The 144,179-nt window shown below is 39.8% G+C and overlaps 4 protein-coding genes across 6 annotated transcripts in view; 2 read left to right on the forward strand and 2 right to left on the reverse strand.

The window, feature by feature from the left end:
* LOC143295397 (organic solute transporter subunit alpha-like) overlaps positions 1-665 on the forward strand; it is a 21,300-nt gene extending 20,635 nt beyond the window's left edge. The window contains exon 7 of the mRNA XM_076607069.1: positions 1-665. This exon is cut by the window's left edge and continues 636 nt beyond it. The gene's annotated coding sequence lies outside the window, so the exon portion shown is untranslated.
* A 4,630-nt stretch (positions 666-5,295) lies between these two features.
* Positions 5,296-63,502, reverse strand: LOC143295398 (YTH domain-containing protein 1-like). 3 transcript variants are annotated; one of them, XM_076607071.1, is made up of 17 exons: positions 63,316-63,502; positions 63,019-63,114; positions 56,051-56,278; positions 48,297-48,416; positions 46,662-46,826; positions 44,918-45,043; positions 44,290-44,447; positions 43,521-43,575; positions 43,083-43,200; positions 42,484-42,568; positions 40,400-40,587; positions 25,943-26,028; positions 25,346-25,373; positions 22,876-22,924; positions 20,039-20,116; positions 13,381-13,509; positions 5,296-12,763 (listed from the first exon to the last, which is right to left on the reverse strand). In XM_076607071.1, exons 1-17 carry the CDS (start codon positions 63,335-63,337, stop codon positions 12,614-12,616), a joined length of 1,881 nt encoding a protein of 626 aa, XP_076463186.1. In that variant the 5' UTR covers positions 63,338-63,502; the 3' UTR covers positions 5,296-12,613. The 3 variants fall into 3 exon arrangements, with proteins under 3 accessions (XP_076463186.1, XP_076463185.1, XP_076463187.1); XM_076607070.1 differs by having other exon boundaries at positions 46,662-46,829; XM_076607072.1 differs by lacking the exon at positions 63,019-63,114 and having other exon boundaries at positions 46,662-46,829.
* Positions 63,503-80,662: 17,160 nt separating this feature from the next.
* LOC143295399 (protein zyg-11 homolog B-like) lies at positions 80,663-109,340 on the reverse strand. Its single transcript, XM_076607073.1, has 14 exons — positions 109,209-109,340; positions 107,328-108,196; positions 103,644-103,755; positions 102,804-102,944; positions 101,031-101,207; positions 92,021-92,074; positions 90,278-90,388; positions 87,982-88,123; positions 86,791-86,924; positions 85,818-85,885; positions 84,740-84,872; positions 82,814-82,866; positions 82,236-82,333; positions 80,663-81,471 (listed from the first exon to the last, which is right to left on the reverse strand). Exons 2-14 carry the CDS (start codon positions 108,176-108,178, stop codon positions 81,311-81,313), a joined length of 2,235 nt encoding a protein of 744 aa, XP_076463188.1. The 5' UTR covers positions 108,179-108,196; positions 109,209-109,340; the 3' UTR covers positions 80,663-81,310.
* An 8,031-nt stretch (positions 109,341-117,371) lies between these two features.
* LOC143294582 (uncharacterized) lies at positions 117,372-120,864 on the forward strand. The gene is made up of 3 exons (XM_076605956.1): positions 117,372-117,432; positions 117,962-118,066; positions 119,683-120,864. The coding sequence occupies exon 3, from the start codon at positions 119,716-119,718 to the stop codon at positions 120,862-120,864; it is 1,149 nt and encodes a 382-aa protein (XP_076462071.1). The 5' UTR covers positions 117,372-117,432; positions 117,962-118,066; positions 119,683-119,715.
* The last annotated feature ends 23,315 nt before the right edge of the window (positions 120,865-144,179 follow it).

Consider the following 144,179-nt stretch of genomic DNA (forward strand, 5'->3'; position numbering starts at 1 on the left):
AACTATATCAAAAGAAAAAACCCTAGACTTGGGGACCTAATGCAAAAGGAAAGTGGTAAGTGCTTCTCTGGGACCAAAACCAGAAACAGATGTGAAAGTGAAATCAGATTGATGCTATGATGCAATCACTTTGTAAAAATCTCAGAAAAAAGTGATTCTTTAGTTTATATAACAAGAAACTACACACATGCTTCAGTGGAGTCAGTTATATCCAATGGTCACAGTGTTGTGTTTTCAGTTGCTCACAATTCAGCCCTTGTCCGTTTCTCACATGTAACTTGCAATATGCAGACTTGGTCTCAAACAAAAGTATTTAATCAGACTACTTATCTGTCCAGCACGTTCTGTTTCAGAGCAAAACTGTATGCATTATTTTCAGACAGAGAGACATTAATGATACTAGGCTCTTATTTCATGAATTATCTTGCTCTGAAAATTTAATTACAATTGTGCCTGTGTAACTACTACGTTGAATCATCGGTTAAGTCAACACATTTCTTTGGCCACAGTCATCGTTCGTTTATTTATTTATAGTCTGTTCATCTAAGATGATGATATTAGACTGAAAATAAATGATATTATTATTATTGTTTGGATTATTATAATTTGTATCACAATGATGATTGTTAGATTGTTATTATTAATTAGAAATCGACATTTCTGTATATTCGAATGAAAAGGGGGGCAGTTGAGGTTGGAGGGGGGAAGGGGGAGGGGACAAAGAAAGGAAGAGAGAGAGAGAGAGAAAGAGAGAGGGAGAGAGAGAGAGAGAGAGAGAGAGAGAGAGAGAGAGAGAGAACAGAATGTGGAAAAGATAAAGTACAAAATCTAAAATGGAGAGGTGAGTGTCAGTGATTGGAGAAAGAAAAAAAACATAATACTGGAAGGGTGTGTGTGAGAGGCGGGACGGGGAAAGCGGGATTTTGACAAAAAAATATCAATAATCAAATATTGCATGCACTACTTCTGTAGATTATTATTATTTGAAAAGAGGTTCATGTGGGGACCTACAATAAACAACCAACTGGACTGTTTAACACATAACTAGCTAACTTTAATAAAGAACAGTTTGAAATATATAACTTTTTCCAAAAAATGTTAACATGTGAAACGGGTAACATGTGTTCCGTAATTTCTGGAGGCAAAAAAGGTTTCATTACTAAACGGTGGGTTAAAACGTGCTCTACCGTTAAACGTTCCTTGCAAATGCATTCAATATTTTCACAATATTTTGTGTATGGGGCATTTAGTAATAACCTAAATGCCATGCTCTTAACAGCCCTACCAGTTCTTTTAGCATTTGATAAGGCAGAAGTGTTAACTTCTAAAGACAGAAAGGAATTTTGCATATTTCTTTCAACAATATTACACATTTCAGATGATGATAAACGATGAGGAAGTTCAATTGTATTTAAAGCGTTTTTAGCTCCAAGCTTTGCAAGATGATCTGCACGTTCATTAGAGAAAAGCCCACAGTGTGAGGGAATCCAGCACATTTCAGTATTAGTTCCTCTCATTTGAATACAATGAATCAAAAATCTTATTTCAAAAATGATGTTATAATTAATGTTCGTACAACCTGATTTGATAGACCGCAGAACTGATTTTGAATCGACACAAAATAAAACATTAATCAAGTTTAGGGGCAGATCAATTAGATATGTTCATAAGGACGGCAATTAATTCAGCTGTAAAAATTGAGAAGCCCTTTCCAATATGATATGACTTTTCAATTTTCAAAGCAGGAATTGCATATCCAGAAACAGCAAACTGATTTTCTAGAACAGAACCGTCTGTATATATTTTTAAGTGGTGGGGGTATGTTTCAGACAAGTGTGATTTGACTCGAGAAGCTAGTATATTGGGATTTTCATCTTTCTTAATGTCACAATATTAAATGTCAAAAGCTGCTCTCGTTAATTCCCATAATGGAACTGGTGAAGTGCTCATAATCGGAGCAACATTTTGTGGATCAACATTTGATTGATTAATAGTATCTGACACGTATGTAGAAATAGTTTCTAGATTTCCGTTCTGTTTCGCTCGTTTCGAAAAAAAAAAGTTTGACAGACCGTATATTAATCACAGTTTTGACAGAATTTTCTGTAGCATTTGCTCTAATTACATATTTTGCCGATGCTAGCTTTCTTAATTCACAGGGTTTATAAAACTCAAGTTGTTATCCTTCAGAAAAATGGTGTTTGAAAGGTACAGAACACTCGTTTTGTTTGTTGTGTATTGCGTTGGAGCCGTGAGCTACGTCACTCTAAGGGCTAAACTGTGCATACTGGCAAAAAAAATGTTGCCGGTGAAGGAAAAAAACCCAATCCTGATGTCATTTTGATACTGAATGCATTAAACAAGTCAACTTTTGACGTTCAAAATACCAATACACACCAGTACACGCACACACACAACTAGTTGTGTGACAGGCTTTTCTTCATGGGGTGATTAATTTATTTCTACCTGCGTTTCCTACCAAGGATCCTTGCCTGCAGTGTTTTTACCTGACGACACCAGATGTATTTTAGAAGAAACCGATGCAGTGCGTGCTTTTGCCCGCTTGTGAGCCGACACACTTTTACAATTTCTCCCATTTTGGATTTGTAAAAGTTTGCAGAGAAAGTGAGTGGAAACAGTCATGGACAAACGAAAACCTGAAAAGGAAAATTGACTTGATAAATACTGCTGAAATGAACCCATAAAAAAGAAGAGGAAAGAACTTGCTGAATAGTGTTGCACCAAACACAGAGACCGGAATTCTGAAAGACAAAGGGAAGTACAGGCAGCATCATTACAGGGGGCTGACCATGTTCAGAAGTGCAAGTGGTTTACTCAAACCAAATCATCCAACATTCCAGTCAAATGGCAAATCATGAAGACTTCTTCTTCGTTTGTGGGCTGCAACTCCCGCGTTAACTCTTATGTATGACCGTTTTTACCCCACCATGTATGCAGCCATACTCCGTTCTCGGGGGTGTGCATGCTGGGTATGGTCTTGTTTCCATAACCCACCGAACGTGGACATGGATAACAGGATCTATAAGACAAAAGCAGAAGAGATTTAACATCAACTTGGAATTTATGACGAACTGCAGCGAGGGCTGGTTCAAGAAATTGCGCAATATCACGTTATAAGTAATTAGTGGGGAGAGAAGGGCAGTTGAAGAAGAGTCAACAGATAATGGGTGGAGATGTTTTGAAACCAACAAAAGACGTGTTCAGTACTGATGAAACAGCGCGGATTTGGAGATTACTACCAGACAAAACACTGGCATTCAAGTGTCTGGGTGGAAAAAAGGCCAAACATAGGAATACTGTCGTAGTATGGGCAAATGTGGAAAGCACAGAGAAATATCCACTTTTTACTGTTCGTAGGTTTTGAAGTCCACGCTGTTTTAAAGGAATGCCAGTGCAATATACTTCCAATGCATGGATGACACTGACCTGTTTAGAGGTTTTGATTGTTCTTTGACAAGCCAACACTGCAATGTTTTGCTGTTCCTTGACAACTGCCCTGCTCATCCACACATTCAGGATCTGAGAGCAACTCAGCTTCTGTTCTTGCCACCAAATGCAACATGCAAACTCCGCCCATGTGATCGAGGAATTATCCAAAGCATGAAGGTACAGTACAGAAAAAATGAATCTCATGATTCGCCACACTGACAGGTGCAACATATTAAACCTTCAGGTTTTCCAGGTCTTGCAATTTGAGCTTGTAGCAGTCAAAGACACTGGCAGGATTGTTGAAACGGCATCAAATTACCCAGTCACACTACATGCCCATCCTGTAACATCCTGCTGACTTGAACAAAACTGGATTAGCCGCTGTTGGAGATGCTGCTTTCTGGTTCCCTGATGATGCACAATTGCTGTCTCCCATAAAAATTGTCAGTGATGGAAACTGCCTGCCAAGATAGAGGTCAGTGATGGCACACCAGCACAAGAAGTGTCACGAGATGAGAATAAGGATTGTGCTTAACTTGTCACAAATCTTGACCTGTACCTGAATCACGACATCCTTCAGTGTTGTCTTCATTCACCACCTGACGATGTTCTTCCTAAGTTGTATGCAATGTATTCAGATTATTACACAGGCCAAAAACTGCCATCAGGCGAAATGCAGTCTGTGTTTTGCATAGATATTGAGTGCATCGTCCAGCCAGGAGCCTAAATAGGTATTTTGCAAATAAACACTCTGGCAAGCATCTTCAACTGCAAGATTCTTTCCATCTATTCCAAGTTTGGAGGTGCAGCTGTCAGGAAACATATTCACTGATGGGTTTTCCCCATGTCCAAAGCTGCATGAACTGGACAAGACAACCAAACCTACCCCCCCCCCCACCCCCCAATTGCCATCATGTGGAGCTCAACACACAGAAAGATGCAAAAAGCAAGCCAGTGGCGAATGAATCACCTTGTCCTGTGTTTGCCTTAGTTGGCTGATCTGAGTGTCTGTAGACACAGATCTGACAATTTTTGTCTTGAAAAAAAAATCACAAATTTAATTCAAACATTTTCTTTTTCTGTTCTCCTTTTAGTAATACCTGTATTCCAGAGAAGAATAACTATTTTATGCTACGTTAGCCTTATTTTGCTTATCTGAGCAGTTACAGACACATGATTTTTTTTAAAGAAATAATTGTGTGTGTGGTTTTTGATTGTTTTTGGTTCTATGCTCCTTTCAGTGGTATTCCTGTGGCAAAGTAATCACTTTGTACTGTGCTTGCCTTCGTTGGCTGATCTGAGTGCCTGTACACACACACTGCTGACAGTGAATTTTGTCCTGAGAAATCAATATTCCATTAATCAGTTCAAACAATTCCTTGAATGAGTCTTAATTGTCATTGTGTTATCTTTTCAGCAATATTTTCCAGAGCAGTATAAATAAAGAAACACCTAAAAACTACTGAAAAAGTCTGTCCCTTATTTCAAATCTCTCTCTCTCTCTCTCTCTGTATCACTGAGAGTGTCTTGTTAAACTCATGCCTCATTGGAAGTCCAAACTCAAACTTAAGAATTTTCCAACATCTACTCGGGTGCGATGATGAAACTACCACTACAGCTCTAGTACCTTTCAAATTCCATGTGTTGAGAATTAGAGAGAAAGAGAAAACATTGGATAAGCCGACCATCTGATAAGTCAACTTTTTTTCCCCAGTCCCCACATTGTCAAGTTATCTAGGGACAACTGTATCCGTTCAGCAGATATAACGATAACTCAACCTGTAACACTCGCACAAATCAGATGATCATGGACAACACAGTTACTTCTAGGTGCACAGCAGTATGTAACCAGTTCTTCAGTTATTTTATTCTTTCTTCACAAAATGCAACATTTTCCCATCCATCATCCATGTATACACCAGTTCGGAAGAAAGCACCACAGCAGAACATCCAATTCCATTATTCCATGCATCTGGCTAACATCAATCAAAGTCCTCTTGCTCACAGTATTTCTGTAAATTGTATGTTACCTACATATGAACAATTCAAGATGATTTACCACATGGACAATTCAATAGACACTTTTACAACACAGACCAATCAGAAATACTGCAACATGTACGTGTAAGTGTAAAATGTACATGGTCACCTAATTAAAAGTTTCAAATTTCATGTTGTTCATCATTTGTAAAAATATTACAGAAGTGCATCCTATCTTTACCTGCACAAGACATACATTTTCCTGTGCGTTTTTCTACATTTTCCTGTGCGTTTCTGTCATCTTCTGTTGATTAAAAAAACAAAAGAAAGAAAAAAACAGAAGAGTAAAATCTTTCACTGCTCCCACATACATAAAAAGGCTGGGATGAAGAGGGAATGTCTAAGACTTTCACATGCTCTTTTCACATCAAATGTATTATCAAACACCACTGGCCACCACAATTAAAAGTCATGCACTAGCAGCTCCTTGTAACCCTCAAACAGTAAATAACAATGCAATAATTCTTTGATGGCACTGGCTAATATAAAATAATCATCATGAACATCAACTCCTAGTGAATAACAATAAGAAACAAGAACAAGAATAATGGAACAGACAAAAAACACACTGAAAGCAGATCTTTGTAACAGGACACTTGTGAGTCCTTCCATGAGGCAGGGGAAGAGGTCCCCTGAAGACAGAGTGTAGCACATGGTGTGGGAACTCATACCACCAGGCTCTTCAACCTCCATAAGGGATGCTCACACAGCAGTAAGGCAGGCAGGATTGGTGACCTGCCTGCTTCTCTCGATGAATGATATGGATACTTATATAGCACCTATCCTCGGTCAGAGACCAAGCTTTAAGCATTTTACAAAACACAGTCTCATTTGCACCACAGGCTGCTTACCTAGGTAGAACCGACTGACAGCTGCCATTGGGCATTCATCATTCGTTTCCTGTGTCATTAAATCAGATTACCAGCACAGACACACTCAGACATGTAACATTTTATGTGTATGACCATTTCGTTTATTTACCCTAAACTGTTTTGTTTATTTACCCCAACATGTAGGCAGCTATACTGTGTTTTTTGGGGTGTGCATGCTGGGTATGTTCTTGTTTCCATAACCCACCAAACGCTGACATGGATTACAGGATTCTTAATGTGCATGTTTGATCTCCTGCGTGTGCATACACACGAAGGGGGTTCAGACACAAGCAGGTCTGCACATATGTTGACCTGGGAGATCAACAAAAAAACTCGACCCTTTACCTACCAAGTGCCATTACCGAGATTCAAACCTGGGACCCTCAGATTTAACGTCACATGCTTTAATCACTTGGCTATTGCACTCGTTTCTCAACACATCAAACAGCATCCTGATGGGTGGGGTTGGGGGGTTCTGTGGGTTCTTTCATGCCTGCTAACAATCGCTGAGTTGCAATTGTGTTACCTGTACCACCTCCCTGACCAACCATGCTCTTCTAGTTTCCTTATGTAAGAGAAGCTGAACAGACTGGGCACAACTGATTCAATGTCAGCAAGAAAATACAAGCACCACCAGGTGTTCATGTGGCACATCATGCAGTGATCATCCAATGCAATATTCATGTTTGTAAAGTTTGTAGGCTTTTCTGTTTTGCAAAACAATTACCTTGATCTCTCAGCATGTTTATTACATCAATGTCAGGAAAGGTCCGACTCAAAGTACCAGTCTACCAATACCACATGGAGCTGCAGGGAAAATGTCAACTCTGACAAACATGGATACAAAAGCACATGCACACACACCAACTGGGTAATTAAATAGTCTAACTTTGTTTAAGCACATAAGTCCATAATTAATGTCCAATTTATCACATTTTAGAAAACAAATGCACATCTATCATGAATTTTCTCTTTGCCTTCTACTTTCTGGCATGTAAGTATTGGACATAAACTGTTCAACAGCTATGTTTGAAGCAATGCCCTCTTTGATCAATCGCAATATCACCATTTACAACCAATCTAGCACATACGTTCTTTTGAAGGTGATGTTACAACTATTGAGGTAGAACTTAATATGCTAAACATTTCATTCCTCACACACAACACAAAACCAGAGATGAGATTCTAAAATTTCTCAATTTACTCTAACTAAGGGGTAAGGTGGGTAGAGGGTTAAATTGAAGATCATTTAAAAGAACAGTTTTGAAAGGTATGCCTAAATGGTAGGGTACAGTGGCAGGGTCCCACTGAGTTGGGGTGGTTAAAGGGGGCAACGCCCCCTAAAACCAAATTTAAAATATGGTTTAAAAGGCACTTGGAAGGCTCTCCTGCAATCAAAAATTCTACCTAAAAAAGTACTTAAAAGGTACATGGTGAATGACTGAATTTATTTTTTCTATAAACATAGATACAAATAAACTTGTCAGACCACAAGCATAATCTTAAAAAAAAAAAAATCTGGAATGGTGTAATTACTGTAAAATAACATCTTAACTAAGAGAGAGTAAGTGTGTGTCTTGTTTTGAATGCAATGCTTGTGTGTGTGTGTGCATGTGCATGCAAGTGGGTGTTTCTTCAATTTAGCTCTGTATGAGTGTGTGTGCGCATACTCATATGTGCATGTATGTGTGTGTGTGAGAAAGAAAGTGCATGTGTACTCTTTTCAATACAACTCTCTGTGTGTGTGTGTGTGTGTGTGTGTGTGTGTGTGTGTAGGTGTGATGGTGTGTGTATTATGGGTGTGTATGTGTGATGTGTGTGTGTTTCCAGTTTTACTAAATGTGGGAGTGCGCACTCACATGTGTACGTGAGAGTGAGCAAAAGAACAAGAGAGAGTGTGCATGTGTGTTTGTATATGTGTGTGTGTTTTCAACTCTGAGAGTGAGCACTTGCATGTGTGAGAGAGAGAAAGGGTGGAAAGCTGCAGGAGTGACGTTGTAAAATATAAGAAATAAGACAGCGGCAATTGTCAGTGAAATGTACTGACATCCAAAAAGAGAGAGAAAGACAGCACACACGCTTAACAAAACAGAATACTGTATACATACGTAACACAGATAAATCTTTGGTACTCCAGCTTTTGATGCCAGCTCTAAACGATTTTTATCATCTGCAGTCATGATGTGTACTGCCACATCATCAAGTGATGAAATTTCAGCACAAAAAAGCACTGTTGTCAAATATTTTTGTTGCCCCACATGTGCAGAGGTTCTTGACTTTTGCTGAATGAACAGTGTCAGCCCACACACCCACTGCCCTTGGAACTAACATATGTATGTGTATGTCTGTGAGTATGTAAGCCTTTTGCTTTTTATAGTGGCTTCAACACATGCCACAGAGGGATTACCTTCTGTCATGATCAGCATATTGACAATTGCAGGCTTGACTTCAATTAGGAAACTTGTGACTCCAAATTACGAGGTCTGACAAGTGACTTTTTTCAAGGCCTCTTCACTATGTAGTCAACAAACAGAGGATACGGACAAAGCTTTCAAAAAAGCACGTTTGTCTATGACCCATGCATACAGTGAGAATAAAGCATGGCGGTGAGTGTTGTTTTCAAACAGGTTCTCTCAAGCATACAGTTTGCTGCATTTTGAACCAAGTAAGAATCCAAACCACTTGGGAATACTGATTGACACACAAGTCCGATCAACTCAAAAAGAACCTTAATACATACATATACCTCTTGATTTTCTCAATATATTTACACAAATCTCAGGATTGACCAATTGGGCTCTCAGATTAACAGGTTTCCAGTAAATTCACAAAAAAAAACCCTCATCTGTGAAAACACAGATGTAAAAAGAAAAAAAAATTTGGTCACAGGTGTTAATCAAACCACACTATCACATTCTTTTCTTCTTTATCAAGACTTCTGTTTTTGATTAGATACTAGAGTTTTTCATTATTATGGCGTCTGGTTTTTTATTTCTGGAGCTTTTCCTTGTTATGAATTCTGTTTTTGATTTCTAGGGTTTTGTTTGTTAACACTGATATGTTATAAATAAAGACAGTATCATTATGTTTGGGCAATACAGTAAGTTCATCAGTCTCTGACTGAACAAGCAAACTGTCACTGGCTTCCAGCTATTTTCCCCACAACGTCTCAACCCTAAGAATGTTGGCAATCACAGGGAAATCATTGTGCCACTAACCAGTACCATACATCTCTGCACTGTCTATGTATGACAAAGGGAAAATAAAAGTATTCTTTATGCATCCTCCGTCTCACTGGTTCCAGAATCTTATCTTTCATTGCAATAAGCCCAGCTGATCACACAAGGCCATATCAGGGCTGATATACTGTAAAGATCAGACACAAAAACATGAATGGAAAAAAAACAACAAGGAAAACAAGAGAGGCAAGGCCTTCAAGACTCACTTGTGATACACTTAAAAAAAAAAAAAAATCTAATCGTTAAAATGTGTTCTGTATTTGTTATCATAAAGCTTCGCGTTTAAAAAAAACAGAAAAAAAAAAGAAGAAAAAAAAGAAGTCCTAACCATATTCGAACCCCGCATGTTTGGGTGAGAAGAAACTGCCTTATCCATTACACTATCGTGGCTCCTTAACTGATGTTCTAAAATTTAACATTTGAACATACTTTTCTAAAGGGCGATAAATCAATTGCGGTATTCGCAGTGAGAACGCTGTGTAAATCATATTATTCTGGTGTATCTTGGGCATTCAAAAAATCTTTAAGGGCAATAAAAAATTCTTTTTAATGGCTATCGCTGCAATCACACTGCAACATTTAGCCGTTTTCACTAGATCTAGATAGATGTACAAGTTTAGTTACACCCGCCAGGAATGTAGTACGACACAGTCGATTCAATTTCTCTTTTATGTTCATTCTAGTTTTATAGTTTTAAGGTTGATATGAAAATTTAGTATTTTGTTAAACAAATAACATGTAGAGCCAAGTACAAGTACTTCTAAACGAAGAAGTGAAAATGACTTCATTTTGAGAAAAGTCAAGACTGGAAATTTTTTCGTTTCATCGTGATCAGTTCAAGGGTATTAACTCGCATGGTTTACAATTTCTAACTGTGAATTCCGACTGATTCTGTGAATATTTTTATGGCAGTTTGGGGCATAATCCAGTAAGTGATGAGGCATTCACAAACCTTTCTCTGAATAAGTATTTAACGGTCTCCTTCTCCAACTTTCCATGAAGTTATCGTGTATTGTCCATTGAATATAGGATTGAACGGGCAGGTCAACAACTTGAAACAAAATGGCGTCGTTTGCGTTCGCGAAGAATATGAGCATGCGCTTTGAATGTGTATAAATATGTGTACACAGTTGATCTTTGCCCATGACCTTCAGGGCTCAGCCAACAGATCTGTAAAGTCCACTCGTCATATTGATTTTAGTATTTTCCGAAAAAGACCACTTGGGTGAATGAACATAGTGAAAGCCCTGTACACTGAGAGTAAAACACACAAGTTTTTTATGTATTGAGTATAATTTCAAAATGTAAAGTTTAAGATGAGAAAGATCAATTTAAAGCAAACTAAGTCCCCTAGCATTAATTACAGAGTAGTTTCCCTTTTTTACTATCTGCACCAAAACATTTGCAAAATAAATAAAACTTCCATGCTTAGCAAAAGAAGTTCCTGTTTGAACAAAAAAATTATAATAATGACTGTTCTTGTTGTTGTGTCAGAATATCAGATCAAAGCGCCAAGTTTAGAGAATAAAAAAAAAAATATATAAACAGTAAATGCAGTTTGCATATAATTAGGCTTCATTTTTTATATTTTTTGGTGCCCATCCCAGAGGTGCAATATTGTTTTAAACAAGATGACTGGAAAGAACTGAATTTTTCCTATTTTTATGCCTAATTTGGTGTCAACTGACAAAGTATTTGCAGAGAAAATGTCAATGTTAAAGTTTACCACGGACACACAGACACACACACACAGACAACCGAACACCGGGTTAAAACATAGGCTCACTCTGCTTACACAAGTGAGTCAAAAAACAAGGAAAACTAGGCAAAGTTCAGTCACATTCAAACGCATGAACCTTGGACGTGTCTCTGACATTGACTATTCTGTCTTTTTTTTTCACCAGAGGATTAAAAAACAACAACAAAAAACGCAACTAAAGTGAACATAAACATAATTACACATAATACAAAAATTATATATAACAGGCATACAAGACCAAACATTGCCAACGAGCTACTCACAAGTCTTAGGCACAAAAAAGAATACAACACAGAGTGCCCAGTTATCAAGTTCAGAGGACAAACACTGTTCAAGGTTTTCTGTATTAAAAAAAAAAAATATATATATATATATATATATCTATTAGTGAATGGACCAGCAAGGCAGAAAGTAAGAAAGTAAAGGAAAAATCCAGAAACAATGGTGATAGAAAAGAGGAAAATTCCAAGAGGTGGGGATAGTATTTATAGTGAAAGAGCCCCTGGCTTCCCCATGGGGGGAGGTTATAGGACCAGACACACAGGTGAGCAAAGAGAGGGGACATGGAAAGTACTGTAAGGAAGTGTCCATTGTTCCATAACAAATGATATTTTCCCTCCCAAACAATCAGTATCTACAGACACATATATTACTATAATCTGCTTGATTCAACAGATCTGTAGTGAATTCACATTGCAGCCTTTTGTAACTTTTGTACAATATGCAGTCAAATCTGTTGAAATCCATGTTTTAAAACAGTGTGTACTGTTGCTTCTTTAGCTCCTTGTTAATTGTAGGCAATTGTCATTTTCACTTTAACAAATATTATCTTTTTCTTTGGTTAGTCCTAACTAAGATCTCAAAACGATTCCTGAAATAAAAGAAAAAAAAGAATTTTTTTTTTTTTTAAAGTTTATATATGTTTTTAAGGATTTATAACTCTTTCCACCCAATACCCTCATTCCCTACCTAGGCCATTGATCTACATCTGATAAAAAATATATTAAAAATCCTTCCATAAACACACTTTTGCTGAAGCCTTCACACATACAGAACCTCAAACTGTAGTCAACAGTAGCAGACACAGTAGTGCACAAAAACTAAACAACAATTTGAGAACGAACTGGTTGATGCTTCAAAGTAAACACGTGGGGATGGAAACCATCATGAACACACAGATCTGACATGATGAAAACATCACAAATGGACCAAGTGGAGAAGACCAAAACAAAATAATGGCTAACAAGATGTTGTCAACGCCTGTCTCGGTGTCTGTGACGGTCTCTGTCGTGATCCCTGTCCCTGTCTCTGTCACCCCGGTCTCGGTCTCGGTGTTCTCGCTCTCTGTACTTGCTGACGCCATAGGTTGTACGTCGAAGGAAATCATCTACATCGCGTTCATACTGCAACAGTTTCAGTGTTATGAGGGGACACAATAGTATGTGATTTAAAAAAAAAAAAAAAAATTCAATCCTTAATGTATAACAAAAAAAAAAAACAAAAAAACAATCCTTAATGTATAACAAACACTGAACATGAATCTTTTACAAATGTGCGACTTCTATTTTTGCACAATCACACTGCTTCATTACAAATGCATTAAAATGTTAACACTTAGACCAAGTAGACAAAATATAAGGGCAAAAGACGCAACTCTTACGGAATTGCAATACACTGAATCTCACCACTAACCATGCAAAAATCCTATATCCATCTTCAAAGCCACTTTTTCTCACACAATCAGAACAGCTATAAAAGCTTTCTGGCAAAACAATGCTGCACAATTTTTTTAAGCAAACAAAGCAACAAGAAGAAATACCTCATGAAAGAAAATTGCCCTTCAAAAGCATGTAACACAGGTAACTTTCGCAACTCCCAAATTTTAGATTTAGTGGAAAAAGAATCCTTAACATCCCCATTCCAACTGTACTTTTAAAATCTCCTATATCACAAAGGTTCCCCAAATCCCTCTCAAATTAATGACTATGAAGTTTGTATGAAATGGAAAAACAGAGCTCACAGATCGCTTGCTGTCACTGCGAGGCCTAGAGCTGGAAGCCAAGGACCCAAAGTCCTGGGCTGGGTAGTCACGTGATCGGTCACTGTAGCTGGAGTAGGCATTCAGAGGTGGCTCATAGTAGCCTGGAGGCTGTTCAGATAACATGTCATGATCAAGTCTTCATGGAAAATAGGTAGAACTATGTTCTGATAAAGATGATGCGTAATTCAAGCTAAACAAAACAAAAATCCTTTTTTCAAAGCAACAACAACAACAACAACCCCCACCCCACCCCCCAAAACACACACACACACACACAACAGGCAATTCATGGCTATGTGTGATTCCTGCTGAACAACAAAAAATCTGAAAATGTGGGAGGGGTTACAGTATTTAATAAAATCAATCCAAAAATATTTTTGCTCATTATCAGAAATGCGTGTTGAACCAAAAGTTGTGTGGAGGACACAGAACATTTCCAACTAAAGCAGCCCACCTCAATCAGCATTTCACTGTTTTACCATTGTCATGTAATACAGATCTATCAAAGTTTCAAGCTTTCCCTGTCTGTTTCACCACTTTCTGACTTCCTTGCACTGTTAAAAAATCTCCAAACACATTTTCAGACATAACATATACAATAATTGCAACAGCCTATCTATGCCTTAAATATCATTTTAAAATTGGTTTTGGTTGAGTGAGATCCATTTAAAAAAATTATCATCCATTGTATATTCTGACTGATGTCTCATTTATACTTCAGTCCACCTGGGAAAAGAATACCAAAGCATCAACTTTTTCTGGTCCTCCCACGGGCAAAAAAAACAACATCAACTTTTTCTGGTCCTCCCACGGGCAAAAAAAACAAAACAGGCAAAAAAACAGACTGGCTCATATGAGGTCACCATAACAAAGGAAAAAAACCCATCAGTTTCTGGAATAACATAGAACTTTTTTTGGGGGGATACAAAGGAGGGGTGCTGGGGAGGGGTGGAGAGAGAAGGGGTGGAGGATCAACTTTGTCAGTTGTTTTTTTGTTTGTTTGTTTGTATGAAATCCTGCAAAAAACAATACATGTAATTCAGAAGGTTATACTGGTTTGCAAAACCCATGTACTAATACATGATCTCTGGCCATTCTAAAAGCAATAAAACACTGAAAGATGTCCCATAACAGCATGTATACAGCTAACATTATATTGTATTCACTTTTGCACCTCCACCATGAAGCATCTAAGCACAAAACAGGCCACTCTTACATATCAAATACTGCACCTTGAATTACTTTCAATTAACTTTTAATTCTATTTTTACACTACAGTTAATGGAGAGGCCATAACAGGGCTGAACAAAAGAGACTGATAAAATTGTCAACTTCATATCTGATGTACAAAACATACAGTGAGAAACACAAAGACTTTCTGAGCAAAAACATTACTCAAGAAAAAGAAAAAAAATCTTGCTAGTCAGTGCCATGTAGAACCAAAAAAAAGAAACATAAATTATGCACTATGACAAAATACGGATGAGAGAATGCTGTTTTTTTCTTTAGCATATGCATTCAAACTGACAATGATATTTAGGAAAATCAACACACACACATAAACCAGACAAAACAAAATGCAGTTAGGTTCCAAAAGCAACCCGTAAAAGAAGCTGTAGACTACACAAACATCATGCCAAGGTAACACTGAAATAGGTACTTTAATTGTTCCTTATTATTTTTCTTTCTTTTTCCCCCATTGGGTGCACATCACAAAGAGGAAAGATAGGATACACAATACACTATCAACCTCCATGTTTCACCAAGAGTAGTTAAGTTATCCAATGTATAGAAGCATGGGAGAATTTTTCAGTTGACACTCTTCATCCAACCCATTAAGATTTATAAATAATAAACAAAAACACTTTATCAATATCTCACCAAGCTCTTAAAGCATGACAATCACAAATCATTATTAAAAAAACAAAACAAGACTCACTTGTGAAAAGTGGACAAACATAATTGTATTTCACAGTTAATATACAAGGATATGCTAGGTTTCTCAAGTTATGGACTGGGAGAGTGGAGGGGGAGAAGATATTTTTTTTTAAATATAAAGAAAACAAGGAAGAAAGAGACTGAAAGAAAAAAAAATTTAAATTGAAAGTAGTAAAAGAGAGTGGAAAAGCGTGATATAAACAAAATATGAACAATGACAGGGAATAGTATCATTAAAAATGTGTTTTGTAATAAATATTATGAACTCTTAAAAAAAATTAAAAAAAGAAAGAAAGAAAAAAAGGCGGCTTACATGGATAGAATCCTGTGCTCTCAACTGCACAGGGCCAAAACACATCTGTTCACTCACACCGAAAATAATTATTCAAGCTTATGTTTTCAGTGGAATAAATTGTTAACTGTAATCAAAGAGATATAACAATTTAAATGATTTTATGTTTATGTACCTCAATTATCTAATTAACTTCTTCAGTGTCCCATGATGTATATATATATACCCATGAAAAATGCATAATTATTTGACCCATGACAAATGTATATATTTGTACCAGCCGCCATGGCGAAGTGGTTAGTGTCGCGGACTGACAGCTGGGAGGACGTTGGTTTGAATCCCAAAGGAGGTGGGCCTTGGCCAGCTCCTACCCAGAGCTGAGTGTGCTACAGGCTTAAATGGGGAGACTGGGACCACACAGTTGAGTGTCATCCACTTCACGGATGTGTCTTTGGGTGTGCTGCTCTAATTACCTGACCAACACTCAAGTGTCTGTATCTCTTGGGCCTGGTCAACGCCAGGATATCATTATTACAGGAAGCGTAGAGTGCAGCCTTGTCACACAGTCCCAAACCAAAATGGACCTCCACAGCAAAATCATTGTCATTGTCATCCTCCTCCATCATCATTAATATAAACAAAACAGTCTCAAAGTGGCCTTTCATGCCCTGCTTTCATGGTGACCTCAGTTTCGATACCCCTCCACTTCTGTGTTGGGGTGAGTCCTGTCAATGTCTTCAGTGTCACCAGATTCATAGGGGGCTGTTGTTCGGGGGACGTGGTGGCAGTCTCCACTCTGGGAGGGATGCTCACTCAGTCTGGCATTGCGACTAAGCCATTATTGTCATTAGAAAGGGGCTTAGTAGGTGGTGTCCTAAGTACGTTAAATCAGAATAGGCACCACTGAACACCACCAAAGTAACTCAGCAGCAGTGCAGGGTCTCCTCTGGTGTGTGGCCTCCTGGCGACCTAACATCAATCGTTCCCTATGGACTGCCGCTGCTGGAACTGTGACGGATGAACCCGGCTGTGGCCGTGTATGGGGGAATCTAAATGAGTGGCGTGGGAGTAATGCCACTGAAACAGTGCAGATGATGGGGCAGCAAACACAATACACACACACACACACACGCACAATTTGTGTCATTTCAGGATTTTTCAGTTACATTTCTTAGCTGATGTGTCTAACAAACCACCAGTCAGAAAGCTTGATATTAACCATCAGCCATGAGGAGCAACAGCCGCTCACACTCTGTACAGTAATTACTGGATGTTATTGTCAGTACCCCTCTCAGAATCTTTCAAGATGGCGAACAATAAAACACAAACTGGCTCAAGTGGCATCACCCAGGATGTTGCACAAGGTTTTACAAGTCACTGAAGACAATGCAATTTGTACCTGTGGTTATAAAATCTCATCAGATGGTTCACTTGCAAGAATGAGAGGGACGATTTGCAAAAAAGTGTGGAGGGTGGAGTTTATTGTAGAGCTAAATGTTGCAATAAAAGGAAATGGAGAGCGGACAGGAGGCCAAGAGTAGCTCTGCAGCTGACCTAGAGTAGATCTCAAAGACAACACATTCGCTCATTCAGGGCAAGGAGGGAGGGAAGTGTTTGATGACAGGGGTGGAACAAGGTCGTGCATATCATGTCACTGGAGAAGCTTGGTTTTTAAAAATCACGCTGGCATTTCAAGGAAGAGGATCAGCTATCGCTTGCAGGCGAATTCTGAACTGTACTCAACCCCTTCCCCAGCACTGCGTGCCAACTGGGTCACTGTTAACCTCTTTGATGTTGTCTGAAATTGAGCACAAGGTGTGTGTGTGTATGTGATTTCTATTTCTCTTGAAAAAATGAAACTAAAGGAAACAATTTGCTGACTACATTTCTACAGCAGTTGCCAAGAAAATGAGTGAATGATAGGCTGAAAATGTATGGATACCAGCACTTTAGATTATAACTCATGACTGTGTGTACATAAGGCATGGTGACATTTAATTTTCAGTTTTAAATTTCATACATTTTCAAGGTACATTTCTATTTATTTTCTGATGCTTTTACTAACAATCTTTAACATGTATTCAGAAAGAATGTGAAATTTGTTTGTCTCAAATTTGTGCCTCACTCATTGCTAACCAGTGTGTTAAGTAAGCTTTTGAAAAAAAAAAAAAATTACATATAAGACGAAAATGTTTCCCTATGTTTTCATTTTAAGCCCTGAACAAATGCATTCGCACATGCGTACACACACACACACACACAATGTGAATGCAAGAGACACAGTGCCCATGAACAACATATAGCGGACATTGGTACACACCCATCAAGCATTGAATGAATTGAAAATTTTCCATCTGAAGAAAAACACAAGATAATTTTGACTGATGTACGCCTGATACGTAGTCCTTTGTGTGTGTGTGTGTGTGTGTGTGTGTGTGTGTGTGTCATGTTCTACTTTTTGAACTGAAAAAAAAATAAGAGAAAGGGAGAAAGAAAAGAAAAAAGAAAAAAAGTAAGACTGATTCTAAGTTTTGTACACATAATAGGAAGAGTTTGTATTATACTCCATGTTTGGTGATACATATACTTAACATGTCAAACTGATAAAAACTAGGCCTATCAGGTGATACATATACTTAACATGTCAAACTGATAAAAACTAGGCCTATCGGTTTGCTCTGCTTGGCCAAATTTCGCGCAGCTAACAGAGCCCAGTCTGCTCTTGTATGATTTGTACGGCATCCTTCCGTATTACTGTCTTTTTTAACAAGCCCAAAAATCAGTAAATGAAAAGTGGTATTTATTTTATAAATGCTATTGATTACTATGACATAGTTATGGAATGCTGGGTATTGGTTTGATTATTTCCATGTTATTTAGTTGATTGTATAATTTATATACAAAATAAAACAGTGGTCGACCCAAGAAAGTCTGGGGTGAAAAAAAAGAAAAAAACAAACAGAAGTAAGCTTCCGACTATCAAAAATTGATAATCTGTTCATTTTCCTTTCAGAAAAGTATGGGTTATGTATATTTTATTGCAGTGGTTTGTGTGCTAGAATTAAAAAAATATATACATTACCCATCGCAACCAAAACCCACCTGGTAAATAGGAAGCATAAGTCAAAAGAATGCACGGCACTGAAGTGGTTAAGACATTTTGTACTTCATGGTAAAGAAAAACAAAACAAAAAAACCCAAAAAAACAGCAAAAAAAACATGTTGCCATCACCTCAGGCACACCAAAAGTTGTTTGCTGGAAACAGAGGAATTCTAATGATCAGCATTTAATTTTATAGACCTGTCAAAGTTTAGAACTTGCCATGTCTACATCAAGACTTTTGACTTTGACAAATCATAAACAGAGATGCCAAACCCCTTTCACGTGTTTGTGGGAACAATTAGGAAAATTCTTTTGAATTTGGTTGGGACAACTTGTTCACATACGCGAGTCAAAAAATTATATAACAAATGCTATTAATCAGTGTATCAGTATGTTACATACAAGTGCTAAATTTTGTGAATAAGAAAGAAAAATGTAACTAACTTTTTTTGTGAAAATATTTGATTTTTTCTTGTGCCTTCCCATAAGTTCAATGTCATTTTAGTTAGAATGTGTGGAGAGAACTGACTTTTGCTATTTCAAGCCAAATATGGTGTCAATCGACAAAGTATCTTTAGCTAAATTTTGTGTAAATTGACAAAGTATTTCCAGAGAAAATGATTATGTTTAAGTTTACCAAAGACACAGACAAACACACACAGATACACAACCAAAACACCAGATTATTACATAGGCTCACTTTGTTTACACAAGTGAGTCAAAAAGTATATGGCAATTAATATATAAACTATATTATCTATATATCCTAGATACATGCACATCTGCTGATGTCTTAACCTAACCCCCTGGTATCTATGCATATATTTTGTATCAATACAAATGTACAACAACAAACAAACAAAAAATTAGTAAATACATATGTTAAAGACCCCTTGCCTTGATATCTGTGCATCTGTAAAAGATTCCTTAGTATGTATGCATATGTAAGACTGGTATCTATAAATAAAAATAAACATCTCCTGATATACACCAACCCTCCAAAGGAAAGAATAATGCTGCCTAAATGGTAGGGTTAACACAGTCATGCAAATGAAAACCAATACAGAAATACGAACATTAGAACACATCAGATGTCAGAAAAAGGTAACAAAAGAAACAAGATGACCAATCCATAACGAAAATACACGGTCTATCAAGCACACAGGTACCACTGCAAATCAAACTTTTCCATGATAACTATGTATCAATCAACATGCCTGAGTCAGGTGTTAGGTATGCATGCAGTCTTTCATTACAATGTTTGGGAGTACTGCTTGGGCAGAAGAAAGCATGCATCCACTTACAAGACCGAAGGGAGGCATAGGATGTGGAGGAGGCTGTCTCAAGTGAGCATTATAGTCTCTCATGTAGTCTCCATAGGACTGCAAGAAACACATAACACAGCACAACATTGATACAGAGCTGAATGCCAAAGCATGAGTCCTGAACAGGATCAGAATCAGCCTATTTCCACCCAGTCCAAAGCTCTCACAACTTTTCAAAATCTTCAACAGTCAGCTAACTCTGTTTCTACAACCAGTTTATACCTAAGACAAGCACTCAAACAACAGCAAAGAAATACTGACAATACAATTTTTTTGAAAAGCATGAAAAAGAGCATAAACAAGCAGAAACACAATAAAACAGTCAGCAAGTATAATTTCATAAGAATACATCTAATAAAAACACCCCCATTCAACCCTTACCTCGAGTACAGCTGCTTGTACAGTGGTATAGATATACAGTCCACTCATGAAAATTAGCACACATCACATGTGAATTTCAGCCCATGTATACAGAAGAACTTACAAATATTTTTGCGCGGTCAATGATGTTGATACCTCTTTAATTTTCAGTATTTGTACTCTTTCTCCCTCTATGCCTTGCACTTTACATCTATCAAGCAGTCACTTGTGATTAATCAAGTCTTTTTCTACTTGCATACCACTTTCACACACATATACAAACACAAAAGAACGAAAGAAATGTACTATTGCTCCACTACCTGTTCAGTATCAGAATTTTTTTTTCAAAAAGTGCTCTCTCCTTGTGGAATCAGAGGTGTATAAAAAACAAACAGAAAAAAACAGAAGACCCCCTCCCCCCCTACACACACACACACACACACACACACACACTATGGAAGATACTGAAGGACAGTCAATGAATTCTGTGAAGGGACTCTGAATGTGCACCCCCCACACCACCCGCTACTCCACCATAACTTTTGTGCACCAAAAAAGTCTATTTTCACTGAAACAGAGTGACATCAAAAACGAAGACAAACAAAATATAGCTGGGAATGGCATACTTTTTGTCTGTTTATACCCATATTTGAAAATAAAACAGGTATGGGGAGTTTGGTTTTATACTCCCAGTTTGGTTAATATACTTACCATGTCAAACTAAGCCCATAAATTTGCTCTGTTTTTTCTAAATTTCACTAGAAAACTAAAACTAGTAAATGTGTTCTGTAACATCTCATATACAGCGAGTGATTGAAAGGCGTGAGGGAGGAAGTGGGTCCCTCACTCTCTGCAATATCAACGTAAACAGTAAAACAAACAAAAGCGCTTCGAAGATGGTGAAATAGAAATATCAACATTTCAAAACCTAAACAGGGAATATCCTCAAAGGCCCTTAGTGCTGTTAATCTCAACAAGGACAGTTACTGTAAAAGCTTACAACAAAAAGGACAAAATTATGCCAGTATGCCCTGAAGAACTCACAGAGAAATGTACACAGGAAACACCACCGAAGTCAAGAAAACACGCACGAAAGTGATACTGATACTGATGTGATCCTTCCTTGATGACACTGACAAAAACCACACACTTTTAAAGTTCATACTGACAACAAAGTTCAGACAGACACCATATCAAAATACACTAGGAAATTCAGCAGTGAACAGGAACAGCTTTCTGATGCTGGATATTTGTGAGTAAATCAGAAGCATAATCACTTCTGCAACAGGAGGTTATGACAGATAGTTACCCGTAGGCCACCTCTTGCAATTCGTGTCATGTAGTTGCCATAGTTCCCTCTTCTCATGATGTTAAAGCTCATGGGGTTCATTTTCCTCTGTGAAATATTCACAGCAAGTCAAAATCTAACTTGCTTTTGGACAAAAAACATGGCAGTCTGACACCAATATTTCAGATTAACATTTTCTTGCTTTTCTTTCTCCAAACTCTTAACTGTCTTTTCAGTGCTTATACTTCTAGATTCATTCCTATATTAAAACTGGACATTTATAGACAGCCATAAGTTAATTCTCAGTCATACTAAGAAAAAAGTGAATTCTTTGCATAATCAGAATCTATGGCACTATTGTTTAGCCTCAGATCCCATCTCAAAGCGCTTTCAGCAGATATCGGAGGTATACCCTGACTGATACCCTGACTGAAAATTAACACCAGACAGACGTTACAGTCAAGTTGTTAACCAAATTCTGTCGCAAAGATCTGATGGTCCATAGTTCAGGCGCCAGCAGAATCTGCTTCCTAAACTTTCAGGTCCAAACATATATGGATCCACTGATGCCTTAAACTCCATGCATGTAAATATCTGTGAAGAAGGTCCAATAACACCTTCTGAATTATCATGCACAAGCCATGACCAGCTGAACACCATCATCAAAATGGTCACAAATGAAAAACAACAACTACTTGCTGGAACTAGTACACGAGTAGCTGCAACCCACAAACACAACAGATGGTGACTGGCATCTTTGAGGCAAAAATCTTAAATTCAATGGCATAACAAAAAAGGGCTAATGAGAAAAGCACAACAGGTTCCTTTTTAGAAGTTTTCTTTTCTTCTAATTGTAATTTTCTGAGCCAGGAAGCAATTCCAATGTTTACAATCTATGTCAACATAAAGGCATAGTCCTTGAAATAAAACTAGATCCCAAAGGGTTTTCTGATCTGACAGTCACTTTCTTGTCTTTCAGTAACCTTAGCTGCATCCTCAAGTTTCCTATGTTTATTCAGAAGTTGTCTTCTCTCTCCTTGACAGTGTGTTCACAATGACCTTTTTGCCCGGAAATGCATTTTGTAAAACTTTGAAAATGGCATAAAATAAGACCATAAACTAACCAACAACAAGAAACAACAGCATGGTAATGTTCATTCATACACACCCCTTGCATGTATCCATCATGTCTTGGACCACCACCAAACCTCCCTCCTCTGCAAGAGTGAAACAATGATTGCAACATGCTCATAATTTTTCTTACAATCTAGATAACAAAAATTATCTCACCAGCTAAATTCATTTTTCACTGTGCATACTTTGTCTCCTCACAACAAATGAACACAAAACCTAAATTCATCTGTTCTTCATCTTTCACTGAACAAAGCAAGCACAAGGTAATTCTTACTGGGTGTCATTTTTAACAGAGCCATGGTGATGACCTTGTGTGACTATAAAACAGCCTTAACCTCAATACTTATGCTCAATATGGATACCCATCTCAGCTGATTTGGCTAATGGACACAATCATCCTAGGAAAGTGGACGAAGGGGACCTATCCAGTGCTACACTGACTCCACCAGAATGGCATGTTACAGGCAGACAGAATGTCAATCTTTTAAGCCGTATGTCAAAGATAAAATCTGCCTACTCATCTTTTTCTGCTCATATTGTTCCCAGCTGACAACAAAGTCCATTTCAGGGCTATCAACAAAATGTTTACAGCACCCAAAACTGTCACACTGACATGAATAAACCAACATTACACTCAGCTCATGAACCCTTTACAATAGTCTTATCTTGAACAGAAATTTGAACAGAAATTTAAGATTTTTTTATGTTAAAGCCGATACTCATAATAACGAATACTTATTGAGCACCCCTCCCTTGAAAGGAGCTCAAAGCACTTTACAATTAACCTTAAACACACACACACACACACACACACACACACACACACAATAACTTACAAAAGGAAGAGAAAAAATAATGATTTGACACTCAAAGCATAAAACAGATTCAAAGACTCAAAACTATGCCTATTACATTTTTGTAATTACACACACACACACACACACACACACACACACGCATGCATGTGCAGAGTCTGCATGGGTTATAACTGAATGTCATTGGAAAAGGATGAAGGTTTATGTTTTGGTATTTTCAAAAAGATGTGTTTTCAGACCAGTTTAAAAGACTGAAATGAGGGACAGTGACAAAGATCGTGAGGTAAACTGTTCCAGACAGATGGAGCTGAATGAGAAAAGGAAGAATCACTGAAGGATTGGGTTTTAACACGGGGAGCGAGTAGATGATCTGAGTTATTGTGGGTGTGGGTAGGTTTGAATGACTTCTCTCAAATACTGAGTGCCAGCACACGAAATGGAGTTGAACTGAAGGTAAGAGCTGCAACTTCATACTGAATGTGTGCAGAAATTGGTAACCAATGAAGAGAATGCAGAAGATGAGTGACACTGTCAGTCTTTTTGGTTCTAAAGATTAACCTTACTGCTGTGCTATTAACTTTTTGGAGTTTATGTATTAAGTATTGAGGACAACCAATGAGGAGTTAATTACAAAAATCATGTCTAGTCATGGCAAGAGAGCACACCAAAGTTTCTGTTGCTTGAGTAGTAAGGAGATGTCAAATGGAACTGATCTTTTGAATCTGAAACTATGCAGCTTTGCAGAGATTGTTTATGAGTTTCTTCATTGAGAGGTCTGAATTAAACATCACTCCCAGATTTTTCACTGAAGATACAAAGTCTACATCTGAATCTCCAGGTTTAAAAGAGGAAGGTAAGAAGTGTTTATAGACAGTCTGCTTGAAGAAATAATGATAGCTTCAGTTTTACTATTATCTAGTTGCAGACAGAGATGCCACTGGCATTCACCATTCCACTAAATATAAATAAAGCAAAATAAAAACAAAACAACAATTACCATTAAACTTAAAAAGCAAAAACATATATATCTTCTGGGTTAAAAAACAACAACAAAAAAGCCAACAAAAACACAAATACAACTGAACAAAAATGGTGACAAGGACAGATAAAGATGAAAATATTACTTGAAAACACACTAGCACAATATATATATATATATATATATATATATATATATATATATATATATATATATGAAACAAGAAGGTTGGATGGACCATGTGACAGAATGGACAATCGGCAAAAAGTAAACAGAATAATAGGTAAGAGGACATTTCTAATGTACTGAATTTAAAGGCTGAGAAAGTACGTAATACTGTAAATGTCTCAAGTACCCTTGGGGGCTGTCTTCTTGTTGTGATGTTAAGCCATGTTACACTTGAACAATGTGGGCCACAAATATCAAGTGCAAAGCCTGTCTGTTAGCACAGGTTATTAGGCTATGTCTGAAAACTGTTAGACTTAGAGGTCACCTCAATCACTTACACTATGCGTACTGTGGTGACCAGTTTGAATCATTTTTTAGCTTCTTAAAATAGCTAAATATAATTCAATTATGTAAATGGAGGAATATTCTGGTGGAGAAGGGATTCATGTTATTCTTGATGTATGCTTAAGCATAGTGTTCAAAGTATATTAATATTTTATGTTATATTTTGATGGAATAATCTGACATGCCCATTGACTCACCTTGGAGAGCCATCCATTCTTCGATATGCTGAAAAATGAATGAAAAAATTCAAAGATTAAAAAATAAACGTTATATAAATATTCAAAATAAGATCATGGGAGACATGCACCTTTAGACGTACAATTCAACACACCACCCTACACACCACCCTATAATAATCACTCATTATTATCTTACAGATATTTTTACAACAGCTTCTTTATTTATGCTGGCATTGTTGTTAATCATTTATTTTCATTTCACCTCCTGTACAATATAATCTTCACTGAACATTTTTCTAAATCTATGCATTGTTACTTTCACATCTTGCATTTTTCATTTCAAAGAATGGGAACAATCACTATCACCACTGCTGTAAATGTTGTTATCATTAAGTTCTCCTATTATTCATGCACATAACTCATAATTAAAACTACAAAATTGACATCCTTGTTTATCAACGGATAAGACCTCACATTCTTTCTCTTAATTACCATAATTTATGAGGGTAACCTTTGTGAAAAAAACATTTATACGTGCATGTTCATGAATACACACAAACATTTTTTGATTTTAGATTTCCAGGCAACATAGAAATATTTTTCCTTGACACTTACACTCACGTTCCATGTCTCCTCCTCTCATACGTTTGTTCCTGGGTGGACCACCAAAAAAATCCTGTCGATCATCACTTCTGCGCCTCCTTATTGTAAACACGGAGTACAAAAAATGATGAGAATCAGATGATAAAGTATAAACATCTACAGTGCAACTTAGTTTGCATGTTCAATTATCTTTTTCATTCCTGAAGCACAAAACACTGAAGTGTTCATCTTGTCTGATATGCTTGTTTTCTTTTGCAAACTTCACCACATCTCAGAACATGGCATTTTAAAATTAAACACAAGTAATTAGTATGATCATTTAAGAATTTGTCTCCCAAAATAGAAGGAACAAATTCAACCACATATAAAAATACTTCTAAAACAAACAGGAAACCAGAAAGCCTTTCATAAGAAATTTAACATTCCATATTCAGAATAAACATATGAACAAAACAATCTCTCATCCATGAAAGCTGTTAACTTTTAAAATAATGGAAAAAAAATATATATATATATATGTGAAGCACAGTCAGGAGTAATGCTGGTAGTTAACATGTAGGGAATGAGAACATTCCCAAAGACTTGTGAAAATGTGGAGGAAGGTATACAGTTGATGACTAAGTCAGGCAGAGCATGCATTTTGTGTCCAAAGATGTTACACACCCTTTGCTCTAAAAACTGGCACCACTTGATATGCTTTGTATCTTTCTATTGTTCTCCACCACATTTTGTGTGTGCATGCATGTGTGCATATGCAAGTCTACATGCAAATACTGTTGTTATTTCTGTGAATGAGAATATTCCATTATCTGAATTCTGATATACACCCATGTGAGATACATTTGTGTTTACAACCATGAACCAATCACTGTATCATGTTTGATGTTTTCAACAAAAGAGGATGAAAAATTCAGCCTCTATCATTACTTCTAAATTTTTCCCCAATATGTCATGCTTTTAACTGTCATCCTTGACCTTTTTATTCTAAACATGACCATCACTGTAGATGCTTGATGAAAACTCGATGGCAGACCTAATCTCTCTGGTGTTCCTTTCAATTAACCATGTTATGACCTTGACCTCTGATCACAGGCTTCAAATTTCAATTGCAATCACTCTCAACATGGCTAGTCACTACAAAGTTTCATGAAAATTGGATGTAAGACCTGAGCTCTATGATGCTTTTGCCATTTAGCCAGAGGAAGAACTTGACTACCATCCATTCACACTCAAGCTCCTATTTCCAGCTCATTTTTCACTCACATATATTAAATGAAATTGAGCCTATCCATCGACCCGGTTTTCATTTGTCTGCGTGTCTTTAACTCATGACAGTAACATAAAATTATATGTCATTATCAACATCGTCCATGCCTGCATGTATGCATGTGTCAGTGCAGACAGAATTTATGTTAGTTTATTTTCAATGAACCTGACATACCTATCATCATACATGTTGAATGAAATTACAACAGTTAGTCAAGCATTTAATTCAATGCCGTTTGACGAGTTGGTTTGATCCACACTTTGAGAGAAGAACCTGAAACTCATATATCAAAGTTGATGCTTGTGTGCAAGTAGAACAGCTGCATGTTTGTGCACCTTGATTTACAATCATTAAATTTCTCATCAGGCCTGGTGGAAACCAGATTTTTTTTATTACTTTAATTAAGTTAAAATAACACAGTCATACATTCTTTTCCATTCTTTAGTGACCTGCAAGTTCAAGATAAAGTACAATGTAATACACATGTACAAAATCACTTTTTTTTTGTTTTGGGGAGAAAGCGAGAGAGGAGTGGGGGGTGGGGGGTGGAAGACCTTTACTGGGCTGGATGGACAGAGAGGCGGGTAAGTAACAAAACTGAAGCATGCGTATGCCATGAACAGGTTGTTTTTATGTGCACAGGCACGTGAAAACAGATCTCAGGTAAGAAAGAGACCCTATCCTATCTCAAACCCCAGAACAAATACACTGGAAAAGGAGAAAAAGAAAGAATAGAGATTATTTTTTTTCACTGAACGGTGAGGACTTTATCAGTATATGATTGCAAAATAAACATGTATCCAATCTATCAAGGGCTTTAGGCATCTTGATTTTTTTTCGTCATCTATATTCCAGGCAAGACAAAGAAAAGGTGTGTTGAAGGGGAATAATGCAGCCCACGTCCAGTGGCTAAAACAAGCAAATGCTCATGTGTGTATGTGTATGCGTGCGTGTGAGTGGGTGTGGGTGTGGGTGTGTGTGGATGCGTGCATGCATGCATGTGTGTGGGCATGCATGCATGCACGAGTGCTTGCTTATAAAACGAGACAGATGCAACAACTTGGCACAAGCGGGCACATTGAGCAGGGTGAAGGAAAAAAAAAGGTACAACCACCAGAATTTTCATGGAGTGGTGAGAGCCACGTGGGATAAAATTAGTTCCATTAAGTCGATAAACCCATTCAGGACCAAAGAATTTTGTATTAAAAACAAAAAAGTGCTCTTCCCTTGGCAGGATATTTTGAGGATTCTGGAGTAACAATTTTAAAAAAATTCTAGGAGGTACAGAAAGAAAGCTAAGTTTTTGTGACGAAAAATCAATGTGGATTCTAAATCAACACTTTTTTCCCCCTAATTATATTTAATCTAGATAACTAATAGACATTTCAAAGTGAAGATAATAATTTTCATGCATTAGAAAAGTTTCCAACTCCACAAAATGACACCTTGAAAGAAAACAAAACAAAATACAGCTGGAAATAGCATGCTTATTGTCTGTTATATATGCAGGTCTGTAAAAGAAAATACAATGGCTTAAGTTTATGATAACAAACACTAGTTGTCATGTTACTGTCCCAGCAACGGCATACGTTGGCTTGGTCAAGATAAGAAGTCAATGATGTTCTCAGAGAATGAGCTGCAAAGCTTTTCTTACACCTAGGAGTGTCCCCCTTTCGAGGAGAGAGATGATATTCCCTTCCTCCTGGTTGTAACTGATCTGACAAACAGTCAGTCAACTGATCAGTGACAAAAAGCATGAACAAGTGAAAAACAAGTGAATCCCGTCTATCATCTGTTAAAACCCTAGATTTCTAGAAAATCATGGATGATTGGCTCTTGACATTCCCAGTAGTTGATCACTGTGAGAAGACAGTTCCTTGACAGCCCCCCCCCCCCCCCAGCCGCCCCCCCCCCCCCCTGCCCACACACACACCCCCCCTTACCCCACCCTCTGGCCATCGACCCACTGTCTTTCACCATTCCTCTATCTCTCCTCCCCCTCTTCTCAAATTACATGAAAGTACCACGCCTTCACTGTCAGTCATGGTCATTCACTCAGAAATGATGTCTGATTGGACAGATGGACTGAAGAAAGAGTCAAGATGTTGTTGTCAGTTTTGTCACTGTCATCACCTATGAGTTTAAACGAATCGTAAGACAAGACAGATCCATCTCTCATCGTTATACAAGTGCCCTTCAATAAATGATGCAATAGGAAAGAACTACTGAAGTCACAATAATTATTATCATGTTATGCAGCAATGTCATAACAGGCAAATAGTCCAATTTCATTCTGCAATGTAAAACCCTGCGTGTGTTGAAAGGCAAAATGTCAGGTATGGCTGACGGTCCCCCTGGGGCTGAAACTGAGCTGAGTCAGCAAGATTTTGGAGCTATGATGTTGTATGACTTTTGCCAGGGAAAGAGTTATCACCAATTCTTTTTAAGTTTGTTGGATTGTTTTGGGAAGCAAACACTATCACAGACCACAGTCTTTAGGTGGTACATGCAGTTTCGATGTGGAAGACCTACCCTGACAGATGATGACCATTGTGGCAGACCTGTGACAGTGGTTACTGGCCAAAAGATGGCCAAGGTGAGGTCTACGATCGAAGATGACCCTTAATGAAATCAAGGAGAAGACGAAGATTTCAATGGGAGCATTAGCACCATCCTTCATAAACACCTCTATGTAACTTGTAAGGAAGCGTTATGCCCATCGGGTGCCTCACCACTTGACAAAAAAGCAGAAACAGGGCAGGGTTGAATGATATACCTACATGTTGCGAAAATTTGATGGCGGATAATCAGATTGTGTTTGGGAATGAAACATGGGTGTACCAATATCGCCCCAAAACAAACAACAATCAGCCATTTGGGTCTTTCCAGATGAAAGAACACCTACAAAATTCTGTCGTTCCATGAGTCATTCCAAACAAATGGTTGCATGTTTCTTTGCAAAATCATGTCATGTTGTGACTGTACCCCTCCAGACAGGACACAGTAAACTCTGAGTGGTACTTCACTGTCTCAGTGTCTGCCTCCCAAAGGTGTTTGAAGCATGGTGAGTATGCTGTCCAAGAAGTGGAACAAGAGGGCAACTGCTGCATCACAATGCCCAAGCTCACACAGCTGCTGCAACTCTAGACTTCCTGAAAGAGAATGGTGTACATCTGGTCACTCATCCCCTGTATTCTCCTGACTCAGCCCCTTGTGATTAGTTTTTGTTCCCTGAGTGAAGGGGGAAAAGTTTCAGTGTGCCGAAGATGTTTGAGCCTTCTTTGATGGTCTCATTGTGGTCATACCCCAGGTCACGAGGGTTGGCGTAATGACATCTTGGTTTGAGTGAATGATGAAGCGCATACAAGCTGAGGGAGAGTTCCTTGAAAAAGTGGAGTAAGCAGAACTGAGAAGATATGTAACTTTCCCAGAATTGCTGTAATGCTAGATTTATTGAAGGGCCCTTGTACATAATCATATGCACAGCTTGCAAAGTTGTGTATATCTGCTAACTGGGACCACTATCTTCATGAAGTGCCTTACGCCTTTTTGGCATGTGAGGCAAACCCTCTTTACATATATGCACTCCAACTGAGAAAAAAAGGGGTGTTTATAATCCAGACACATTAAACTGATCATTCAGAGTCTGTTTATGTTCATTGTGCCAAACTCCAATGAAGGAAAAACCAAAATACATGCAGGATGTCAGTGGACGTCTTATATTGTTATAAGCACTGGTTAAGATCAGTGGGAAATGTGCTGGGGCAGGAGGGTCATGGATTTTACTACAGACCAAATACAACGGGGTCTGAGGTTATAAATCTTGAGTCAGGACAATGAAAATGCTTTTCATTCTGCACATTCGGACGATGTAGCGGTGTCATATAAACTGATAAAGCATGTTGACATTTTTGTGTTCTAAAGCTTTCAACATTGGCAGGGCTTTGGACCAAACAGACATGCTTGTTATAAAATAATACAGTGCTCAAAACATATGTTCATATTCTAACTCAATACACTGTGTAGCAGTAAGGGTTGGTGGGTTGTTTTTTTTGTTTTTCTTTTGGCGGACCCATCATCTGCACTGTTTCAGTGGTATTACTCCCATGCCACCAATTTCAAGTCCCCCATACACAGCCACACCCCAATTCATTTGTCACACACCCAGTACCGTCAGTCCATAGGGAACTATCAATGTTAGGTCATCAGGGTGACACACCAGAGGAGACCCTACACTGCTACTGAGTCACTGGTGGTATTCTGTAGTGCCTGTTCTAATAAATGTACTAAGGACACAACCTATTAAGCTGCCTACTGACAACAATAATCACTTAGTTGTGGAGCCAGACTGAGTGAGTGTCTCCCCCACAGTGGAGACTGCCACCATGTCCCTCCAGCAACAGTCCCCCATGAATCTGCTGACACCGGAAGACTTGACAGGACTCACCCCAACATTGAAGGGGGATCAAAACTGAGGTCACCATGAGAGCAAGGCATGAAAGGCCATAGAACTTTGGGCAAGTTTTTGATACTGATGATGGAAGGATGAGGAGGAGGAGAATACTGCAACAGAGGTTCACTTAGGTTTGTGACTTTGTGACAAGGCTATACTCTACCCAGAGTTAACTAGGCATGAGAGATACAGGCACTTGCAGTGTTGGTCAGGAATTTCAGCAACACACCCAAAGATGCATCCATGAAATACATGATACCGACTGTGTGGTCCCTGGGAGCCACTGCAAAGCAAGAAGGTGGGGAGAAATGTGATCAGTACATGGGACTCGGAGTCAGACTGGCAGCATTGTTTTGAAGTTTTTGAATTTGCTGAAGAAGATTATGTGGACAAACTGAGAAAAGAATTACAAGTAGTCGATTCCAAACAGTGTGAAAGCAGAAATTTAGTGTTTTTTGTAGTTTCAACAGAAAGGTACTGACTAATAGAGTTAGGAGGATGGATGAACCACAAATCATAACTTTTAAATATATCAACAGGGGAAGGAGGAAAAGGAAGATGACAGATCAAATGAAGAGGGGGTGGGTGGCAGATGAGGGTGGGGAGAAGGATGAGAGAAGGAAGCAGAGGAGTGAGATCAAAGGGCAAGGAGGACAGACAGATCAAACGGTAAAGGAGAAGAGGAAGACAAATTACAGACCATACAAATGTGGAAGAGGGCCAGATTAAGGGGTAAAGATTGGGAAGAGATGACAGATCAAAGGGTAAGGAAAGAGGGAAACAGATTAAAGGGTAATGAATGAGAAAAGGAAGACAGATCAAAGGATACGGAATGGGAAGAGGAAGACGGATCAAAATCAAAGGGTAAAGAAGGGAAGAGAAAGAAAGATCACAGAAGTAAAGTGGATAAACTAGAGGAGGATAATAAAGCAAAAGCTGAAGAAAAACAAAACAGCTCAATGCATGAAGAAAAGGATGACTGATCATGGGGAAGGAAACAACTGACAAATCAAAGTATGATCAAGAGGATTCATGACAAATCAAAGTATGATTAACATCATTAAGAGAATGACAGATCAAAGGATGAGGATAAAGATCAGTAATCAAATAAAAAGTGAGGAAAAGAATGACAGATCAAAGAATATGGATGACAGATCAAAGGATGAGGAAGACAGATCAAAATGGTAAGGAAGAAGATGAATAGTCAAATATGCAAGGAAAAGGATGACAGATCAAAGGATGAAGATGACTCATCGAAAGGGGGAGGAAGAGGATAAGTAATGAAAAGGTGAGGAAATGAATGACACAGCAAAGAATGGGGTGAAAGACCTAAATGGTGAGAAAACAGATAAAAGGGTGAGAAGGATGGCAGATCAAAAGATGAGGATGACAGATCAAAGGATGAGAAGAGAAAAAAAAACTACTGAAAAAGGCAAGGAAGAGAATGATAAATTAATGGAAGAGAATACAGATCAGAAAAGAAGGAAAAGAAAAAGGGTGACAGATCAAAGAATGAGAATGACAGATCAGATAAAAGAGGGTGACAGATCAAAGAATGAGGATGACAGATCAGATAAAAGAGGGTGACAGATCAGAGAATGAGGATAACAGATCAGAGAATGAGGATGACAGATCAGATAAAAGAGGGTGACAGATCAAAGGATGAGAATGACACTGACAGAACAGATAAAAGGATGAGGTGCCAGATCAAAGGATGAGGATGACAGATCAGATCAAAGGAAGGAGACAGGTCAAAGGATGAGGATGACAGATCAGATAAAAGGAAGGAGACAGGTCAAAGGATGAGAATGACAGATTAGAGAAAAGGATGAGGAAGAGAAAAACAAATCAAAGGATGAGGATCAAGATCAAAGAAAATGATAGGGAAGAGGATGACAGATGGAATGGGGATGGAGGGGCTACGAAATGGAGATGACAGATAAAATGAAAGGGGAAAAAGTGGAAGAGAATGACAGATCAAAAAGGTGGAGGAAGAGGAGGATTATAGATCAGTCACAGAGGAAAATGGTGGGACTGAAGACAACAGATCAAACTCACTAAAGTTTAGGATGGAGTACAGCTCAAAAAGAATTCAGAAAGAAGGAAGGAGAGACAAAACGAAAAGATGGACAGTAGAAAAAATCATGGTAGAGACCAACAACTCTGAAAAGATTGTGATCTTTTCTGTCAATTGATTATGATCTTTTCAGTCATACGATGTACAGATACTAAAGGTAATTACTTCTTTTCTGCATTTAAAAATCAAATTACATTTGCAAAATCAAAATGTTTTCACACACACTGAAATTGAAACTTCCACAGAGAGAGAGAGAGAGAGAGAGAGAGAGAGAGAGAGAGAATTAACATTCAACGAATTTTGAATTTAGATGGAAAATAGAGAAATTTTTAGAGAATACAAGAATTGAAGAAAGGGCTTCTATCTATAGAAGCTGAATAAGATCAAAGTAAACAAGAAAGGCAAGGCCTTCAAGACTCACATGTGATACACACTTAAAGAAATAATAACAAAAACAACAACAACAATAATAATAATAATAACAATAATATAATATCCTAAAACAAAAAACAGTTTGTTGAAATGTGTTCTCTATTGGTTATCATAATTATATCCACTGGGCAGCTTCACATTAAAAAAGAAAAAAGAAAAAAAAAGGCTTCAAAGCAGATTCAAACTATGGATGTTCCCATGGAGAACAAGTTGTTTTATCCACTGTGGTTCATTTGTGATGTTAAAATTTTTTGACAATATTTTTAAACATATTATTTTGCTAAAACAGACAATGGTGATCTAAGTGATAACACTCTTTAAATAATATTATTTTTGGTATATCTTGGGCATTTAAGAATTTCAAGTCCAACGTAAAGGAGGTAAAGGAGACGTTCCCATAAATACACTGCAATATATGTCCATTTTTATAGATCTGCAGAGATCTATGTTCCACAAGTTTGTTTTTTCACTCACTGATAAACTACGACACCATCCGTTCAATGATCCTTTTCTGTTCGTTTCAGTTAACTGAATTTCAATATCCAATTTAAAATATTCTTATGCAGTAAACACTTCAATGATTATTTAAGAAATTCTTTTAATTCGGTAGTAAAGGAGACGCTGCCATCAGTCAGGCATTGCAACGAATTTTGTCAAGATCTGCAAAGAGCAGTCCAGACAAGGCTAGCGGTAACTCAGTGAAATTGTCAATTCAAACTTTCTTTTATGTTCATTCTAGTTAATTCAGTGTCCACAAAAGAATATTCATATGCAGCAAACACGTCAATAATGCAGTTTGTGTCACTGTATGTGTTCTGTCCAGAATCTGTATTTCTTCTAATTGCAAACAAGAAAAACAAGGTCATGGCATTTCCTTACCAGACAATCGGTCAGCTGCAAAGGGGTAACAGAGTTTTCTGATTCCGGAATCAGCATAAATGAAATAAACCATAAATTATTTGGAAATACGGCTAAATTCAGATGTTCAACCTATTCATCCTATTACTGGTATGACTGTGAAGATTTGTTTCCTACTATGTTTAAGCCAAATTTGGTACTGGTAAAGTAATTCCAAAGAAAATGACAAGGTTTACCACGAACACATAGACAACTGAACACCGAGTAATAACATAGACTCACTTTGTTTACACAAGTGAGTCAAAAAGACCGGGAAAGTAAGTTGTAAAATTTTCTGCAGGATGATCTCATAAAAAGACGGGGAGTGGGAGTGAATGGTAAATGAGAAAGGAGAATGAAGGAATGATGACAAGAAAAGGAGAATGAAAGGATAAGCAAGATCAACAGAAAAAGAGATATATATTACACACACACACACACACACACACACACACACACACACACACACATATATATATATATATATATATATCATAAGATTATAGGAATAAAACAAAAACAAGAATACATAATAGTTAATACGCATGATGATTTCTTTTGAGAGAGTTTCATCACACATTACACACACACAAGCATGTGCACACACACTTAAACATGCATGAACTCTCCCTCTCTCTCTCTCTCTCTCACACACACACACACACACAAAATAATAATGACACAAAAAAGGGTGGGCAAATGGGAGAGAACAGAGACAGTGGTAAACAAAAGAAGGAATCAAAATAATAAATCAGACAAAAACAGGACGACTGAACAGATAAAAAGAACAGCAAATAAATCAGAGAACATAAAGATTAACTTTCAAATGTAAATGCAAAGAAACAAGTGAATGTTTGATGAAGCATTGCTTCCCTTTCCTGACCAGTTGCCTAAAAGAAAACATTACAGGTTAATTTAAGCTGGAATTTTGTCAAGCACATTCTTTCTCTCTCTCTCTCTCTCTCCCCCCTTTACATACAAACACAGGCCAGATTACTTTGATGTTTACCCGGTATATGTCTAAACTATTTACCATCCTGCCAAGTTTGGCTTCTCTACCATTTGCAGTGGCTGAGAAATTGCCAATGTAAAATTTTATCACACTCCCAACAAAAACAAACATTTACTGAAACACTCTATCAATAACACACACAAGCACTGTACAAACAGTAGCAAAGACAAGCAGGATAGGTGAGTACACAGACTCAAAGTTTACGTTTAATTACAATGAAGTCAAAAGCGACTTTTGTCTAGGTTTCAATAGATTTCTCCTAAGTCCTATATGGGGTTTCTGACTGCCACAGATGGTTACTGCCTTTAATGACATACAAGATAGACAAAGCCTTTTAAACTTAGGTATGATGTCTACTTAAAGCACCAAAAGAACAAAGGAATTTTTCATAAGGACACTGCAATGCTTATACTTCAATAGGGCATTTTCAGTAATGCTGTTACCCTCAGCTTTAACTCTCTGGCATTTTATCCAACCGCAACCCACCAGCTGGAAATCCCTGCCATTTATTTATAACAACTGCAGCCCGCCATCGACTTGGTGACACTAATATTTTGTGCCAAACGTACATGTATATTCAATTGGATTACCATGATGGAGCGGTGGAGAACACATTCCGATAGTACCATGCTCATTACTTCTAACCAACAAATGTATACTGCGCATGCTTGAGGGTAGTTGTAGACTAATAACAAGATCAGCTGCTGTCACTACGATTTTATTTCCTGTTGTTGACAGTAACAGAGACAACAGCATTTCACATTCAAATATGACCGTACTTATTATAATATTTGTCAATATGATTATGTCTGACCAACAAATGTATACCATACTGTGCATGCTTGAGTGTGGTTGTAGACTAACAGCATGATGTCACTATAATTTTTACTTTATCTAGCGACAATAGATGGGACAGCATTTTTGGGAACAGAGTGAAGCAATTCCTTGGCACTGCATGAACTTGATTTTGAACCAAATACACTTTTAAATTTAAAAGTGAGTACATTTTTGAATAGTTGGAAGAGTTTCTCAGTAACATAAGCAAATGCTAGAGGGATAACTGCTAACCTTACTTTGAAAAGGGCTTATATTCTGGCCACAACCATGAACAAATCACTGTATCAAGTTTGATCAACAAAAGAGGATGAAAAATCCAATTTTTATTACTGCTTGAACTACATTTCTTCCCAATATATGTCATGCTTTTAACTGTGAAAACTGGACGCAAGATGCCACACCTAATCTCTCTAGTCTTCCTTTCAACAACTTGAATAAATCATGTTATGTTCTTGACATGGACTTCAAGTTTCAATTGCAATCACACTGTCAACATGGTCAGTGAGTCACAACACAAAGTTTCATGAAGAAAATTGGATGCAAGACCTGAGCTCTGAGAAGTTTTTTCCATTTCACCAGCTGATGAACTTCACCACCACACATTCACACAGACTCTTAACTCCCTTTTCTAGCCCATTTTTAACTCGCATATCAAAATGAACCTATCCATCCACCCAGTTTCACTTCTCAGTGTGTGTCTTTAACTCATGATAGTAACTTGTGTGCATGTCATTATCAACATGTGACTGTCCTAATCAATGGAGTTTACTCATAGTCATATGCAGTACCTATCATACTAGACTCGTTAAGGAGAGCACCTCAATGATATGTAAGGTATATGTTATAATTTATACATAATGGTGTTTGGATTAGAAATTATGTTGATCTCTTGCACTGTCAGGAACAGGTAATTAAAACCTTGCACGCGCTTTTCAAATTCAGCCACACTGTCTTCTTTTTCAACAGGCTGAGTAAATGGTTTAACTATTTCAAATTAAATGGATCACATGTATAAATGAATAAATGATCAACGAAAGAAGTAATGACTCAATAAATGAATAATATTTTCTGATCTCAAATCTTCAGATCTCTCAATATCAGAGAACTATTTTTGAAACTGCATATGAACATTTCACACTTTCTGTAAATGTGCATATGCAGACAATCTCTTCTCTCTCTCTCTTCTAAACATAAACAAATAAAACATGTAGACAAGATTAATGGTTTCACAATCTGTGCATGTTGTTTGTGTATAGTATTTTGCTGTGCATGCTTGTGTCAAGTAAGACAGTGTGCCTGCAGACATGCCTGAGCATAAATGCACATGTTCTCGCATGCATGTGCATGTATTTCAGTCGGTGTATACATCTGCACGTGTATCCTAATGTACATTTTTTTTTGCCTGCATGAATATGTGAATATGTGACACAGCACAGATCAAGAGAGCCAGCCAGCAAGGCACATACTTGTGATTTTATATGATGTGCATAGATGCATAGGCATGTATACACTCAATGTTTTTAAAACATTCTGGTACAAATGCATGTTTATGTGTGAGCATGTGATGAACATAAAAGTATGTGCGCATTCTGAACATGTTCATCACATGCTCACACATGAACATATATGTGCATCTGTACCAGAATTTTCATATAAAATCACAAGAATGTGCCTTGCTGGCTGGCTGTCTTGATCTGTGCTGTCATATATTCGTATCCAAATATACATATTTGGCAGAAAGTTGATAGTGAAAAAAACAAGCATCTTGTTTTTCTCTTGTTCTTTTTCTTTTATCAGGCAGCTTCACTCTTTCACAGAATCCATTTGTTTTCAATTCCTTTAGCCCACCTTATTCTCAAGCAAGCTGTTCACCACCTTAAGGCTTGAACAGGTAGGGGACACCCATCTTACTAGCCAGTTGATTACATCACACCACTTCCCTAAGAAAACTTCAAAGGAAAGACTGAAGGGTGTCAAAGCGCATCAAGATGAGTGGAGAGAAAGAAGTACCACATACCCTTTTGTCCATGTTGCTTGGATCACCCACACGGCAGCAGTCAGCTTACACCAACAGATCTCGTGTTCAGTCCTCGGTAAGGGGATCTTTACAGATCACAAGCCTACAGACTTGGTCTTTGTTTTGTTTTGTTTTTGTTTAGAGGGGAGTTGTGACAGATTTGAGGATGTGTGAATCGGCTGGGTTCTTTCTACCTTTGTTTTCAGTCCGAATGAGATTGGATGAGCTGCGGTCTAAACAAGTCCTTGGGGGGGCAGAACAAACACAGGTCAGAGCTTAAGTCCTCGGGCGGGAGATATACAACTGAGACACATTCTCACTGAGGCATCAAACACCTTCAGCTGGTCCTTTTTAATGGGTGCTGACCTCAAGCTAGTCCAATCAGAGGGCACTGGGTACCCATAAGCTTGTCCGAATGTGAAGGTAACACACCCTGATACAGTTCACAGAGAAAGGTTTAGCATACCCACAGATGACACGCAAGAGAGCAAAGGTGAGATAAAATGGGAAAAAAGTTCAGGAATGCGCACAACACTTAACATGTACCGTCCGGACGCCTTCTACCCCCAATCCACTTACCCCTGGAAAATGAGGAGCATGAATGAAAGTTCTTGAGAAAAGAGTGGTTGACACAGCACTATATTCCCCATGCTGTGGCTGAAGAAACTGAGTATCATGTAGATGTGAATGTCCGACTCTGTGATTTGGTACTGTCCACGAGGCATGAATGCTACATCAAAGTTCTTGCTTTTCCTCATCACTTTCACTTACTTGGTCTTTAGGCTGAACAGAAAATGTCTATGGCTGACTGTCCTGATTTCTTCCTTCATTTTTTTAATTTTTTATATGAATGCTACAGATTAAGTTATGTTTGCTTTTCGCACATCTTAGCACAGCAGCCACTGGATATGTGCAGCGAGCATTTAAACAGGAAATCTGTTCACACTTCAATGCCTCTGCAATCAAGTCAGCTTCGTAGCCTGCTAGCTGTAAGCTCACAGCTTCCATGTTCAAAGCTGGAAACTTGTTACCCACCCAACAAGTGGGTTAACCTGCCAACAGACTTAAAAAACATAAGTCTGGTTGAGAAATATTACATCAAAGAAAGAATGAAGACTTCTCTCTATTCCATTTCCTTCCCTGGTTTCATTTTGTTTAATAACACAACTGAGCTGCAATTTTGATTTCTTCCCCCACATTTCCCTTTTTGCCGGCCCACCAGCACCCAATTAACCCCAGTTTGCATCATTTACTTTCAATCTCTTCCCTTCACTTACAGGCCTGCCTGAACGGCACTTTCCCCTCTTCCTCCACACCGGTGGAGCACAATCCCCACACAAAACAGAAAGCAGACTTCAAGAAGTGACGAGTGAGCGGACACATTTCTCACAGCAGAACACATCACGTCACTCCACGGCTGCGGCAGCAGCAGACCGAGCAGCAGTGTGATGTCAAGGATGCTGGTGGCAGAGCTAACCTTGGGCCAAAGTCAGGACGTCTCATGAAACTGCCCCGCTCTGCTCCTCCTGGCCGTTGTTTAGCCAGGGCACGTTCAGCATTCCGGGCATGAGCTTTCCGAGCCTTGCGTACGATGGCGTTGATATCGACACTTTCATCAATAGGGAACAGCTTGCACAGGGCTTCTCCACACCGAGGGTCAATCTCCTACATCAGGTCCACCAACATGAAAAAAAATAGATTGTTACCCAGATGAATTCATTACAAGTACATGCTCATCAAGATATCCATACTCACACAGAATCTCTCTCTCCCTCTCTCACACACACACACTCATCATGAACCAAATGGATTCTTCCTTGTTCACTGACCTAAAAAAAAATTATAAAAAAAAAAAAAGTACATGCATACAACTAAGGACACACACACACACACACACACACACACACACAAAGAGATAAAGAAGCCAGTAAAAGCGATGCAGTATTCAATTTCATGAATTAGAAATAAATAAATAAAATAAATTCCCACATTCACAAGTTTCTGCAAGTGATACTGTATGCGTACAACACTTTTTACCCCACCATTTAGCAGCAACCATAGTCTGCAGATTGTTACATGCTGGGTGTGTTCATGTTCCCATTACTCATCAAAAACTGACATGAACTATGTTATCTTTAACATGCATGTTTCATCTTCTGCATGCATGAATACACAAGGAAATCCCCTTGACTGCTGCCAACAAGTATGCTCATCAGTGAAAACTCTCCTGCAAAAAAACAAAAATAAATAAAAAAGTTGCAGGTCAGGATATCAGTAAGCATTCTTTATTTGAACTTCTCTTGGAACTGTATTATCTTCATTTAACATAATCAAGCCACTTGAAAGTACAAAAAAAAAGTCATTGCTGGGCTTTAGATTCATGCCAAACTGATTCTATTTCATTAACCCCTAGGCTGCCTGCATGACGAGATAACTCGTCATGGCAAGCATGTATGCTTCGCTGCCTGCATGACGAGATAACTCGTCATCGAAATATTCTGACTTTTCCCGGGTTTGCATTCACTTCCTTGGCAAAAATAGTGGTAGCTTTAGCCTGGGGAATCTCTCTAGATTCTATTCATAGCTAGAAACCCCATCTACGTCATGAAGCAGTCCTTTATTTGAACGTTTTGGTTGGGTCACTGTCCAAGTGTTTGCCTGACTTCTCTCCTCGCTCGCTCAACAAAATGTCGGACTGACGTCGTGCTCAAGACATGCGATCGTGATGAACTAAATCAAAAATGATTTCTTTCTTTAGCTGATGCTCAGAAAGAACTGAAGCGTAAATTCGAAGGAGAAGATAGAGACGAACATTTATAGGACGATCTGATAGAAAATAAAGGGAGCAATCAAGAGAGTGGCCAAGATGCAACTGTCAGTGAGTGATGTCAGCTGTACAGCTGTTAGCAGACGACAGATGACCGAATTAGCAGCAGAGCGATATTCTTGGCACGCAGCCAACGCGGTCTGATGAGAACTGAATCAAGTGACCGTGTGAGAGGGGTGAGGAGGAGGGGGGTGGAGACTGAGGGGGCGTGGCCTCACATCCATCTTATCACTTGGAGAAGTCACAATGAATTGTGTATCTATCTCTTAAAAAAAAAAAAAAATATTGTGGTTGTTCTAGTATGATTTTGTGTTTGCAGATATCCATTTGTCCAGAAAATATGATGTTTTTGTGCAAATTACCTGACTAATGTTTGTAATGAACAAGTTGAAAATGTGACAAAAAACAAAACACTGATTTCAAAACAACAGCATGTCACTTAAAATATATAAAATGGGAAAATAGCATGTGTTTTGTATTCTTTATTCATTTACCTTTCAGAAAATATATACTTTTATGGGTCTTTCTCCAATAACAAAGAGCACAGAATTTTTGGAAAATTTATATCCGTTTTTTGTGAAAAAACCCTGGCAAATAGATTTCACTTAAATCTTATTCTCCTGGCAGCGAAAGGGTTAAGATACAACAGTCAAGGAGTAAAAAATTAGCAGGCCTGCATGTGCATTAACCTGGAAGGCTGGAAAAATCTCCACCCTCCTTGGGAACATTCTCACCTGTCCATCTCTTCCAATTTTGACAGGCTTGTTGTTATTCCAGGGATTATGCAGATGATTGGTTTTTGTAAAAGCCAGCTCACGTCTGTCAAAAGTAATGACAATAATAATATAAATACTGTTCATAAACACAATGTAGACATGTTCATATCTGTTCACAAAACAAACACTAATCATAAGAATATCAACTGTTAATGAATTAAACACATTACAACCAAGTGTCATTTTAAAAACAATCATTTTTGTTAAACTAATAATTTTCTTAGTGTTCATATCAAACTATTGCACATGAAATCAAAAAGACAAAAATTATTAAACATACAAAACATGTTCACACATGACAGAAAGCATGCATAACTAACACCAGTTGCTTTCATGTAACCAAAGAATGTGTGTGCTTTCAATAACACAACTCTGAAATATAGCATTAAAAAAAAAAAAAGAAGAAGAAAAAGAAGTTGACATATGTACTGAATCTATTCGTAAGACTTCAATTTCATTCTCATCCCCAAAAACACAGAGATTGTAAGTACCTTACAATGCCTGCCTCTCAAGCCACTGCTGACAAGAAAGCCCACACTTCACCAATTGACCATTACCTGCCAATCCAGTCCAGTTTAAATACTCCACTGAGGGCTCGAGAGGTCATCCCTTGGGGCAGAACCCAGCGAATGGGTGGGTGATCTTTTGTTGATTCTGCAGCCAATCTTGCATATCCTGGAAACAAATCCAAACAGAAATCTAATGTGCCTTCTTGCCTGCTAACCCTCAAAATATCTTTCTCAAGCACATAACCACTACAGGAAGAAAAGATGGACTCACAGAATATGGAAAAATATTGGTAGTTTTCTTCCATTTGCTTTTCTTCAACTTTTTCATTCTTGTGAACTGATAATTCTTTAAAAATAAAAATAAAATAAAAAGAAGAACAGAAAATTGACATTTCAGTCTGACAATCTTCACGCACGCACACACACACACAAACTAACAAATATAAACATGCATACTATAGACAGAGAAAACATCAAATTTCAAACCTTGAAACTTTCCACTCTCCTTCACTGAGAAGATGAGGATGACATTGTCACATTCCTGTCGAAAAAACATCACCAGATATGCAATCAAAACATTTCAGTTTTCTTAAAATTGTTATATTCTAATATAAGATATCGCATTTAAAAGTTTAAGAAGGAAATTCCAGGAACAAGTGAAAAGACATTACAACAACAAAAAAAAAAGAAAAAAAAAAGAGGACACTGACAAGTAATGTCCCCCAAACCCCACCTCAGCTTTTAATGGGTTCACGCATTATCTCCCCTGGTTAACATGGGCTGGTTTGAGATATTCTTCTGACATTTGTCACTAAAATCTCTCTCAGACATAATTAAAAAAAAAAGTTACATGCCCTTTAGATATTACAATTACAGAATATGCCAGGGGGGCAAAGGGAAGTTTACCTACTTCTGGGAGGTTATCGGCCGTAGCTACTTTCTTTTTCTCCGCATAGGCGGATAGTAGTTTGCACAGGACAGGAATGTCAGACCCCTGCTGGAGTCTGCACTAGTGGGTCACGGTTAAGTATGTGTAATTAAAATTGCAATCACAGAATATTCAGTAAAAACAAAGCATGCACTCTAAAAAAAATTCTTTTTTATCTGCACCTGTTTAGTGGCATTACTCCAATGCCGCTCATTCCACGTCCCCAGTACACAGCCACACTCTCTGACTACGCTGTATAAAAAGGTACTTCTGAAAAAACAAGCTGCTTTTTTTTTCTTTTCTTTTTTCTTTTTGCTACACTCTCACCTTGAAAGCCTGATTGAGTCTGGCCTCATTCTGTGGTGGGGTGGACCACACCCCTTTGGCTCTAGCAAGTGCCACATTCTCATGATTGTTGCTTTTGATCAGAAAGAATCGTGCACCACGGAACAGGTATTTCAGTTTGGACAGATGATTTTCTGCAACTGATTCAGCAGTGACATGTTGACATGTGTTATGTTTGGCAAAATTGTCAAGTTACACTATGGGTGAACAACTGTAAGTATATCTTTTGAAAATCAGATTGCACTTGCTTTTAAATGAAACTAAGATTCTTATTCTCAATGAATCAAATAAATTCATTAATTTCATTCATTAATTCATACAATACAAAGTACAATTAGAAAATAATAATGAGTACAACTCTCCCATGTTTACATTTTATCATGTAAAAAAAGGAAATCTTTTATATATGTCAATATAAAAAAAAGGAAAAAGATGCCACACTGACATAACATATAGATGTAAAATTAAAACAAGCTTCAGTCAAAAGTATAGTTTTAATTTCAACCTCCCACCATGAAGAGAGGAAACGCACAATCAGAAGCTGTTTGATTAAGGAAGCTGAATGCAAAAGTGACAAGAACCACAGAAGAGCAGATGATTGTGAACCTACTGAGTGCCTTCTCATCCTTGTCTGGTCCTTCACTGTTCCTGTCCCATTCAATGGGGGAGATTTCACGTCCCTCCCTGCATTTCTTCCCTTTCTCAGGCTCTGCTTCCTCTTCAGCATCTGAACCCACTAACAGAAAGAAAGAAAAAGAAAAAGAAGTTCACAAGGAACCTTTCAGTGAAACAGACATATGCCACAGTCACATCTGTAACTGACAAAATGTATGCATCAAAACAGCCACACAACAGACAGTACTGATTCAGTTTTAGTTCTCAATGTGTGCAACACTGTAGGCAGACTATCCCATATGAGCTTTCTAATGTCCCTCAATCCCCTGGTGGATGTGGACTTCAAATGAAAACAAAATAACACAGATTGATGTATCAAGGAACAACTGACCTTTAAATTCATGATGGAACAGGAAAGAAAAGTTGAAATATGCAAATCCTCACCACAGCTCTAACACATATTTCCATACGCTAATAACTTCCAGCCAATAAGGAACAACTCTTCAATTACTTAAATCTGACCCTGTGTCTTTTCGCCTGTGTATGCACACTATCTGTGCCTGAAAAGTAAGTTCTAACCACCACTTGGGGCCACCCCTCACAACAACCATCTGACAACATACTAAAAACATCACAACAAACAAACAAAATCACTCTGATTAGCAACATTTACATGCTTCAGTCTTACCACTTTTCGGTTCAATATTGCTTATATTCACCAATGTGCTGAACTGTAAACAAATTGTGTATGACGCTGAATTTAATGTGGACATGACTGCGAATCACACTTGGGTCATGAAAAAGAGCTGCTGAGCATCATCTGATTTATGGATAAATTTAATTTGATGTGAAAAAAGATTAATCAAAAGAATGAACTGAACACCTAAAAGAAAACCAGATATCATGTTGAAAATGCTAAGCAAGCTGGTGGCAAGAACTGAAAGCAGAGCAAACCGACAGTATTCTGATCAAACAAGTCAACCTACTGGGACTTGACAACAGTGCATGAATGGCAGAAATTGTACCAGCTGATGGAAAAGCAGATAACAAAGCAGAAGAACATAGTGGCAGAACCAGGTTGACAAGCAGATGAAAATAACTCAGATTCTTATCTACTTTCTGTACAAATCAAAATGGATGACTTTCGCTTTTCAGGATTTTCAGCAGATGCAGCTTATGGATTATGTGCACCTTGTACATGTTAATTTTTTTTTTTTTTCAAATTTAGAGGGTGCACCGTATGTTCTATATTGTCTAATAGGCCAGAATTGAGAATCAGCCAAAAGGCAGGAAACATGAGACCTAAATCTCTTCAACTGTCAACTAATAAAACTGAAAAATGACTCAGGATGTCACTAATACATTTGATTTATGTTAATCATGTGGCAAGATTTTACATTCTGGTTTTATAAACAGACATCAAGTGGTATGAATGAAGTGTTTACAAACTGATTCAAAACACAGAGCCACAAAAACAACAAACAGCCGCAGCATTTGTCAGTTTCCTTTTCCCAAAGAGAAAGTAACTGAGAGGACAAAGAATTCTAAAATCACAAAATATGATTTCATTTTCAAGACTAAAAGCAAGCCAGTTACTCTGACCATTGAAAACATAACAAGAAAAACAAATAAGCAGATACATACATATAAATTATGCTGTAGTAAAGTAATGCAATGATGTGACTGCCATATTTTTTTCAAAACTGCTGTATATATCCAAGCTCGGGTTGCACACAAACCTGCATTAGATTCAGTAAACTCAGACACAGCACTGCCCGCCTCGCTCTGTGTTTCAAGGGTTATCTCTTCCGCATGGAGTGTGTCCCCTCTGGTCACTTCATCTTCCTCAGCACTCAAGCTGAGGTTTACCTCTTCCTCCTCTTCCTCTTCGTATTCTTCCTCCTCTTCTGTCACATTTTTCACAGGTCAAGCACACACCAATAGCACAACACAAACATAAAGTGATAAACAAGATTAAAGCGACCACAGTGAAAGTCTAAGCAGCAAAGACATAGAATTACATATCAGCACAGGATTTTTTTTTTTTTTTTTTTTTAAGGAAAAGTTGGTCTTACACAAAGAAATGAAAAGCGAGAAACAAAATAAAATAAAATAAAAAGGCAAGACATTTCATCAATACATCACAACTGAAAAAACATCATAATATGATAAGATATTTAGATATGTATAAGGGCTTCACTGTATGCTTTTAAGCACAACGCTGATAACCCTCATTTGTATAAGAAATTAAATCAATGAGTGATATCATCTCTTACATGAAGTACCAGGTAGGTAGATGGGTAGGTAGATAGGTATTGTATGTATGCATGTACACACACACACACACACACATATATACTATATATATAGAGAGAGAGAGAGAGAAAGAGATACATGTGTGTGTGCGTGTGTGCATGTGAAGAAAAGTCTCCTGTGTCAACACTAATTAAAATATAAGTAAGAGCTCCTGAAAGGGTGCACCTTCTGATCATAATTAAAACAGTAAGTTTGGTTTTTTTTTAAACAAGGAAACATGACTTTAAATTGTCTGTCACATTCATGAAACATTGTAAGCCTCTGGCAGTAAATGTCACAATGATTGTTTAAACACCTGACAGGCCTTCAGTCTGTCATGTTCATGTTTAAGCAGTGTCAGCTTAAGTAAATGCCATCTGCTGTTGTTGTAAATAAACAAAAAACTAATTTCAGCAATACCTCAGAAAAAAAACCCACTCAAAGTCTGCAACCATATTAACTTTCACTGCTACTGTGCTAGCTAATATGTATGAAAGGAAGAAAGAAAGACTCTTAGCCTTAACTCTCTCCATACGAACGGTGAAAGAGTCGACGTTAACAGCGTTTCACCCCAGTTACCATCATGAAAATATTGCAAGCAGAAGGCTCTTTTTCTGAAGAGGTGAATGTTGACAAAGATACCACAATTCTGACGACGGAAGCTGAAGGTTGGGTCATTCAGACACCCACTGGACATCCGAGGGGTCTGTGTAGAGGAGAAGAGAGGACTGGCCGTACTGAGTGAGTTAACCCCCAAACTAATGTGTATCTATTCAAGCTGCTATACATCTTTATAGAATATATATATATATATATATATATATATATATATATATATATCATATCTGTTAAGAAAAATATCCTTCATTTCCATTTGGAATTTATTTGGAAATGAAGAAATAAAACATGATAGTGAAAATGCAACACAAACTATTGAACAAAAAGGACAATTATGATAAAGCAGAAAAGAAATGCCTTTTACAGCCACACCCAATATGAGCACTAATTCAATCACCACTGTACAGATTTTATAAAAGTAAATCCTCAGTTTTTTCTCCTCATTGAATCAAGTATCATACCTTCTCCATCTTCCTCCTCTTCTTCAAGTTCTTCCACCAGTTCGGGTTCAGGTTCAGGTTTGGGTCGGCTTTTTGTTGGCTTTGCACTTGCCTTTCTAGCAGATGTGGAAGATTTGGAAGCTGCAGATAAATCAGAACTCACCAGTAAATGATAAAGATTACAAGCTCAGCTCTAAGACAGCTCAGGTGTTAAAAAAAACAAAAAAAAAACCCAATAACAACAACAAAACCAAAACATAATACCCACAATAGTTATGGGTATCTCAACCATCTTTCTAATCTATACAGTGGCGTAACAGGTGAACATGAATGAAATGTCAAGGCACATTTCAAATTCCTTTCAAGTGATCCTGAAACCTTTTATCTCTACCAAGATCACATGGAAAGGTAATATCAGTAGATACATATTTGTGAGATGTTCTCATGCAGATGTCAGTTTCAACGCAGTCATCAAAACTGACTTATCATAGGTACTTCAAACTGATTTTTCAAATTTCAGATACACATAAACTGTTAACATCACTGTATAGACCTTTTTATCCCGAATCCACTGGCGTAAATTTTATCAATATATGTTAAACGATTCCGGAGATGTGAATTTTTAAACATTTTATTTTGGGGCGAAAATTTGTGCCAAATGAAAATGAAATAAGGATTTTGAAGGCTCATTACACTTGATTCATATTATGAAGATTACCAGATTTGATGTTACACTGTTCCCTATAGCATAAGTAATAAGCCTGATTTTTTCTGGTTCAGAAATGAACATATAATGGCTGGCTCATATGGTTGAAATCAGAAAGTCTTTAATTTCTAACTTTCGCACATGTTACAATCATAAACGTCATTTCAGATAATTTGACAGCATTTTTAAAACTTGGTATCTCAGCTTCCATTTAAGCTATAGAAGTGGTTTTGGTGTCATTGGAATCAGAAAAAAAAAAGCGATCTACTGTTTGATTTAGCAATCTACATGCATTTCTCTGATAATAAAATGTTGAACAATTTTTAGCACTTTTTTTTAAGTTACGCTTCAACCCTAAACAATCATAACAGCAAAGAAGGTTTTGAAAACTTTTGCAAAATGCTGTAGATTAAGTAAACCTTTTTTGTGTGTAAAGTGTTAACAATATGAAATGTTAATACTGGCATTAATGTTCTGATTAAGAACTAGATAGTAACTTTTTAGTTTTCAGTGTCTTCTTCCTTTGCACATCGCAATATCATGTCAACTTGCAAAAACAAAAAAAAATGTTGTGGCCTCAAATTCCTGTTTGGAGGTGTTGAGCTTGCTGTGCAGGAGGGTTATTGTTGGTCCCAGGGTGGCTCTGAGTCCCTCGAGAAGGAAGGGGGCTGGTCTGCAGGACATGGGCAAGGGTCTGGGTCCTTCACACTACAGGGACAGGTTGGTGAAGGGCATCAGCTTCAACTTCTTGAGGACAGTCTGTTTCTTGAGGGCAGATATTTTCTGAGTGCAGGATAATGGAAGCGGGAAGGCTACAACAGTACAGTTGACAGTTTGATTTCATTTTAAGGCTGCTGCAGATCAAATGCATTGAGTAAAAATTCATGTCTGTTCTCGGCGCTTGATTGCATCATTGGCATTCAATTGCATCATACTGCTCTTGAATATCATCAACTGCAGACACCACCCAGTATCTGCGAACAGGCACAACTTCAAAAGCTTCAGTGTCTGCAACATCGTCCACAGCTGGACAGCTGGGAACTTGAAATAGTCTTTTCTGGCACTAGATTGTGACAGATGCTGTACACATGCTAAGTGGGTATCCAACCCATCAGAGACCTGGCTGATATAAATGTCTCATTAAAAAAAAAAAAGACTGCAATCCACTGTCCTTGGGCAGTAAAGCTGAAAGTTTATCTTCACTGCTCTGCTCCTGGTCTTCATTTTCATCAGCAGTGTTTTGTCATCTCCTTCATTTGGGTTGTGATATTGTGGCTCATCTGAATCAGAACTTGCAGACTGTTGAGAAGCTCACGCTTCTGAAGATCTCGAGCCTTCTTCATCAATCTGTCCACTGCATGCTCAGTGAACTGGAGTTACAGCTCACATCAGGGAAAAGGGTATCAAACCAAGTTGCCAGCTGGGGACTGAGGAAAGGAGGAAAAAATCTGATTGTACAAACTTATCACTCATTTAATACATACATATCACTACAGATTATTTCTAGGGGCATGAGTGGAATACAGAAGGATAACCAAAACAAAACAAAAGGACAGCATTGATTATTTGAACATGTGATGAGGTATGGGTGCTGTGTTCTATGACGTTTAATGTATACATTACAAGCAGACATCGGTGGATGAAGGTGCGTGTATACAGGTGCTGATATGTTTGTGTGCATGTCTGTGGATTTGTGTGCTTGTGGCTGTGTGTGTATGTGTTTATATGTGTATGTATGTACATATGTGTGCATGTGTGTGGGTTTGTATGTATTTGTAAGGATACTGAATGATATACTCAGTGTAAGGAAATGATGATGTTTATCCATTTTGTTGTTGTTGTTTTTCTGGTCGTGTGTCAGTATTTCTGTTTTTGATGTTTGAAATGAAATTAAAGAGAGAGAGAGAGAGAGAGAGAGAGAGAGAGAGAGAGAGAGACACTTTGACTCTTTACTGTCATTAGCTTAACAGCCTATGTGACAGGGGGGTACAGGGGAAGTTACAGTGTCGTTTTATCCAATCATTTGAAAAAGTAAAACAAAACAAAACAAAACAAAAACTAACGCACCTAATGTTACAAAGGTTATATCAATAAACAACAGCCAACAAATTGCACACAAAAAAATAACAACAACATCATCATCATCAGATTGACCATCCAAATACTAATTCTATCTGCTTCTACTTTTAACCCTCAAAGAAATCATTTTGGAAACCATTAATGTTTGTATATATTTTGAATTAACGGGCATTTTGATCATTTATTTTCTTTTTCCGTGTATCTACTGCCTCTGAGACGTATTTTGCAAGTGAGAGGATAATATTTTCGTCATTTGATGTTAAGACACTGACCAGGTCTTTCCTCTTTGCTGCAGCTGTTTTAAAGAGTGTACCGTTTTCCCGAACCTCCTCGTATCCTTTGCAACTGAACATGAAATGTATCTCATCTTCTTTACTCTCGCCACACATTGGACAAGGAGATGTTAATCCACCTGTCTCAAACCATCTTTTATTAGCATTCAGCCCGACTGTTCTCAATCTAAATCTAGCAAGATTGACTCTGTGCCACCTGTTTGTTATGACTGAAATATATCTTTCTGTCTGAAATGCTGTCTTGAAGGAAAAGAACCAGCTATATTTATCATTACTTTCCATTTCTCCATGCCAATTTTGTTTATAGCATGCTATCAATCTATCTTTAAATTCTGAGATAAACACATTTTCGTAACCCACTCCTTGACACATCCAAACAAGTCCAAATCCATGTTCAGTTAGAGTTTTTTTGATTTGATAAACCCAGTTTTGTTTGCCTCTCTCTTCTTGCACTAACATCATCTCATACGCTTGCTTACATAATCTGGAAGCCGGTAGCCTTGTCAACTTAATCCAATACTTTACACATTTAACGAAAGTCTTAACATACAGTGGATATCTGCCGGTTTCCCCATCTAGTGTTGTGTTTGATGAGTGTAGTGGAACGCCGAGAAAACGTTTAATAGCAAATGTGTGCACCCTTTCGAGTTGACTATTAATCAAAAGTCCCCAAATTTCTGCTGCATAGGTCAAAACCGGATCAACTTGTGTGTCAAACAATTTCCAGAAAGGCTCATATCAATGGAATGTAGCTTCCGAAAAGATTTGATAATTTCTATTACCCCTTTTTTCCCTTTTTTGCTTGTTTCAGCCCAAGCAGACGATAGACTCAATTTCGTGGTAAATAACATCCCCAGATACTTATAAGAATTCGTCACTATTAATTCTTTATCACCATAAAACCATTTTTCATGTGCTGAAAGGTGGCCCCCATTTCGAAAAACTATAACATTAGTTTTTTCAAGATTTACAGTTAGCCGCAATCTGTCTGCTTCTTGCTTTAAAACAGTTAGTTGATTCTGCAATCCAATGGCCGTATCAGACAAAATCACAATATCATCTGCAAGTAACATCAAAAACAATTCTACTGCTCCTGGAATCATCTGAATTCCATGTCTGCCCTTTTTTGATATTTCAACAGCAAGTTCATTAATGAAAAACGAAAACAACAAGGGACTTAGCAGACAACCCTGTTTAACACCATATGGACATTCGAAAAAATCAGAATAATTACATTTATCACGTACACACACAAGGACAGAATCATATATGCTCTTAACGGCGTATAAAGCTTGCCATGTACACCAGTTTTTCTCAAAATATCCCACAAAATATTACGATTTACAGAGTCGAACGCTTTTCTGAAATCTACAAATGCTACATATAATTTAGAATTTCGTAAGAGATAATTTAGTACCAAAGAATACATTGTGAATATGTGATCTATCGTGCTATAACCAGCTCTAAAACCCGCCTGCTGCTCAATGTTTTTCTCTTCTGTTTCTGCCCACTTCGTAAGTCTTTTATTCAAAATATGAGTATAAACTTTGCTGATTACACTTGTCAATGCTACTCCTCTGTAGTTATCCGGATTATTCGTGTTACCTTTTTTATGTATGGGGATAATAATGGATTTTGACCAATCATAAGGAAATGTCCCATCTTCAAACAATTTATTGAATAAAGAAACTAAGAATTCTATGACAGAGTTATTTGCATTTTTTAACATTTCACTTACAATAAAATCTGGACCAGAACTTTTACCAGCTTTTAAATTCTTTATACTATTAATAACTTCCTGCTTAGTTACTGGGTCATCGAATAAAGGTTGCTCTCCCCTGTTCTCTTCGTCTACAAACAAAATTTCTTCTTGTTCAAAACTATCCCCAGCTGCGTTAAAAACATTAAAAAAGTGATTATACCACTGCTGTGTGCTGATATCATTATAGATCACTGCTTTCTTATTAACCGATCTTATAATTGACCAAAACATCTTTGGGTCATGAACATTATTTTTTAGTCTTTTTTAATCTTTCTTGTTCAAACGCTCGTTTTTTATCTCTCTTTAGATCAACATACACTTTTCTTTCTTTCGTATAGTCTTCTTTCTTCTGCTTCCGAGAGAGAGAGAGAGAGAGAGAGAGAGAGAGAGAGAGAAAATGTTAACCAGAAAGAAATTTAAAATCATATCAACATGTAATGAAAATGGTCCACCTTATTGCTAAATATACTGAATTATTATTACTGTGGATATAAATTCAACCAAATACTCTGGCAAATATCAGCTGGAACTAAAAACTGGCAAAAAGAATGCTGAAAAAAAAAACAACCAAACCAAACAAAACAAAACAAACTCAGTAAACTCAAAACTAAATATATTTTCTTTGTAAATTGAGTGGAAAGCAGCATTTCTTTCAATAAAACGTTGCTGCACATTCTTATGACAACTGCCATGAACTAAAGACAATACACACCCATACTCATAAAATCCCTCCATATGATGCTCTTTTTTTTTCTTTTTTTTTTTGATGGAGAGGAAGCGGCTTGGGTTTTTCTCCTTATGTTTTCCTTGCAACTATTACCAGAACAAAAAAGAAATACTTGTTTTGGAGTCTTGAGAGAGAGAGAGAGAGAGAGAGAGAGGGGGGGGGGGGGGGGGTTTCATATATGCATATGTACAAACTGACAGATAGCAGGAGAAAGAAACAGACACGCACACACATACATAGGTGGAACAGACATAGATGTGAGTAGTGCAGTAAGGCGTCCTTACTATACAGTATACTGATATGTGGTGGGGAGGTGGGGTGGGGAGGGGTTTGGGAGGTGCACCTCATGCATGTGTGCATAAAAGAGAGTGTGTGTGTAACCTTTATTTTATATTGTTATTCATTTGAACATTCTATCATTTTCAAAAATACAGAGACAAAGGAATTATGCAACTTCAATGGAATTTTTTTTATCCGTTCATTTTTCTTTTTCTTTTTTTCCTTTTTAACTGAAGTGTGTGTGTGTCACTGTGTGTGTGTGTGTGTGTGTGTGGGCGCATATGCATGCTTGTGACCCAGATTTTACACTGCTATTCATTTAGATTTTTTATTGTATGCGAAAACACAAAATTAAGAACCAAATTGGCTACTGTAATGGGTTGATTTACTCATTCAATTATATCTTTATTTGTTATTCTATCTATTGATCTATATTCATTTCCTAATAACAGCAATTGAACATGCTGAGAGCAAGGTGCTGACTGAAAGAACGAAAGTAGAAAATTCACAGGTCACAAGTCTATGCTCATTAAAATTCAACAGATTTTTTTCCCACCCTACCCTAAAGCTGCCCACAATAACACCTCTGTTTTGTTTACTGTTTAACACATCGGTGTTGTCTTTGAACAATCTTCAAACTATTATCGGTTTTACAGCAAAAAATATATAATCAAAAAATGACCATTAATAAATATACTTACCAACAAGCGGAACCAGTTGCACTGATGATGAGTCTGAAGTTGTCAAAACGTCAACACTGTCACTCGCCAAACTTCGCGTAAGATTAAAACTGGGGCTTAAAGTTGTAACAATTTTGTTGCTAAAGGATCGATCTACAACCTGACTGGTTGCATGCTTTATAAGTTGAACTGAAGATGTTTAAAATCATCTTCAAACATTTCACTTGATCTGTACACATTGTAAATATAGTACGACCACAGACAAATTGGTGTCAAAATGAAACTAATTTTGTCTTCTTTCATCTCACTGGATAATATTTTGGGAAATGACCAATCTCGAAAAGTGACACAGCAATATATTAAGCTGGTGTAATGCAGACGACATGAAGGAGGCTGCATGACGTTACACGATCGGTGGGGTTGTTCAAAATCAAATGATCAAAGTAATTCAGTCAAACTGATGAAAATTAATTTATTGATCAAACAACAGAAAATCAAACTTCATTCCATAGTTGGTTTTATTTCATTCCAGTTCATACTATATAAGATATTGGCAAATAAAAAAAATTCATATTTCGGACATGGTCGCCGATTTTCCGACTTTCGACATCAGTTTGAAGTACCTACTTATTAGTTTTTAAAAACTGAATGAAAGTTTGAAACTGCTGGTGAAAAATAAATGTTATCTCCTGTTCTACTCATGTGTTTTAAAAGTACTATTTTGTACAGAATGCTTGCTAAATAAACACAAGACTATAATTTGTGAAAAATATGGATTCTGCAACATGTAATATATTTTCATTTCAACAATTCAAGTCCATAAAAACAAGACTTTTGTTTCTTTTGACCTTTGAGCCAACAACTGCTCATTTCACAATATATGTTGTAATTTTACATCCCAAGAACAAAGCCATGTCAAAATAGTCCATATGGCTGTTTGCACAGGACAGGGTTCAGACCCTGCCAGAGTCTGTACCATAGGGTCATGTGTAATAAAATGGTTGTTTACACCTGCACATTTGAGTATTGCTTGATCTTTGGTCTACATCAACTGTGCCAGCTTTATATTTTTTATCTTTGTGTTGCATTAGCACATCAATTTTAATCAGAGCAGGTCAAGCCCATCTTTCAAATAGAGAAGAGAATAACAAACATGATGTTAAAGCATTCTGTCTATCCTGTGACTTTTAAGAGATGGCTGTAGTAATATCATCCATTTTCCACATATCAAACAAGACTTGGGTCTTACCTGGAGTGGCTACCTTCTGTGGAGTTCGCCCCTTCGAACCTGTCACAAACTTTTTGGCAAGTGACGGACCATCACCATTGGTAGTAGCTCTTTTCCCTTCATTGCCTGCTGGATTTGGTGCTGGGCGTTTTCTAGGCGTCTTGGCAACTGAAGTTGCTGTGACTTTTGTCCTGGTTTTAGCAACCTTTTTCACTCGAGATGCTGCCGATGTCTTTGGTTTGCGGTGGCCTGAAAGGCAAGCAGAAGAAAATGCATGCAAATTCACAGTTTGCAAAGTCAAAGTGAAATACATGGGAAGGGGCTGGGTGGGTTAATGGGGACTGTGTGGTGGTGGAGTTGGGGGATACAAATATTGCAACCTGGATAAGCATATCAATAGCAAGAACATTATTAGAAAATAAGCTTGCTGGCAAATCTAAACAAAATCAGACATATTGAGAGAGACAGTAAGAGAGAGAGACAGAGAGAGAGAGAATTCAATTTTCAGCTATCATAGTCCTCCTAATTCATTCATCTTGTATTTATTCTCCTTTGAACATACGATTGAATTAGTAATGCTGAATTCTTCAAATGTGGAAACTGTCCCCTACTCTATAACAATGTTTTATCTCTTTATTCTGAATACTTCAAACATAACAGACTATTCCCCACTAGTACTACTTAACCATTTTTTCCCCCATCTCTTAAAACCTGCAGAAATTACACTTTCTATGACAAGACTAAACAAAATGATTAAAGTTCTGGGTGCTAATCTAATTTTGCAAATCTTTTGTCTGTGGAAGCATGTAACATGATTAATAAAAAATATTCTCAACACTGTGTTTCTGGAAGGAATACTGCCAGTGAAAGCGGAAAATTCCTGCAATAATCACCATAGTTTTCGATTCCGCGGCATGCCTTGCACGCTTAATAAAAGCACCATATGTGCATCAATAGTTTGACGTCAATGGAGGAAAAGTGAATGATTGTTTTCTGATCACAGGGTCCAGTTAGAAATATGTGGCTGCTAAACTCTCCATATAGTTCTTAACAGATTTGTAAGCGCGAGTTACTGAGGAGATAGATATCTTTTTCATGTAGTACATGTTGTGAACTCTACACATTTTATTTCTTTATCAGTAGGCAACAATAACTGTTCATTTTTTTAAGATGCATATTCCAAATGCTAACTTATGAGGAAAAGGAAGACTCTGACTGTCTTGCCCAGGGAAGATGGAGTTTGTTGGCTACAGTGGAAGTGATTCAGATCTATTCCAACATCAGCTATCACTCCTCATTACGCATGTTTCTGATCACATTACTCAACAAATGGCTCAGCATATATATTTTGCTTCTGGTGTTTTTTGCAAGTTCTTGTGTGATGCATTAGTTCTGAGTAGATGTTAATAATTTACCTGAGTAAATGACAGATTAAATTACACTTCTTGTTTGTGCACTACAGAGAAACTTCTCTCTCTCATCAAAGAACTGAAGATTTATCTATGTAGTTAACTACTTATTACTTTTAATCCTGCATTTATTATATAGTCAATCAAAATATTTCATGCCATTTATAAAAACACAAACTGCCATGCATAAGTTTAGGTTTGCTTAATTTCAGCAGAAATGCAGCTTATGAATGAATATCCTTGAATTTAGTAGAAATCCATGTGGTTTTCCACTATTGAGAAAAAAAAATATTTTCTTCCACTTAATTTTAAACATAAAGGGTAAACATTTGCAGAGAGAAGCATGGCCTATAACATATAAGCAGAGCTGTACGCAGCAAACCGGCCGTATGAAATGCTTATATCAAGTATGTCAAGGCAAACATTTCAAGAAAAGAAAGTGGCTTACAGTGAGGAATAGGCCCATGGTGCAAATATGCCATGCAAAACAGGAGCTCTTACAAAAGATAAGAAAGATAAACTTAGAAAAGAATGGAGAAGCACTAAGCAAGACACAAAGAAACTGACACTAAAGAAGAAAGAGATGCAAGGAATGTATGCAGAAGGGAAGTACAATGAAAAGAAAGCACAAAGCAACAAGCAGCCCAGTAGTCAACAAAACAATGTGCGGTCCAAAGTAAAGGAATAATGTCAACAGCCCCTGATGAACTTGATCAATCACCCACTCCATCCAGTTCCCACAGCTGACCAAGCATACAGTTCACTTGCAATACTGACAAAAGCTGTATACAGAGGAAACAAGCCCATGCAGGACAGCAGCAGAAAAGCTGAGGTACTGGAATGGATGATGAAAAAAAAAAAAAATCAAACACTTTACAGAAACTGAGGGGCCGCATGACAGTAAGCCTATACTGAAAAAGAAAACCAAATCTCTTTCAGCAACTTCAAAATAACTACGGTGGAAGCCATCAAGAAGAAAAGAGAAAAAGAAGACCTAAAGAAAAAGAACTCTTGCATTTGTTGTTTGTTTTAAGAAGATATACCCTTGGCGACACAGAAGGAAACTGGCATCGGAGCAAATGGCTGAAAAAGACCAGTGAAGCATCTGACCTTTCTCAGCTTATCACCAGAGAAAGAAAAGGGAGGATCTCTTTGGTGAAGACGTACAACTAAGGATTGTCTAGTTTACAGGTAACCAGATTTCTCGTGAGCACTAACAGATGCAAGAGGAGTAAAGAAAACCAAGAAATGTCCGATCAGCCAAAAAACAATTGAGGATCGATCAAATTTGCATTTCACCTCTTCACAGAATATCCTCACATTCAACTCTCCTCTCATGTGCAATGTTTGCAAGGATGCATCCTTTAGATGTCATGCCATCAACTTCCAACAGAAGAAGAGACTGCTTGCATGAATTCTGTGTCGACACTGATCTGACACTGGAGACTATCTAGCTGTTTGTAGCAACACACTGTGTGACCTCACTTTTGTTGACAAATATGACTTCCTATGTGATTTGCCTAAACATTGAAACTTTTACTTCACCTTTACCATACATACACTAATCACAGCATTTAGTCAGGTGTGTGTGTGTGTGTGTGTGTGTGTGTGTGTGTGTGTGTGTGTGTGCGTGTGTGTGTGTTTCAGATTCTGCAGTAAGAAGCTTGTGAGACGCTGGTAAAGCTTTCTGCAGAACAGAGGTGGACATTTCTGTTTTCCACTAATACTAGACACTGATGACACCAACCATTAACCAAATTTATAGTCTTTGAAAATGGTATATGCAAGACACTTTTTTTTACAGTCCATCTGACTTGAACTTTTTGCAGACACTTGTAGAAGGAAACTGACCAACAGTTTTTTTTAAGTCCTACGAACTACAAGTACAATCAACATTGTTTGAAAACAATGATCAATGAAGATGTAACCAGTCCAAAAAGAATGTATTTACATGTACTTTAGTTCATTTTTGTGGACTGTTACTACTAAACCGCCTCACAGCACACCTTGACCAAGGTCATTTGCCTGAGAGCCAGTGTGGATTCCGGAAAGAGCGCGGAACCATCAACATGGTGTTTGCTGCAAGGCAGCTGCAAGAGAAATGTCAGGAGCAAAATGCTGATCTGTTCTCCACCAATGTTGACCTCACCAAGGCCTTCGACACCGTGAGTAGAGAGGGTCTATGGAAGATCATGGCCAAGTACGGATGCCCTCGGAAATTTATTCATGCCAATTCCATGAAGGCATGCAGGCTCGAGTCCAGGACAATGGCAAAACATCTGCTCCTTTTCCAGTCACAAATGGTGTCAAGCAAGGCTGCGTCCTGGCTCAAACACTGTTCAGCCTCATGTTCTCTGCAATGCTTACTGATGCCTTCAGAGATGGCGATGTTGGAATCAGCCTAAAGTACCGAACAGATGGCAAGCTGTTTACCCTCAGAAGGCTTCAAGCAAAAACCAGGGTCATGACAGACATCATCAGAGACTTTTTGTTTGCTGATGATTGTGCCCTCAACGCTGGATCTGAAGCTGACATGCAACTCAGCGTCGACAAGTTTGCCACAACCAGCAGGAACTTCGGCCTTACCATCAGCATGAAGAAAACTGAAGTTCTCCATCAGCCAGCCCCAGGGAAACCCTACGTTGAGCCCAACATCACAGTCAACGGTCAGAAACTCAGTGCGGTGGAACGGTTCACATACCTTGGCAGCACACTGTCACGAAATGCGACCATCGACGATGAAGTGAACGTCAGGATTGCAAAAGCAAGTGCAACCTTTGGCAGACTCTATGCAAATGTCTGGAACAGAAGAGGCATTAGTCTTGAGACCAAGCTAAAGGTCTACAGAACAGTAGTTCTCCCCACACTACTGTACGCCTGCGAAACTTGGACAGTGTACCAACGACACGCCAAGAAGCTGAACCACTTCCACACAACATGCCTCAGGAAGCTACTAAACATCAAGTGGCAAGACAGGACCCCAGACACAGAGGTGCTCGCAAAAGCCACCGTTCCCAGAAGAAGAAGCGCTTCAGAGATACTCTGAAAGTCTCTCTGAAAGTGTTTGACATCAACCCTGACTCCTGGGAGGAATCTGCAATGGACCGTGACAAATGGCGCCCTGCTGTGCACAAAGGCGCCAACTTGTGCGAGGCCAACAGGACTGCTGCAGCTGTTCAGAAGAGGCAAGCCAGAAAGTCACAGGCAAACAAGCTCCCTGACAATGATATGCCTGTCTTTGTCTGCCCCAACTGTCAGCGAACATTTCATGTTCGTGCGCAGATTGGACTATTCAGCCATCTGCGCATTCACAGATAGACTCATGAGCACCCCCCCCCCCCCCCAACCCCCCCTCCCACCACCACCATCCCCCCATCCCCCAGCTGGATGACAACGATGGTCATCATTGATCTCGATGGACACACACCACCACCAGTTCATTTTTGTGGACTGTTACAATGTGTTAAAAAATAATATATAGATGGCTATGGGGCTATAAAACTTTAAACAATTATTTGAAACCTATACATCTGTCTGGGGCCAGAAGTGTCTTAAGGTCACAGCCTTGGTTGGTTTGTCTGTTTAATCCAGGTAATTTAAGTTGCTAGGAGACTTAACACTCTGCCTTGCATCAGTTGCAACCACAGTGGCAACCTTGCCAAAGCAGTGTCTCTAAACAAGGTAAAATTCAGTTTCGTTAATATTATGGAAAATTTCCTTTTTGAGACTACAGAATGATAAGAACAAAGATCGCTAATTACCGGACAAGTAAATTATATCTAGGCATGATCCATGTGATTCATAATAATTGTTTCTAAGTTCGTGAATGGAAACGACTGATCATTAAGCCATAGCACAACCATGAAACAGAAAAAATGATTACAGTATTTACAGTGGGTGGAAATACATTTGATTAATGAAAAATGTGTTGCAGAATTCAGTATATCATTGTATCAGAGTTTCAATAATTGAAAAAATACAAGGCATTATTTCAAATAATATCAAAGTTGGTGGAAAGGAATAATGATTAATTTGGAGAAAAAAAAAAGAGTTGTGGAACTTGGTATGCATGTCGAAGGATATTGATGGTGATGTTTTTTAGGAATGATAAATAATTTTCATATTTTATTCTGGTTGTGGGTATTTATCACAAGATTGTTTTTATTGTTATCATTTGATTGTCATTGGTATTGTTTTTTGTCATTATAGGAGTTAATTATAAATGCTTGGTTATAAATTAATGTCACAAGAAATTCTCACTCAGCTGAGTGTGAGTTTATCATTTATGGAGATTAACTTGACTAGAAGCTGTTAATCTCCGAGAGTATGTGTTGATAAAAACATTTTTCCGTTGTACAGAAAATTTATTCTTTTATACAGTTATGGCGCAAACACTGGATAGTTTGCTTGGGTCATAGTAGAGTCTTTTTTTCTTTCTTTTTTTTAAATTACTTGATCAAAAAGGACATAACTTTGATTCCAATATATAAATATATATGTTATGAACTAGATGTTCAGAGTGAGATTGTCACTGAATGTGTGGCTATGTGAAGACCCCATCATAATTTTTGTGATAATCTGAAGGAATTATTACTTTATAAATGTTACATTGCTGTTACATCTGCTGGAATATACATTCAGTAGTTGTAATTTATTGTAAAATATCAGTGATTATGGAAATACTCTTATGGTTGGCGATGCTGATTTTATCAGTAATGAATGTGGTATAAAGTATCCCTTAAACATTGAAATACAATGAACTTGTAGAGTACAGGTTATAAGATATGTATATGTGTAAAATTGTCATGCTGAGTGAATGAGTTATCCCACAAAAAGTAACAAAATTCTTACCAACTATGTTTTGTCTGTTTCAGGGGCACTTATTATTATTGTTGTTATTTTTTCCTCTTCTGATTTTGTTAATCTGACTGCTTTGGGGGCATCCCCCGTGTTAAAATATTGAATGATGTGTACCACCAGTTTTATTTTGTTTAAGAAAAAATACATTAATCATAAAGTCCATTGCTGCATCTTTTATTACTATTTTGTGAGAAAGACAAAATGTTGACTGGACCCACCCTGTGAAATCACTCCATATATTCATCCCATCCAACCAAAACTCACAACCAACTTCCACATGTAAACATACACCTTCAGTCATATATTCCTACACTCAATCACATATATTTCACCACTTACACACATAAAGAAGTGGTTGCAAAGACTTCTTGAAATTTAATGAATTTCATTGATCAAAAGCATCAACCATTTACAGAACCACTCAGTGTGAAGCTCTTGCTCATCTTCACCTGCAAAGGAGAAACAACAGCAATACCAAATTATGTCTCTGTAGCCACTGTAATAATATATCATATGAGATCACTTATCAATCTCTATTAGTATTTTCTGGTACAAAGTGGTAGTTGTAGTCACATATTCTTGTTCTGGTTATACTGGAAGATATTTTATTTGTTCAGCTCTGTTTTCATGTTGTTATTCTTGTATAACCGCAGTCCCCCAATCACCTTTTCTATGCAACAGCTGAGATAAAAACAGACATAAAAATATTGATCAACACACCAGTTTTCTCTGGGACTTCATCGATTTCTTCCTCCAGTTCTTCCTCTCCCGTGTGTCCGTCTAAAATGTCATCAAGTACGTTTACAACACAGTCACCTGCAGACAAATGAAATGAATCATAGCGTGAATGGAGCACAAACCATACATACATATCTGCGATGCAATGAAAATTCTGTCGACTAGAACATTAGCTGGGAGTGAAACGGATGCTACAGAGCACAAACACATAGGACCAAACAGCTGAGACGCGAGAGCGAAAATGAAATTAACCGACTGAACACCACAATACACGTTTACCTTTTGCACTGTCTCCGCTCATTTTACTGCTTGCTTCTTCACAAACCAGTTGACTAGTTTTGTTTCACTATAATTGAAATAATCTCAGGAATACAAAAATACCCTGCGTTTGTTTGTTTCAATGTGCCCTAATTAAAAATTCCAGTCGTCTTCCTTTGCACCCGACAGCCGCTGGCATCGAGGTTCGTTCTCGTTTTCTCTCGCGAATGTTGTAGTTATCTCCCTTAGTTTTCCAGTTTCAGTTTCTCAAGGTGTCACTGCCTCCGGACAAATCCATATTCGCTACACCACATTTGCTAGGCAGATGCCTGGCCAGCAGCATAATGCAACGCGCTTGGTCAGGTGCATGCATATATATTTGTGTACCTATCAGAGTGGATTTCTTCTTCAGAATTTTGCCACTCAGCTCAGTCGGCACTGAAGCAAGCAAGAAACAAAGAAACAAAATGATTAAATAAATAAATGAATAAATAAATAGACAAATAGATAAATAGATAGAATAAATACATAAAAGAGCTTCCCCCTCTTTGATGGAAGCTTTTTGCAGCGTGCTACATAATCAGTTGACCCGCATTGTTGTTACAACTTGAAGGACATTCTGCCGCGTGCAAACGAAAATAAAACCGAGGAAATCGAAAAAATCGCTACACTGAGTAAACTGAGGGGGAAAGACTGAGAGAAAGAAACTGCTACTTTTTTTATGCCCCCTGGCCTCCCGACTCACACTCACCCCTTCTTCTCCACCTCCGTATCATTGCATGGTCTTCTTTCGTAAAGGCTATGGTAAACTGATGCTATTCCATTGCAGTCCCACGCTGTCTTACTTTTTCTTCAGTCGGCTACTGACTTTCTGTCCCTTTTTTCATACATGTCTTTTCGTTCATTTCTTTTTCTTTTCTTTTCTTCTTCTTTTCCCCCCGCTTTTTTCGGGTCTTCGGCTGTAACTTTGATCATTCCTTCAGTTACCTCATGAGTCACCTGATTTATACACCTGTTGCCCCATCTGGGACATAGCCTTCTTAATTTTTCACCTGCAGAATCCAGGACGTGAGGGCTTGCCTTGTGATACATTGACTTGCGGAGCCGGCGTGTGGCAGTTTATTCTCCAGCGTCTTTGGAGGATCTATTTTTCTGCAGACTGCTATCTTGTTCAGTCATTCCGCACAGCTACATTGACCCTCATCTATTTACATACCATCTTGGTGTCTCTGAATAAGAGGGTGTTTTTTGGGGTTGTTTTTTTGTTTTTTTGTTTTTTGATTTTTTTGTTTTGTTTTTGTTTTTTGTTTGTTTGTTGTTGTTTTTTTGTTTTGTTTTTTGTTATTGATTTTTTGGGGGTGGGTTGTTTTTCGTGTGTGTGTGTGTGTGTGTGTGTGTGTGTGTGTGTGTTCTTTGTTTTTTGTTGTTTTGTTTTTCCACATTTTTACCTCTTTCTCATCCCACTCTCTCGAGTCAACTCATGCTCCAAAAAGAAAGAAAACAAAACCAAACCAGAAGCCTATAATTCGGCCATGAGGGCAGCCAATTGATATTCACTTGTGTCTGTATTGGGCTCACTTGTTTCTACCTTTCGTTTAAGTCCTTTTGCTTATCTTTTGTCACGTGTGTAACTGACAGTCAGCTTAATCCCTGAAATCTTCTGCTTCTGATTAAGAGGCCCGTCAATGGAAGGTCTGTTTGCTGACCGTTATTGACGTGTTGGTTGGTGCGAAAATTTAGATGTGGCAATACAAAACAACAACAGCCACACTGAGCAAAGAAGAAACTCAATATAATATTATTTTCTTTCTGTTTATCTTCTTTTCAGGCTTTTTTTTTTTTTTTTTTTTTTTTAATATCTGTCTCAGTGTATTTATTCGTTTATTTCATGTGTTATCTTTCATTCGTTTCTCTATATACCATTCATTTGTTCCTTGGTTCATTATTGCCTTTCTCACTTCCTTAATTCCCTTTTTTCCTTTTCAGTCCTTTGTCATGTCACTTTCTCGGCCTCCACCCCATCAATCCATGTCTCACGCTTCTAACTCCCTACCCCAATGGCCCCCGCACATCCCTCATTCCCTTCCCTCTCAATCTCGTGTCCGCCTCTTACACACACACACACACACACACACGCACAAAGGGGGCGGGAGGGCGGGGGTGAGTTGTGGCATGTATTGGCGCCTCTGTACATATTGTCGCCGGCGACAATACGTGCAGTCCCTCACTGCCCGTGTTGTCGTCCTTCTGCACATATTGTCGTCCTTCTGCAATATATGCGGCCACTACCACATGGGGCTCAACCTATTGCTACAACGATGTTGCAATAATCACCGTCACTGTCACTTATCCTTTGAGTGTGGGGGCGCTGCACTGCCAGTGTCTCACCAACAATTCTCCATTTCGGGCGGCCGTGAGACAGGGGCTGAGTTTTGGCAAATCTCACCTGTCCACTCAGAGATGATGTCTGTCCACTTCTCGCCTCCTTTTCCCTTGCATTGTTCACTGAAGAATTTCAAGCCCACCATTTCTCGTTTTATATGCACTTTATGTGCTTGTATTGATATTATGTGTGTTGTTGTCACATGCTTAAATAATCATTATATGGATTATATGTATTTTGTTTCCTGTGTATTGTCCAAACCTTGGAGTCGAACGAATGGGACAAAAAAAAGAAGAAAAGGCACAGTACCCCCTGCTACATGGACTTTTAAAGCAAATGACAAAGTACCAAAGTGTCGCTTCTCCCTTAGTCGCGTATTTTGCTTTAATTCTGTTTTTTTCCGTCCTGTTCCATTTTATCTGTTTTGCACCATTTCTGTTCTGATTTGTACCTACTTTGTCACTTTAAAATCCTAAATTCAGCTCCAGGAATTTAGAATGCTAAACTGCGACATTTCCTCCTTGGTCCTGTCTGTGTAAAATCAAAGGAATAATCAATACATGTACAACACAAACTTTAATATTTGTGATGATGACATAAGCGTCCTGGCACCCACACTGTTCTCCATTCTCTTCTCTGCCATGCTGATTGACGCCTTCCAAGACTGTGACCGGGGCATCTACATTCAGTTTCGCACAGATGGCAAACTTTTCAACTTGCGGCGACTCCATGCCAGGTCCAGGGTGTTTGAGGCACTGTTGAGAGAGTTCCTCTTCGCTGATGACTGCGCGCTTGCTGCACACACCCATGAGGACATGCAGTTCATTATGGACAGGTTTTTCAACCTCCTGCAGGCGATTTGGACTCACCACCAGCCTCAGCAAGACCGAGTCCATGTACCAACCAGCTAGCTCACAGAACGCCAGTGCCTCCCCCTGACCTGCAATCAAGATCGATGACACAGAGATCAAGTCAGTCGACAAGTTTTACTACCTGGACAGCACCCTATGCAGCAACGGAGCCCTTGATACAGACGTGACGGTGCGCATCGCCAAGGCCAGCTCCACCTTTGGCAGACTCAACAACAGGCTGTGGAACAACAAAGGCATCAGGCTCAGCACCAAAATCAAAACCTACAGAGCTGTTGTGCTGACCACCTTGTTGTACTCAGTGCTGTGAAACATGGACGACGTATCGCCGTCACATTCAACAATTTGAGCAGTTTCTCCAGAGATGCCTACGAAAGATCCTCGGCATAAAGTGGCAAGACAGGGTCTCCAACCTCCAGGTCCTAGAGAGGAGCGGCCTGCCCAGCATCGAAAGCCTGCTGATCCACCGCGAACTCGGAAGACCCTGCAAACGCTTCAAGGACACCTTGAAGACAAACCTCAAAGCCTGTGACATAGACATCGCTTCCTAGGAAATTGATACCCTTGACCGCTCTCGCTGGAGGACGCTGTGCTCTAGTGACATAAAGATGTTTGAAAACAAGAGAACGCTGGCCGTTAAGGAGAAGCGTGAGCGAAGGAAGCAGGGCTCAACTTCTGGAGACGTCTTCCCTTGCAACACCTGTGGGAAGTGCTGCGCATCCAGAACCGGCCTCTTCTCCCATATGAGGACACACACCGACAGATAAGCCTGCCTGCCTACTCATCCGTTGGACAGACGGGAAACTCCATCCATTATAATGTGCTATGTGTGTGCTCCCTTTTCCTTTTCTTGTTCATATGTTGTACATGTTGTACTGTATGCAAAAAAAAAAAAAAAAAAAAAAAAAAGAGAAAACCAGTGCACACAGGAGGTTCAGTTTTTTTTCTTATTTTGACTGATGTTCTTGTGCCTCCAGTTATGGGATTCAGTCTTGCCAGTGCTGTTGTAGTCTGTGCAGCTCTTGCCAGTATTTTGATCTTGGACTCTTTGTCTGATAGATGGCATGAAGGTGCTTTTACTCCTTGACTGTTTCTAGCGGTTTGTCTGCCAACACTGATCAGGTAATGAGACACATACTCTGGTGATAATTACATCCATTTAAAGTTGTCGTTGTTTAATTTGATTTACATTATCTTCTCTGTGTTAAAAAGAAGTAACAAACTATTTCATGCAAACTATCAATGGATATGAAGCCTTTCTGAATAAATCCTTTTGTTTTATTCATTCATTGCTTCTCTACTGCTTTGTTAGATTGTCTTTTTTTTCTTCTTGATTTGTTCTCTTTGTTTTTCTTCTATTATTGCTTTTTTTTTTCCCCTCCCTTTACCACTTTTCTCTTTCATTCTTTCTTAACAATTTTTTTGTTGTTGGTTGGTTTATTCTTTCATTCATTTCACCCATTTGTTCTTTTTTTCTGTTCTTCCTGTTAGTTTTTCATTTTTCTTTATTTCTTTAGTGTTCTTTTCTTTCATTCTTCTTTCCCCAATCGTTCCTTCACTCAATTATTCATTCATTAGTAGGCATACTTTCTTCTTTTCAGGTCTACTTTTTGTTGTTCTTGCTGGTTTCTTCTTTCTGTTCAGTTTTCTTACTTTCTTGAGAGTGAGAGAGAGACAGAGAGAGAGAGAGAGAGAGAGAGAGAGAGAGACAGAGGGGGGCGTGGGGGGTGGGGGGGGTTTCTACTGTTATCTATTATCGTCTCTTTTTCTCTCTGCGTGCGTGTGTGCGTGTTGCAGTGATGTGTCAGCAGTGCACTGCAGCTTGTGCATACAACACATGCAGACCACTATGTTCTAAATCACCAGAATACACCAGCTGGAGGTCACAGTTTAATTCGTGCTGTCACTTTGATCCAACAGAAAAATCACAGACATATTTCACCACGGACTGAGAATGGAAACCAAGTAGCAGCGAAATAACCTCAACCTTCTTGATTCAGAAATAATGAACACACAAACATTTCCACAGACTGGACAAATCAATGTTGATTTAATATTCAGGTACCTACACACAAAAAAACAAAAAAAACTAACTAAAGCATCTTCTTACTTTTGTCTGATTTTAAACACATTCATTTCTGGTTTGTGATATATTCATTTTATTTCATTATTTCATAGTGAACAGCTCAACCGTCTGATAAAAAAAACAAAAAAACAAACAAACAAACAACCAAAAAAATAAAATCAACCAAAAAAAAAAAGGAAACAGTAACAAAATCATCACTTCAACCTAGGAGTTAAAGAAAGGCATGGTAATAATGCATGAATCCAGTCTAGGAGCACACAAACAGACCATCAAAATAAGTAAAATAAACAAAACATCTTGTGGGGTAGAAATAAACATGCTACTCAACATGTCAGAAGAATACAGGACAAAAAGCAAAAATAAACTATGAATTCTTTCAAGTGAACAGTGATAGCTGGTGGACAATGCTTGCTTCATTCAAACAATCCATATCAGCTTCTAATTAAGAAAAAGACTGGATAACAATAAATAACCAAATATATACAGGACCATGTTTAGCAGAATGTATAGCAGGGTGTGGAATTTGCATGATTGTGGTGTGCTCTTCTATCTCTTGCCTATGCTATGCAGAATGCCCCTCTAAAATGTATCTAACAGAAACCAACTGGTGGTTAGGCTCAGATGCCAAGTACATGCAGTTAGTGTATTCGAACAGCATCAAACAATGTAATGACCAGAACAGCATCAAACAATGTAATGACCACTTGAAAAGAAATTGAAAAATGAAGCAATGGTGAATCAATAATCAAAGGCTATGTGTTTTGAGTTTATTATCAAATATAACAGTTCTCTATGACCAAACAAAAAAGGTCAATGAAATGTGTCAGGTATAATGAAGAGATAAGAAAGAATGAAGAATGTGAATGATTTGATTAGATCCATTAGCAGGCACAGAACAGTACTGAATAGCTCCAAAACTGTGCAAATAATTTGAATAGAATCATACAGGACACTGAAATACTGTTTTAAACAAGACAAAAAGATGCATTTTCAATCAACAGGATCCAAAATTCTAATGTTAGCTTGTGAAGCATTTCAGATTAAAAATTATGTGCAGAGCTAATCAATCATCCCACCTAAGGAAATGTAATGCTTTTTGCATAGAGTGATGTAGATTAATGTAGTGACACATACTGGTTGTAAAATGTTCTTAAACCAGCCCCCATGTCTCCGGAAGAATATAACTTGGGTTGGTTCCATGAATCTAGACATTCCAGGACATATTATCAGCATAATCAAATCTAACAAAACATGTTCACAGAAAACATGTTCTCGACATTGTTTGTTTCTTCTTTGGCTTGGGGAAATTTTAAAACAGATTCAATGAAGGATAAGTACTATTTTTCCTTGTACTACAAGTGCGCATCATGTGTAAATGACTGCTGTCAGAGAATGCATCAAATATATGAATAAATTCTGACTGGAAAAACAACAACAACAACAACAAAAACATGTAAAAGCAGCCTTGACTTACACTGTGAAGAAAATCCGAATCAAAGTTGAAACTGAATTGTTAGCAACATTTGCAAATGTTGTTTTGGTCAAATCTTTAGGACTGCTTTGTCATGGCCATTTGATTATGTCAATCTCTGGCATGATCAGATCCATATCAAATAAAATTTTAATGTTAATGCAACAGAATCTCACAAACAGAAAGTTACAGGATCAATCCCCATCTTTTAACTCTCCATAACAATCTGTTGAGTTGACTGCCTGTGCTATTTGTCCATATCAACTGTCTGAGTGGGTCATTCTCGTGAAAGGCATTTCCAGCTCCTCTCCTCTAGTAGTTGAACTCATTCTACCCCACAGCTACATCCCCTGCAACAACTCCCCTGGACCAGCACTACATGAGACCACTGCAGAAAAAAACATGGTGGTTCACTAAAATAGAGAAAATTGATGGAGAACTGTTGTTTTAATCAGTCAAACAAAGCTTCGTTTTCATGCTTCCAGAATCCGTAAAAGGTTCAGTTTAGAATGCCAACTGCACCAAGCAAGAATGAACCAAATTAGAACAGTGTGTTGGTATGAGAATACTCATACCTGGTCCATAGGGGAAGAAATCATGGTACGAGTTGACTTGTACCTGGAGTAGAATGAGTTAAACATTTATGCAATTGGCATTTCCAGCTCCCCTCCTCTAGTAGTTAACTTTTATACACTGAACATTTCCCTTCCACCATAGCCTACAGCAGAACAGTGTCCCCTGCAGGTTCTACCAAGGACATCAAGCGTAATGTTTTCATAAAGCATCAAAATGTGCCAATGCTAATAATAGTAGTTTTTATGCATTGTATATTTTCTCCTCATATTTCACAAGACTTTCTACTGGATGACATCAAGATGAAAATTAATTCTGGCACCAAAGACTTAGACCTCCTATCTTTAACAGCAACAAAGTGTTTGATGAAGTGATGGTATCAAACTATGCATGCTGATGCATTCCTTCCATTACTCATACCTTAAAAAAGAATTAAAAAGTACAACAGTCTTTTACATGGCACCATATTCATATTCTCTGTGTCTTGGGCTCAACATAGGAAGGATGGTCCCAACCCTCTGCCTATGTTGTTTTAATCTCTCCGATTAAAGTCAGGTACCCATTCACACCTGAACTGAGTGAGGAAAATTGGAGCAAAATGCCTTTCCCAAGGATGCAACACCATGCTAAATGCAGCCTAGAACTGTGATCAAGAGTGGACAGTGGATCAGAAGTCCAACGCCTAACCAATTCTGCCACGGTACCCCCTTGTATATTTTTAACAAATGTGGTTAAACTGACCAGGTATTTGGTGAGATGTGAATTGCAAACCAAGTAAATGGATCTCACTGAAAACAGTACCATAAAGACCAGATGTTTTATGGAGCTTTTCCAATGGCTGCTCAGAAATATTTTCCTTGTCCATCACCACCCAGTCTACCCCCTGCTGCCATGCTTTTTCTTTCTCTGATTCTTTATGTAAGAAGTCCCCACCATTCCCACCAAAGGAATCATGTGTTCTGTTTGTTGTGTCACTGTGTTCATTAATTTGTAAGTCAAAGCAGGGCAAACAAAATGGTAAATACAAAAAAACAAAAACAACAGCAACAGATGAATAGAAGCACACAAAAACAACCAAAGGATGACATGATAATACGAAGAAAGTACACATCACTGTTGGTATTAACAATATACTGAACCAATTCAACAGAAAACAATATTACCCCATCTTGACAAAGATCAAAAGCCTATTGAGGTTTAACAAGCATATGAATGAATCAATCAGGTTCAAAGCAACAAAGAAAGATAAAAGTAATTGGTATAACCAGTGTCAACAATCCACAAATCACAAAATGTTCAATGCAAGAAACATTTTCTGGCACACAGAACACCATAAGGGTACAAGGCAAAATGCACATCATCATCACAATCACACACACACAAAGAAATGTCATGTAAAAAGAACAATACACCATGATCTTCTGGTATGATATAGCTGGGGTGAGTTGGGGGCAGTCGGGGGTAGTGGTTTTATCAATGTGTTATCAAGCTTCAAGTTCAGAATTCAAGTCCGTTTAAAACATGTTTGCACCTTACTGTTTAAGATCTGACATTGAATACTCTTTGCACTTTCCAGATAGATGCAAATTTAGCTTAATATCAACTCCATTAGATGCAGCTGAAGCCAGGTAGCCAGGTGAAAAGCTTGCGTTTATCCTGAGTACCAGTCCAGAGTAAAAAATGTCAGAGTCCTACACTTAAAAAAAAAGAGAAAAAAAGAGGCAGGCTGCAACTGAAGAACTGATTCTTTCAATCATGTGATGCTCTTTGTCACGACTTTTTATCTGTCAGGCAGTTTAACCTGGATGCTAATTCATATATTTATTATATGCTTTCAAGACTGTTAACCTGCTGGTTAGCCTGTAAAGGATGTGAACCCATTCTACACTCTATTCTATAGATCCTCCAGTATTTTATCATCATCTTTTTGTTCCAACATGTTTTCCCCCAACATATATTATGAAATTAACTTGCAGAGAATAACAAATTATATGTCACAAACCTGTCCTAACTATTCTTGCCATTCTTGGCAAAAAAAACAAAATCTGAAAATTAAACTGGAAGGAAAAAAAAAGAAGAAAATATGAAATTTACTGTGGAGAAAAACAAGATAAAATTATATGGCTGTATGCCATTTGTGGATGAGGCTGATCAATCATCCCTTCAGGTTTGTCACCAGTAAAAAAAAAAAACACCAAAAAAACACACACACGAAAAAACATCAAATACAAAAATAATGAAAAGGAAAAAATGGCAACACAAATGTTTCCCAGTTCTGACCAGAGAAGAGATAAGAAGACCAGAGATGAGAACAAGCAGTAAAATTTCTTTCATTATTGATTTAAGTATTTATAGTCAATATATAATTCCACATTTCCATAGTGAGAGTACAGTCCTGGGCTTTATCCCTGCCACAGCTAAGAGCGGGACAGGTGTGCCTGCAGTCCTGTCACAGGTACAGGGAGCCAGCTACTGTGCAGACTGATGGGGTCACACTGGACGTGGCCACATGAGCCAGTCACACAGGGACTTCTTTTCCTGGTGTCTTCATTGGCTGCAACTCTCACATTTGCTTTTTACAACTAGTGGGCTTTCACATATTGGATCATGGACTGTCATTTCGGCAGCCATTCTCCATTTTCAGGAATGGGTGCAAGTTGGGTGCTTTCATGAGTCTTTGTAACCAGCTAAATATTGTCATGGATTACTGGATCTTTAACATACACATTTTCACTCTGTGAATGTGTACACACACAGTAAGATAAGGCACTAGTCTGTACAAAAACTGCAGTCTGGGGGACTGAAAATTCCCGCCCTTTGACCAACCAGATGCACCCAAGATTTGAAGCACAGACCACACAGATCTGCTGGACTGAAGTTTCAACTCTCCAACCAAGTGACAATCACACCAGTCAGCCAGAGACTGTGTTGATCTAGTTCCAAGCCTTGCCTGGCTATCAGGCACACTGCCAGCCAGTGCCAGGTGCAGACACTTTGGGCAGAGACTGAGAAGGGAGGATACTGAGACAGTCCACCTGGGCAACTGATATGGCCAACGCTGTGGAAAGCATAACTGTGTTTTCAGTACATATGTGTTGAAAGTATAAGTGCAAAAGGTTTCTTTTACCTTATGATCATGAACTAAGGCAAGTCTGAATATTTCAGTTTTTTAATAAATAACAAAACTGACGGACCTGGAGGAATCTGGTGTACAGTTTTTTGTGTGTAGCGCCCAAATGACTCTTCACAGAGTTAAGGGAGAAGGAGATGAAGAAAAAATATTCTGATCCGTTATTCAATGTGTTGTTTCAGTTAATTATCAGATTTGTTCTTTTTCCCCATTGAATTCAGAACATATTTCTTGTAATGATGTCTCATAACAATAATTAAGTGCTACTGACACTACTGAAAAAAAAAGTTATTCAATGATTGTAGCCCTACCAAAACTGGACCAGTCATCCCTGGAAAATCATTCTCCCTGGAAGTTTGCCAAGGTAGTGGAAATGGCCGACTGCATGAAAAGCACCAACCCTAAAAGTTTCTTCAACTCTCTGAGCTTGAACTCAGGCAAGTCCAAATAACTGGTAACAATTCAGTCAGTATTTATCCATTCCATGATTCAAGTCAGACATTAGTTCAGCTCTTTGTAAGAAAAGGACAAAAGGCTGTCTATCAAGATACAATGCACACCACATACACAAGACACTGATCCCCTTGTGTAAATTTCCCAGTCCTTATGATTAGTAAAAACAGACAGAGAAAAAATATACCTGAAAAAAACCCCCCCCAAAAAACCCACACCCTCACTTCCAAGCTAACAATGGCAGCTCTTTTAAAGCAGACAAATGTATTAATTTACTGACTGCTGTTTACAGACCAACCAAGTACTGAAAAACATCAAAAGCATCTTTAAAATAAAAATAACAAAACACAAGAATCTATCTTGATATAAAATGCACATCACACAATCCATTACATTAGCAACTACACTGCTGTACCCTGTAAGAAATAAATTCACAGTGTCATGACTGTGCCATCCATTCTGCTTATCACCTCCAAGTTAAATATATATATATGTATATATAAAAGAAAAAGCAAGAAAGGAATCCAGTAAACATCTTGGCTGCAAACGGTTTCTTCAAAACTGGCCCTACTGACAAATAATGGTAGAATGAACAGCCTTTGCCTACCCAACCTAGTGTTTGTCATCAACACCACCGAAGTGTCTAGCAAACACCACATAAAAAAAGCACCAAGACTATTTCTGGAACACACAAAACTGAACAAAAACGGCAAGGCTGAAAAAAGATAACAGGAAAAAAATGCAAACAAAGCTGAAAACAATATTAAAAAAAAAAACCACATTCCCCATAAAAAACGAAAAATAACATTTCTAGAAAGTGGGAGTTGTATCATTTATAGTAACAGATGCTCACTAGTGGGGCAAAATAGGGTAAAAAAACAAAACAAAAACAAAACAAAAAAACAACAACAACAAAACCCACTGTGTATGTTCACATGAGTACACTAGTGTATAACACTAAAAACAAAACAAAAAAACCCCCCCAAAAAACAACAACAAAAAGTAGAGAAAAAGAAGTGAAAATACACATGTATTATATTAAACACCATTCATATAACAGATCTTACAAACATTGTCATCTGAAAGTGCGCATAAAGGTATCATTTATTATCAAGTAACAGTTAACAACTATTGTTGCACTTCCCCTACATACATTTATGCAATTTATGCAATACTTTATGCTGAAGAGCAGAACATCTAAGCAAACTGAACCATTGCTTTGCACTGTTTATTGGAAGTGGCAGCAATATTCAACTTGACCGCCTCATCTCAGGAACTAATTTCACTTTCAGAGGTTGCCCTCAATCTTCCATCTGGCCTGTGGGCATTTGGATGCTCACGGCAACATTTAGATCTCTGATCAGTTAAACACCTGGATAGCCAATCAGCTCAGTAACAAACAACCACAATTTTTCCAGATTCATGGAAGAACTGGGAATACCAAGCAACCACATAAAAAAAAATCTACACTGATGCTTTCTATTCTAATCACTTATCCATGATTAAATATAGCTATGTACCCTTTGGTATCTTTTAGATATACTCACACAAAATGAAACAGTATAAAAGAGAGGACACTATGCTTGCTTTTGCCTCTTTGTGTAATGATTGAACATGTCATTGCAGTTTGAAGAAAAAAAAAAGCCACACCCAACAACCCCAAAAACGTGTTTTTCACTGTGTAATCTCATAAGGCAGAACAAACTTCGGTCATAAAGAATGTTTTACAAACTAAACTAAATCAAACAAAAAACTGTGCATCACCATGAAGACAGCATCTCAAAGAAACATAGACACGTGCATTGTTGCTGTGAAAGAGTGGATGCTGACAAACAAGCTTAAACTTAATGACGTCAAGAAAGAAGCCATACTTAAAGATTCTTAGTCAACACTTAGTCATATTTCAGACCATACCTTGACTGTCTGCAATGCTGATATCAACTTTCAAAATTCTGTCAGAAACCTGGGTGCATTTTTTGATTCAGCTATGTCCATGCACGACCATATCAGTTTTTTTTGTAAAACTGCAAACTTCCAACTGAGGAAAATCTGTTCCATTCGACCGTATCTTTGACTGTATCTAACTATTGAAGCAACCACTCAACTTGTTTTTTTCTTGATCCCGAGTCCCACTGATTATTGCAAATCACAACCTGATGGTCTGCCTTTTGTTTTATTGTCACGCCTTCAGATGATTTTGAACAATGCTGCAAGAATAATTTTCAGAAAGTCAAAAAAGGATCTTGTTATCCCCTTTTACGTCAACTTCATTGGTTACCCATCCATTACAGAATTCAGTACAAAATTATCGCCACTTTGAAGGATCTCTCCTTTCTTACTTATTTTCTGTCCTTTTTAAAGTACACCCCATCCCGTTCTCTAAGGTCTTCAACTGGAAAGCTCCTTCGAGCCCCCGAAACCTCTTCAAAGACATCCGGCCAAACGGTCAAAGGGCCTTTCAATATCAAGCCCCTTCTATCTGAATTCTGTTCCTTCAAATGTGCGTCACTTAACAACATTGTCCTCTTTCAAAATAAACTTGAAAACCCACCTGTTCAAACAGGCCTTTGGGTGTGATAAAGTATAGCTAATTGTCTGAATTCTTCCTCCTACCCACCCCACTTTACCCTCTATTTAAATCATCATGTCGTGTGTGTGTGTGTGCGTGGGTGTTAGTATGTGCGTGTTAGTATGTGCATGAGCGTGTGTGTGTGTGTGCAAGCGTATGCATGTGTATGGCATTTTTTGTCTTGTGTGTGTGTGTGTGATTGAATCTGTAGTGTTGGCTAAGTGTATATATAATGTATATGTGGGTTTTTTTTTCCATGTGCAGAGGTATGTTATAATGCACTTGTGTATATGTATTGTTTCATGTGAGTCACTCAGAGTTTGCACCATATAAGCACTATTATCATTATTAATTTTAAAAAAAGTCTCAAACACGCAGCTATCAACTACTGTGGGGAACTTTTGAAGACATTTTCAAAGTGAGTTTCAGGCCTGAATGTGTCATCCTGCTTCAAAACCACTCCTCTGATACACCACTGTCAATGCTGGGTGTAACCTCAGAGTCTTTTACCAAATGTCATTCCAGGCTGAGCTCTAACCTTAAGTGTACCATTATCAAAAACAAAATTTCATTTCACCATGTTAAAGCTTATTCCACATGACACTCTTCCCCAGTTATATAGGTTTGCTTGAATTATATATGCATCTTCATCCCACAAATAAACAGCACAAACTCAACATTGATATATGTGATTGTATTTCCTTGGTATCAGTAAGGTTCAAAATGAATAATTTTGCAAACATTCTGCAAGAAAATGAAATCAATCCACCATACTTCCCATGTGACATTCCCTATGAAATACATTTTTCCTGCCTTCACCTACTTCTCTGCTTTTTTTTTCAATCTGCAACTTATGACCACTGCATCTTGATTAACAGACGTACATATGCATTACAATTAACTGGTTTTCTTATAACAGCACTCATATAAAATACCTTCAGCATTATACCTTTCTGTTTTTAACCCCTTCACTGCTAGTACGTTTTGCTATGGCCTATGCTGAGAAAATTTTCAGAAAAACAAGAAAAACACGCCAATGATTTTAATTTGCTTATATTTCAAAAAGTACTGAAGATAAGTACATAAACGTACATATCAAATGAAAGGAAAATGAACCAAGATTTTGTTTTTAATACTCACATGTTCAAATAATGAGTCAATCTGACAGAAAAATTCCATAAAATGCATTAATAAAAAAAAAAAAGGGACTGCCATTCCATCATGTATGTGCTACAATATCAACCAGGTTATCAACCTGTCTTTCTTGTGACTTGTGATCAACCACACACACTGTCAGGGCTGAGCAACAGTGTCCAAGTGCATAAGACTCCAACACAGTTCACACAAAGAATGAAAAGGGTGTACTCACCCAGGATCTATCGCCAGTAAAAACGCTGTATGTGGTACTTGCAGAAACAGTCTTCAAGACACAGTGCTGGTTTGCTGGGGCAGTCTGGGCAGTAGAACCTCACATCCTTTCTTTGTCCTTTCTTCCAGCAGACTCTGCACCTCCTTTGTGGCCAGGCTTTCTGTGGGGTAGGTGGGATGAAGTGTCATCCACACAAGACAAAAAGCGTGGTCATCTTTAGCAGTGTCTTGGTCTTGGTCACTAAAAATCATGGCACTAATTATTTCCTTCTGAAGTCCAGGAGTGTACTGCTGTTGCCTGCTTTTTTTGTAGAGGATGTGTGCAATCAGCATGGCAATTTGTAGAAAATACACACACAGCTATTTGTACCACTTCAGGGTTTTCCTTGTGGCATCGTAGGGCTGCAGCTGTTGGTCATGATGGACCATGGCACCCATGTTTTTGTTGTAATCCAGAATTGCTGGAGGCTTGTTTACTCCCCTTTGGTCTTGCTGCTGCTGGTCTTCAGCTGTAGGTTTGTGGCAAGCTGTCAACTCCAGATGGTCCAGGATGAACATCATGATCATCACCATGCTGCATACCTGAAACACATTGCGTAAAAGACTAAGTTTGTTGGTTTTTTTGGAATTTTTTTTTTTTTTTTTTTTTTTACATATAAAAAGATCATGAAATGGTACAATTTTATTTCTGATTGTTTTCAGAAGCTGAAATAAAAACACACACACACCTACCCCACCCCAAACCCCCAAAACACACACACGCTGAAACTGGTTCATGGTATGCCACACTCCCTTCATTCTCTCTTTCTCATACAAAACAAAATGACAACACACACACACACACACACTTCTACAAGTGTTGCATTTACAAAGAAATTTAGGCATACAATTCTGTATATCATTCTCTGATTTCAGTTTTATAAACATCTCCTCCCACCTTCCCCCACTCTCTCACTCTCGCTCTCTCACACACACACAAAACAACAACAATAACTACAACAACAAACCAATACACACTCGGGAACGAACACACAGAAAGCTCTGGGTGAGCGACACGCGCTGTCATCAACAATGAGCCAGCCAGCAAGCCACGCCCCCTTGGGCTGTGATGGTCACACACAGTAACCCACGTGATTGACTCTCTCTCACTCACACACACTGATCAGTGACTGACGAAGCTACTTACCACAGCAAACACATTCAAAACACACACAATGCAGTCACATTCATTGTTACAACAAACAGAAAGCAAATAATAAACTGACAAACCTCGTAAACACCTACCTGCATCTTTAATCAGCTGAGCTTGTCTGTCTTCAGTTTCGTCAAGCAACTCCACCTCCCACCCCCCTCCACTGTCAAAATCAGCGTCTTCGGCATCAACTTCACGCAGTTCTATCTCATTCAGTCCACAATCTTCATCTCTACTGTTTGCATCCTGAAAGAATTCTTTCAATACAAGTGCAAGTGTTGGGGTTTGTCTGCGTTCAGCCATGGCTTTGCAAACACAACTTGAACTTCGTACAAACTTGCAAAACTTTTGCCATAAATGAATAATTTTAGCTTATGGAACTCAGGAGATAAAGAGTGCTCAGGGGAGCTAATTTAATGGTTAGCAGACTGTATTTTCTGTAATGCGGGACTCGAAACATAGAACGTTGTAACATGACGTATGGTGCACGTCAATACAGCATTGGTGAGCGACATTTCATGACGTACGCCGTACGTCAACAGCGCAGTCAAGAGATTAATGGCAGGCCCAATACTAACAAACTATTATTATCATCATTACTATTCACACTGTGCTCAGTGCACTTCTTGAAAACAGAGTTTAACTTTCAGATCCTGTTTCTGATTTTGGAAAATATTCTGAAGTATAAAATGGACTCTTCTGATTGGTGTGATTGCTATCTAGTCACTGTCATCACAGATGCCATTCAAATTGTAATCACATTCTTAACCTTACTGAAACAATTACTAATTTCAGTTGGTTAACTTTGTAAAGAAATGTATCTTACAAATTTCAGCATTTGTTTTGTCTGTTTTAAAGAAATAATAAACATAAAGGGTGGAAAACATGTATAGTTTTTTTCCTTTTTCTATGAATATTCTGACTGCTTTTTAATTTCGTTATTCAACATATTTCACATGCATTAAACAGTCCAGTTTGTCTAATATTTCACAATTAAAACTATATACATCCCCAATTTTTCACCATCTGTACTTTCTTTACCTTTAATCCAACAGGTTAACTGTTTTACTTATACAAATGTAATGATCAATAAACAAGAAAACAACAACAAAACAACACCAAAAAACAACAACAAAACAAAAAACAACCACCAACAAACAAGCAATAAACAAAAATTACTAAAAAAAACAACAAAAAAACAAAAAAAACCTTAAGGGGAAAAGAAGCAAAGGTGATCACATTTTAATAATGTACTCCATGTCAAAAGAATACTCCATGTTTTTCTCTCCATCTCCCCCCCCCCCCCCCCTCCCCCCCAAACAAAACAAAACAAAAACAAACAACGACAAAAAAAATTACAAATCAGTACAGAGAAGTTTGCTCTTTGAAAATAGACAAAGGTATGCAACTTTAAGCTTGTGCTGCTTAGTACTTCCTGCTAGTTTTAAAACACATTACATAAACAGTATAAGTTTCTTGGTTCTTTATCATGTGCCTGTGTACAGTGCAGCTGACCTTTTATCTACCTGTGTGCAGTGCAACTGACCTATTATGTACCTGCATGCAGTACAGCTGACCTTTTGCTAAATGCCAGCAGATGGGATGTACTAACCAGCACTGGCCTGAAGTTGTGTGCCTTTGTGTATCTTAAAGGAGCAAAGTCACCGCTCTTGTTTAATGTTTGCTCTTCAATACTCCTGGCATATCAAGATTTTGATGCAAACACATACACTTTCAGGTGTATCCATGCACACACACATGCAAACATGTTTGTATGAATGCTTAAAAATAAGTCCCACTTGGCCAAAGGTAGCTCATGTAAACACTGTCAAAAGGGATTTGCCTGCCTCTTGGTTTACAGTTCAATACAAGACCGAGCCAGTCCTGTACAACCACTCTCTTGCCCACAAGCTTGCAGTTTATCATTCCAAGGTTTTCACTTTTGGTGACCCTGTTTCTGCCAGTCTGTCCAGAATGTTGGCTGATATCTTTGACAGGGATGTGTCGGCGGGGTAAGTGGTCTTCAGTCGCTGGATCTTCTCCACACCCCCTTCTTCGTTCAGCAGTGGGCAGTAACGTTCACCTGGAGCACAGAGTCTACAGTCACCTTTGGCAAGGAGAAGTCTATAAAATCTACAGTCACCTTTGACAGGAGAAGTCTGTAGATTCTACAGTAACCTCTGGCAAGGAGAAGTCTGTAGATTCTACAGCCACCTCTGGCAAGGAGAAGTCTGTAAATTTTACAGTCACCTTTGGCAGGAGAAGTCTGTAAATTCTACAGTAACCTCTGGCAAGGAGAAGTCTGTAGATTCTACAGTAACCTCTGGCAAGGAGAAGTCTGTAGATTCTACAGTCACCTCTGGCAAGGAGAAGTCTGTAGATTCTACAGTCACCTCTGGCAAGGAGAAGTCTTTAAAATCTACAGTCACCTTTGGCAATGAAAAGTGTAAATTTGACAGTCACCTCTGGCAAGGAGAAGCCTGTAAAATCTACAGTCACCTTTGGCAAGGAGAGGGCCTTTCAAATCTAAAGTTACGTTTCGCAAGAAGTCTGTTCATTTCACTTGGATTAACATAGTGCAAAATGGACTCAAGCTTACCTACTATTTTATATGTATATTTTTTCTTTACACTTTAACATGCAAATACATAATCAAGTGAAGAGAAATCATGAGATCATGAGGTATGTTATAAACTCAAACACACCCAAGCACACCATTTTTAAAATGTATATTTCATTTGAATTCAAGCAGTACAAAATTCATTTTTTTGGTTTTCATTTCATCTAAAATTACATCGCACAAAATTTCCTTTGAGTTCATGTAGAACAAAATTTACACAAGCTCACCATTTCTTGAACAGACATGCTGGATAGCCCACAGAGCCCAGAGCTGAACAGACGGCGTGTCAAAACAGTCCAACAGAGGAAAGAATGGACTAAAGGACCTGGAAAGTCATCACACAAACCACTAGCAGCATTAATTTTCCTTTCATACCCTAATCCATTACCACCAATCTGCATATGAATGAGACTGTTAATCTTTTATATGTTACTATCACTTTTAAATTACACAGTATTCCTATCAAATTCATCATACGAAGTACCATAGGGACATCAACATCCCACCTTCCCCAACAACATGCTTTTCAGTCATATCTAAGGACTAGATGGAACAGTGTTAACTGGGAAGTTTTCAGGACCCTTATTAAAAATATTTAGATATTTGACTGACAAGAGGACTGTAACATAATAAATGGGCAAGAACATATATTATCAAGCTATGCTTAAAGTATTAAATAAACCAGTGTTTCTTTCATATGAATTTCACGCAGCTGAGAAATCTGTTTTGATCGAGCAGCAATGTGATACAATACTAATCACTATAATACAGAACACTTCAAGACAACACAATACAATGGACCCACCTGTAAGCCACCATCTCTCCCTGAGGCTGCTCCCAGGCCAGCACAACTTGTCCCTGCCACACAGAGGTCCACATTGCTTCCACATTGTTCTCAAGCTTTCATTGATGTTGAACAACATCAGCACACATTCCGTGTCCTTACAATTGTACACAATAAATCATTATGAATGAGAAAAAAAAAAAGAAAAGAAAAAAAAAGGTCACTGCGATACAGGCTGAAAAATTTGACAAGCACTGGAATCATTAAAAAAACAAGAACAGCAAGAATAACTATGATATAAGAACAAACAAGCGGCAAGTAGAATACAATCTGTCTTAACTCACTCCAGATGATGCAATGGTATAGCGTTCCAAATGTAAGGCGCAGTTCCGGACAACGGAACGCTATAGCGGTTCCAACAATTAAAATTTTTTCCACATTTTCCTCATGGGGTAGCGTAACAACCGCAACTACACCGGGCACTGTGAACATGTCAAGGGTCGAATGGAAAGTTTCATTGTGAGATTCTGTAACAACACACTCGCCTGCGAGCCATTGAGTTCAGTACCCCACATGACAAACTAATCTGCATATGTATCGAAAATGGTGTCGTTGGCAATACAAGTGGAAATTTTTGGAGCAAACCAGATCATGACAGCGACTTTTATGGCTGTTGAAGTGATTGAAATCCTTCAAACTGAAGGTTCCGACATCCACGAGGATGATGAAGACTTTGAATAAAGTATCTGCAGTGAAGAAAGCTACCAGCAAGAAGGTAATGACAGTGACTCAAGATTCGGAGGGCAGTGGAGAGGGAGGGAGGTGGGTGTACACACGACGAGAGGAGAGGGGTCAGTGGGTCAAGTTTCTTTCAGCTATGTTATGTTTTGTATTTTTTGTGAGTTTTTTCCTAACCCTAACAAATGGGCCGTCTGTAGGGAAAAGCAACGGAGAAAGCTTTCTGTCCCGAGTGAGTTAAACAGGCATTTCTGTTGTGAAAACAAAACCAAAAAATCAGAATTTTATGAAACAATCTGTTTGTTAAATAATGTTTGGTACATAAAGAAAACTGTATACTAAGGAGTCAAAGCAGAGTATACAATATTCAGTTGAAAGAAAACAAACAAAAAAAATGTATTAAGCTGACAAAGGCAAGACCAGGATATAAATAAATCAAGAAAGTATGATATATGAGTCTGCTTTGTCACCTAATCATGCTTTTGTTCTGCAATGTGTGCATGTCAGAAATTCTTCAGAAGAGTCAATATTATCAGCCGTCAGATTTTATGTGGTTATGAACAGACTTTCTTATCCATCTTTTCGTTTTTGAAAATATTTGGGTTTTGATTTTGATGCTGGTTTTTAATTTATGTACATAGTTCTGGTTTTAATCATGTTACCACCCTGATCGGGCCTCCGTTGTCAGCTGGGCTTCTAGCCAAATGAATGAATGAATAGCTCGTTGGGCCATAATGGGCAGAAAAAGACATGGCAAAATAAGGTTGAGAAAAAGCACTATCTCTCTTAGTCATGACATGTTCACCTTCTCCCCAACATGAGATCAGCAGTAAACAAGGAGAAAGAAAAGTGCATGAACACACACACATCTATTTAAGCAGTACTGATATTTGTTAATGACAATTCCAAACTGTGTTTCATCCATGCAGTGAATGTATTGTATCATGTGTGAGAATGCATGTGTGTGTGTGTGTGTGTGTGTGTGTGTGTGTTTGCATGTACACATGCATGTATATGTGTGCAAGTGTGTGTGTATGCAAGTGAGATGGATGAGTGGTCTTATGATGTCTGTTTGCAATGAGTGTGTAAATTGATCTTTTTCATTATTTCATCATTTACATGTTGATGAGTTGTTTTTGTTTTCTCTTAAACACTCTAATCTGTATATGAGAACAAGAGCAGAATAAGTGTTCATTATTCTCCATTTACCAGCTCTTCCAAGATCTCCTCCCTCTCCATGGCGGCAATACCTCGCCACGCCTCTTCCCCGTCACTGGCTAAGTGGGCAATGATACCGGCCGCGAAGTAGCTGACATCAATCTGTCTTGTGTGTAGAAGACGCCTGCAAAAATATATAGTCTTTACTCAACAAAACCTGGTTTTCTTTCCCATTTTCCTTATACAAGTTCTGCCTTTTTTAATTTCCAAATCAAAATTGTAATCTTTAATGAACTGATTTCTTTTTAAATATTCATTTTTACATTTCCATGAAGACAATTTATCAACACCAATCAGATGTCCAATGTGTGTACATCTATTATGTGTGAGTCAAGGGTTTTGTTTTTTTTTTAATTTTCTTTTCCCCTCGCAATGAAGGTTATATTTTCTCTTCAACATCATCACCAGGACAATTTTCCTGTGACAAGTTACATATTACACAAGCATAGTAATAGTTAGCAAGGGTATTATTTTCACAAAAGAACAAAAAACAACCACAAAAAACAAAGCTAAAACAAAACCACAAAAAAGCAACAACAAAAAAACACCAACCAACAACAACAACAAAAAAACCCCACAAAAACAACCACAATTTTCACTTAGAATATGACACCTCAATTCCCAACTGGTTATACACATTTGACAATCTGATGACATAGTTCACAGGCGACGTCAGCGAGTGAGTCAAGTTATGGTGTGTCTGGATACAAATCTCCAGGAATGCACAATAAAGTGATTCCAAATTTGGCTCAAGGCAGGAGGGTCTGAAATCTCTGAGAATTATCGCTTCTTTTCCCAGTTCTCACATTTACTACTACTTCCAGTACATTTATATTATACAGCGCTTACATACCTGTCAAAGCACTTTAGGAAACACGTCAGTCAGACAAAGTACACAAGAACACAAACACCCACACATGCACATGCACACACACACACATGTATGCATACACACACACAATACTGTGTTGAAGGGACAGAAGAATCTTAGCTGGGATATGAACTTCTATTCATAAAACATAGTCAAAGAGATCTGAACGCCTGGCTTTTCTGACTGATCATCACTCACTTGACCAGCATGATGAAGTCCTCCCTCATCAGTTCCTGGCGGAGGGTTTTCACCTCTGCAATGTTATTCTGGAAAGGAACAAAACACTTTATGAACTTCACTCAGCCGTAAACACTCCAATGTATCAACTACTTGAAGAAACAAAGTAGACAACCATATTATTTTATCATCTAGTAGACAACCATATCATTCTATTATCTAGTAGACAACCTTATCATTCTATTATCTAGTTGACAACCATATCATTCTATCATCCATTGCAGACTTTTCCAGTGAATTATTTATTTGAACTAAACTATGAAAAACAAGACAAAAAAACAACAACAAACTTATCAATGAAACTGGGAAACAGTTTATGTATACGTAGGGACGTACAGTAAACAGTGCTGGAAAATATGCAGCGTGCTAATGGTTAAAGCAACAAAAAATTGGAAGGCCATTATGAAATAAAAGTTAAATCCAATTTTTTTAAAAACCGATTCTTCTTCTTCTGCGTTCACTCGTATGCACAGGAGTGGGCTTTTACGTGTATGACCGTTTTTACCCCGCCATGTAGGCAGCCATACTCCGTTTTCGGGGCGGTGCATGCTGGGTATGTTCTTGTTTCCATAACCCACCGAACGCTGACATGGATTACAGGATCTTTAACGTGCGTATTTGATCTTCTGCTTGCATATACACACGAAGGGGGTTCAGGCACTAGCAGGTCTGCACATATGTTGACCTGGGAGATCGTAAAAATCTCCACCCTTTACCCACCAGGCGCCGTCACCGTGATTCGAACCCGGGACCCTCAGATTGACAGTCCAACGCTTTAACCACTCGGCTATTGCGCCCGTCTTTAAAACCGATGACTGTTTCCAGACTAACTTGTCTTTTGACTTGGTGTCCCTTGAAAAGCACACACACAAACACTACACAACCACCTATCCTCACAAACGCACACACACATTTAATGATGTGAAAGCCTCACCAGCAGTCCCAAGATCTTGGTCTCCACCTGCACCCTGCTGTCACTGTCCACCTCCTCCAACATCTGCAGCATCATCATGAACAGCTCCAGGCCGTTCTCCCCCAGGAACACACTGCATGTTGGGGGCGACTCGTCTAAAACCAAACCAGCAAGCAGTCACACCAATGCACCTTCAACTTACAACCGCTGGACCTACCTTCAAACTACACCAGTTTTTCCTTGGGGTAGGGATACTACTGCACCCTCAGCTTACAAGCAACGCTTTACCTCAGCTTTCATGGAACACTAACAGAAACAGAACATCACTCCTTAAACAGTTGAACATTCACTTAGATTCCCCCATTGTGTTTCCTCTTCATCCCATCCCAACACAACATATGAACTGATGGAATGACCTTTGGCAACAATTTTGACAGCATTTTTGAATTATGACTTTCATGAGCATTGATTTCGCACTGATACTTAATATAGCCATAAACACCATCCCCATTATCAGCATCTTTGGGACAAAAAGCACGGGAATTTCAGATATCTCAGGAACTCCCCCCCCACCCACCCCCCAAAATATATGCCATACACAAAGCTGCCGATCAAATAGCTAAACACAACACAACTGTACAGGAAAAGAAGTAACCAGTATCAACTCCATCTCAGTCTTTTCTGTCCTGGAGTTCAAACCTGGGAAGAAAAATGAAAAGGTATTGTGAAAAGACACAAACTGATTTGGGAGGAAAAAAGTACAGCCTTAAAAAGAATGAATCAGACAAACCTTGAATAACTCCAACTTGGCAGAAAGGTTAAGATGCTTATCTGCCATAAGTGTTTGTAGTGGTCTAACTTCTATTTCTGGTCTTGCCCCCTTTGTCCCAGGTTTCACTGGAAAATCAACTGAACCTCTAGTCATTCAGATGAGACAATAAACTGATGTCCTGTGGGCAGCTCACACTTGACGCAATGAAAAACAACCCACAGCAACATAAAACTTGTCCTCTGGCAAAATTCTGAAGGAGAAATCTATTCTCATCTATGGGTATACAAATATATGTGCATGCACTCAAGGCCTGAGCATGTTGGGTTATGCTGCTGGTCAGGCATTTGCCAAGCACATGTGGTATAGTGTATATGAGTTTGTCCCAACACAGTGACATCTCCTTCAGAAACTGAAACTGAAATTGTTCATCTGTCCCTTACCTGTAAGATTCCAGAGAGCGCTGAGGGTGAACTTGAGCGTGATGTCAATGATGCGGGTCTCCATGCGCCCCTTCACCAGCTGGAGGAGCTTCTTCATGTAGCGAGGCTTCGAACCCAGGCTGGATGTCTGCTCTGTAGAGATCTGCATCACACAACAGGCCTTACTCTGACTGACACAATAAAAAAGCATCTTATTACAGGTGGACGAAATCAGCAACAATACTTGGGGATTTCCAAGTGCATGACATGAAACAGCCCTGAGCTCCAATCACTCAGCACTAACAGAGGGGAGCACAGCTTACTTCCTAAGAAATAAGCACCACTGCCTCAAATTAGTGGTTAATTATGCAAATCAATCTGTATGATGCTGAAGACAAACCTGTGCTAATCAGTTAGCATGGTTAAAATGTTGAAGGTGCCACGGCTATTATAACAATTGGGGCAGTGAATTCATATCCACTGTGTCTAGGATTCAGCTCCTTCCGCTGTTTTAATCTTCCCTCACCGACCCATTGACACCTGCACAGAGTGAGTCAGTTTGGAGTAAGGTGCCCTTTCCAAGGACAACACCATGCTGAAACAAGGCTTTGGATCCTGAGTGAACACTGGGTCAAAGTCCAATGCCTAACTGGCTCTGTCACCGTGCCTCCTATGTAAATCAATCAGCAGGATGCTGAATTAATACAACCCGATAACTGGGAAAATGCTGAACATCCATCAACAGATCATCTGAAGTTTAGCCCATTGCAACAAACTTCCCTTCAAATAGCAACATGTTGGAAAAGGAATTTTCTGGCTCTTCATGTCTGATTTTGAGGCATCAGACCACAACATCTTGCTAGATGAAAATAAATTCATTATTAGATACACAAGATAGTTCATGACTCTTGTACTGCTTTTATTTTGTGCATACCAGCAGACATTAACCCCATTCAACCCTGGGGAGTTTACACCCTCAGTAGACTTCCATGCCCAAATGAGGGGAAAAAATGCAGAAACTTGTTTTCCATCCTAATTATTTGTGGACACATCTGGAAATACTGTAGTAGTTCCTTTTCCTTGCATTCTACGCATATGTAGGAACCTGAAAAAAAATGTTTTAATGAGATGAATTTTGACTCCAAAGCATTGCTTAGGCCCAGGGCTCATTGAGTTAATTATGAACAGCTTTCGCTGTTCAACCATCGCTTGCTTTTGTTCTGCATTTGCCAGTATTTTGAAAGCATGTATGCACAAATGCACCTTATTCTACCAATTTTTTTTGTACAGAATTGAAATAAGGACAGCAGATTGGGGATGCACCTTATTCATGGCATGTTATCTCATACACCAGGATGGTACATAGCAACATAGATTGTTCAGTTTATCCTGATAGAAGTATCTAAACAAAATATCAGGGATGCTTCCTACTGCATGGCAGTATCTCACATACTAGACATGGTGCACAGATTGTTATGTTTACCTTGTTGGAAGCATCGGCAAAAACACTGTCATTTGCATAACAAGCTGCCTACCTGGGCAGGGCTGACTATACACTCACCATTCCTTTCCTGTGCAAAACGCAAAGTGTGGAGTGATGGCCTAGAAGTAATGCGTCTGCCTAGGAAGTGAGAGAATCTGAGCACACTGGTTTGAGTCATGGCACAGTCGACAATATTTTCTCCCTCTCCACTAGACCTTGAGTGGTGGTCTGGATGCTAGTCATTTGGATGAGATGATAAACCAACGTCCCATGAGCAGCATGCACTTAGTGCAAAAGAACCCATGGCAACTAAAGGGTTGTCCCTGGCAAAAATTCTGTAGAAAAATCCATATCGATAGGGAAACAAAAACACCGCATGCAGGAAAAAATACAAAAAAAATGGGTGGCGCTCTCAGTGTAGCAACGCGCTCTCTCTAGGGAGAACAGCCAAAATTTCACACAGAGAAATCTGTTTTGACAAAAATTAGTAATACAATACAACACAATACAAAGACACACACACACACACAAATATATATTAGAGTGGATTTTACTATGAAATTTTGCCAGCAACAACTTTCTTGCTGCCATGTGTTCTTTCATGTGTGAAAAGCGCATGCTAAAAACAAGACCTCTGTTTATCATCTCATCCAAATAACAAGTGTCCAGACCACCAATCAAGGTCCAGTGGAAGGGGAGAAAATTCTGGCACATGTGGAATTCGATCCTGAATGCTTGGATTCTCTCGCTTTCTAGGCAAACACGATACCTCGAGGCCACCACTCCACTCAGCCAAACAATGCTGTAGTGATGAACCCTGACAACAAAGCTGACCTTGGCAGCCAGGATGGAGCAGATGGCCACAGACATTCTGTTCATGGAGCTGTCCTCAAAGGTGCACAGGCACTCCACCACCAGCCGTGCACAGCGGTAACGGTCAAATGACTGGGGACAAAAGTCAATCTTAGTCATAACAGTACATTTGTATAGCGCATACAAACATCTCACTGGTTGAACGACTGTGGACACTCACTCTTAGTACAGTACATTTGTGTAGTGCCTACAATCATCTCAAAGTGTTACCAGAAAAACAACTGTGGACACAAGTCAATCATAGACACATCAGTACATTTGTTTAGCATCTACAAACAGTTCATGGTTTTACCAGTCAAACAACTGAGGACACAATTAAACAACAGTCATAACAATACATGTATATAGTGTTTAACAACATCTCAAAGTATTTTGCAACACTACATTAGTCAGACACAAACCACAACACCCACACACTCACACACATCCATACACACTTGCTAACAAACCCTAATACACACGCACACACTTACCCATACAGTGATACACATACACTCTCATACACACACACTCTCATACAAACAACACCCACCCACCCATACACAAACACACCCACATATACACTCATGTATACACACACATGCATTGAAGAAATAGATATGGGTCCACAGGTAGTGGAATGGAAAGCCTGAAAAGAAATGCCTGAGATTTGTTTTAAAAGATTTAGTGAAAGACTGTAAGGCTGTTCCTCTTCCAGGATGAACCACTTTAGAGCCAGCTTTGAAAAAAAAAAGTTTGGATTGCTGAAGACTGTTCAGAGAGAGAGAGGGAGAAACCGAGCTGGTGAGCGCTTGTGTATGCTTGCACACTTTCATTATGTGTGTGTGTATTTGTGTGTGTGTGTGTGTGTGTGTGTGTGTGTGTGTGTGTGTGTGTGTGTGTGTGTGTGTGTGTGTGTGATCCTTTTCTTATTCATTCACAGTCTGTTCATCTAAGATGATGATATTAGACTGAAAATAAATGATGTTATTATTATGATTATTATTATTTGTATTATTATAATTTCTATCATCATGATAATGATGATGATTATTATTATCATTAATTAGAAATCATCATTTGTGAAAATCAATGGCAGGGGAAGAAATATTCAACTGAAAAGGTGGTGGCTGAGGTGGAGGGGGGTGTGGGTGGGAGCAAAGAGGAGGCGATTGAGGAAGGAAAAGAGAGAGAACAGAATGTGTGTGTGTGAGTATGCATGTGTGTGTGTGTGTGTGTGTGTGTGTGTGTGTGTGTGTGTGTGTGAATGAATGCTGGGATGAAAGCGAAAACTGGAGAAATAGCTGGAAATTCTGTTTCAGACAAGTTTCAGAATCTTTTTCATTTGAAACAGGAGGTAAGACATTAGGGAGAGGGGAAATGAACTTTCCATGCCGACAGCTTTGTTTTTTTTAAGTTGGATTGGAAGCAGTTGTTTGTTGTTGCTGTTTTCATTTGGGAGTTGGGTGGGTGGGTGGGTGGGTGGGTGTGTGTGTGTGTGTGGGGGGGGGGGGGGGCGTGAGAGGGTATAACATGTGGGGAGGGATACTACAGGGAGAGGGTAAGTGATTTATATTTATGGGGAACATCACAACCAAAATACATATGCAATAAAAGGAGCATCCCAACAAACGCACAAAAATATCACATCTATAAAATGCTGGTGCACACACAAACAAATCATATCTGTAAGCACTGACAAAGACACACTGTTGACAGACTTACAATGTCCTGTAAAATCCTGTCACTGCACAATGTCAGCAAGGCATTCTTCTGGAGCTGCACAACAAAGACACAAGTCAGAGAGATACTTACAGAACAGAACAAATATTTATCAAAATTCAATTAAAAAACAAACAAACAAACAAAAAAACAAACAAAAAAAAACAAACAAACAAAAAAAATATATATATATATTGATATATATATATATCTCCAACTATCTATCTACACACACACACACACACACATATATATATATATATATACACACATACACATATCTCTTAGTTACCTGTACAAGAGTAATCTGGCACCAACAGAAAAAAAAAAAAAAGTTAAGATTCTCTTTCACTTGCACATGAATCCCTTCACAGGATACTAAAAAAAAGTCTTCAATGGTAAATGAGGGAAGAGGAGAATACAGTGAAGAGAGGGAAAAAAAGGTTACATATAGCTGACTGTGTCTTGTAACATATGTCTATAATAAAGAAACAACTAATACAAAAGAAAAACATGGAACTGGTCGTGACAGCAAAGTGTTTTCTTCTGATCGAAAAACATGTCTGGATGCCATGGCACTGTGTATAAGGAGGAAGAATGATGCTGACAATACCTGATGACCTTACACAGCAGCTATTAATCTTTGTCTCTCCACAGCCATTTCAGCATGCTACTTCATCCATGCTATCATATAACACATTACTGTTTCTGCGCTGAGAGCACACTGTCATTTGACCCAGCTTTGCTGGTATGGTATGCTTCTTTCTTTGTTGACATTTCCCTCTATCTGCATCTTATCCCTCCCCTTGTCGTCTCTTTCTATGCTTCATCATGATATAATGCAGAATATGTTTCAAGTTAGAAAGTATATTCTTACTACTGTTTCAAGTTGGATTGTAACTTCTTACAAGTACAATTTGTGTCAAAACCTAATGTCAGAAAAGGAATTTCAGTTATATGACAGTACCATTCACAGTCTCATTAAGTTACAACCTTGATGATGATAAAGTGCTGTTTACTTTCTGAAAGCTGTCGTTAATAGTACATACCTGTTACAATGTTATAAGAATAATTAAAACAAGATAGCATTCAATTTGATTTTCATAGCTGTTATACTTGTATGATAAGGCAGTGTCCTTTTAAGTCAGGAAATGATGGCAAACTTCTCAGAGATGAAAAGTTTATGATCGCATAGTGTTCTAAAACCTCTGGATGTTTCTGGTAACACACATTTTTATGTGCATATATGACCCACTGTATGCAGATAAAGAGCATTGTACTGCATAAAAAATCATACACAGAATGCACTATGTAGTGGTAAACAGATGACAATCTGCATATGTGTGAATAGGTCTCGATCCATCAAACACGTTGTTATAACTTTTGATGCCTGGAAAGATCTTCAGAGGCGAAGGAAAGTGAGGACCAAGAAGAAAGACATTGAGGTGATGCACAGGGCATGTCAGAGGATTAATGCACAGGCCTGACTTGCCCCAGTTTCCTTCATGGGAGTAGCAGGACTGTATTTTGTCAAGTTGGCAGAAGTTAAAAATCTGGGTGTTTGACCAGGGAAGTAAAACATGGATGTCTTTTATTGCCATTTCTTTTCAGAAGAGATCATGAAAAATGTGCTGCAGAGGAGAAATCAGGTGGGCTCTTACATGTGTGCTTGAGGATCTGGGCTTTGTTGACAACACTGGCTTGCCTCTACTACGTGTTAAATTTGGCTCAAGATCAAGGCTAGAAATCAGCCATGTGAGCCGTCAAAAATAGAAAAGATAAGAGGATGTAAAAGAGTTTATTTCCTGGTTCAAAATGCAGTGGTTGATGCATTGCAAAAGAAATAAAAAACTCCAGGTGGGTCAGACTTTCTGTTGCACTGGACATAATGAAGATGCACATCAGGCACCAACCAAGATACGTGACTGTCAGAGCCTTCTACTCTTGATGGATCAAGCTCTGAAATCACTAAGGCATCAGCTAGAACTGAAACATTCAAATCATCGCAAGAAACTCTGAATTTTCTTTGGCTGACACCATTGAAACATGACCCAAAAAACTTCATGCTGAATTACACAGATCAGGAGGATGGATGGATGAAGCTTAAAGTGCATACATGCTCTTTGCAGCAGCTTGTGACAAAGGAACTAAGCTGAGAAGACCAAGCAGTCATGTGCAAAACGCTGAAAAGAAAAATGGAGAACTTAACTGGAAGCAATACGAGCACAAGATGCCTGCAGAGATTTTGGTGCAGTCTTAGTGCAACACTCGCCCGAGGATTAAAGGGTTATGTGGGTTAATACCCAACTGTAAAAAAGACCAGTTACAGAGCATTGATCAAGAACCAACATTCTGGGAGGAGGCCCATCCTGTAGACATTATGACGCGTGCAGTGAAACAAGGAAGCTAAGCTGACTTCCCATTCATGAACCAGCATACAATCCAGTAGCCACATTGAACATCAGACGTACATGAAAAGTGAAAACATCCAAGTAGCGAGAGTGATAAATACAGTATCGAGTGTGGATGAGTGAGACAACGTGGCTACAGTCGGTCAGTTTAGACTGCATCTGAGAAAGCTGATTCGGACACAGAGATGGAGCCCCCATGAGGGTGGACGATGCTGGCGTTGAAGACAGATCATGAAGTGTATGCAGTAAAATGTGGAGTGAAACAAGCTATGTATGCAAGAGCTGTATGAAAGTCGAGTGGTTAAAAAAAGCAGGCAGATAGCAACTGACGACACCCATATTTTAGCAAAGTATTATGAGCTATTGCCATCAGGACGACGCTACAGAACTTTTAAGTTGAAATCCAGAGCTCTGAAGACTTTTATTCCACGTTCAATCCACCTTTTAAATTCTTGAGAACTCTCTGTGTGTGTGTGCGCGCGCGCACTCTCATGTGAGACGTGTGAAAGTCCGTGCATGATAGGCTGTACCTTGTTCTAGTTGTGGTGTGTGTGTGTGTGTGTGTGTGTGTGTGTGTGTGTGTGTGTGTTTACTGAGCTTAAAACGTGACAATTGGTTATAATGAATGTGCAATATGTAGGAAGAATAATATGCAATATGCAGGATGAATGTACAATGAATATGTCTGATGCTAACGTCCATATTCTAAATATATTTCTGTTTAATAATTACGATGTAATAATTAATTGCAATGTTTTTAAAAGCGAATATGTGAAATGCTTTTATTTGAAAACATATGTTTATTACTCTTGTTTGATCAAGTTATCTGCGTGTGTGGGGTGGGGTGGGGTGCGGTGCGGGTGTGTGCTGATTATCTGGTTGTGGTTTTCCGCAATTCATCTTTATTCTTATCCGTCTATTATAATCAATGTGCAGTATAGTAGGCTATGTTTATAATTATATTCAAATAATGTTTCTTAATTCTTTCTGTTTTTACATTAAGAATACTAGTTATTACCTGCAGTGTGTGGATGTATGTATGAAACGATGTATGTGATATTTTTTACATTTGTATCTTCGTAATATTTGTTGGGGCTGTTGTTGGCTTTTACAGTTATGGTCCCCATGTTGTTTACTTGTCTATGTTGTGATAATGCACCTGACCAAATTTCTCCAGGTGGAGATAATAAAGTTATTCTTATCTTATCTTAACACTGGCCTTCTCCCCCATTGTCATGCAGACTCCCAGATCAAGAGGCAATGGATGGTGAGTACTAAGAATGATGGCCTTGCCTCTACTACAGGTAAATTTGGGCTCAAGATCAACGCTAAGAAATCCAAAGCCACTGATGAGCCAGTCAAAAAATAGAAAAAAGATAAAGAGGATGTAAAAGAGTTTATTTTCCTTGGTTCAAAAATGGCAGTGGATGGTGATGCAGTTGCAGAAAGAAATAAAAGAACCTCCAAGGATGGGTAGACTTTTGTGTGAATGAGACATAATGGAAGACTGGCACCATCAGCACCAAAACCAAGATCTGACTGTTCAGGAGCAATCTTCTCAACTCTTGCATGGATCAGAGCTCTGGAAAGTCACTAAGGCATCAGCTAGAAACCTGAAACATTTCAAACTCATCGCCAATGCAGAACTCTGAATTTTCTTTGGCTGAACACCATCTGAAACACTGAACCCCAGAAAAGAACTTCCATGCTGAATCTCACCACCAAGATCAAGCAGAGGATGGCACTGGATAGAACGTCCTTAAAGTGCCACTACATGCTCTTTGAACAGCAGTCCTTTGCTGGACACCAAAAGGAAACAGAGCCTGAGAAAGACCAAGGCAGACATGGTGCAAAACAGCTGAAAAAGAACTAAAGGAGAACTCCAGAAACTGGGGGAAGCAAAGACAGCACAAGATTGCCTGCAGTGAAGATTTTGGGTGGCAGTCTTAAGTGCAACACCTCGCCCGGAGGATAAAGGGGTTTGCGTAGGGTTAACTACCCAACCTGTAAAAAAGACCAGTTACAGAAGCATTGATGACAAAGAACCAAAACATTCACCTGGGCAAGGAAGGGTCTCCATCCCTGAGACTTATGACGCGGTGCAGTGAAAGCCGAAAGGAAGCTTCAAGGCTGACTCCCCTTCTGACACCCAGGACAACAACGCGAGTAGCCACATGGAACATCAGGACGATACATGAAACAGGAAGAACCATCCAAGTAGCGAGAGAGATGAAAAACTACAAGATCGGAGTGCTAGGACTGAGTGAGACAACGTGGCTACAGTCAGGACAGATGAGACTTTCATCTGAAGAACAACTGCTGAATTCAGGACACACAGAGGATGGAGCCCCCCACACTGAGGGTGTGACCCTGATGCTGGCACCGGAGGCACAGAGGGCACTCATCAGCTGGGAACCTGTCAACTCCCGCATCATCACAGCCAAGTTTACCACCAAGAAGAATGACATCAGACTGAACATCATCCAATGCTATGCTCCCATCAATGATGCAGAAGAAGAGAAGAAAGATGACTTCTACCAACAACTACAGACAGTGATAGACAGAAGAGGAGCCAAAGACATAACCGTACTGATGGGAGATTTCAACACCAAGATCGGAATGGACAACACTGGCTATGAGGACACCATGGGGACACACGGACTGGGACAGATGAATGAGAATGATGAGTGTTTTGCAGACCTGTGTGACCTGAACCAGCTGGTGATAGGAAGAAGTATCTTCCCACACAAGCGCATCCACAAGGCCAAATGGAGATCCCCGAACCACGTCACGGAGAACCAGATCGACCACATCTGCATTAGCCGCAAGTTCAGGAGATCATGGCAGGATGTATAAGTGATGAGAGGAGCCGATGTGTCATCAGACCACCACCTTCTTACGACGACAGAGAGACTTCGTCTCAAGAGATTCACCAACGCCAACAACACACGGACATGGTACAATGTTGGACTGCTCAGAAACAAGGACACACAAGCAGCATTCCAGATTAGCCTTTCCAACAGGTTCCAGCCACTACAAGAGCTGACAGAAGATGGTGAGATGGACATCGCGACACAGTGGGAACACAGCAAGAAGCTCTGGCATGACACATGTGAAGAGGTCCTTGGCAAGAAGAAGACTCAGCATAAGGAATGGATCTCTGCTGACACCATCCACAAGCTGGAAATAAGGAAAGAGAAGAAACTTCGCTGAACACAAGCCAAACAAGAGCAACTAAGGCAAAGGCACAGGAAGAGTACGCAGCAGCGGACAGAGATGTAAAGAGGAGCATCAAGAAGGGCAAGAGGGACTACATCGATGACCTGGTCAGTCAAGCAGAGGCAGCAGCCAGACAGGGGAACCTGAAGGACCTGTTCCTGGTGACCGAGAAGCTGACGGGCAAGTTCCAGCAGACAGAGAAGCCAGTGAAGGATAACGGGAACCCACTGACAACAACCGAGGAACAGCTGAAACGATGGGCAGAACACTTCAGGAAGCTGCTGAACCGCCCCGCCCCTGACGCACCACCAGACATTCCACCCACAGAGACAGAACTGCCCATCAGCTGCGACAAACCCTCAAAGGCAGAGATCAAGAAGGCCATCATGACTCTGAGAATGGGAAGGCTGCAGGGCCGGACGAGATACCAGCAGAAGTCATCAAAGCAGACATGGAAACAGCTGTCAACATGCTATACAGCCTCTTCAGCAAGATCTGGGAGAAGAAGGAGGTACCGGCCCAGTGGAAAGAAGGAATCATCATCAAGCTGCCGAAGAAAGGAGACCTCAGGGACTGCAGCAACTACCGAGGGATCATGCTCCTGTCAACGCCAGGCAAGGTTCTCAACAGGGTGCGACCAGAAAGGATGAAAGAGGCCGTTGACCCCAAGCTCCGAGACCAGCAGGCAGGCTTCCGGTGGAACAAATCCTGTGCCGACCAGATTGCCAACCTGCGCATCATTGTGGAGCAGTCGCTGGAGTGGAACTCCCCCCTCTACATCAACTTCATAGATTATGAGAAGGCCTTCGACAGTGTGGACAGAGAGACGCTGTGGAAGCTGCTGAGGCACTACGGAGTCCCAGAGAAGATCATCTCCCTCATCCGGTGCACCTACCAGGACATGAACTGCAGGACTGCCCATGCAGGCCAGCTGTCCGAAGGTTTTGAGGTGAAGACCGGAGTTTGTCAGGGGTGCCTGCTGTCACCGTTCCTCTTCCTCCTGGTCATCGACTGGATCATGAAGACCACTACAACAGGCAGGAACAATGGTATACAGTGGACCACTCTGGACACAGCTGGACGATCTCGACTTCGCTGATGACTTGGCGCTCCTGTCACACAACCACAGCCAGATGCAGGACAAGACCACTCGCCTGGAGACCACGTCAGCCAGGACAGGGCTCAAGATCAACAAGAAGAAGACTGAGCTGATGAAGATCAACACCACTGCCAACACACCATTCACAGTCGGTGGTGAGCCCATCAGGGAGGTGGAGTCTTTCATCTACTTAGGAAGCGTGGTTGACTGACAGGGAGGCACGGACTGAGATGTTACAGCCAGAATTGGCAAGGCAAGAACAGCTTTCATCATGCTCAAGAACATCTGGGCATCAGGAGCAATCAGTATGAAAATCAAACTCCGCATCTTCAACTCCAGTGTGAAGTCAATTCTGCTCTACGGATGTGAGACATGGCGGACAACACAGACGATGCAGCAGAAGATTCAGACATTCTTCAACACATGTCTGAGGCACTCTACAAAATCTGATGGCAGGAGAAGATCCGAAACGAAGATCTGTGGGAGCGAGCAGGACAGGAACCAGTGGCCAAGCAGATACTGCGGAGGAAGTGGGGCTGGATCGGACACACCCTCAGGAAGCCAGCGTCCAGCATCACACGCCAAGCCCTGACCTGGAACCCGCAGGGAAAGAGGAAGAGAGGCCGGCCTCACAACAGCTGGAGGCGAGACACCGAGGCAGAGCTGAAGCAGCAAAGGACCAACTGGACTGGAATGGCCAGAACAGCCCAGAATAGAGTGAGATGGCGAGGGGTCGTCAATGGCCTATGCTCCACTGGGAGCGATGGGCATAATGTAACGTTAAGTGCAACAGGGCACGAAGTACAAAAGTAAGAAAGACCAGGAAAAAATTTACGCATACCAACAATCAACTTCTTACATGGGCTCTTTTGAAAATAAACTGATGAAGAGTCTATGAGCAGATTTGAGCATCCTTTTTTCCAGGTAGTTTTTAGGTTTAATTCTCTGTATGTCTTAGTCTTATTACCTGTCACACTGAGTGAAAGCACTAAACGGCAAAGGCTTGAAGTTGTGTGCCTTTGTCTCAACAAGAGTAACAGCACTTGTTTGTTGTTTGATACTTTTCTTTTTGGCTCTGCCTCATTTAGATTAAAAAAAAAAATCCTATCATACCTGTGCAAATGATGTTCTTGTTTTTGAAGTATAATACATACTGAAACATTGTAAATGGGTGCTGAATAAAAAACAAAGATTTACCAGCCGCCACGGCGAAGTGGTTAGCGTCACGGACTGACGGCTGGGAGGACGCGGGTTCGAATCCCAGCGGAGGTGGGTTTTTCGGCCTGTGGCCGGCTCCTACCCAGAGCTGAGTGTGCTGTGGGTTTAAATGGGGAGACTGGGACCACACAGTCGAGTGTCATCCACTTCAAGAATGCGTCTTTGGGTGTGTTGCTCTAATTACCTGACCAGCACTGCAAGTGTCTGTATCTCTCGGGCCTGGTTAATGCCAGGATATCATTATGACAGGAAACATGGAGTACAGCCTTGTCACACAGTCCCAAACCAAAACGGACCTCCATAGCATAATCGTCATCATCATCGTCATCCTCCTCCTCCTTCATCGTCATCAATATAAACAAAATAGTCTCAAAGTCGGTGGCCTTTCATGCCCTGCTCTCATGGTGACCTCAGTTTCGATACCCTTCCACTTCTGTGCTTGGGGTGAGTCCTGTCAATCTCGTCAGTGTCAGCAGATTCATGGGGGGCTGTTGTTTGAGGGGCATGGTGGCGGTCTCCACTCTGGGAGGGACGCTCACTCAGTCTGGCTCCGCGACTAAGCCATTATTGTCGTTAGTAGGGGGCTTAGTAGGTGGTGTCCTAAGTACGTTAAAACAGAACAGGCACCACTGAACACCACCGAAGTGACTCAGCAGCAGTGCAGGGTCTCCTCTGGTGTGTGGCCTCCTGGCGACCTAACATTGATGGTTCCCTGTGGACTGCCGACGCTGGAACTGCAACGGACGAACCTGGGTGTGGCCGTGTATGGGGGAATCTAAATGAGTGGCGTGGGAGTAATGCCACTGAAACAGTGCAGATGGGGCAGCAAAAAAAAACACAAAAAAACAAAGATTTCTTAAAACACCAACAACAAACCAACAAAAACCATTATGGCAGAGAGACAAATAAGATGACTGTGCCCACCGGAAGGATGTGGCCATAAGGACAATGACAATGAATCGTATTCCAGGATACAATGAAGATACAACCAGATGGATGAGATGACAATGACACCCATTCTTTATTTCACCAACATGATGAAGACATGAGAGACACACACACTCACCTGTTGGTGGTTTGGAAAGTTCTCCATGGCATCAAGTGTGACAGTGATCACCTCCATGAGGCAGGCCGGGTGGATCTTGGGGCCCACATCCCCTTTGGTCAGGTTGTACAGACAGGCGGTTGCTGCCATCTGCACTCCCAGCTGCCGGGGGTGTTTCTTCATGCCCGGCAACACCGCCTGAAGCATGTCATGTACCATGTTCACTGGGTCTAAAACAACTTGCAATGCCTGCAGATTTCGCTTTTATTTTCAAGTTTTTGATCAAGTCTGTGAAGTTTCTTCAGGTGTGTACAGCAAAATGGCACCTCACACAGTGTAAAACAAACCTCTTCAGGTGCAGGTGAACAATATACACTGACTGCTGACAGTATAAAACTATGGGTAACACAAGACTTCCAGTATAAAACTATGGGTAACACAAGACTTCCAGAGTTCTTCATTCAATCAGAGGAGCTTCGCTTTCTTAGTCATCGCTATGCTCAATGATCTTTGCAAGAATAAGTATAAAACAGCTTTCATACACACACGAGAGCGTAGCAAAGCATTAAGTGCACAATGCAGTGTGAAATGCTGTAAAGTTACAAAGCAAACTCCCTCTGCAAATTATGCTCCTACCCTGTCTATGCCATACGTGTTTGAAAGATGAAAGTTCTCCATCATCAATGTATAGTTTTTTACTTATCCCTGCTTTCAGGACATACTGATCATCTGAATAATTCAGATAAAAAAGATATTTCAACTCAGACACAGATTTTTTCTTAATTTCCTTTTTAACTGAATTCATCATCTGAATTTTCCTTAATTTTTTCTTTATTTTAGTGTTTCAATTTGCCACATATAATCAATAACCAAAATATCAAACTTAAACAAAAATGATGAGGCTTTTTTTCACGGTTCAAATGAATTGAAGAGAACAGTCATGAAAGTTGCCCTGTCCTCTCTTCGTTGTTGGGATCCTCTAAACTCTTAATGATGACAGACCCAAGACACTGAAAGGCAGAGGTTCTAGGTCTCCAAAGGATGAATGTATGTGGGACACCCAGGTATCACCCCCTCAAAACACTTTCTAAGCAACAATTCGGAAAATTTTCAGGAATATTTTCAAAAGTTTACCTACCCAAGGAAAAAGTCATAACCTTTTCTATTTGTGCAAATGACTCAGCTTATTGGTTCGCTCACCGCATGTTCACTGTATAAATGCATGGGACTGGCTTTGTCTATACTTCATCACAGGAGACTAGTAGTAGGAATCTGTAACCCAACCCATGTTCAGTGCACAATGTGTATCATTAATCTACTGTATAGCCGGCTTACAACAAGAAAACTGGTGGAAAATCAGCTTGCCAGAACAATTGACATTGGTGTAACATCAGAGCAAACTGTGACCAGATGTAACAAAATAACATGAAATCAGGACAGTTGGCATCACTGGAAATACCCAAAAGCATTGGGATCCCGCCTCCCAAAATACTGTTACTCGTCTAAGTAAGACTAAGAACTAAAAATTAAGTGAGTAAAAAGACAGTTTAAGAAAGTGCCACAAAGTAAGTATTGAAGGAAGAAAAATGATGATAATAATAATGATGATATGGACCAAGCTCTAAGCGCTTTACAAACATGGACTATGGAGTCATTTGCACAACAGGCTGCCTACCTGGGTAGATCCGACTGACCCTTTATCCACCAGGTGCCGTTACCATGATTCAAACATGGGACCCTTGGATTGAAAGTCCAACGCTTTAACCACTCAGCTATTGCGCCTAACACACTTACCTTGATGATGTCTTGCCTGGGTTCAGCAAGCCCTGAAGAAAAGCCAAACAGCTTGAACAAAGTCTTCTGCACAAACACTGGTCGCAAAACGTAGCGCCTCAAAGATTCCAGTATCTGCTTCACAGTTCCCTCTCCCGTCACCTGGTGTGTTACACAGACAAATGGGCACAATTCTACAGTCCACGATCAGGACATTGAAAAAAGAATTTTTATCATTTTATAATATTTATAATATACACGTTTTTTGTATGTGTCTAAACTGTCTTGCTGATCACTGCATTTCTCGAATTTCAATATCAGTCACACATGATTTATTTTCTCTTGAAGTAGATCATGATTTCTCTTGTCTGACCACATTAAGTTTAAGAACATTATCTATTATTACATCATTTTAGAAACCTACAAATTTCAACTCTGCAATGTTGTCATCAATAATTTGTCAACAGACATAACTATTAGACACAATTCTCTCAAATGTCTGTATTCAGCATCATACTGATCTACACTGATCTACTGAATAAAAATTGTGAGAGCACAGTGCCTTAAGTGCAGTGCTCCAGTCTTTGTTTCACAACAGACAATATATTCTACGATTCATAGAAAAGTCATGACAGCAATATCCATCTGTAAAATTTTCTTTGGTAAAAGATGAGGTTGAAGAAGAGGTCAAAGAAAAATCTGCTTGTTTGTTATCACCCAATCACACATTCAAATAAAAATGATAAACCATTATGAATGGCAGAACTGAACTAAATGCATTTGCTTATGCCTGTGAACAAAAACAATAAACATCCATTCCAATCCACACTGTTAGTTATGAAGATAACAAAATAAACTCACCCTCATGTCATCTCTCAGCTCAACTGCCTCGTCTGAAACCAGGCTGTATTCACATGCTTTGGTTAGAGCCAAGCCAAGGAAACGTAGTGACGGATGGCTTTCCAAGTACCTCCTGAAGGACAAACAAACAAACAATGAACATGACAAATAATTATATATTTATAGTTATCGCTGTGACAAGTGGTTAGCAGTGTGGACTGACGACTGGGAGGATGCAGATTCTCACTCCATCAGAGATTTTTCCCCCAAGCCACAATCGGCTACTATCCAGTGTTAAGTATACTACTGGCTCAGATAGGAAGACTGGGACAACACAGTTGAGGATCATCCACTTCATGTCTTTGGGAGAGTTACTCTTTTTTCCTGACCAACACTGCAGGTGTCTGTACCTCTCAGTCCTGGTTGATACTGGGTTATATCCAAAAAGTGTAGAGTTCAGCCTTGTTACATAGTCCCGAACTTGAATTTGAACCTCTGCAGCAGCAGTATCATAACCTTCAACCTTTCATTAATATTGAAAAAAAAAAAAAAAAAAAAGTCCCAGATTCTGTGGCCTTTCATACCCTGCACTCTTGGTGACCTCAGATTTGAACCCACTACACTTCCATACTTCAGAGGAATTCCTACCAAGCTTTCAAGGTCTCACTGTCAGCAGAATCATTTAGGAGTTGTCACTGGGGAGATGTGGTGGCAGTCTCTACTTTGGGAGCAACACTCATTCAGTCAGGCTCTAGGACTCTGTGACTGTTGTCAACAGTAGGGGATTGGTATTATTTTGAGTTCGCTGACCTTGATAGGGATTGTGGAAACAAGCTAAGTGAACAGTTTCTTCTCAACTACACATACATGTATAGCTATACAGCACAAAAAGGGTTTACATGTCAGACATATTACAAAAGGTACTTATTAAAAATCTCCCTAAAAAATTCAGTTCTTGTACTCTGGCATGGAGCATACATTCATTACATCACAATCCATTTAGTCACTATATCTAATGTTATCTGTGTTTCTTTCTTCTAATATAATCCTTTTAAATCTTACCCATTTATTTCCCTTTCTGTTGTCTTCAGACTCCACAACTCACCTCACTGACTTTTAATAATTATAATTTTTGTACATTTCATATCACACAAGATCTGTCTTCCAAGAACTGAAGAAGTATTCTGACAAAGACAACAGAAGCCTTCTAAACAGTCAATTAGAACATCTTTCCCATGAATGTGTCATTTAATTTAACTACAAATTGAATAAGAGTCAAACTATAATTTCTTTCTTGCAGGGTCATATGAGTAGAATCTTATCAGCAAATTCAAAACAAGACAAAGGGGTATAAATTAAAAGAACGATAACTGATATAACATTATATGATACATTATATGTTATGCTAATTTGCCATTTAGAATGGAGGATGAAAAGTTGAGCAGGCAGGGACAGGAACATAACAAAGCATTTGATTTTCTTCTGTATGCCACACACACACACACACACACACACACACACATATATATATATATATATATATATATATATATATATGACAGATGATCCTGCTGCCAATGACCAGTTGCACAGTTACATAATTGGGTTCCTCAAAGCCAAAGCCAGATTTTGAGCATGATGTGACCATCACAGGTCTCTGAATAAAGGTTTTATCAATATTAACTGAATCTATCATCAAACCTTCAAAGGATTCATTTTTCAATCAAATAAAGTTTCCAACAAAAATCTAGTTTAAATCATAATCCTTAATTCAATAGCACAATAAAAAAAAGTCATAAATAAATTCCTTAACCAAAAGGGAAAAAAAAAAAAAAAAAAAAAAAAATCAACACAGTGAACAAACTTCAGCTTCAAGTTCGTTGAAATGACTGACAACTACTTCAAACAGTTGAAAGCAAATTATCAAAATGAATGTAATTTGCACTGGTGGTGGAATGTTATTAAAAAAAAAAAAAAAAAAAAAAAAAAAAAAATGTATTTGTATTTCTTTTTATCACAACAGATTTTTATGTGTGAAATTCGGGCTGCTCTCCCCAGGGAGAGCGCGTCGCTATACTACAGCGCCACCCATTTTTTCTGTGTTTTTTCCTGCATGCAGTTTTATTTGTTTTTCTTATTGAAGTGGATTTTTCTACAGAATTTTGCCAGGAACAACCCTTTTGTTGCTGTGAGTTCTTTTACGTGCGCTAAGTGCATGCTGCACATGGGACCTCGGTTTATTGTCTCATCCAAATGACTAGCGTCCAGACCACCACTCAAGGTCTAGTGGAGGGGGAGAAAATATCGGTGGCTGAGCCGTGATTCGAACCAGCGCGCTCAGATTCTCTCGCTTCCTAGGCGGACGCGTTACCTCTAGGCCATCACTCCACTCCAACATACAAAAAAACAAAACAAAATTTACAGAACAACCATTCATTGTCACTTTCTTCATTTTGAGTTGTACTGTAGTGAAACTGTGAATAATAAATACAAACTCTGCTACTGGTCCTGGAACAATACCCAGTTACACCCACTTCTCATCGACACCATGACGTGCTTCACCACATGAAAAATCTCACTGAGGAAATAAAATTAATTGAAATCATTTCTCACACAACTAACACCTGAGTGAATCAGCCCTCACCTTTGGACAAAATTCAATGGGTCTCAATTACAATCACCTAACATTTTTTCCTCTTTCCCCTTTAGAACAGTTTCTTTCAACATCAATCATTAACAGTAATATCATTTTCAAAATCAGGGTGAAATGTAATACAATTTTACAATAGTTACATCTTCTTGTTTTTCTTAACTTCTCCTCAATTTGAATATGATTTTTAAAATAACACAACAGAAAAGTGTAATATATGACAATCTTAATATAATTCATTATAACTCAATGTGATACACAATGTATCTACACATAACATTTTGTATGGAAACATGACATACACTAACACATTCACTGATGATTTTACTTCAAACTATCAAAATCAATCAGTCATAGACAAAGACTGCATCTAGTTAGGAAAGACTGCATCTGACCAAGTAAACTGTCAGGTGTATGCAGGACAACGTAATCACTAACAAAAAAATCCCAAAAAGAACAAAAGAAAAAACAACCGATAATAACACAGAAACTCTAAACAGGTTGCTGATTTTAACTGAAGTACACTGTTTCAGAGACAGAGTAGATTACAATATAAGGTAATCGAAGGTAAGATTAATCAATCAATCACAAAGCCACATCAATAAATTTATGAAGCATAATAAGATTTATGACAGCAATCCATCAATCAAACATCCAACTGTTAACCAACCAATCAATTATCATAACAACTGGTTCAATACTTTGCAGAATACATGTGGAACTTTCTGAATCACGAACTCTTGGTTCACTTGACATGTTCTTGCACAGAAAACAACATTATGATGGGTGTAAATTACCTTTAACTCACTAACATATGAACAACACGCAGAGTTACTACCCTTCAATATTTCTCAAATCAGAAGTAGAAAGAGCTGACAGATCTAGGTAAGGACTGCTTGAAAAACTCATCCCTGAATCTGACTCTTGAATCTCACTGAAAACATTAACTTTAGCTTTAAAATTCCATCAAGAAGAAATACTGCTTACAAAAGATAAAGAAACATACTCACACACACACGCAAACACACCTGATCATTCGTGACTCAGATACTTACACCAGAACTTTTTCAGACACCTCTTCTCTCCCAGAGATGTCCAGTGACCTCATCAATGGATGTGCCTTTGGTTGCTCCAGTAAGCTAGTGATCATGTACTGCTGAGTCTGCACTCTAACAAAGGCCTGACCAAGAGTGTCCGCTGACAGATCCAGCTGTCTCAACAGGTGCAGTTCACACAAAATGGACACTGTCTCACCGTTGGTGAGCACCAGATTGTACAGGGACAAGAATTTCAACCGATCCTTGCACTTTCTGAGAGGTGCAATGTCAGAGATGGGTGTGGAGGAGATGTCCAAGCTTTCTAAACAGGGAAGGTCCTCAGCAATGATTTCCAGTCCATGTTTGTTGAACTCTGTGGAACTTACATTCAGACTATGGAGGTTGCGGAGCTTGGAGAGGGCCACTACCACACAGAACTTGGCACTGTTCAGAAACGTGTTGTTGGAAACATTGAGCATGCGCAGGTTTGACAATGTCCACTCCCCCAGACACCCGATAACGTCGTTCACTGTAGCACCCTTCAGTCCCGTAATCTCCAGCTCTGATATGCGGTGAGTCTTCAACACACGCAGACCTTTTAACGTAACCTGAGCATTGTGAATGCTCACCCTCCGCAAGGTTGTGCACTCAGAGTCAAAGAGAGCAAGGGTTTCGTCATTGAGTTTGCCTTTCTCACACAATGCAGTGAGCAGCTGTTCTGAGAGGTCTGTATGAAAACAGGCATCAGCGTCTTTAAACACAAGTTTGTTTTGTTTGGCATCCAAACTCTGCAGGTCACAAAGGTCTGCCAAATTATCACAGATGAAGTCAACGCAACACTCCTGCAGGCTTACTGGCATGTCATACATCTTGATGTCTGTGTAGTTCTGAAACAGAATTAATCAGGGTAAATCTCAACAGTTATGAAGCTGCCAGTTAATGAATTATACCAGCAGCATTTCGTCATTGAGTTTGCCTTTCTCACACAATGCAGTGAGCAACTATATAAGCAATACTCAATTATACTGCCCAATAATGGCAATAAGAGTAATATATTATTATGGACAAAATACTTATACAGATAACTTGACCAGGCAGAAGAAATGGTATGGCAGAAATGCACAAAAAGGTATTTTAAAAAAAGAAGAAAAAAGAAGATGTGATAATTAGGAAAAGAAAACAAAACTATCAATAGAAAATCCTACAATTTTGTTGAAAGTACAATAATCACTGTACCATACTTAATATTATCTCTTTCTCCAGTGCATATGTTTTGCATGTGCGCAACTCCATGTGAGTGCACACACACAAGGTATTGTTAAAGTTCTATGACGTGTCTTTCTTTTTCTATTTCATAATCATTGTCTTTGCTTTTCTTACTTGATATTTTTAAGTTCCACTGCAGATGGTTAATATTCAAGTCATCAAAATTTAAATTCTGATCAATATCCATATTCCTTTTCTCAGTCTAACATATATGACCCTATGGATTCTTTTTTCTTTTTCTTTCGGAGCTTTCTGTAATATGTATAAACACTGCAACAGTTTGGGTTTTCCCGTATTAAACATCTTAGTTGGCATCCTCTCAGTTCTCTCCCTCTTCTTGTTTGGTTGCGTTGCGTTTAATTTCTACGTTACTTCGGTGGTCAAGGCGATTACTCATCATGCGACTAAATCCGACAATTTGCAGCAATAATCTTGCAGGCAAGTTCTGGCACAGTTTGCTAAAACTCAAAACAGGGACTTGTGGAGGGTGGAAGCACACTGAAATATTCTTCGCAAAAGCGTAGGAGGACGAGGACTGACAAGTCTTGTGTCTTGTCAACTCGGTCTGCTGCTGTGAACGGCGAAGTGATCAACCTAAAAACCGACAACTTTGATGGAAAATGGATCACTTACCGCAACACACCGCTCGAATATGCAAGGTGCTTATTTACTCGAGCCTCTTCACCAAACATCCCATCCAGTCGTTGTCAAAAAATTAAAACTGAACAATATCTTGGTCATTGACACGGAAAACATGCGCCACCATTTTCAGCAAGGGAAGTAATGCTAAAGCTGATGCATGCAAGTTCTCATTGCTGCTTCAAGACGTTCGATCTTGTTTCTGTCACACAGGTCCAGACCACTTTTCTTGGCTTTCATTTGCGATGCGCTCAAAAAAGAGGATAAATGTATGGGAGAGGATTATTTAACACATGTTTACACAACAGATGGGCTAGCTGTCAATGGGTCAGTGTTATATATATATATAGATAGATAGATAGATAGATATAACACAAAGTTAAAAACCAACGCCTATTTTGTTAAAAAAAAAAAAAAAAAAAAAAATATATATATATAGATCTATATGAATTTTCGCTGCCACCCTACAGCTTGGTCACAGACTACACTTATAACAGGTGACGTAATGCTATTTTTTTGGCGTCATCTTTCTGACCTTACATGACGTAAAGATATCATCTCTGGATCTGGATCTGTACGTCGCCGAACCAATTTTGATTATATTGCGACGGAAAAACATGGAGAGCACAGCATTATATATATATATATATATATATATATATATATATATTCCTTTAATTGTCTATGTACACATCACTCTTTGTCACACTCTCTCTCTTTCTCTGTATCTCAGTGATCGTGTGTAACCACCACCACCACAAACCAGACTGGTAACTCCACGAATTAGAGTTCACAATGAAAACCCATGGACGTCGCTTCTCAAGTTCAGTCCAACAAAAACTGTCCCAAGGTTACATATCCAGGACAGTTTTCTTCTTTTCAGCTCCTCCACTATGTTGACCTGCTCCAACGCTGTCACCTGTAAAAAGCTGAGGTTGTCGTCAGATGGGTGAGGGGTGGAAGAAACATGAGCAGCAACTGAACACTTAGTACCTTTCCTCAGTTTGCAGTCGCTTTTGTGGCTTGCCCATCTTTTCTTAAGATCGTAGGAGCATCCCCACATATTGTGCCTCCGGTGAAGTCTACAGGTCAATAGATAGACCAAGTCTGGTGCAGGAGAGGTGTTGGTAGATCTGCCAACGCCTTCCATCCCAAGGAGAAATGACATGGTCTGTGAAGTGGCCATGACTGCAGGTGTCACAGCGAGGTTCTTGACATTTGAAGAAGCCTCGGATGTTGTCAGGGCCATGAACCACAAACCGTCTGGGGACAGTGGGTTTGTACATACTGCCCAGGTTTCTGCGGCGTCTGTCTGCTGCAATTATCATTTGGGTTTTTTTTTGTTTTTTTTTTGTTTTGGTTGTTGGAAAATTCTTTGTTTTGGGGGTCAGCATAGAGTAAATGGGTGTTACGTCTGATGATTTCTGATTTGGAAGGGAATCGTGGATCAAATGTAGTGACCCAAGCCAGTTTCTTTGGTTTCTTTTTTCTGGTGGCAGTCAGCAGTTCTCTCCTGTCTCTTCTGGCACCTTTCACCAGATCAGATTTTGCCTTGTCATAATTCCAACCTGCCAAGGCAAAGTAGCGGGCATACTCAGCCATTCTACGCTCAAGCAGGTCGTCTTCACTGCATATCATGCGTAGTCTTGTCCCCACTCCTGTAATGAGGCCCTTGAACACTGAAGGAGGATGACAACTAGTGGAGGGAAGGTAAGCATGAGAACTCTTGGTGTACACATCAGTCACTATCTTTCCCTCAAGCACAGACAAGCCAATGTCAAGGTAAGATGCCGTTTTTCCACATGATACCGTCCACTGAATGTTTGGTGGGTTGAGAGACTGTATGTGATTTTCAAAGACTCCCACATGAGCAGGATCCGACAGGATAGTGATTCCATCATCCCTATACCTGCTCCAGTCCAAATGCCTGAATTCATCCTGCTCCTCTGATGGGATGAGGGATGAGAGAAGTGGTACAGGACAAGTGTCAACCAGCTTAGCATCAAGTTGCCCCATGAATACGTCCACATAATCACATGAATGTGGTGGTCCCATTGCCGTTCCATGGTTTGATGTAGCAAATGTGGTAGTCCCATCGTGCGATGTGTACTGACAGGCGTTGAAATCCAGTGAAATTTGTGAGCCTCATTAATGCATTGAGTTGGTAAATTCAATGGATTGGAGTACTTCTCTAACATCTGGCGAGCAGCGGGTATTCCCATTTTGTTGTTGACATTTGGGAATAGGTAAATAACATCACATACTGCGAAACAAGCGTTTTCTGGCAGTGGGGCTACTGCATGTGTCGTTGATGTAGAGTAGTTTAGTAAGAAATTCTTTGTTTTCCAACACTTAGTACTGTAAATGTGAGACCAGATGGGACATGGCTTGTTGCACAACTTTTGAGATATGTTGTGTAGGTGTACCACATCCAGATAACAAAAGACGTGTTGGGTAGGGCGGTGGTTTGTGTATTTTGATCAGGGGTTTGCAATGTACAGGTCTCGTTTCCTCGAGGCTGGTTACATATTTGACTATGACTTCTTCCAGATGTCCTTGGGACTTCCACTTATCTGCCCAGGTCTTAATAACTTTACAAGTGTTTTCGGTTGGGTTAACTGGAATAATGTCATAGTAATCAGGTTTTTTTTTTTTTTTTTAGTTCCTCAAGGATCAAACTGTTGTCTTTATCCAGTGGAGTGATGACAGTGTTGCCTGATTTGTCAGCAAACCTACATGAAACATTGTGAGTCACTGGTAGTCTCCTTAGTTCTCTAAGAGCATGCCGTTGTCCTGAGGTCTTGTTGTCTTTGATTATGCGTCTTTTGTCTCTGGCAATGAAGTCTGATGTGCACTTCTCAATGAATAACTCAAGGGTTGTGTTTGAGCGGGGTGCATGTCTCTTTGTTGTTTGATACCAAGGCCTCTTGATAAAGTCTCTGTGTCTTCATCTTGAGTTGAGATATTATCTCCCTGATCTGCATTTCCTTTCTGTTTTTCCTTCTGTTTGCGCAGCTTATGCCAGTGTAATCTTTCCGCCCAGTTGTGAGTTCCTATCAGGGCATCGCTAACATCCATGGGTTCCTTTGGTGTGGGAATAAAGGCATCAGGGAGACGGCAGACTGAAATTTGATCTGATGTGAGTTTGAAGTCATCAACTAGAATGATTGGGTCCAGAACTTTGAAGTCTTCTTCAGTGAAGATTTCATGTGGTGCAGAAGCCTTCTCTGTTCTTGATTTTCCTATTTTCTACCACACTGTTGGCGATGCGGCCTTGTTCTACGGGGTGGATTAGAATCTGCCTTTATATATATATATATATATATATATATATATATATATATATATATATATATATACATATATACGTCTCAGCTCTTATTTTTGTAGATCCACAACCAGGTTTGCATTTTTGGTGATGTCCATACGGTCTTGAGGGAAAGATTGGATGTTGTAATTACTTTTGTATTCTTGATTTGGTGATATTTATTTCAAATTCAGCATGTTTTCTCATTTGTCTAATCAGCTCATTTGTATGCTGAATACCTATGTCATAGTTTATCAACTCCCTGAAGTGGTTTAACTTTCTCTTCGCTTCAACTATAGCGGAACAAACTTCTTGGTAAACGGCATCCAGGGCTCTGGAGCTAGCAATGTGTAATATATCCTTAATTTCATTTATCAGTTCTGATTCGTTAGGTCTAAAAGCAAGATTGAACTGCAATCTTAAGCCATTGGGAATCATACTGTTCTTTCTTTCTACTGTGATCTAGGAATTCCTTTTTATGTTGTAATTTGCACATACTGACATAAGTTCTTCTCAGTTGCCAGTTGTGTGATGGCATTATTATTCCATTATGATTATATATATTCGGCGTTGGCCGGGGCCGTTATGGTATACACGGGAGTGGGGGTGGGGGCTTACAGGGTAGCCGGGGGGCATTTCAGAACTGAACGCATGAAGGGGGATATTTTGGCCGCTGAAAATGTCCGCGGCGGGGGACAACTGGTTATGAACAGCGAGAAAGTCACCAGGGGACATTTCCAGCGGTCATATTATGTTTCCGGTGTTGGGGGCAATCTGGGATAATACACCGGGTCCGATCTGGGTTCCGAGTCGGGCGAATTTCATATGCCTGCCTAGCTAATCAAGTCATGGGTAAATAAGCAAGTCTTAACCAGTAGGTATTTTGACGGATTTAACATAAGTTCTTATGGATAATGACCTGTTTTTCCGTTAGTCATTTTGTTAGAAGCTTCTAATCAGTGGAACTTGACGTTTAGCGGTATGCGTTTTATTGCATATATACTGATGACCTTTTTCCATGACAGCTTCGTCTAACAAACCTCAAATTTCTGTTGCGTAAGTTAACATATGTTTGATTTAAATCGGTATCAAACAATGTCCAGAACAGTGTAACTTGAAGTCAACAGATTTCAACTTTTTCATTGTTCTGAAAATTTCGATAACCCTTTTCCCCCGGTTTACTGCACTTTTTGACCAACATTTGGTAAACTTAACTGTTGAAAAATACATCCCAAGGTATTGATAACTACATTTAGTACTTTTACTTTTGTGTTACCATAAAACCATTTCCGAGTCTCATTTCGTGCTAAGTGCCCTCCCTTCCAAAAAACCATGACATTCGTTTCGTCAGTTAAAATTCACTGTCAGCTCTAACCTGTCAGCTTCCTGTTTTAGCATATTCAGTTGAATGCAAGTAGGATGATGTCATCAGCAAAAGGCATAAAAAACAGTTCAACAAAACCTGGTAACATGAGAGAAAGAGAGACCCATAGGCACACCACCTTATCCCTCCCTTCCACCCCCACCTCTGCTCCCCGCTAACCAAAACCTCTCCGCCTGCCCCCTCTTCCTCCCACATACTTATATTCACACGCCCTGAAGGCTCACAAAAGAACTAACGTCTCCAGACGATGAAAATGACCAGGGGGAGAGAACGGCAAACAGGGGGGAGGGCCGGGCAAGTGGGGCAGTACCACACTCTGACCTGTTGGAATCTTAGCGTCACGCAAACAAAGTTTGACAAGGAGAATGTACACAGTGTTATCCCCCTTGTCCCCTCCCCTCTCTGGGTATGGTCATTCTCCGATAAGAGAGAGGGAGATAGAGAGAGAGAGAGAGAGAGAGAGAGTCCACACTGCTCCTGTGCGTCAGCATTCCCAGACACCATGTCAGTGTCAACAGCTGGGTTGGTGGGCAGGCAGTGGGTGTATTTCTAAGCTTTATCAGTCACCTTCGTCTGCTAAAACCGTCTTCCTGCGAACAACGTACGTATTTCTGTGCAAGAAAAAGTCGTCGGGTAGTACATCAGCACCTTCGGTTATGGACAATGGACCGCTCTCTGATAGACCATAGACATACTTTACAGGCTATGAGAGTTTCTGCCGTCAACTTCACTTGAAGACAGGTAACCGTTGACCCAGTGATCCCCTTCGGTCGAATTGCCCAGTCCTGAAAGCGGAAAGAGAGCAACTTCACTTGTGGATCCGAAGTCCACTGACTGATCACCCAGTGAGTCGATCATTATTCTTGTTATTGTTCTCGTGTGATCGTTGTTGCAGTTATTGCTGGCATCATTTCCATTGTTGTTGCTTTTCAACATCACTTGTTTTAATATATTTTTTTCTTCATCTTGCTTTCATGGTGGTTACTTTGTTTTGTTTTAATAGTTTTTATTTCATCTTGCTTTAACATTTTTTTTACTTCGACATCTCTGTTTTCCACCTGAGTGCATAACGCAGAAAGATTCACTTTTGAATTATGATGATGATTATTTATGATGATGATGATTGTTGTGTTGTTCTTCTTCTTGTTATAGTAGTAGCAGCAGCAGCAGCAGCAGTAGTAGTAGTAGCAGTAGTGTCAGTAGTTGTTGTTCTTGTTGGTGTAGTTTCCAAGTACTATGGTAGTTACAACAAAAGCACATACCAATACACGATTGATTATCGTTTGAAATTCAGTTTTGTTTACACTGCTGCTTAACTGAACTACTGGTAAAACTAGCCACGTGTGCGGCCTGAATAACTGCACGACTTGCAAAAACTGTATCATTTAAACATGTGTGCGGTTTGCACAACTGCCTTCTGGCAAAAACCATATAAATTCAAATTCAACTTTATTGTCTACTTCAACCAAAACGGAAAATTTTCTTTCGGCTCACTCAAAATGCTTTATTGTCTGCTTCAACCAAAACGGAAAATTCTCTTTCGGCTCACTCAAAATGCTTTATTGAAATGCTATATTGTCTGCTTCAACCACTGAAAACGGAAAATTCTCTTTCGGCTCAATCAAGATGCCCGCCAGCAAATATCAAAGTGAAGAACGAATAAGAAACAGACACACTCTTCCCTGATCACCATGCACACATCAGTTATCATGTAAAAAGAAAACATTCGGTAAGATAATATTACACTTTAATAGAGAGTAAAAGAACTCTGTGTGTGTGTGTGTGTGTGTGTGTGTGTGTGTGTGTGTGTGCCGTATGCGCGCGTACGCGCGCCCGCGTGTACATTCAATCATAATAAAAAGGAAAAAAATATTCAGTAATGAGATAATTATAACATTTTAAGAGACAAACTGCCCATCAACAAACATCAGATCGAAAAACGAATGAGCAGCTGGCACACCCATCCTTGATCACAATGCACATATAGATTATAATGTAAAAAGAAAACAATTAGGTAAGAAATAAATTACATATTGAGATGAAGTAGAAAACAAATCAATCATTTTAAAGAAAAATGTTCAGTAACATAATTATAACACTTTAAGATGCACATCCGATGAAAAACAAATAGGCCTAAATGATAGTAAATCGTACACACTTCCCTTACCGCTATGCAATCATCAATCATCGTATGAAAGGAATATAAAGGCATATATAACTTTTAATTAAGACATGAAATCGTAGTTGAAAGGTCTAAAACCACTACCAAGGCCACAAGTATGCAAGACCCCTTTCACACCCCTCCGCAGCAAAATAAAATATTACGCACTTATATATAATGGCGCGCGCCAGCGCGCGCGCGCGTGCAAACACACACACACACACACACACACACACACACACACACACACACACACACACACACACGTCTCTATCCCGCCTTCCCCTATAACCCCCCACTCCCTCCCCACACTTCTTCACACACGCATGCATGTCATGTTCAAAAAGAGTTTGTATTCATTTTGTATTACTCTTCTTCTCACAACAGATTTTTCTCTATGATTAGGACTGATCTCCACAGGGAGAGCGCGTCGCTACACTGACAGCGCCACCCATTTGTTTGTATTTTTTTCAGTTGCCTTCAATTTTATTTGTTTTCCTATCGACACTGATTTCTTAAAAAAACAAACAAAAAAACAACAAAAAACAAAAGCAAAACAAAAAAACAAAACAAACCCAAAACAAAACAAAACAACAACAACAAAAAACAAACAAACAAAAAACAAAAAACAACAACAAAAAAACCTTTGAAATTGAAAAATCATCTTTTAAAAGGCCTACCAAAGCCATGTCGTCAAAAAAACAAAACAAAACAAAATAAAACAAAAACAACAACAACAAACAAAACCAAACCAAAAAACAACAAACAAACAAAAAACAAAACAAACAAATAAACAAACAAACAAAAAAACTGTGAAATTGAAAACTCATCCTTGAAAAGGCCATGTCGTCAGAATATTTTACAAGACTGAGAAAAAGGTCTAAGTACCTGATGTCATTAATTTTATGTAGAGGGAGAAAAGCAAAGGGGACAAAACACAACCTTGAGGAACTCCAGTATTCACAGTATTCTTTTCATACATTATGGGCCGGCCAGAAGAACTGACATTCAGACTAAAACGCTGTGGCCGATTGCATAAGGACTGTTTTATCCATAAAATAAGGTCAGCTGCTATATCTAGGCCTATAAGTTTCCTGGTTAAGATATGATGTTGAATGGTATGATACTGATAATTATAGCCACATGTGCGGTCTGAATATCTGTACTGCTGGCAAAAACTATAGCTACCTGTGCAGCCAACGTTGTTAGAAAAGTTGCTGAAATGCCGTGCATCCTGCCTGGATACCCCGTGTTTGTCACGAGTGAAAGAACACCGCGACTCACTGACAGGAAAGCGTTCAATGTGCAAGACAGTACAGATGTATCTGACACATGTGGGTGTACGAAGAAGTTTAAAGCAATTTATGTAGGTATACTTTCAGTTGTTTGTTTGTTTGTTTGTTTTTTAATCCGGCAGTTTGGCCTCTTGGTCTTTTCAGATAATTTATGTGCTTCATCTGTCTGTAATCAATGTACAATATATTTTCTTGACATGTTTCCATGTCAAACAGATTGCAAGCCATATATTGTTATCATGAAATCCTAACGGTATGATATAACATTACATGGATATTGCGAATGTAAAGCAGCACATTTGAGTTTCTTCCTCATTGCCGAAACTCGCTCTCTGATAGTTTACAGCGAAGGGAAGCAATTGCGTGATCAGAATCTATGGTACTCTATGGCAGTAATTTCCCTTGGTATTCCCCCAAACTCGCCAAAGTCTTTTTTGTTATCCTTTTTTTCCCTTTTAATACTAAATCCAAAAAAGTTCTTCTTTTTGTGTTTAGAGTGTTAATAAAATTCAAAAGCTATTGCGTGCTGTGTCTTCATCACAACCATTATTTTGAGTGATTTTTGTTTGTTTTTGTGTTGTCTTCCTTTCCTTCTCACAGCCCTTTTTCCGTCAGTGACTGGTTACTTCCTGTTCACGTGAGCCTCAACTTGAATGCTGGCAAACACCGCTGAAGCAAGAACATTGATCGTCACCGTCGGTTAAGGTTGCTATATTTTTTTTGTTACCTTTCCTCTCTTTCTCTTTGTTTATCATGTGGCATGTAACAGACAAGTACGACAACTTTGGTTGCTTCTCATTGAGACGTAACATTGTCTTACAACAAAAATGACCAAATGTCAATTTGACAGTGCACTTGTTTGCTGTTAGAATAATGGTTTACATCTTTGGCCTCGTTTACATTTCGTTTTCTACTGCAGTTGGACCTGTGTGTATTGATCACAACAGAAAATGTGTTGTAGTTGGATGACCAAAGAAAATATCGATTTTGGTTGGATACAAAAATCGTCTCTGTTCGATCACAAAGGGTTATTGCCACACGGCACACGACCTTTGTGTTTTTCAATCACATTTCTTTGGTCGGCTAGCTTCCCACCCATAAACTCTTTCGGGGTATGGATGAAATTTTGTCTTGGTGGCTAAATATAATAACATCATATGACAGTTGATAGCTACGATATTGTTGGTTAACTTAGATACTCGTTTCAAACTTTCTTTCCAACTTCCGTGAGCGTGATCTGCAGAACTTATACATGTAGCTGAACGCGTGGTGTTGCGTTTTCATCGTTCTTAATAATTAACACAGTAGTTCTTCACATGTGAAAATATTCTGATTGCGGTCTTTACAAGAACAGCGTGTTTAAAAAAAACGCACAACAACAAAACATGAGCTATCGAGTGGAGGTGAATTTTGTCGTGTAAGGTAAATTATGTATTTCATAAAATCATTCTCTGAATCGTCTGAAAGACGGGTACAGAGGAAGAGCAAAAAGTACTTTCTTGTAAATCAAAGCCCTCACACCCTGGAGAGAGAGAGAGAGAGAGAGAGAGAGAGAGAATATAAAAGGTAAACACACACACACACACACACACACACACACACACACAGAGGCATTGTTATTTTGTATTGAAATAAAAATCCACATGTGGTTTTAATTTCAATTGATTCATTTCCCTGTTTTAAATGGAGTAAAACGGAGAGTCGGTGAGACGCATTGTTGCTATCTGCAAATCTACACACACACACACACAAAGACACACACACATGTGGAATTCACATTTAAGAACCATTGGATTATAATTCCACCTACCCTTCTCCCTTTTTCAATGTTGGACCTTAAAATGTTATATAGAACGCGTTTGCTATGATTTTTTTTAAACATGGAATTTAAAATCAAAATCTAATGAATCAGAATTCATACCTAAAATCTAACAAATTACGATTCTTGTCGAAGTTTGTTCGATATTTAAAGCCTGAAAAAAAAAGTAAAGAGAAAAATCCCCAGTTGTCAGAGGATTTGGTTTTGGTTTTCCGTTTACCTTCACAATATTTGAAGTTACCTGCATGGCAAGCGATGGCCGGTATTGAAAATCGCACATAAAAAAACAACAACATCAAAACAACCAAAAAACCAAACAACAACAACAAAAAAACCCAACAACAGATTTTTTTTTCTGACCGAGAAAAAAAATTTTGCCCTGTTGAGATCATCACAATCCTCTAACTCGTCAGCAGTAATGGGAATCAGAATAGGATAAAACTAAGGTAACAGCGACTAAACAGTATATATCTTTAAAAAAAATAATCTGTTTTTGCTCCAGTACAGGAAGACTCATCTGTTGAAGCCTCCAAAGATGGCCTGCCATGAAAGTTCCATAGAAGAAGCTGTTGGACGGATGGGGGAGCTGCTGTCGCGCTACTACAGAGTTTCCTACCGGCCCCCTGGAGTGGCCGTGGTCCTGCACTCCATGCCTGTCCTCCCCCAGGCCTCGGTGGATCCACTCATCACGGCCTGCCTTCACCGCCATGCCTACAGCTGTGCCATCCTGGCAGCAGTGTTCTACAAACGACTTGACCGTCTGGCCAAGTCAGAGGCTCTCAACACAGCGCCCACTGTCTGTCGCCAGTTGTGGGACGATGTTCTCGTTTTCTTGGCTAGCAACAACCGGTGGTCATGTGCAAAGATCCTCATTGACAGTTCTTCCCACACCTGCATACCACTTCTTTCCTGGCTGTCCATCACGTCGCTGAACGAGGACTCTGTGCCCGTGTTTGAGGCACTACTGGATCGCTGCTCCACCTCGCACACGTCTGTACTTACAGGGTTAGTCAGAAACATGTGGAGGTTGGGGTTCAGTGATCAGTGTGAGTGTTTAGTTAACACTGAGAACAAAGCAGTAAGACATGTACTTTCAGAATGTTTCAGCGATATTCTCGTGGTCCTCGTTCGGGAGACCTGTCTCCGCAGGTTGTACCCGGAATACTTCCCCAGTGTGGGTGCTAACTACAACGGCTGTCTGACTACGGCGTGTGAAGCGGGCCTGCTTGCGTCGGCTGTCCATGACCCTGGCAGTGAGCTGGACGTGACGAGCCACTCAGCTTTCGGTGTGGCAGTGATCCTCAACCAGCCAGACCTCGTGCGCTTTCTTTACCGCGCAGGCGTCCCGACCAGCCGTCATGTGCGCCAGCTGTCCCGTCATCCCTCGCTGATACAGAAAGCGGAAGCAGACGACAAGAGGAACGAAACTCCGCGTGTGGCTTCACCGCCGAGAGACTTCCCGTCGGCTTTCGATGTGGACGCCGCCAGAAGCATCCGGGACTTTCTGACGAGTGAGTGCTCCCGACCTCGTTCGTTGCAAAGTCTGTGTGTGCAGGCGGTGTCCAGACAGCTGGGCTGGGGGAACGGCAGGCAGGCCGGAATCAAAGAGTTGCAAATCCCAAATTCCTTGAAGAATGAGTTAAGCTTCAAAGGTGAAGGGGTTTTAGTGAATCCGGAAAAATGAATATTTGATTGTCCACCTGCTGTATCATTTTAACCTGTTGACTGCATACATGACGGGCGAAGTTTTTATTTTCTTTTTTAGTGTGTGTGTGTGTGGAGGGGTGGGGGAGGTACAAATAGAAAATGTGACTCTCTAGGTATTGAAACGGAATGCACAAACCAATTATTAGTGTTTGGGATAAGGGTTTCATTTCCTGTCCTGTGTATACCAATATGCTTGACGCAAACCGTGAGTGTGTGTGTGTGTGTGTGTGTGTGTGTGTGTGTGTGTGTGTCACTGTGTGTGTGTGTCACTGTGTGTGTGTGGCTGTGTGTGTGTGTGTGTGGGGGGTTATGAATAGAAAATGTGACTCTCTAGGTATTGAAAGAGAATGCACAAACCAATTATTAGTGTTTGGGATAAGGGTTTCATTTCCTGTCCTGTGTATACCAATATGCTTGACGCAAACCGTGTGTGTGTGTGTGTGTGTGTGTGTGTGTGTGTGTGTGAAAAGAAAAAGTGTCTGCCCAAACCAGTATTTACCATTTTTTAAAGAACCAATAAAGCTCTGCTGAGGACGGATCAAATATTACAGACTTGCGTCGAACGCGTTTTGTGTTTGTGTTGAATGGAAATGTTCTCCTTGTGCACTTAATGCTCTCTATTCCTCTCTCATTCACTTTCTTCTTCTTGTGGTAAATTTTGTATGCCATGATCATTGATTCCTTCAGTCTTCGATTTTGGTTTTCGGTGCTGTTTAGTGCAAAGACAATCATGCGTATATAATCTGTTGTTCGCTTGTGGCTGCTGCTGCTGCTGCTGTTGCTTCAGAAGTTTGTTTCACCGACGTGAAGTCACTCCAAGAACCCCCCCAAAAAAACAACAACAACAACAACAACAAAACAAAACAAACAAACAAACAAAAAAAAACAACAACCAAAGAACCAACAACAAAAAACCAAAACCAAACCAAACCAAACAAAACAAAACCAAAAAAAAACCCCCACTAACAACCAACAACCCCTGTTGGTTTATTGTTGTATTAATGTGGAATATGACTGAACCTGATAGACTGTAAATGAAAGTTCAGTCCAACAAAGTAGGACCAAGTTAAAAGAAAATGCGTTGGCCCATACATCAAAAACCCAATGAAAGACATGCACAACATGTGAAGAACTTTGAAAGAGACACGAAACGACAGGTGCCCTATACACAGCAACAGATGAGACCAGGCGCTGTACCAATGATGGCAGTATAGCAGAGAATGCAGATCTTTCAGTTTCAGTTTCAAGGAGATGTCAACGCATGCGGACTGATCCATATACGCTACACCACATCTGCTTAAAAATATAAAAAAAGAAAAGGGAGCACATGCCTGATCTACGTAGCTCATGCCTGATCAACTCACAAACCCGAAGGTCTCTGATATGCGTCCTCTATAATTTATGTGGTTTACTGCACTTTTAATCAAGATTGTTATCCACTCCAAAAAGTCAGACCCAAAGCCAAATACATTAACTGCATGCCGTAAATATGACTTTGGCGTAAAATAAAATGTTTTTGCATAATGCTAAAACAAAGTCTGCTTTGCCAGTTTCTGTAATCCATGATATTAATTATGCACATGACTTCAGTATTCTCTATCCTCGAGTATCTAACTTGATCATCACTGACTATAATTATGTTGAATAACACCACTCAGTCTATGACTATGAGCCATGATCTTAACCAAAACCTTTTAGCTGGTGTTAGTCAATGTTACAGGTTCCAATGTGTTAGATGTTCTCTGTCTTGTTGTTTACCTTAATTAACATTATGACACCTTGATATTCTGTATACGTAGGCTCACCCATATCAACTAATTCGTTAAAAGAGGCAGAGAAAATACATTTTGATTAAACAAACAAACAAACAAGAAAAACATTTCAATTGTGGTTCCATCCATTTAAGGCGCCGTTCTGTTTTTCATGCCCGATAAAGCAATCGATATTTCATAAACTATTTTCGGTGCCTGTTTGAACTGTTGGTAGGCATAAGCTGACAGCACATGTGGAAGGACGTCAGAGTGAATGATGGAACCAGGACACTGGTGTAAACAATATCTGCAGACCAGATTCCTGTTCCATGGACTGCATCCAGAAATAGGTTCTTCCACTCAGGACAGCATGTCGGTGAAGCCAAAGCGGGAGTTGTCAGGCAGAGTGAGAACTGCTCAACCGCCTGTCTGCTCTTCATTTGGGATCCTAGAGACGTTTTGCATGCACTGTCTCTGTATGGGAAGACATCATCACTGAGTGGACAGGGCAGCTTTGCCGGAACCCAGGCCCCATCCCACAACCGCCAGAAATTGAGACGATTAGTGATGAGTCGGCAGTTTAGCACCTCCACGACCAAGCCATGTTTCTGGACCAGTGACAGTGTCCCTGGTGACATGCTCACCATGGTTTGGGTACTGAGAGAGAGAGAGAGAGAGAGAGAGAGAGAGAGAGAGAGAGAGAGAGAGAAGAAAAATGGGGTGAGAGAGGGGGGTAGTGACAGAGAAAGACAGACAGACAGACAGTCGCTTCCCCCCACACTAGATCTCCCCCCACCCACAGCCGGTCCCCCACCTCCTCAGAAAGAGAGAGAACGTGCACGAGCAATTCTCCAGTTTTATTTTGCGACATGTATACATACTTCTGTTTCTCTACCCTGGGGATCGACCAAAACGAACCTAATACACGGGCATGTAATCACCCAGACAATGAAGAAAGGTTTAATGATCGGAATGTAACAAAGAAAGGTTTGGTAACCCAAAGGTGACCAAAGCATGATGCAGAGTGAAGTAGCCTGCCTCGGACACAAAAATCGACTTCCGACCGAAATGTACCGATCCGAAGTATTCCAAGATGAAAAAAAAGTTAAGATATAGGAAGAATTATCAGAAAAAGATGTTTTGCAGACTTCAGCTGTTCATATGCAGTGTAACAATTGCTTGAAATCTGTGCTAATGTGACACACAAACTCACGACATTATTAAAAAAAATATATTGTCATGAAAGCAAAGCGTTCGTTCCCAAGCAAACAACATTTCCCTTTTTTCAGGGATTTTCAAATACTGCTCAGAGGAAACAAACAGCTTGTTGATTTTTAACAAACTTACGTATAATGTGTGAAATAAAATATTATATACAGGAAGACACAACTGAATTGGTTTGATATACCAATTTGAAAACCACTTTTATTTCGTTTATCTCAGATGTTAATAAAACTTTAGCCACGGGACATCAGTGTGTAAATCCAATCTGACGTCTTTGGAGTCTTTCTTAGACTTTTATCTACCGTCTTCTTTGTACATTATTTATCGTGGTTTTCTCTTTTTAATTTCGTTCTTCTAACACATTATCGTATTTAAATACGCTTGACTGATTTGTTTTCCTACATCTTGATTTTTCTCGAGGACTTCAATTATTAACATGTTTTTTAAAATTCCATTTTGAAACAGTATGCAGTTCTCATTGCTTTTTGCGTATCTGCATACATGTTAACTTATGCATATATATATATATATATATATATATATATATATATATGTGTGTGTGTGTGTGTGTGTGTTAGTGTTATCATCCAGAATATTTTCCTTGATTCATTCTGTTCGCTGTCATGTAAATAAAACTTCGGATGGTTTATGGATTATTTCCTTTACTGGTTGATTTATTTACTTCCTACAGAACGATGTTATAACAATTTAAGGTTATGTATTGTCATTGCAGAGTATTTTGTATTTGTATTTGCATTTCTTTTTATCACAACAGATTTCTCTGTGTGAAATTCGGGCTGCTCTCCCCAAGGAGAGCGCGTCGCTATACTACAACGCACCCGTTTTTTTTGTATTTTTTCCTGCATGCAGTTTTATTTGTTTTTCCTATCGAAGTGGATTTTTTCTACAGAACTTTGCCAGGAACAACCCTTTATGGAACAAGGCCCCCTAATGTATAACGAGCGATTGAGATTTTCCCACATTTCCTTTCAGTTTCTAAACTGTGAGACAGCGTCAAAAACACGACGCACACGGAACTAGCCAGTACATGAATGGCCAAACGTGTTTCTGAGCATTACACTTTCAAAATATATGTTTTGTCGTCATGCAAATCTTCAAAGAGCCCATATCTTTGTTGTAATAATCACTCTGGGAACGGTGGTTGACGGATGTCTCCAGATTAACGTGTAAAGAATTTCTGTCTTCCATGCAGTATTGCACACTTTTACTGATAACCATACTATGTTCTTGTGTCTGCCAATTCCATTCTGTTTTTCGCTTTATGTCAATCATATCTTAATATCCCGCTATGTTTTGTTTCCGTTTCATTTTGTAAGAGAAGCTTCTGGAATTTGTTCTGTCACACAAAGTATTCATTTGTTGCTGCAGAGAAAGAATTGTTGGCAGCGCTCTTGTAGTTTTTATGACTCCACGGCGGTAAAATGAGTATCTTTCAATTTCAGACAAGGTATCCATTCTAAATCCACAACAATAAAGATTCTACAGTTAAGTGTTTTTTGTCCTTGATACGAGGAGCGTTTGTACTTTCGTTTGTAAAAAGTGAATCCAAATGACCACCCTGACTAAATATTGAACCCTTGATTTTCGTCGTTCATAAAAGCGGAATATTCAGTAATGCCACTCAGTCCATGGTCTTTGACACGGACACTTTTTATGTGGCAAAGAAAGAGGAACCACGGAGACATTCTGTCTGTGTGGCATGAAAGACGTTTCACGAACACTCACTCCTGTGTTCTTTGTGGCTGGTTCTGTGGCTCTAGAATTCGAGTGTTCATGAATACTTATTCGTTTGTTCTTCGTCATTGTTTGAATAGCTGCAGCAGTGGAGGGTTCGTGTGTACTGGTTTTCGTCAAGGGGTCTATGGTTGTAATTCCACACCCTTTGTTTGCAACGGTTTTTTTTGCTATCTTTGATTTCACGACCAGAGGAAGGCAGCCTCGATAAAGACATGTTCCTGAGATTTTCGTTGTCTGATCTGCGGCTGCTGTAGTGTGTTTCTCACCAGTACTGAGAGCTTTGGATGTGCTCAATGACTGTATGTTAGAGCCTCTGTCACTCGACAACGTGTTATGGGTGGGAGGGTCAATGGGGGCAGCAACAGGATTTCTATCACCATCACTTTTCACCTGACAGACACCACCGTCGGCACACAGCACAGAGAACCTCTCACACAGGTCAGCCATTTCCTTTCTTTGGTCCTCCAAGGACTGTGTTGACGTGCTTCTGATGCCTCCCACGGTGAGTGACCTGTTGCAGTGTCTGCTGTGGCCAGGGTGACGAGGTCTTCTCCAGCACCTCTGCTGCACGTCCATTCCCGGGACATGGCGCTGTAGAGTCTCCTTCTCTGCCACTGCCGCCCCACGTCTCCGCCAGTGCTCCTGCGATATTTCTGCGTGTGCTGACACACAGCTACGACAAGAGATGGCTTCTCGTCTGATGTCAACATGAGGAGATGTCTCTCTCAACTTGACCGTCGACGTGCCGTTTGAGGCAGTTGATGAGAACTGTGACTCACAGTCCATGCTGCAGGAGTTTACAGTGCCATCAGGACTGTGACGAGTCCGAACAGGCGCACCAACAGTATTGTAAGCTTGTGGTGTAAGTTTCTGGGAGGTCTGCAATCTGTCGGACATTCTCAGAAGCTGGTGTGTTGGAGTATTTCTGAAGTCACTCTGTCTTGCCTGTGTTTCAGAGTGTCTTGCTGACTGTTTGTGCTGGTCTGTTAGTTGGGAACTGACCTGGCTCTCTTCTAGCCTTTCTTCTGGGCTTCTCTGTGTAGAAGGAATGAGTCTGGACATGATAGCCTGGCAGCAGTTAACTTGTTTCGGTTGTCTTATTTCTTTGCCCGATTTTGACGCTTCTGGTTGCTGTTGAGCTGAATCCTTATCTTTAAGTGCGGGTGAAGGAGAGGTATAGAGTATCGTTCTTCTTTTGTGTGTCTGGTAATCAGCTGTGAGTATTTCTTCACCATGGGCCGCACCGTTGTGTGAACGTATCTGTTGCATCTCTTTAGAAGAATCGTAGCGGGGATGCACGTGCAGGAGGTCTGGCAGTTCCCGTGTCTGCCTTCTGTGTCTCTGTTCTTTGCGTGCCTGTGACTGTGTGGTACAATCACCTCTCTGCTTCCTTGTGGCACTGAGGCGTAAGTTTTTGAGAAGGGATTCATTTCGAACAATTTCATCGTCAGATTCATACTTAGATGTTTGTTGCTTGTTTTGTTTCTTATCTGTTCGTGTCCGTGGCTTTCTTTTAAAGTCGTGTGGAAGGTCTTCGTAAAAATAATCATTTCCATGGATTTCTGAGTGTGTTTTTCTTTTCTGGGATCTTCTCTGTGGTCTGCATTTTTGCGCCAACGATTCTGAGTCTGTTCCAGAGTTGAGTTGTTTTATCAGCCTTTTTTGAATTCTTCTTCTCTCTTTAGATATTTTTGGCGGGTGGTAATTGCCAGGCTGTTTGTTGTGAGTCACACCTGTGCTTCTCTTGTGTCGGTATGTGTTGCCTGTGACTCCAGGATTGTGCTGTAAGTGCGGCAGATTCTCCGTCTCACTGTGCACACCCTTGTACTTTCTGGGCACTGAAGCTGACTGAACCGTATTCCTTGGTCTATTCTTTCTAGATACTTGCTGCAGCACCACAGGATTTTGCATACTTTGCTCGGAGGGTCTGTCTACTGAGCTGCCAGACGACCATTCCACATAACTGACTATTGTTCGTCGTCTGTGGCTTTTTCTCGTCCTGTTGTCTATTGACAGAAGAGCACGCGCTTGTTTAGGTTTGGACCGTTTAGTGTTTTCAGACGTCTGCTCTTTGTGATCACGACGTGTGACTGTCGTACAGAATTCAGCACAGTCCTGCCCCACAGGGGAGTCGCGACATTTTGTGGTTTCTCCACCGTGATCTGGGGGTGAGAATCCCGCTATGTACAGTATACGAAGACCGTCTAGTTCTGATCGTCTTCTGCGTTTCTGCTTCATTCTTGTTTTTGCAGATTTTGTCATTTGAAGATAATTTATTTCGGGGACAGAATGGTTAGATGTACAAGGTGTTTCCTGACCGAGAGGGACTGTAATGTTTGGTGGCATCACGTGTTTTGTTCTTGGATTTTCTTTTTGACTGGTGGTGACAGTCTTCTTGCATCCGGCTTCAACATTTATATTGTTCAAAGTGAACATGTTGCCAGTAACCTGTGATTCTGCATCCACAGTCTTTGCTGGATGAATCCTACTGAAAAGCTGAGATATGCTCTGATTTGTTTCAATGTGCTGATCACAAAAAATCGACATGTTTCCTACAACAGTCATGCCATTATCATTGTACTTAGTGCCAATCTGGAGTGATGGACCCTCCAGTGTGTTCCTTTTTCCATCCACATTGGATTCATTGTCGCTGTCAGAGTGCACATCACCGTCTGCTTCATCCCGATATGAAGGCTGATTCTGAACGAAAAATCCAGGTTTAAAGGAAGTATTTTGCTTTGGTGATGCCGCCTCTGAAAAGGAACTTGGGAAGCACCTGCTTTGTCTCATCGTTGGTACTGATCTTACTTCAGTCTCTTTGGCATTGTTTTTGCTGGACAAAGGACAGCTTAAGTCCAGTGGCTGGATAGTTTCTGCATGGCTTTGTCCAGGCATGGTTATTTCCCCGGACTGTTGCTGACCGCAAGATGTCCATAGTTTACTCCGACTGGCATTCATGTTGTAAGGTTTCCCACAGTTTTCAACAGACGAATGAATGTTTCTGGATTCGTCAAATGAACTGTGTGCCAGAGCTTTGTTTGGAGCAACAATCTGAAGGGATCTTGGAAGGGGTGACAATCTACACCAGGGCAGAAAATACTGGGGCCAGCATCTGGTTGGGGGAGACGTCAGAGCATATTCACCTGCTGTGCTTTTTGGGTCGGACGTCCCTGATGGTCGTGAAATACGTTGGTTTTCTTTTCCGTGCTGGTCATCACGTAACCCATCTCCTGGTAATTGTGTCGTGTCTGTACAGCTAGCTTTCAGCAACCCAGACTTGTTTGCTAAATCTTCTGGTGCTGTGTGCATAGGGCTGGTATAGCCTGCAAGTGCTGGTATCGTTTCCCCATATTGTTTGAATTGCCAGTTCTGATTCAAAGCACCCTCTAACAGAATTCTATTGTTCGTCACACTGTGCAGATGTGAAAAGTCTGTTCTTCTGTCCTCGATGCATTTTTCTAAATCATTTTCTGCTGGAAGTTGCACCGTTTGTCTGATGCATGTTGTACAGGAATCAGCTTTTGGTGAATAACCTCCAACAGTTCCTGGATTGTTGCTCACAGCAGTCTTTTGATGCTGACAGCCCGTGTCTACAAGTAGCTGTAGTTTTCCGGAATCAGGTGAAGAAACGTGATCTTTGCGGCTGCCGTCTTTTGGGACAGAAGTATTGTTTGTGGTCTGTTGCAGGAGGAAGACCTGATCTATACACGCTTGTGAGTGTGCTGTGACCTCTGTACTGCTGTTCCCGGTTTTGGGGGAAGGAAAGTCGCCAGCTGTATTTAACATCCCAAATGCAAGAAGTTGGGGATACTGGTTTCTCGGACTGAACGTGTTGATGTTTGTGGGTCTAAGTTTTGGCTCAGATTCGTGCAGTGGCTCATGTTCTCTCCTGTGGTCTTTCCAGTAGTACTGAGTTGGTGCAGGTGAGGGATCGTTGGCAGGTAAATGACTGTTGTTTGTACAATGCCCCTCCTGTTGTCTTTCCTTCAGTGGCTCGGACTCCTCTGCAGTGTCGCCTCTCTCGGGCTGACGCTGACGAAGACAGGAGTGAAAGGCATTGTTTGAGAACACGGTGTTATTGTCTTCAGCCCTCTCCACCACACTGTTCACGTCCCCAGTCTTATTCTGCAAACAGGGATGACATGTATCACCGCCTCTCTCGGGATGTTTCGGAAGGAAGTGCGAGTACAGACTTGGTGACAGGATCTCCGTGTCTTCATCATCACCCCTGTCGCTGTTCTCCTGAAGAGAAGCTGTCCTCGAACCATCCTTTCCCTCTTCCGCTCTGTCGCTATCAGCAGTATGACTGGCGCGGTTGAAGACGGTGGTTTCCAGCTGGTCTGAAGCTGCTGCAGAAATGGTATCCGTAGACACACCCTTTTCTGCATCTTCCTCGTCTGTCCAGCACCTGTGAGTTCTCCCTTCCACCCCCGATCCTGCGGGCAACAGGTGCGTTGTCAAAAATGTGATGGTGCTTCTGTCGGCGATGGTTGGTGATGACTGTGTGGTCGTGCTGGTGTGGGTTGTGGGAGGACGGACAGCGACTGATTTCATATCGTCGTCAGTGTGCTCACATCCGTCGTTGCTGTGTTTCTGTACGGACTGCAGGAATGTGCCCGTGGAGGGAAATGTGTTGAGAACCTCGTGCAGGCCACTGGAAAATATATATGATGATTTATATTGTAAAGAAAGAAATAAAGAATGAGCAAAAGAAGAAGAAGAAAAAAACAAAACAGCAAAGCGAACAAAAATCTGTTCATCAAATAAGCTTGCGCTTACGATTACACAGGAGCACACACTCGTATGCAAACAAGTACTCACGTTAGCAAACGCACCCACTCATTTATTCAGATGAGCGCGCGTGCTCATTACATGCGCATGCCACCAGTATTACCATACATACATGCATGTGCGCATCATTACTCGCAAAAAACCACTCGATTCCTGAACCAAAAGAAATACACACACACAGAGACACACACGCACACACATGAACAGACGCATATGCACACATACACGCACACACATTCTACCATCCCGGCCCCTACCCCAGCCTTCCTCACCTCCGCCCGCTGACATACACAACTACTCCCCCGAAAACTTACTCTTCTCAGCGTTTCACATGCACACACAATTTTCCTCAATCACATCCCCAACATCTCGATCAGACAAAGATACGTGGTTAATCTATCTTAAACAAGAGGCAAAGCCTTCAAGACCCGCTTGTGCTTCACGCTTTATTCTGTAAAGGAATCATTAGGAGGTAAAAAAAAAAAAAAAAAAAAAATTAAATGGTTGAAAAGTGCTCTGTATTAAATATGATGGATAAGCTTGGGAGAAGAAAAAAGAAAAGAAAAGAAAAAAAATGTACTGTTTAAGACGAGAAAGATCAGTTTAAAGCAAATTAAGTCCCCTAGCATTAATAACAGAGTAATTTCCCTTTTTTACTATCTGCACCAAAACGTTTGCAAAATAAATAAAACTTCCATGCTTAGCAAAAGAACTTCCTGTTTGAACAAAAAATGATAATGACTGCTCTTGTTGTTGTGTCAGAATATCAGATCAAAGTGCCAAATTTAGAGAATACAAAAATGATAAATATAACAGTAAATGCAGTTTGCATATAATTAGGCTTCATTTTTTATTTTTTTGTGCCCATCCCAGAGGTGCAATATTGTTTTAAACAAGATGACTGGAAAGAACTGAATTTTTCCTATTTTTATGCCTAATTTGGTGTCAACTGACAAAGTATTTGCAGAGAAAATGTCAATGTTAAAGTTTACCACGGACACACACACACACACACAGACAGACAGACAGACAGACACACACACACACACAGAGACAACCGAACACCGGGTTAAAACAGACTCACTTTGTTTACACAAGTGAGTCAAAAATCATTTAGATCATTGATACTTACAGAAACCATAACCTTGTAATATGTCATGAATTGCAGCTTCTCATTTTCAGTATTGGTCTGCTGTTTTATTTTTTCGTTCTTAAAGACATTGTGATATTTGTTCACCAACACCTTCATGAGAGGCGATGCCCCTAATGAATACACTATTTGCATTCGCGAATCCCCCTCCCCCCAACCCCCACGCCCTCTGTCCCTAAGAGCAGCGCACCTGTACAAACCAGCCGTGTTGACCAGTGCCACGTGCTCTGGCACCAGCAGGTGGTCCTTCAGGGTCCCGGAGTAGCTGTGCTGGCACAGCTCGCAGTACTTCCTCTCCCACCGCCTCAGCTTGGCCACCGTGTCGGCGAATTTATGGTCCACCGGCCTCTGCCCTCTGCAAGACAGTGCAGTTTTCACGGTGGGAGTGGGTGTGAATCCTGGCAGAATCGTGGGTGGGTAGTTGAGGTAGGGGAGGGGGTGGGTGGGTCAGGGGTGGGAATTTGTGTGTGTGTGTGTGTGTGTGTGTGTGTGTGTGTGTGTGTGTGTGTGCACGCTTGCATGTGTCCGTGGGGAAAGAAGTGTGTGGAATGAATAAAGAAGAGGATTATATGTGCACGCACACACACACGCATCCGCACACACACACACACGCGCGCGCACATACACATTCACTCACTCACTCACTCACACGCACGCACGCACGCACGCACACACACACACACACACACACACACACACACACACACACCGCACCGCACCGCACCGCGCCACACCACACCACACCATATCCAAACACACACACACGCACCAAGATTCAGCCTACCTTGATTTATGTCCCTCACTTCTGATCTCAGGGAACAACCGTCTTCGGCTCTTGACCTTGTCCGTCGTGTCCTTCACTGTATCGTCTGATCCTGTGACCCTGGCCACACGCCGCGGCCAGCTGGATACCAAATTCTGACCATGGAAACCGGTCAGCTTACTACCCCCACCACCGTTCTTCATCATGGCCCTACCAGATTCCCCAACAGCGTCCGAACCGGTTTCGAAACTTTCAGAGTTAAGCCTGCAGTCCACTGTCTGTGAGTTTTGTTGTTTGGGGGCTTTCGGACTGCCGGGTTTTCTTTCGTTGTTTCCCGTGCTCTTTCCTCTGTCTTCTGCGGTGTCCCAGATCGTGGTGGTGGGGTCTGGGTGAGTGTCTCCAGTGTTGGCTACTTTCTGTTGGTGGTGATGGGTGGCCATGCTGGAGGTTCTGCCGTGGGCGTGTTCCTCGATCTTGTCTGTCCTGGGTTGAATGTCTGTAGTGTTGCCTGCTGGAGGGCACACAAAAGTACGAACGAATTGCTTTAGAAAAAAACAACCACCCCAAACGTTTGGGTGTATCCCATTTAAGTAAAATCATTCGAAGTGATATTTTTGTAAGCATGCTGAAACGGTCGTTGCTTTCGTATCTATTGCATAACAATGTTCCATAGTTATCGTCATCGTCATAAACCTCAACAGTAGCAGGATAAGCGTGCGAAGCACACCTTATCATTATCATTCTCAAACCAACCATTTTGAATAGTCATCATGGATGCATGAAGTACAAGCTTCTTATTTTCAGCATTCATATGCTTAAACAAGGCCCGACTAAGCGCGTTGGGTTACGCTGCTGGTCAGGCATCTACTTGGTAGATGTGGTGTAGCGAATACGGTTTTGTCCGAAAGCAGTTACGCCTCCTTCAGCTACTGATACTGATGTTTAAACAGCGTATTTAAGACAAAATCTAATATTTTACATAATATATGTGGTGATAGAATAACAAACACCCACATTTTCCCTCAATGTCCGAATCTGAAACAGGTGTTGTTCACGAAGATTGTTATGGCCAACTCATTGGAACACAGTTCTGACTTTTTTGTTTCATATTTCTCACAGATACATTTTTTCTCCATTTTACTTCGGTATGTTTTGTCTCGTATTACATCTGTCAATCCATCAATCAAAGTGAATAGACATAAAACTGAAGAACATGGGTATTGCATTATTCTTATTCCCTTAACCCTGTGAAAAGTCATTGCACTATTGCATACCTTTAAACCGAGGCGCCTCCGGACCTTCCAAGGCTTCGTCCTCACCGTCAACTTCACACCGCTGCTCCTCCTGGAGACTGCGTTCGCCTTTTGCAGGCAGACCCCGGTGATCTTGCCCATGACCTTCACCCCTCAACGCACGGGCACTCTGCGGCTGATCATAGGTCTTCGCTGGCGATCCACCTTCATGGTGATGATGCCGGAGTTTGGGTGTTGGGAGACCTTGAGGAAGTCTTAGACCTGCCCGTGGGTAGGTTTGGAAGGTGGAGAAGAGGGGCCTGTAGTGCCGGTTCACGTGTTCCACGCGGATAGCGATTTTCTGGAATTGAAAGAAAGAAGGAAAGAAAGAGGAGCTGGTGAGGAGGGTGATGGAAAATATACAGTGTTGCTTTTCTTTTAATGTCTGTCTTTCTCTCTCACGCGCACAAACATACACACTGTCGCACGCATGCACATCCACACTCTTACGCACACATCGACTGCCTGCCTCAAAGACACACACACACACACACACACACACAGAAAGAGAGAGAGAGAGAGAGAGAGAGAGAGAGAGAGAGAGAGAGAGAGAGAGAGAGAGAAAGAATGAATGAATGTTTAATGCATTTCGGCCATGGGCACATATACATATATTGGGAGTCTGAGGGAGGGTTAATAAGCAATTAGCGAAAGATATTATACAAACAGACAACAAACTAAACAGAGATAGAGAGAGACAGAGAGACAGAGACACACAGAGAGAGACAGAGAGAGAGAAAAACGGAAACGGAAACGGAATGGTTTATTCAAATATAGGCCTCAGCCCCAAGTAAAGGGGTTAATATGAATATTATAAAACTCAATAAGACAACATAAGCAAACAAGCATAAATGCAGATAACAAAACATAATTATATTCATTTCACGAAGTGGCTATTTCTCTAAGTTTGAAAGCCTTATACAAAAACAGATATAAAACCATTAACACTTCCAACACCCTGTTCCATCCAAACAAAGCCAAATCCATATTCAAACAAAGAAAGACGAACCTTAGTTACCAAGTTTTTCTTTCCCTCGATATCTAAATTATACATTTTATAAGCCTTAGACGGTATTTTGCTATCTTCCATGTGAACAAGTCCGATCCAATAGCGAATACAATTCAAAACAGAGTTTATATATATAGGATATCGGTTTGTTTCACCATAAACAAAGTCATTTGGCGTTCGCATATCTACTAAAAATTTCTTTAAAGCCAACAAATGAACTGATTCCCAGTGAAAAACAGCATTATTTAGCCCCCATAGCTCAGATCAATATTGCATTATTGGTTGTATTTGGCAGTCAAAAAGCTTAAAGAATAAATTTAACGAATTATTGTTTGACATACATAATCTTTTCATTACACATAATTGTAATTATCAAAGCATTTTTTGCTTTACTTGCAAGTTCCTTGCAAGCAGCAACAAAACTTAACGGGTTGAAAAGAAAATTCCGAAATATCTATACACATTAACAATAGGCATTGCAACACCATCATAAAACCATTGTTCTCTCACACTTAAATATCCACCTTTCCGAAATACTATCATGTTACTTTTAGACATATTTAAATTGAAGAGATGTTATTGCACGCTGTAAACTACCTAATTGTGTTTGTAGGCCTATAACTGTTTCTGAAATCAAAATGATATCGTCTACTAACAAAAGAATATACAATTCAAAAGCATCAAGTGGAAACACAGCACCATGCCTACCATTATTAATTACTTCTATTGCTTTTTCGTTTATGAATAAAGAAAAAAGAACTGGGCTGCATGCATCACCTTGTTTAATCCCAGAAGTACATGTTATATAATCTGTCAGTTTGGCACCACATCGGACCCTAGCTTTAACTACATCATACATACTTTTAATACACCAAAACAATTTTCCTTTTATACCATTTTTTTTCATAAGAACTGGCCAAAGAAGATATTTCTATTTATGGAGTCAAAAGCTTTTTCAAAGTCTATAAAAGCTACATACAATTTACGATTGTATGAAAATTGTTTTTGAACTAAGGCTAGCAAAGTAAACATGTGGTCGACTGTTGAATATCCCTTCTTAAACCCAGCTTGACATTCACCTGTAGTATTATTTTCTTCCACCCACTCCTGTAATCTATTATTAATGATTATTCCGAATAACTTGCTACTTACATCAATCAAAGAAATTCCTCTATAATTGTTTGCATTATTAATACATCAGTATTAATTAGATTAATTGCTAAGTCTATTTTCATACGCATATCTTCATTACATAAAGTGGTGGTATATAGATCAGCATATTCTTCACTCCATACTATTCTATCTGTAACATAATGCTTTTCTTGTATATTGACATCACACAGGTTATCATTTGAAAAAAACAACAACTCGCATTGTCACTGGTAAATGGTCAGAGTCAATACGTTCAATAACAGATAATTCACATCTTATAACATTGTAAATAGTTCATTTGAGAAAATAGAGTAATCGATAACACGGAGTCAGAGTCAGATATATATGTATAGCAACCTTCAAGGTCACCTTCACACATTCCATTAAAAAAGTTCAAATCTAAGCGGTACACATATTCAATAATAATTTACAATAATTATTCAGATTATGATCAATGGAACAACGAGTTGCATTAAAAGATTGGCTTCTGTGTTGTACATAAAAAATATTTTGTACGAAACAATCTGGAGAGATGTTTGAAGTTCTGCTATTTAGATCACCATTTAGAATAACATAAACGTCTTTCTCTAACAATAAATCGATCAAACAGTCTTCTAGCACACGAATTCCATTGTCAATATCAAAATGAACATAAAAAGGAGAGCCTTCCGGTGGTATGTATGAACAAACATAGAGAATATCTTTATCAAGTCCAAATAGTTGTTTATCAATCAAAAATACACAAACATTTGTGTATTTCGTGTCAATATGTTTTAAACAAGAAAAATTCGTTTCTTACCAAACAAAGTAATCCACCTGATCGTCTCCCTTGCTTAGTGAATTTTACAGCTGAATTACAAAAATGTATATCCTATAAATACATCAAACTGAAAATCTTCCATAAAAGTTTCAACTAAACAAACGAAATCAAATCATCCACAAACAAATGAAATAAAATCAGGGTCGACAATTTTAGGCGGCAAACCATGCACATTCCACAACAAAAAAGAGAAGGGTCTATTTACATTTGCACGCGACACACCCTGCACGTGCTCATTCGTGCTGTCAGCCGATTGCTCGGCCTCGCTGTCCTGACCTACATTGACGTGTTCATGTGAGGAACTGACATTTGTGACAGAAAAACACGCAAATGGTGCTTCGTTAACTTTGTTCCTCTTCTCAATAGGAGAAAAACAGTGCAGTTCGACTGGCCGGCCATAACCCTATCTTGATTCATGGAGTGTGTCCTGACTGCCGAGAAATAATTTCTTGCCGTCTATAAGGAGATGGTCATAATTCATTGTGGCTCTTTTCCCATCATTTCTGGCCTTCTTCAGATGAGGGGAAAGTTTATGCCTAATCTCCCTCACAAGTTATGAGAAGTCTTCCCCCACAAATACATTACTGCCCTGCAGTTTCTTTTTTACTTTCAGGATCTGTACTTTATCTTTGTAAAAACAACACCTCGCAATGACGGGGGAGTCAGGTCTGGACCCGGTCCAGTTCAACGTGCTGACTCATATCCAGTGTGTCAGTAAAAAGGTCCTGCACCTTTGCCTCACACTGGTCATTTGTTTCATTTTGATCCCTGCTTATCCCATATAAAACGAGGCCATTTCTTTTAGATCTACCAACTAGGTCATCAGTCTTCATTTCTAACTGATTAATCCTGGACATGAGATCTGAATTGACCTTGGCTAGATCCTCATTCTCCTTTCTGAGTACCCTCACTTCCTCCCTCAAATCGTTTATGCCATCTGACAAAGTGCAATACTGCTCACTCATTTCCTTCATAGATTGTTCCATGCCAGAGACTTTAGTGTTCATTTCACAGAACTTACTGTCCAAGGACTGGAGCATGTTGAAGACACCAACAAGGGTAGGTTGTTGTGAACAGGAAGTTGTCTGCCCACTGTTGTCGGAAGTCGTGATCCTGTCCGTGCTGGCCCTGCGTCCGGCGCTGCCCAACCTGGTCTGCCTCAGGCCGTCCGTCTTGGATCCGGGTCCAGGGTTCTGCTCCACGTCTCCACACCTCAACAGCAAACTGCCCCAGAACAAAAGGGTGAGGAGCAGGCCAAGGGTGACACCGTGTAGTTTTGTCCGCGGTGTCAACATGGCGATGCGCAATGCTTTCTTCTCAGCGGCCCGCTTCGTCTTGAAAGAGGCGAAGACCGGGAGAAAGGAACCACAGACAGCCCGAAAGGTAAGCTGTGCCGAAGGCATGGTACCCTATGTCGATGCTTGCTAAGTGAAATGGCGAAAGACTGCTTCTGTACGCTACAATTTTTGAAATTAGCGGGACGTCGTGACCTGTGACCTGCACGCTTCAATCGTCAGTTCACAGTTCAGAGAGAGAGGGAGAGAGAGAGGGAGGGGGGTTCATATATGCGTATGTACAAACTGACAGATACCTGGATAAAGAAACACACACACACACACGCACACATAGGTAGAACAGACATAGATGTGAGTAGTGCAGTAAGGCGTCCTTACTACTGATATGTATTGAGGGTGAGGGGTTGGGGGACGCCCCGCGTGCATGTGTGCATGAATTTCTGTGTGTCTGTGTGTCTTTGTCTCTGCGAACAGAGGGCCAGACAGACTCACCGTGCTGTCTTCCCACACACGGGCGTATACCCTCCGCACGCGCTCCTCACTCCCCAGACTCCGCTGCAGCCTCAGCACCCGCCGGAACTGGGCCCTCACCTCCTCCTCTTCAAACACCCGGGCGTCCAGCACATCCACCCCCGCCACCTCTGCCCGCTCGATCTTCTCCCGCTCCCTTTCTTCCATGTGCAGGCACGCTTCGTACTCTTCTGGGCTTAGAAGCTCCGAGAGAGCCTCAGGCACCCGTCCCTCGGGCGTCGGGCAGCGCTGCGACGAAGAAAAGTGCCCGGGGGTCTTTCCCATGAGTCTGGTTCCCTGGCATTTCTGTTCTTGAGATTGCGCGGCAGAAGAGTTGTTTTCGGGGTCGATCAACGGACGAGAGGTGCACAACTTGGACACGCGAATGGGTCGCGGGTTCCACGGGCTCTCTTGAGACGCGCTCACAAAGAGGGGGGGAGGGGCGAGAACGGTGGATGGGGAAGGTGGAGCTGGCGATCTGGAGGATGGTGACAGGGCTTCTATTTGTTTCTGTTGTTGCTGCTGCTGTTGCTGTTGGCTTTGGCGTTGCAGGGCCATCAGCATCTCTTTGCCGCGACTCGGGGGAAGCTTGGACATCTTCAGTGGTGACGACCTGGGCAGTGAGGTGGTTCAGGAATGAAGGAGGGAGGGAGAGAATGAGAATGAGGGAGACAAGGTGGAGGAGAGATGGAGGGAATGAGAAGGTTAGATATGGAAGAAGAGAGGGGCGGAAGAGAGAGAGAGAGAGACACTTTGACACTTTACTGTCATTAGCTTAACAGCCCATGTGACAGGGGGGTGCAGGGAAAGTTACAGTGTCGTTTTATCCAATCATTTGAAAAAGTAAAACAAAACAGAACAAAAACAAAAACTAACGCACCTAATGTTACAAAGGTTATATCAATAAACAACAGCCAACAAAATTGCACACACACAAAAAAATAACAACATCATCATCATTAGATTGACCATCCAAATACTAATTCTATCTGCTTCTAATTTTAACCCTCAAAGAAATCATTTTGGAAACCATTAATGTTTGTATATATTATGAATTAACGGGCATTTTGATCATTTATTTTCTTTTTCCGTGTATCTGAGACGTATTTTGCAAGTGAGAGGATAATATTTTCGTCATTTGATGTTAAGACACTGACCAGGTCTTTCCTCTTTGCTGCAGCTGTTTTAAAGAGTGTACAGTTTTCCCGAACCTCCTCGTATCCTTTGCAACTGAACATGAAATGTATCTCATCTTCTTTATTCTCGCCACGCATTGGACAAGGAGATGTTAATCCACCTGTCTCAAACCATCTTTTATTAGCATTCAGCCCGACTGTTCTCAATCTAAATCTAGCAAGATTGACTCTGTGCCACCTGTTTGTTATGACTGAAATATATCTTTCTGTCTGAAATGCTGTCTTGAAGGAAAAGAACCAGCTATATTTATCATTACTTTCCATTTCTCCATGCCAATTTTGTTTATAGCATGCTATCAATCTATCTTTAAATTCTGAGATAAACACATTTTCGTAACCCACTCCTTGACACATCCAAACAAGTCCAAATCCATGTTCAGTTAGAGTGAGAGAGAGAGAGAGAGAGAGAGAGAGAGAGAGAGAGAGAGAATTTTTCTTAAAATTTCGAGCGAGGCAAGACAAAGTGTACGGACAAGGCACACACTCACGCACCTCCCCTTCCAAACACACACACACACACACACACACACACACCCCTTCAAGTTCATTGTATCCCCCCAAAAACAACAACAAACAAAGAAGCATCAACAAGAAAAAAACCCTCTGCGCAACCACCCCCACCTTATCCACATACCCATCACCCCTTCTCTTCCTCCACCTCCTCCTCAGATCCTCCTCTTCGAACCGGGCAGCGGCGGCCTGTGAGCGGCAGTGCTGCCTGTAGCGGCGAACAGCGAAGCGGACAGTTTCGCCGTCGGCGTAATCTATGCGCCAGGTTCGCCGCAGGGCCTTTTGCGCATGTGGGCGTAGGTCGGTGAGAACTGCATAGATGCCGGCTCCTTTTGTAGGGTCGGCCTGTAGGACTATGCCTCCCAAACCTGGAGAGTGGATGAGGGAACGAGGGTCACAGGGACGATGAGAGGGGTACGTGACATTTTTTTTTTTACACGTAGCTAAATGAGCCACAAAGTCAGGGGGAAAACTGTTGTATTCATATTGTGTTACATGCACATCAAATCAAACCTTGTTGCTTCCAGCCCAGCCCAGCATAAAGGGGTAATTTTAGGGCTGAACATACACGATGGGGTAGAAAACACAGAATGCGGGAAGGGCGTGAGAGAGAGAGGAGGGGGGTGGGAGAGAGAAACGCAAGAAGAAAGGGAGCGAGGGAGGAAGCAGGTCATTCAGTTAGTGACAGAGGAGAGGGAGAGGGAGAAAGAACGGGATACACACGTATGGATACAGACAGGTAGAGGGGGAGTAACAGAGAGAGAGGAGAGAGAGATGATAGTAAAAAAGAATACACAAAGGGACAGAGGTAGAGTGAGGGAGAGAAAGGTAAAAACAAAGGGAGGAAGGTGGGGGTAGGGGGTGGGTGAGAGGGAGAGGAAGGGGATGCAGAAAAGAGGAAGGGGGGAGGGCGACAAGAACATAGCGACAGGAGAACGTACTGGGTCAGAGGTGTGGAGAGAGGGGGGGGGAGGGAGGGAGGAGAAAGAGAGGGAGGAGTCGGCATCAAAGAAATGCATATGGAAACGAACGTAATCTAAGGGGGGTGTGGTGGGGAGAATGGGGGATGGGGTGGGGTGGGGTGGGGGATAGGAATGCAGTAAGGGAAACGGGGATAAATGAGGGATACTGAGCACTGAACTGAACACTGAAATGTTAAATGTCATTGGCTGTGAAGTTCTAGTGACGGGATACACATCAGAACAATAATGGTGAAAGCAAACAAGATAAAACATTAAAGAAAAACAGCACTGGTGTCAAATAACTCTCAGAGTTAAGAGATATTTTGACATTTTGATACTTTACTGCCATTGACTTAGTCCACGAAATAGTGTCTTTTTCCAATCAATCGACTCCAGAGTTTGAATATAAGGAAAATAAAACACCTGTTATCATATTGCAGGTATTTAAACAGGATGCAAGTTTGCAAGTCAGAGAACCATACCTTCATTTTCTGCCCTCGGAATGCTGAACATATCTTTACTATAAAGCTGTATCGAGTAGGGTACAGTTTTTCGCACTCATTCATTATTAATATCCTTTGCGGTTATACAGGAAATGTTTTTCATCTTCTGGGCTTTCGTCACGCATTGGACGAGGAGCTGTTGCTTTTGCGTCTGTATCGTCTGTATCGAACCATTGTTTGTTGACATTTAGTCCTGTTACTCTCATTTTAAGTCTAGCAAGAAGTTTTATATCATATATTCATTATGATCTGAAGAAAACCCTTGTCTGTTCCGAATTGTAATTAAAATGAGTTGAACCAATTGTATCTGTGCTGCTTTCTGATTCTTCCTGCCAATTCTGTTTGTAACATGCTATTCGTCTACCTTTAGATTCTGATATAAAACCGCTCTTGTGCCCAACTTGACATATCCAAAGAGGTCCGAATCCATGTCCTGTTAAGGTCTTTTTTGATATGAAATACTCAGTTATACAGAGGTAGATAGAAATAAAGAGAGAGAGAGAGAGGGAGGGAAGGTGAGGGGGGGGGGGAAGAGAGGGAGAGATAGAAAAGAAGTGGGGTGGAGAAGCACGGGATTCAGTTAGAGAAAGCGGTAAGGAAACAGAGTAAAGAGAAAAAAAGGAAAGTAAGATGGAAAAGAAGAAAGAATGGATGGATGGATAATGCTAGAATGGATATATCAATGGAATAGAAGAAAGGAAAAAAATGAATGAAAGGCAGCCGGACGGAAGGAAAAAATACGAAGAAAAGGAGAGAGAAAAAACAAAAACAAAGAAAGGAAAAACAAATAAAACAACAACAACAAAAGCAGAATTGACGGATGGACAGTTACACGCTCTTAATGTCCAGACCCTACTGATTTGATAAAACAATCGATTGATCGATCAAGCAAGCAACCAGCTTAACCAGCCAGCCGGCCAAACAACCAGTCACCCAACCAGCCATTGCGACCGATGTTTCCCTGAGCACAGTGTTGTTGTTGAACACAGTCACTTCATTCACAAGACAAACACCGTGTGGCACGTGCCTCACCAAGTATCTGGGTGCGCAGCTTGTCGCTCAGGGCGTCGTTCACGATGGCCAGCAGGAAGACCTTGCCAGCCATGGTCAGCTCGGCCTCCAAGGAATCTTCCACCTCCTCCTTCTTCCTCCGCTCTCTGAAACGTTTGCCGCCACCCCCACCACCCCTGTATTCTCCCCCATCTGATTCAGGCATGTTCCGCCCATCTGATTCAGGCACGTTCCGCCTGGCCCTGTGTCCATTCTTTGGAGCTGCGCTTCCCTCCGGAACTGGGCGAGGCAAGACCTGTGCCAGAGGTTTCTGCCATCCCTTGCACCGGTCAGGGAAGTTCTCCCGAGGGCTGAAACTATCAGGGATCTGTCTTCTTGGTGTTTCGGGGTTTTCGTGCAATCTCGTGGAGGACATTGAGCACGCGTCTCGTCTGTCTGAGGGCTTGGAGACCCTCCAGGGGGCGTGGGTGGAGGGGAGAGTTCCAGGACCGCTTCCCCCTACAGTGTTCCAGCAGCAGCCTTTGGTAAAAGTGGTACCTCCGGTACCGTGCTGCCACTCGTCTCGTGTCAAGCAGGGCGGCTGCTGGAGGCGGTGGTTCACTTGAGGGAACACCTGAAGTGGGGAGCCACAGGCATACACGAGGGAATTCCAGTGCAGAGATGAGGCTCCGGCAAGGCAACTTTCATTGAAGAGTCGTTGCTGCTGCTGTAGTTGCTGATGTTGTCTCTGCTGTTGTTGATCCTGCTGCTGTTGTTGCACTGGGTATCTCAGATGAGGAAGCTGGAGACTGTTGTAGGAGTGGTATTGGTTGAAGGGATACATTCTGATGTGTGCTGACGGTGATGACTGTGGCTGAGGGTGTGTCATGTCAGCGCCTGCATGATGGACAAGTGGTCACACGAGATCAGTGAACATACGAGAAGAGAGAGAGAGACAGAGACAGAGAGGACATACATATATACACACATACAGTCAGAGACAGATGGAGAAACATAATTTACTCGTGTGCACGATGAACAAAGGTTGACATTTGCGTCCCCATTACTGATTTGAACGTTATAAAAATAAAACAGGACAAATTACAGCGTGTGATATACAAAGCTTTGAAAATAAAACTTGAGCAACAACAAGCTTGAGCATACATCGTGCGCCTTCCTGTGAGATAGAACTCTTCTTCCATATCGAAAGGAGTTTTTGAATTCTATTCTTCAGCCAGTGAAAAAGCAATGCCAAAGCATCCAGCTTCGTTCTCCACTTATGAAGGAAAGAATTAAGTTTGGGGTAACAAGAAGGACATCTTTGTAGAAAGCTGCGGGGGTTATGCCGAATCTAAAAATAAATTTCCGTTTCGGAAAGTTCCCAAGGAATGTGATGAGAGTTTTAGGATACAATTGTTGCCGATTCGTCCAGTTCTCATTTAGTGCTGTTGGTCTCATGATTTGGATTTTTTCAAAAAAGAAACATTTACAGTAATCGGGAAGTTTTCCTTCGGTAGTTTAAAGGTAAGAATCAGCCTATATATGTTTTCCCCCTCTTTTGTATTTATTCGCATCACAAAGAAAGTTCCGTTTCTTATAAAGTGCATTACAAAAAA

This window comes from Babylonia areolata, chromosome 20 (assembly GCF_041734735.1).
Source record: "Babylonia areolata isolate BAREFJ2019XMU chromosome 20, ASM4173473v1, whole genome shotgun sequence".
In the NCBI taxonomy this organism is placed as follows: domain Eukaryota; kingdom Metazoa; phylum Mollusca; class Gastropoda; order Neogastropoda; family Buccinidae; genus Babylonia; species Babylonia areolata.

Excerpts from the sequence above, each read along its gene's own strand:
- LOC143295398 (XM_076607070.1), bottom strand. The coding sequence starts at position 63,337 with ATGAGCGGAGACAGTGCAAAAG. Across the intron at positions 43,576-44,289 it reads GACTCAATCAGGCTTTCAAG|GAATGTGACAATGTCATCCT; the intron begins GTGAGAGTGTAG and ends TTTTTTCGACAG. Across the intron at positions 26,029-40,399 it reads CGTCCTGACTTTGGCCCAAG|GAGGCGCAGAAGTGATGATC; the intron begins GTTAGCTCTGCC and ends GTTTACAATAAG.
- LOC143295399 (XM_076607073.1), bottom strand. The coding sequence starts at position 108,178 with ATGTATGACATGCCAGTAAGCCTGCAGGAGTGTTGCGTTGACTTCATC. Across the intron at positions 82,867-84,739 it reads AGGAGATCTTGGAAGAGCTG|GGACAAGTTGTGCTGGCCTG; the intron begins GTAAATGGAGAA and ends TCTGTGTGGCAG. Across the intron at positions 81,472-82,235 it reads GCATGTCTGTTCAAGAAATG|GTGAACGTTACTGCCCACTG; the intron begins GTGAGCTTGTGT and ends TCTGTGCTCCAG.
- LOC143294582 (XM_076605956.1), top strand. The coding sequence starts at position 119,716 with ATGGCCTGCCATGAAAGTTCCATAGAAGAAGCTGTTGGACGGATGGGG.